This window comes from Haliotis cracherodii, unplaced genomic scaffold (genome assembly GCF_022045235.1).
Source record: "Haliotis cracherodii isolate W230 unplaced genomic scaffold, xgHalCrac1.p SCAF_7, whole genome shotgun sequence".
NCBI lineage: Eukaryota > Metazoa > Mollusca > Gastropoda > Lepetellida > Haliotidae > Haliotis > Haliotis cracherodii.
The window spans coordinates 3,573,730-3,695,625 of NW_027266330.1; the positions used below are offsets into that span (position 1 = coordinate 3,573,730).

Genomic DNA, 121,896 nt, shown 5'->3' on the forward strand with positions numbered 1-121,896 from the left:
GCCTACACCGACGACGAGAAGGATGCTCACGATATTTTTCGAATTTTGATGAGACCTCGAACACCTGAGAGGTATATGCCGAAGTCGTATTTCCATAAACACGTGAGTTCGTTATATCATGCATATGGTCATTGTACAATTTTTTCATGCACATATGAAGTATTGAACAGTTTCTTATACATAAGACAATTATGTTTGTTGCAAGACTACTTTCTTGGAAATAAAAATAATGTAATAAAATGCTTCATACCGCTTCATTTTGGGGGCAAAGCGATATTGCCCCATCTATTGTTCATGATATCACAAATTGATAACATTTCGCCATCAAAGCAATCATTTGACTTCAGTGAAGTATCTCTGTAGGGTTGACATTGCATACGTTTGTCTTCAGTTTCTTTCATAGTATAGCAATGAGTACTATATAGAAACTTAGATAATCCTAAAACTCAGTCAATAGTAATTCCTAAAGGTATCAGCCTTGAATGACCGCCTCGTAATTCTTGGGATTTTGTCTGATATATTTTACAGCTGCAAAAGCTAAGAGCCTGAAATGTGTTTTTTCAATAAGAAAGACGACTTGAAACAATGCAATTTTTGTAGCAGACAAGTTAGAATTTTTTTATAGTTTAATGTAGAATTTTCTAGGACAATATGTTTTCGATAATGCTGGAGATAACATACATGCACATAGGGGAGTGATCTGTCGCCGATAACAACTGTTATCGCTATAGATACACACACATCTGTGACATCATACTTTTAAAAATACACTCTCGTACTCTCTTTATTGAGTAATTGATTCAGATGATGCCATATTTTGTTTCAGTGCAGCTAAATGTGACACAGTCTGATTTCCTGAGGACTTTTATGAATTGAACTTCTGGATTTAATATTCGACCCAGTGATATTTGAGACAAGGCCTCTAACAACATGTAAACAAGCTCTATGAATATATCTACAATAATTACACATGCACGGATTAGCTTTAGGAAATGTCTCACAGACATAGCTGCAGTATTGTATGAGTGAATATGGTTTTACGCCGCTTTTAGCAATATTCCAGCAATATGACAGCGGGGGTTACCAGAAATGGGCTTCACACATTGTACCCATGTCGGGAATCGAACCCTGGTCTTCGGCGTGACGAGCGAACGCTTTAACCACTGGGCTACCCGACCGACCAAGTATTGTATGGGTAGTATGGACTCACAAAGTATTCGTGGATCGGCGTCTAGTTTGTTTGTTTGTTTGTTTGTTTGTTGTTTAACGCCGCACTCAGCAATATTCCAGCTATATGACGGCGGTTTTTAAATAATCGAGTCTGGACCAGACAATCCAGTGGTTGATATCATGAGCATCGATCTATACAGTTGGGATACGATGACGTGGATGACGTGCGTCAACCAAGTCAGCGGCTGGCGTGTTGAGATCCATTATGCATGGTAATGAGAAACGCGGACACGGAGTTCGTGTGTCATCAGACGTGAATAGAGTTATTAGTTAACAGATTGTGGAATTTAGAATAGTTGATATAGTATGAATATGTTTCACACAGGGAATAAAACCAGCTACGAGACTGTCAACCTTCACTGTCAGGAACTGTGGGAACCCTGCCACTGAATCCAGCAAACTTGTCAGTCTTCAAGTGACCCCTGACCCCATTCAACTTCCTGGTGAAATAGGTGTGGCTTTCGCCCTGGATTTCTACAGGGCAGTTCAGACTCCTCTGAAGGTCTGGGTTACAAATATCTGTAACACAATCTGTCACACTGGCTTTAACACGATCTGTAACAATCTGTAACACAATCTGTCACACTGGCTTTAACAAGATCTGTACCAATCTGTAACACAATTTGTCACACTGGCTTTAACACGATCTGTAACAATCTGTAATACAATCTGTCACACTGGCTTTAACACGATCTGTCACACTGGCTTTAACACGATCTGTAACAATCTGTAATACAATCTGTCACACTGGCTTTAACACGATCTGTAACAATCTGTAATAAAATCTGTAACACTGGCTTTAACACAATCTGTCACACTGGCTTTAACACAATAATAACACAATCTGTAACACAATCTGTAACACAATCTGTAATACAATCTGTCACTCTGGCTTTAACACGATTTGTAACAATCTGTAATATAATCTGTCACACTGGCTTTAACACCATCTGTAACAATCTGTAATACAATCTGTCACACTGGCTTTTCACACAATCTGTAACAAACTGTCACACTGGCTTAAACACATTATGTAACACAATCTGTCATACTGGTTTCAACACAATATGTAACAATCTGTCACACTGGCTTTTCACACAATCTCTAACCACCTGTCACACAGGCTTTAACACAATATGTTACCCAATCTGTCACACTGGCTTCAACACAATATGTAACACAATCTGCCACACTGGCTTAAACATAATCTGTAACACAATCTGTCACACTGGCTTTAACATAATCTGTAACAATCTGTAACAAATCTGTCACACTCGCTTTAACACGATCTGTAACGCGATCTGTAACACGATGTGTAACACGATCTGTAACACAACATGTAACACAGTCTGTCACACTGGCTTTAACACGGTATGTAACACATCATGTCACACTCGCTTTAACACAATCTGTCACATGATCTGTAACACAATCTGTCACACTGGCTTTAACACAGTATGTAACACTGGCTTTAACACAGTATGTAACACATTCTGTCACACTGGCTTAAACACAATATGTAACAGACTGTCACACTGGCTTTAACACAATATGTTACACAATCTGTCACACTGGCTTAAACACATTATGTAACACAATATGTCACACTGGTTTTAACACAATATGTAACACAATCTGTCACACTGGCTTTTCACACAATCTCTAACAACCTGTCACACAGGCTTTAACAGAATATGTTACACAATCTGTCACACTGGCTTCAACACAATATGTAACACAATCTGTCACACTGGCTTTAACATAATCTGTAACAATCTGTAACAAATATGTCACACTCGCTTTAACACGATCTGTAACGCGATCTGTAACACGATGTGTAACACAATCTGTCACACTGGCTTTAACACAATATGTAACACAATCTGTCACACTGGCTTTTCACACAATCTGTAACACAATCTGACACACTGGCTTTTCACACAATCTGTAAGAACCTGTCACACTGGCTTTAACACAATATGTTACAAATCTGTCACACTGGCTTAAACACAATATGTAACACAACCTGTCACACAGGTTTTAACACAATATGTAACACAATCTGTCACACTGGCTTTTCACACAATCTGTAACAACCTGTCACACAGGCTTAAACACAATATGTAATAATTTGTCACACTGGCTTAAACACAATATGTAACACAATCTGTCCAAATGGCTTTTTCACTATCTGTAACACAATCTGTCACACAGGCTTTAACACGATCTGTCACACAATCTGTCACACTGGCTTTCACACAATATGTAACACAATCTGTCTCTGGATTTAACACAACATGTAACAATCTGTAACACAATATGTCACACTGGCTTTTACACGATCTGTAACACAATATGTAACGCAATCTGTCACACAGGCTTAAACACAATCTGTCACATAATGTTTCACACTGGCTTTAACACGATTTGTAACACAATCTCTCACACAATCTGTCACATGATCTGTAACACTGGTTTTAACACAATATGTAACACATTATGTCACACTGGCTTTAACACGTTCAGTAAAAATCTGTCACACTAGCTTTAACACGATCTGTAACAATCTGTATCATAATCTATCACACTGGCATTGACACAAAATGTAACACAATCTGTCACATAAACTGTAACACAGGTTTTAACACAATATGTAACACAATATGTCACACTGGCTTTACCACGATCTGTAACACAATCTAAAGCACGATTGATTGATACTGTGAAAATAAACATAGCGTTTCAATCATTCAACATGCTTTTCATTTAATATTATTTTGAAATACATTCCTAGGTTGCAAGAATAATGCCAAAACAAACAAGGACATGTTAACCAAGATGTCTGTGCAGTTTTGATGAATATGGTCATAAGGACTGTAAATATGTGTCAATGACTGTGGGCATGTGTCAGTGCATGTAGGCACATCCGGATTGGTGTCCGGTGTAATCAATGTGTACCTTTATTTCTGCCTCGTATCAAAATCAGCTTCCCCTTCAACTTGCAGACCTCGGTGCAGATCAAGAAGAGGGTGTTGTCCAACTGGATCACCGTCCCCTGCATCGACCAGTTCGGCACCTGTGACTATGCTGACTTCTGTGAAATCCTCGATATGATACCGGAGTGCCCTCAGCCATTCATCGACAACAACGTGCCATGCCAGTGTCCCTTCCAACAGGTGAGTGTGACAACAACGTGCCCTGCCAGCGTCCCTTCCAACAGGTGAGTGTAACAACAACGTGCCCTGCCACTTCCCCTTCCAACAGGTGAGTGTAACAACAACGTGCCCTGCCAGCGTCCCTTCCAACAGGTGAGTGTGACAACAACGTGCCCTGCCAGCGTCCCTTCCAACAGGTTGGTGTGACAACGTGTTCGGAAGCGGCATCGTTATGGTATGGGTCGGGATTACAGCAAGACAGAAGACCCGTTTGATAGTGGTAGAGGGAAATCTCATTGGACAGCGATACCGCGACTTGATCATCGGCCCTGTTGTTCTACCGTTTTTGCGTCGTCATGGCCCAGGCATTACCTTTCAACATGACAACGCCTGGCCTCATACTGCTCGACTTGTTCAGGATGCTCTTCAACAAAACAACGCGAATGTCACCCCTGGCCGGCTCGCTCCCCTGATCTCTCACCAATCGAGCACATATGGGATGACCACGTGTTCAACAGACACTCCAGGAACTTCGAAACATGCTCTAGCAGATATAGGCAGATATCCCACGTGACTTTGTGCGACGCCTGGTCCATTCCATGAAACGAAGATGTGTTGCTTGCATCGCAACCAGAGGTGGACACACACGGTGTAGATGTGTAAATTGACATTATGGCATGTTCATGTTTCTTATGAAATCGCGCATTTTCTGAAGTCAGTATGGCAAATTAAACCAATTGAACACTTACAGGAGTCTTTGATCTGTTGCAAACCGAAATTGTTTCAGATTTGGAAAAAAACAAACAACTTTGCTTTAAATCTTATTCAATGTCACAGGAACTTTTGTTGTTCAGTATATATTCATTATGAGGAGCAGATCTGGAACTCAAACAATGTCGCTTCTAAACAACTATAGTTGGTGGAAATAACCTAGCCCACTGGTCCACCATTGGGTCATCCATGAATCATATATTATTTCTACTGACATCCTTATTGGTCTCCAACCGAATGGTCTTATTCGTTTCTGGGTGGGGTTGTGAATAGCTGTGACGGTGCTAACAGATACCATTTTGGATCTTTACAATTCTAGAATATATTAAGGGTATTAAAATAGGTATTCAAAGTAGGAGCCCGTTGCATTTGACAGTTCAATATTTAAGACAAGAGGTGAGCAATCAATTTTCAAAACCGTTTTTTTCTGTTTCCAGGGTAACTACACACTCCCCAAGACTCAGTTTGAGGTGGACATCTCCATCTTGCCAGCTGGCGACTACTTTGGTCAACTGAACATGACGATGAACAACGCCCCAGTGGCCTGCTACCAGGTCTACCTCACATTTGCCTGACATTGTATAACTGCTGTATCACATAAAGTTACAGAGACTATAAAGTGCTCCATACGAAATGCGGTTGTGTGATCATTGCGATAGACGCCATACGTATTTATGTCAGTCGAAGAGACGTATCGCACAAACACATGTTTACGCGTCCTTTATACACGTACTCTACCCTGAACACAACATACTTCACAAAGTTTCTGGTAATAATCACTGATTTGTTTGTTTGTTGTTCAACCTTTTATGTGTGCGTGGTATTCGTCGGAGGGTTCGCCCCAATTATGTTTCTAGGTTTGTCAGCACCATACCTGTGCTCGTGGGTTTCACCGAAGTGGTAAACGTCTGAGACTTACATCACTTCGGGCTTTCCTTCCAGATTAGGCCGCCTCCGTGGTCTAATGGTAGAGCGTCCGCCTGGAGAGCGGAAGGTCCGGGGTTCGATCTCCGGCCGCGTCATACCAAAAGACGTTAAAAGATGGTACTTGTTGTTACCTTGTCTGGCGCTCGGCATTAAGGGGCTAAAACAAGGACTGGTCGGCTCGGAGTCAGTATACTGTGTCTGAGTGGGGTATTCATGTTAAACTGCGGCATGGTATCTCAGTGTGCTAGCACTATAAATCGGCATCAGTCCGGACTAGTACAAGCAGCAGCCACACACACACGTGCATGCACGTCGCTATATAAGTGCAATAATCTTGGACGCGACGTTAAACCCCATTTCACCTCACCTTCCACATTAAGCTGACACGCCGCGATATAACTGGAATACTGTTAAAAGTGGCGTTAAACCCAACTCACTCACTCACTCATTCCTATACGAGAGCTTTGCATTTGTTGAAGATCCGGGTCAGAATTGATCTTCAGCAAGCCATGCTTGTCGTAAGAGGCGACTAAGGGGATCGGGTGGTCAGGCTCGCTGACTTGGTTTGATACATTTCATGATATCCCAATTGTGTGGATCGATGTTCATGATGTCAATCACTGGATTGTCTGGTCAAGACGCGATTATTTACGGACCAGCGTTATATAGCTGGAACATTGCTGAGTGCGCGTTTAACAACAAACAAACACAACAAAATAGAGCCTCACTCGTTGACACCACACTTTTGCGAGTGATGATTGACAGGAGAATTTTCACGAGGGCTTTTCCCTGTTTCGTTTCACCTGTCAATCAACGACCGCAAAGGCTTTGTGTAAACGAATGAAGCCCGGGAATTGGTTGAGGTAACTAATTTGTACCACGCCCACTACACTGAACGATGCACTGAAGGCGGAGCGTATCTACGTCATTCCATTTTGAAAAGAAACGGCATCAGGCTGTCAGACAGGGAAAGCAGTGTCCATCTACGCAATGTCGCAATGTGGCTGCTGTAAGTGCGTTGGGGAACAGGGATGTGTACGACAAAGCATTATCCCAAGTCGCGACTACAGTGGAAAAAGATACCATGCAATGCGGTACAGGAAATGTGGGATGACGATGTTGATGATTTGACTTTGTCTCCAGTCGGGGCTGTTCTTCGTCAAAGAATCCCCCAGAAATTATATTTGATTTTACATATGTCTTGCATCTAAAATATACCCAGTTAAGACACAGTTAAATGTTTTCAATCGTACTGAAAATTCCGCACGTCCCGAAGTGCCTTAAATTGCATCTGAAATATATATAATAAATGGGGAAATATATGTGAACCATTACGCAACGAGTTGACAGGTGTTTTGGGTATGCCCTCGGTCGCAAAAATGGCCATGAGAGGGGCACGAGTCGCTATTCGGCTTGTCCCGGAATAACACGAGTTGGTCACGAATGAAATACCAAATGATCACGTGGATTTTGTTAAAAGTGGCAGTGTCAACGAAATGGTGAGCCACTACTTGAACTACAAGACGTTCCCTTTGAAAATGTGAATACTTGGTAGGCCAAGATTGTGATGGAAGCTCGCAAAGTGGATGTGCCCTGAGTCTACTGAATACCATGTTTCTCTATAACTGTGAATGTTTCTCCATAACTGTGAATGTTTCTCTATAACTGTGAATGTTTCTCTATAACTGTGAATGTTTCGCCTGTGAAGAAAATCGCGAGTTTAGGACCAACTATAGATACAGATAACAGTGATGCGTGACCACCACGAAAGCACATAGAATTTCAGGGAAAATCAGCAAAAAACTTCAACGGCGGCCTCATCAATATGTTCACGCCACAAATATCAGGCGTCATACGACAAGAGAAATTGCTGAACTATATGAAATGTGTTAGTCGAAAATATGGACCTTTCTGCAGAAGGCCGCTTAAAAGTCGCGAAGTGGGCGTGATCAGGTTCAGTAAACACGTTCTACGAGTGAATAAACTTCGATCTCTGATGAAGATGTGTCATGCTGCAGGTATTGTAGACAATTTCAGCAACAATTCAGGCAAATGTACGTGTGCAACCAGATTGTGTGAGGCCGGCGTTGAAGAACATGCGTCACGCAGCAGGTATGGTAGGCAATATTGTGATTTTCAAACGGAGGAAACTATTTTCCTTTAGCTTTGCAGTGATGTGTTTTATGTGTTTTTTGTGTTAGTGTTTAAAAAATAGACATTCCTTATGTTTATATTTGCAGTGCGTTCTGCCTTCAGTCGTCACTAGTTCCTGTGATTTTATGATAATGTTCTACATTATCAAATTGCCAAACGACAATTTTTAAATAACATATTTAAACATTTAACAGCGAAGTCATGACAATACGCATTTACAATGTTGCAACATAAAACAACGTTGTATTTTACAACCTGTCAGCTCAAAAACTGGTAGGTGTGGCTTCCGTCAGCCAATCAACGATAAGGGGACCGGTCTAAAAGTTAGGTATTAACTGACATTAGGTTACACACCTGGTAAGATGACAGGGACCGACACCAAGACGTGGAACAAGTACATGTGCACAACACAGAGATCACAGTCAGATCGTCACCAGCAAGCCGTGCAACCTGACGACGAGATGGTCAGGAATGGCACAATGGCGTACCAACTAATGTTGAGTACGTTCTTTCTTTCTTCTACAGGTATGCCTTATGACAACATCAATCAACGTTTGATATGTGTGTTTTTGTTGTTCAATGCCCACGTTCCAGCAAGATGACGAAGAGCTATAACGTATCGAGCGTGGTCCTATATGTCCAACAACGAGGGACGATGATACGTAGTCAACTCGGTCTCTTAGCCTGATTTTCTGATTCATATAGTCTTCTTACTTCCAGCATAGGTTCTGATATCCTGTAACCCGCAATCCCCGCTGGGGTGATCGATGTGTCCTACTTTAACTCAGAATCCCCTCGGAGTGATCGATGTGTCCTACTTTAACTCAGAATCCCCTCGGAGGTGATCGATTTCTCCTACTTTTACACAGAATCCCCATGGAGGTGATCGATGTGTCCTACTTTAACTCTGAATCCCCTCGGAGGTGATCGATTTGACCTACCTTAACTCTGAATCCCCTCGGAGGTGACTGATATGTCCTACTTTAACTCTGAATCCCCTCGAAGGTGGTTGATATGTCCTACTTTAACTCTGAATCCCCTCGAAGGTGGTTGATATGTCCTACTTTAACTCTGAATCCCCTCGGCGGTGATTGATATGTCCTACTGTAACTCTGAATCCCCTCGGAGGTGATTGATATGTCCTACTGTAACTCTGAATTCCCTCGAAGGTGATTGATATGTCCTACTGTAACTCTGAATCCCCTCGAAGGTGGTTGATATGTCCTACTTTAACTCTGAATCCCCTTGTAGGTGGTTGATATGTCCTACTTTAACTCTGAATCCCCTCGGCGGTGATTGATATGTCTTACTGTAACTCTGAATCCCCTCGGAGGTGACTGATATGTCCTACTGTAACTCTGAATCCCCTCGGCGGTGATTGATATGTCCTACTTTAACTCAGAATCCCCTCGGAGGTGATCGGTTTCTCCTAATTTTGCTTAGAATTCCCTCGGAGGTGATTGATATGTCCTACTGTAACTCTGAATCCTGTAGGAGGTGATCGATATGTCCTACTTTCTCTCGATCGATATGTCCAAACTTACCCCTGTGTCATTATGGGAGTGATCGATATGTCCAACTATACTCTAGAATCATTAACGGGTTGATCGATATGTCCATCCATACATCGAAATTATTGAGGGGTGATTGATTTGTCAAAATATACCCCAGAATCATTATGGAGGTGATCGATATGATCTAATGTTCTCATTTTGCCAATTCCTTTTCGTACGGAACCTGAGCCTTGCGTCACTGTTTGTAGCAAATATATTCGTTTATAAACCTGCTCAGCGCCTTGATGCTTGCTTTGTGTGATCCCGTAACCTCCACGTATTTACCAGCTAGGAGACATCCCGACATGGACAAGAGTTGGAGACCGCCATTCACTGTGTTAGGACACCGGACTATCAAACGATATATCAGTACTTTTTATTCAGTTTTAGAATATATGAATATTCCCAAATAGAAAAATGACTGTATCATTATATCGTTCATTGCAGCAAACGTAACACCACGATGTTTGGCTCTTGGTTTGTGTCGACCGCCTCCGTGGTCTAATGGTAGAGCGTCCGTCCGGAGAGCGGAAGGTCCGGTGTTCGATCCCCGGCCGCGTCATACCAAAAGACGTTAAAAGATGGTACTTGTTGTTACCCTGTCTGGCCCTCGGCATTAAGGGGCTAAAACAAGGACCTGTCGGCTCGGAGTCAGTTTACTGTGTCTGGGTGGGGTATTAATGTTAAACTGAGGCATGGTATCTCAGTGAGCTAGCACTATAAATCGGCATCAGTCCGGACTAGTACAAGCAGCCACACACACACACACACACACACACGTGCATGCACGTCGCTATATAAGTGCAATAATCTTGGACGCGACGTTAAACCCCTCACCTTGGTGTGTGTCTTTCATACACACGTCTGACAATCGGCCTCAGTGGTAATGGGTTTAATTGTTTCTGGTCGCCGACCAACTCTTACAGTCGACCTGATCATCATGTTTTACCTACTTTTGTGTTTTACATGGCAACGGGATCAATGCAGATATGATGTCTACGACAGGCCTCAGAAAATTGTCGGGAAGGCTCATTGTGTTTGTTAAGAAACAAGAAAGTTCAAAAGACGGACGAGATTGAGCCTTTGCTGATAGTAAGGAATTACTTCTTTAAACATATTCAGCAAACCCGTTATTACAATAATCAATCGAAGTATGGTTTCCTGGTCAATAGCTAAGAGAGAACTATGCTATTACGATGATATTATAGCCAGTCAAAGCTATTATAGTCCTCAGTAAAAGCGACAAAACCCTTTCCTCAATCATAGGATCTCCATTGTACAAATTTCGACTGTACAGCTGATAAACCATTCGTTGGCCACGACGTAGGCCCCGTCGTTGGAGATATCGGACCACTGCTCATTACCCTCCTGGGATACAATCTGAGAAGCAAATTTCTGGTGTCCCTCGTCACGACATTGCTGGAATATTGCTAAATTGCTAAATTACTCAGTCTCCCGCTCTCACACACACACATCCTTGAAGCTATCACAGTTCATCCACCTGTTCCGATCTACAAAAAAAATCGTAGCGCTTTGAAACTTTCTGCATCGTCCTTAATTCACAATGCCTATATCATTTATTCACACATACATGGAACGATCAGCCCAGAAACCACATGAAGCGTTGTAAAATCTCCCTATTTGCCTCTGCCAAGCATGCGTAGTTACAGCTGTGAGTACTTGAAGTGAGACTCTGTGTGCGTGCGTGCGTGCGTGCGTGCAGCGATAACCGGGGGAATGCCGGAAGCATGGAAGAACATGTGTCATGCAGCAGGTATTGAAGGCAACCATTCAGGGAAAAGTACGGGTGCAACCGGATTGTGTGAGGCCGGCATGACAGAACAGGATATCATGCGGATCACTGCGCTCTTGTGACGCCCATCACCAAGTATGCTGGCAGACATTTATATCAAGCCGGATGCACCAAAGACAATAAAAACTGTGAAGCCGCCGAGGGCGTGGATAAGTTTCAGTCGCTCTGTCAAACTTCCAGTGACAAACACTGTGAAGGTCACCAGGGACATACCTCACGCCAATGTCGGAGACCAAAACTGCATCTACAACACTTACAAATTAGCAGTTGTGTTTTTTGGTTTAATGTTTAAAGGATAAACATTCCATTTTTAATGTTTATATTTACAGTACGATGTACTTTCAGCCGTCACTACATCCTGTGATATAACGATGCTGTTCTACATTATTACTTCACCAAATTTGTTAACATATTTAAACACTGAACCTGTTGAACAGCGAAGTCAAGACAATGTGCATTTACAATGTTGCAACAAGCCAGCTCCTCCAGGTAGGCATGGCTTCCGTCAGCCAATCAACAATAAGGACTCCGGTATAAGGAATTACTTCTTTAAACATATTAAGCAATACCGTTTTTCCAATCATCAGTAGAAGCATGGTTTTCTGGTCAATAGCTAATAAACAATAGCTACTATAGCCAGATGTCCTCAGTAAAAGCGCATAAATCCCTTTCCTCGATCATATCATAGGATATTTTTCCTTTGTACAAATCCGACTAAATAACGGATAAACCGTTCGTTCGCCACGACGAGGGCATAGGGTGAATCTGATTCCGACATGCATACACACTGTGAAGCCAAATCACTCACTCACTCACTCACTCACTCACTCACTCACTCACTCACTCACTCACTCACTCACTCACTCACTCACTCACACAATCACTCACTCACTCACAGTTTATCCACTGTTTCGTTCCACTAAGAAATCGTAGCGCTACAGCTGTAGTTTAACCCTTTCTGAATCTTTCATAATTCATATATCTTATTGCCTGAGGAGTTTGTTCATGGATTAATATATGATACATTTACACATACATGTGACGTTAAACCGTGAAACCAAACGAAGCGTTGTAAAATGTCCCTCCTTGTCTCTGCTATGCATGCGTAGTTAGAGCTATGAGTAGAAGAACGGAGACTTTGGAGGGGCCGAGTGTGATGAAACAACAGACTGTAGCTCGTAGTTTCTGACAAAGAATAAGTTCTGCCCTGTCGCTTGCAATACTCTGACATCAACAGGTGAGGTGGTTCACATGAGCAGTGTGTGTAAAACGTATATCGGGTACTGCGTCGTGTGTAACTGTATCCCGGGGGAGGTGAACCGTCACGCTCCGTATTGTTGACAGAGATATAATCTGGGGTGTGTATCCCGCTACACCCATCCTGGGGATCAGGCGTGACTGCATCTCACGACAGGTTGATCATATCGCCACATACATACACAAGCACACGCAGATAAACACCACACACACATACATAAACACCACACACGCATATATAAACACCACGCACACAAACACTCGGACATAAACACCTTACACACATACAACTACACCACACAAATACACACAGATAGAAATAACCACACACACACACGGATATAAACACCACACACACATAACACGGATATGACACCATACACACATATGCAAACACAACATACACAAACACACGGATATAAACACCACGCTCACACAAACAGGGATATAAACACCTCACACATACACTAACACACGGATATAAACGCCACATACACACGGATATAAACTCCTCATACACACGGATATAAACACCACACACACAAACACACGGATATAAACACCACACACACACAAACACACGTATATAAACATCCCACACACACATACACACGGATATAAACAACACATGCACACGGATATAAATACCACACACACAAAAACACACGTATATAAACACCACACACACACACAAACACACGGATATATACACCACACACACACAAACACGTATTTAAACACCACACACACACAAACACACGGATATATACACCACACACACACACACACACACACACACACACACACACACACACACACACACACACACACACACACACACACACACACACACACACACACACACACACACACACGGATATAAACACGACACACAAACACGCGGACATAAACACAATACAAACACACAAACACGCGGATATAAACACAATACAAACACACCAACACACGGATATAAACACAACACACACATAAATACCCACGAAAGAAGCACATACATCACACCACGTGCATACACATGCACATGACACACGTACACAACACACATATGCATAACCAGCCTATGTCGCAGGTTTGATTGATGTCAGCACTGTACCCGTGCTCGTGTGTTTCACCTAACTGGTTCATATAGAGGACCGCACCATTCAGGCTTTCCGCCCACATTGACTTCACAGTGATACGGCTGAAAACGCAGTCATTCACTCATGTAACGCTTGTGATCCCTGTCCTACACCTAGAGAGATTAGATACGGAAACGTCTGTGTCGGGAGCATCCAGCTTCCTCTGTGATAGCAACGCGGATAACATATAGGTTACAGACCTGGTCTGTATGTTAACCTTGACACTGTTCAATGTGACTGTATCACATAGATGCATGATATATATGCCAGAACCATACATTCAAGATGAGGCAGCATGTTTTTGTTAGAATCTGAGACTGGTGTCTTAATGCCAGAACCGTGCATTCAAGATGTGGCAGCATGCTTGTGTTAAAAAATTGAGACTGACGTCTTGAACTGATGCCAAACCGTACATTCAAGATGAGGCAGCATGCTTGTGTTAGAATCTGAGACTGGCGTCTTGATGCTGATACACTCATATTTATGATAGTGAGTGAGTGAGTGAGTGAGTATGGTTTTACGCCGCTTTTAGCAATATTCCAGCAATATCACGGCGGGGGACACCAGAAATGGGCTTCACACATTGTACCCATGTCGGGAATCGAACTCGGGTCTTCGGCGTGACCACTAGGCTACCCGACCGCCCCCATATTCATGACACCGCTAACTTAGACTGTTGTAAGAAAACATAAACATAGGGCATTCTGCAAGTGTACATGTTTTGCTGTAATGTTTGTGACCACGTAATGTGAAAAGCCAATGTCAGCCTCCTGTTCCGTGGCGTCAGGGACATTGTTGACCCCACTCTGGCAGCGTCCGCAATTTGTTCTTGGTTTGAAGGGTGTTACGCTCCTCAAACAGGCACGCGTAACCCAGTGTTTGATCCAGGCCAATAAGTGTTGGATAATTGTCTGTTGAGGCAATACGGCAAATATGATGCAATGGTATCAAGCACATATCGTTACACATTTGTATGACAATCGATCTGACTTGGTCGTGACAGAGGATGAGTCGTCGCTGTGCAGGTGTAGCTGGGTGATGGACGAGCAGGAGCTGTGGTTTTGGCATCTCATGTGGCAACACACGGGCCAGCTATCAGAAGGGAACAGAACATGGCCTTTTTGAGGGATCACATGGAGTTAAATCTGACATGTCCACACAAGTGCTGTCCAAATAGCCAGCAGTAAACAGGAGACAACCAGGCGCCGACTGTAGATGTTGCGATGTGCAGCCGTGGACTGTTTGGGGACGCAGACGCTGCTTCGTCCAGCCCATGGGTTACAGTGTACATAGTGTTCATAACACATGGTGATACCGATTTTACAAGTCATAAGGGGGGCAATATAAAATTCATCTGTTAGAGCAATATAGACGTACACAACGGTAGGACTATGTTAACGTACATTACGGAAGGGCGATATGCACGTACCCAACGATAGAGCAATGTAGGAGTGTATATGGTTGGGCACTATGGAAGTAGGGTAAATTAAGAGGCATAATGGCAGGATAATATATGAGTGCATGATAACACGGTAATGTAAGAGTGCGCAATTGCATGGCGATTCGTAAGTGCACATTGGTAGGACAATAAGTCAAGAGCAGTGGCGGGGCAATACAGGAGAGAGCAATGATAGGACAATACAGGAGAGAGCAATGGTGGGGCAATACAGGAGAGAGCAGTGGTAGGACAATACAGGGGAGGGCAATGATAGGACAGCACATGAGAGAGCAATGGTGGGGCAATACAGGAGAGAGCAGTGGTAGGACAACACAGGAGAGGGCAATGATAGGACAGCACATGAGAGAGCAATGGTGGGGCAATACAGGAGAGAGCAGTGGTAGGACAATACAGGGGAGGGCAATGATAGGACAATACAGGAGAGAGCAATGGTGGGGCAATACAGGAGAGGGCAATGATAGGACAACACAGGAGAGGGCAATGATAGGACAATACAGGAGAGAGCAGTGGTAGGGCAATACAGAAGAGGGCAATGGTAGGGCAATACAGAAGAGGGCAATGATAGGGCAATACAGGAGAGAGCAGTGGTGGGGCAATACAGTAGAGAGCAATGATAGGACAACACTGTAGAGGGCAATGATAGAACAACACAGTAGAGGGCAATGATAGAACAATACAGGAGAGAGCAATGATAGGACAATACAGGAGAGAGCAATGGTGGGGCAATACAGAAGAGGGCAATGATAGGGCAATACAGAAGAGGGCAATGATAGGGCAATACAGGAGAGAGCAATGGTGGGACAATACAGGAGAGAGCAATGATAGGACAATACAGAAGAGGGCAATGATAGGGCAATACAGGAGAGAGCAATGGTGGGACAATACAGGAGAGAGCAATGATAGGACAATACAGAAGAGGGCAATGATAGGACAATACAGAAGAGGGCAATGATAGGACAATACAGAAGAGGGCAATGATAGGGCAATACAGAAGAGGGCAATGATAGGGCAATACAGAAGAGGGCAATGATAGGGCAATACAGGAGAGGGGAATGGTGGGGCAATACAGGTGAGGGCAATGATAGGACAGTACAGGAGAGAGCAATGCATGGTGGGGCAATATAGGAGAGAGCAATAGAAGGACAGTATAGGGGAGAGCAAAGATACGACAGCATCGTGGAGAGCAATGGTAGGGCAATATAGGAGTGGGCAATGATAGGACAGTATAGGAGAGAGAGAGCAATGCGTCGTAGGACAATATAGGAGAGTGCAGTGGTAGGACAATATAGGAGTGGACAATGCATGGTGGGAAATTATAGGGGAGTGCAAACGTAGCACAATAAAGGAGAGAGTAAATAGAGCAACATAGGAGAGAGCAAAGATACGACGGTACATGTACGTGGGAGTGCAATGGTAGGACAATATTGGCGAGTACAATGGTAAGACAATAGAGGAGAGAGCAATTGTAGAGCAACAGAGGGAATAGCAAAGTTGGACAGTGCAATGCATGGTAGGACAATATAGGAGAGGGCAATAGTAGGGCAATTTAGGAGAGATCAATGGTAGGGCAATTTAGGAGAGATCAATAGTAGGGCAATATAGGAGAGATCAAATGTAGGACAATACAGTAGAGAGCAATGGTGGACCATATAGGAGAGAGCGATGTTAGGGCAATATAGAAGAGTGCAATGGTGGACCATATAAGAGAAAGCAATGATAGGACAATATAGGAGAGAGCGATGTTTGGGCAATATAGGAGAGAGCAATGGTAGAACAATATAGGAGAAAACAATGGTAGGACAATATACGTGTGTTGTGTGACGGAGTGTGGTGTTACTCTGTGTGATGTGACTGTATGTGGTGTAATTGAGTGTGATGTGACAGTGTGTGATGTGACTGAGTGTGATGTCACTGTTTGATGTGTGACTGAGTGTGATGTGACTGAATGTGATGTGACTGTGTGTGAAGTGACTGTGTGTGATGTGACTGTGTGTGGAGTGACTGAGTGTGCAGTGACTGTGTGTTGTCACTGTGTGTGGTGTGAATTTGTGTGGTGCGACAGTGTGATGTGACTGTGTGTGGTGGGACTGAGTGTGCTGCGACTGAGTGTGCAGTGACTGTGTGCTGTGACTGAGTGTGGTGTGACTGAGTGTGGTGTGACTGAGTGTAATGTGACTGAGTCTTGTGTGACTGGATGTGCAGTGACTGTGTGTGGTGTGACTCTGTGTGATGTGACTGAGTGTCCTGTGTGTGGTGAGACACGTGTATTATCCGGAGATCAAAGCCACACAACTCTCCAGTCTGTCTTATTGTGCCATCCCACCCTGAAGACCTGGTTTGATTCCCATATCGTCGGATAGGTGTGTCTCAGTGTCCGAGCATATGCTACAGGTTAGGATATTGACAAGGGCATTATACTTCACCCTCTTTGAACAGCGAGATGCAGGCTTAATGTCCTCCCGTATTTGTTCTCATATGCACGCCGATACAGCCTATTTCCTTCTTCGGATAAAACTGACGATCTGTGAAAGGTATTTTGGCTGACAAAGGAGCAAAGTGGATGTGTATGCGTGTATTGCATGCATGATATCATTATGAATACACGTTACTGAATTGAATCATGATAATGATACATCTTTCCATGATATTAGTATGTCAATAATGATTCTTCACGGTGTAAAACACTTGCACATATTTTACCTACAGTTAGTTTTTGCTGACTAACCTTGATCGCTAGAAGATCCTTTAAGGGGGCGCAAGAGAAGACAAACACTCAGAAAATGCATGAATAGGTTGTGCAATGTGACTGACAAAAGTGATCGCGATCGTGGGCGAACTGCCTCGAGGGTTGATTGACTTAGCTAATATGTTCGTACACTCAAACATGTACGCCTTTACAGTAGGTATAACATACTTGTTTAATTGAATCTTGTCAGTATGATAAATTACATGTACTGGAATTCCATTCCGCTGATGCACACTGAAGGAGTTGTATATTTACTTTATCATCAGCTTACCAAAAGATCAACGGGTAAATAGATATTTAATCTCGATACGCTTAGAATAACAAACCTAGATTTTCAGCTAAAGTTAACATTATCAATAAGAAAATCAACACCAGAGCTCCCGGCGTGAATAATGCGATAACACGCTACCTGACCCGTGAGTAAATGGGCACTTTTATAATGGTCAGCGTGTATATCAGTTAAAGTGACCATCACCGGACCCCGGTACCGGGCCGTACCACCTGGTCAGGTAACCATACTCGGCGTCAGACGGGTGTCAGTGGGAAGTTTAAGAGTTTATTCCCCAGTTATGCAGAAGCGCTATTAAACCCAGGGTTCGGCTTACAAATTTCATTCTCAGTTGGTGTAATTCATTCCTAGCCATTAATTCGGCTCACACATGTATAGTGACGCTGACCCGTCAGACTGGTAGCCCGAGGCCCCTTAGCTCCCTGCGGTATATCTATGTACACGTGGGCTTAAGGGGCTGTTTTGGTGCCCAATACACAATGGGTGAGTGCTTGTCCCCTCACTCAACAAGCAATTCTAGGGGGAGATATTACATGTCAAGGGGACATCAAAGGATGGAATGTGCTTTTCCTGTCCAGAGGGCCCAGGGTGACAAATGACCCTGGATACTTTCCCCATGGTGTGGGTGGGGTGGACGTCAGGGTGACGGACAGAGAACGGGTCACAACAATGCTTAAAATAGGGGTATTGGAACACATTAGGGGATCTTTTTAGAGACGCTGGGAACGGGCATCAGTGCAGAGCGATCAGGTATGCCGTTTCCGATGCAATATGGTTCACGCCTGACTCATTCATACTTTTTATTGCTCGCGTACAAGGACTACATTGTTGAAATACTCCAGTATCAAATCGTGTGTGATAGAGTTCACATGACGCCAGATTCCTGAGATATTATTCATCATACATAATAGACTTATTTCTGCGTCTTTTATGACAACTACCGACATACATAGAGTCAGTATTATATGCTTTAGGTAGATTCCGTTTTCAATTACGTTAGCTAATTATCCCTCGGTTAACGGTCTGACGCATAAGGGTAGACTTGGAGACACACGCACGCATGCACGCACGCACACACACGCAGACACACACACACTCACACACCTGTAGGAGTGTCAAGAAGAATGACCTGGTCAACGCTGACCACTGCTTCTTGCAGCCCGACCACTCAACACGATACCCAATCTGGTTCATTTGTTGTTGGCTTTAATCTCTATTCAATATTGTTGTCTGGAATAAATTGTAACCCCGAGGGTCATGTGCTGGAGCTCTTGCAGCGCTGCTGGGGTGCCCCCGGGCGTGACGGAGACAATGCGTGACCTCGTGGGTTGTTTGTCTTGCTTGCGGGTACGCAGGGCAGTGGGAAGTGAGCAGCTAGCTGTTTGATCTTGTCTTGTATACTGAAGAAAGGATATGATAATGGGTGCATTAATGGCCGGGGTCAAGAATTCAGTGTCCTCAGTGCACTCGGCAAACTGCGGGGAGTATAAGGGATGGGATGATATCGGGCACTGGTGTTGGGTGGGCTGATGTCCGGTGTCAGGGTAGGGTTAGGGTGTCAGGGTAGGGTGGGTGATGTGCGATGGCAGGGTAGGGTGGGTGATGTGGGGTGGCAAGGTAGGGTGGTGATGTGGGGTGGCAGGGTAGGGTGGTGATGTCGGGTGGCAGGGTGGGGTGGTGGTGGCAGGGTAGGGTTGGTGATGTAGGGGTGGCAGTATAGGGTTGGTGGTGTGGGGTGGCAGGGTAGGGTGGTGATGTCGGGTGGCAGGGTGGGATGGGGGTGGCAGGGTAGGGAGGGTGATGTGGGGTGACAGGGTAGGGTGGGTGATGTGGGGTGGCAGGGTAGGGTGGGTGATGTGGGGTGGCAGGGTAGGGTGGGTGATGTGGGGTGGCAGGGTAGGGAGGGTGATGTGGGGTGGCAGGGTAGGGAGGGTGATGTGGGGTGACAGGGTAGGGAGGGTGATGTGGGGTGGCAGGGTAGGGAGGATGATGTGGGGTGGCAGGGTAGGGAGGGTGATGTGGGGTGGCAGGGTAGGGAGGGTGATGTGGGGTGGCAGGGTAGGGAGGGTGATGTGGGGTGGCAGGGTAGGGAGGGTGATGTGGGGTGGCAGGGTAGGGTGGGTGATGTGGGGTGGCAGGGTAGGGAGGATGATGTGGGGTGGCAGGGTAGGGAGGGTGATGTGGGGTGGCAGGGTAGGGAGGGTGATGTAGGGTGGCAGGGTAGGGAGGGTGATGTGGGGTGGCAGGGTAGGGAGGGTGATGTGGGGTGACAGGGTAGGGTGGGTGATGTGGGGTGTCAGGGTAGGGTGGGTGATGTGGGATGTCAGGGTTTAGTGGGGGTGGCAGAGTAGGGTGGGTGTTAGTTGGTGGCAGTTAGAGGTTGGTGACAGGGCCCGGTGGGGTGGCAGGGTAGGGTGGGTGATGTGGGGTGGCAGGGTGGGGTGGGGGGTGGCAGGGTAGGGAGGGTGATGTGGGGTGGCAGGGTAGATTGGGTGCCGTGGGGTGTCAGGGTAGGGAGGGTGATGATGGGTGGCAGGGAAGTGTGGTGATGTGGGGTGGCAGGGTAGGGTTGGTGATGTGGGGTGGCAGGGTAGGGTTGGTGATGTGGGGTGGCAGGGTAGGGTAGGTGATGTGGGGTGTCAGGGTAGGGTTGGTGGTGTAGGGTGATAGGGAAGGGTGGGGGATGTAGGGTGGCAGGGTAGGGTTGGTGGTGTAGGGTGATAGGGTAGGGTGGGTGATGTGGGTTGGCAGGGTAGGGTGGGGGTGGCAGGGTAGGGTGGGTGATGTGGGTTGGCAGGGTAGGGTAGGTTATGTGGGGTGGAGGGAAAGGGTGGGTGATGTAGGAGTGGCAGGGTAGGATGGCGAGTAGGGAGGTGATGTGGGGTGGCAGGGTAGGGTGCGTGCTGTTGGTTGTCAGTTAGGGACTGGCGACAGGGAGGGGTGGGGTTGGCAGGGTAGGGTGAGTGATGCTATTTACCAGATTAATTCACATTATCCACACAACAGTCGTGTTATTCAGGCATATTTCAAAAATGGGTTTATTGTATTTATATTTTGAGTATATACTAAGTTTCATTGTCCTATTTCTATGTAACTAATCCTTATATCCCATTTCTAGGCAATACTATCTAATAAAAGTAACACCGGCTTAATCAAACGTTCTGGTCAAAATAATGGCGATTCGTGTGCTCTCAAAACCACGAATGTTTCATGTGTGCACACGCAGAGGCCGACAATGAAAAGGCGTGGCAGGGGTCGTCTCCCGGAGCACAGGACCAGATATATGAATGGACGAAATAGTTTGTTCTATAGTATAACAGCTTATACTCAGCGCCTTAAGACTGAGCTATGCGTCAATAGGTACACGCGGGACAAGTATTTCAGTACAATAACCTTTTCGAAAGGTTATTACTATTTGTATCATTACCCGTCAGTGGACCGATGTGGCGTTGGTTTCTATTGCTGTAAATGCTTCACTTGTCCGGCGGTATCCCATCACGTTACATACGGTACACTGCATTGATCATACCTGACATATCTATACATCTGGAAAAAAGTTAAGCACCGGTCACTTTATATTTACTTGTAAAATAGGAATCAGTAAGCACCAGTTTCTATATATGTTAGTTTCAAATAGGAATGTTTTGAAATCGAATCTTGTATTAATTTCCTCATTCGTTTGTGTTTGCAAAGTAGCATACTCGAACTGAAGCACAGGGACATCGACCTCGATGATCTAATACATGTTTTACAACTCTTCCATGGCAATATTTACAGGCTGCCCTCTCATGCTCTACCTCGGCGTCTGGGCACCATGTAATGTGCCCGTGTTTACGACCTGGATAAACAACAGTGTTGCTTTCGGCATGTATCACCGGCATCGAGATCAACGCCATATGCAAATAGTTGTGACAGATACATGGAAGTACCAAATAATATAGAACTCGTGATTGTTAGTACATATAGTTGTTAAGTGTTTTCCACGTAAAAATATAGTTGTTTAGTGTTTTCCAGGCGTACATATAGTTGTTTAGTGTTTTCCAGGTGTACATATAGTTGTTTAGTGTTTTCCAGGTGTACATGTAGATGTTTAGTGTTTTCCAGGTGTACATGTAGATGTTTAGTGTTTTCCAAGTGTACATATAGCTGTTTAGTGTTTTCAAGGTGTACATATAGTTGTTTAGTGTATTTCAGGTGTACATATAGTTGTTTAGTGTTTTCCAAGTGTACATATAGTTGTTTAGTGTTTTCCAGGTGTACATATATTTGTTTAGTATTTTCCAAGTGTACATATAGTTGTTTAGTGTTTTCCAAGTGTACATATAGTTGTTTAGTGTTTTCAAGGTGTACATAATGTTGTTTAGTGTTTTCTAGGTGTACATATAGTTGTTAAGTGTTTTCCAGGCGTACATATAGTTGTTTAGTGTTTTCCAGGTGTACATATAGTTGTTTAGTGTTTTCAAGGTGTAGATAATGTTGTTTAGTGTTTTCTAGGTGTACATATAGTTGTTAAGTGTATTCAAGGTGTACGTATAGTTGTTTAGTGTTTTCCAGGTGTACATATAGTTGTTTAGTGTTTTCCAGCTGTACATATAATTGTTTAGTGTTTTCAAGGTGTACATAATGTTGTTTAGTGTTTTCTAGGTGTACATATAGTTGTTTAGTGTTTTCAAGGTGTACATAATGTTGTTTAGTGTTTTCTAGGTGTACATATAGTTGTTAAGTGTATTCAAGGTGTACGTATAGTTGTTTAGTGTTTTCCAGGCGTACATATAGTTGTTTAGTGTTTTCCAGGTGTACATATAGTTGTTTAGTGTTTTCCAGGTGTACATATAGTTGTTTAGTGTTTTCCAGCTGTACATATAATTGTTTAGTGTTTTCCAGGTAAACATATAGGTGATAAGGGTTTTCCAGGTGAACATATATTTGCTTCGTGTTTTTTTCAAGGTGTACATAAAGTTGTTTAAGTGGTTTAGTAACTGTGTAGAGGCGTTCCTTGGGGGCACTTTGTCGTTTCAACTCGATAAAAGTCACCTTTTCTTATTTAAAGTGTAACTAGGCCACAGTTATCAACTTTACCATTGAGGGCGTAACATTTGATATGTATGACTGAGCATGTTGTATGAGATAAGTTATCTTCTTTATCAAGAATATATGTTTCAGTAGAACCTGTACCTCTACCCAGCTGTCGACATCGGTACAGCATACACTGACTGACATCAATGGCGCTTTTGTATGAACGTCCCTGTCAACTACACCGTGGTCGGTATTCTGTGGAGGCCCCGGTGTTAGTGTGTCGTAGAAGGTGACTACGTTAGATAGGGTGGTCAGATAACTTGGTTGATTGTATGCACTTGTACCCTGGTGGGATGTGTTCAGTTTGGGTAATACACTGAACCTCCCTGTCAACTACATCGTGGTCGGTATTCTGTGGAGGGCCCGGTGTTAGTGTGTCGTAGGAGGTGACTACGTTAGATAGGGTGGTCAGATAACTTGGTTGATTGCATGTACTTGTACCCTGGTGGGATGTTTTCAGTTTCGGTAATACACTGAACCGTGGTGATAACCTTGAAACATTTTACAAAAACAGGAACCTCTGGTCTGGATTGCTTTGTTTTTCTTTCGCTTTTTTCAAATTACAAACTCGACACGGCGTCCGTTGTGCATCGTGTTTATCACAATGCCGACCAGATTATTACGTTTGTTTGTTTTCTGTTGAACACCACACCTAGCAATATTCCAGCTATATGCCGGCTGTCTGTAAATAATCGAGTCTGGACCAGATAACTCCGTGATTGTCATCATGAACATCGATCCACGCAATTAGGATATGATGACATGTATCAACCAAGTCAGCGCGACAATCCACCCGATTCCGTTAGTCGAATGGGTTGCTGAAGACCTATTCTACCCCGGGTCTTCAAGGGTCAGATTATTATGAACCGCTTTTACACACTTCTTAAATAATAAACAACGTGTTAATATATTTGTGCATCTTTCTTCGGTCAGTATGCGCCCTCTGGAGCCAACAATGGATATGAAAAAGCAAACATAATGGGTGGATTTGATTAAAGTTCATTCAATGTGACCCACAACGCCAGAAGCCTTAACTTGCCCAACATAAGGAAATCTGTTGAAAGTCGGATACATTTTTGTCAATACCAATCACTCACCTGTTATATGTTTAAAAGTGATCAGCTTCTGCGTTTGTTTAAACTTGATTGTACAAGCACACGTAACAAACTCGATGGTATATTGGCACCCATGCATGTGGCATCAACGATCTGGCCTTCCTTCAGATATAGAGAGAACTAAAACACTGATGGCTTTCAACTCAGATTCACACACTAACATGTTAACAAGTATGTACTGTACTGCTTGATGCTGACAAACCTTCAATGTCGTCTTTGGCATCATATATCAAATTTGAGCCAGTGAGCCATAATCTTTTTCAGGAACATTCATGTTAATATAAGAAACATATATATTGACAATATATAGATTCATGTATTTTTAGTATCGACAATAGGAGAGTAGTGTTTGTGAGATAGGTCTTCCGAGAGACGAGATGATTTCGCATCTTCACGAAACATCGATATTCTCATTTCGTACAATTGACAACAAGGAAAAGAACAATACTGAAGCATGCAACTCCAGGTAACCGCAATAATAGCTGTTTGATCGCGTCACAAGTCTGCGTTTAAGTATGAGAAACACGACAGTTGGGGCGACCGATGTCACGATCGCGTGATGTCACAACACTCAGACATCAGGTTACATCAAAGAGTTGAGACGTAACGGAACACAAGTAGAGCGAGGGACGTATTGTTACCATGATGTGTCTGGATGACGTCTGATTATCAGAGCCTGGTTGACAGAAGCTGGACGTAACAGAGATCTCTCGATTAGTGGGGCGTCTTGTCACTTCATACATCACCCTTGAGATCACTGGCACGCAGTAATGGACACAGTTGAACCTCGACAAACCGGATCACTGATTTCCCGGACTACAATACAGAGTTTCAGCTCACATCAAGCACGATTCGCGGGGGCATAACACAACTAGCAGTCAACTCACAGACACGGCCCAGATAGACATTACACAACACAGAGGTTGTTATGTTAAATACGTAAGAGGCAGTTTTCATATTTATAACAGTTCATGTCAAAGTGACAATGCAGATAGTATACAAACACGACCCACGCTGACGTCATCTCAGAAAAAAAGGTTCACTCACACGTTAATGTCAGTCACAATCCACGCAACCGCTATGTCAAACACGAGCCACGGATGTATGATTAAAACACAGTTCACACAGACACAGTAGACATAAGACACGGTTCACATAGACACAGAAGACATAAGACACGGTTCAGACAACAGTCCACAATAGACACGGTTCACATAGACACAGCGGACATAAGACACGGTTCAGACAGACACAGTCTACATTAGACACGGTTCAGACAGACACAGTCCACATTAAACACGGTTCACACAGACACAGTGGACATAAGACACGGTTCAAACAGACACAGTCCACATTAAACACATTTCACAGAGACACAGTGGACATAAGACACGATTCAAACAGATACAGTCCACATTAAACACATTTCACAGAGACACAGTGGACATAAGACACGGTTCAAACAGACACAGTCCACATTAAACACATTTCACAGAGACACAGTGGACATAAGACACGGTTCAAACAGACACAGTCCACATTAAACACGGTTCAGACAGACATAATCCACATTAGACACGGTTCAAACAGACACAGTCCACATTAGACGCGGTTCAGACAAACACAATCCACATTAGACGCGGTTCAGACAAACACAATCCACGTAAGACGCGGTGAGGACAGACACAGTCCACATTGGACGTGGTGAAGACAAACACAGTCCACACTGGACGTGGTGAAGACAAACACAGTCCAAGTTAGACGTGGTTCAGACAAACACAGTCCACATTGGACGTGGTGAAGACAAACACAGTCCACATTGGACGTGGTGAAGACAAACACAGTCCACATTAGACGTGGTGAACAAAGACACAGTCCACATTGGACGTGGTGAAGACAGACACAGTCCACATTGGACGTGGTGAAGACAGACACAGTCCACATTGGACGTGGTGAAGACAGACACAGTCCACATTGGACGTGGTGAAGACAAACACAGTCCACATTGGACGTGGTGAAGACAAACACAGTCCACATTGGACGTGGTGAAGACAAACACAGTCCACATTGGACGTGGTGAAGACAGACACAGTCCACATTGGACGTGGTGAAGACAGACACAGTCCACATTGGACGTGGTGAAGACAGACACAGTCCACATTGGACGTGGTGAAGACAAACACAGTCCACATTGGACGTGGTGAAGACAAACACAGTCCACATTGGACGTGGTGAAGACAAACACAGTCCACATTGGACGTGGTGAAGACAGACACAGTCCACATTGGACGTGGTGAAGACAGACACAGTCCACATTGGACGTGGTGAAGACAAACACAGTCCACATTGGACGTGGTGAAGACAGACACAGTCCACATTGGACGTGGTGAAGACAAACACAGTCCACATTGGACGTGGTGAAGACAAACACAGTCCACATTGGACGTGGTGAAGACAGACACAGTCCACATTGGACGTGGTGAAGACAGACACAGTCCACATTGGACGTGGTGAAGACAGACACAGTCCACATTGGACGTGGTGAAGACAGACACAGTCCACATTGGACGTGGTGAAGACAAACACAGTCCACACTGGACGTGGTGAAGACAAACACAGTCCACATTGGACGTGGTGAAGACAAACACAGTCCACATTGGACATGGTGAAGACAGACACAGTCCACATTGGACGTGGTGAAGACAGACACAGTCCACATTGGACGTGGTGAAGACAAACACAGTCCACATTGGACGTGGTGAAGACAGACACAGTCCACATTGGACGTGGTGAGGACAGACACAGTCCACATTGGACGTGGTGAAGACAGACACAGTCCACATTGGACGTGGTGAAGACAAACACAGTCCACATTGGACGTGGTGGAGACAAAGCCGGCAACGAGACAAGGCCCACTGAGCCCAACCTCTGACATAAGCCCTTCTTCATCGAGGGTATTTTCTGATTAGGAAAATGTCCTGTAAATTGTGTTATATCACAACATTGTGCTCGTGACCATCTGGATGACCCTTGATTGGCTTGGTCGTCTTGGATCGACATAAACTGACCGACAACTGACTTACAGAAGGATGCCCTTGGGAGGAGCTCTGTCACGATAAACATCTCAATGATCAGTCAGTTTGAATCAAACACAGGTACTTCATGGGATTATCTGAAACATTAATATAAATAAAGCATTGTACACAACTAAAACATGCGCCACAGCATGGCGGTAACGCGTGAATGATTCCTTGAGTCTCAGATGTTCAGAACTTTGGACAAGCCAGTTAGACTGGCTCTTATAATAATAACTACAACAGCACTACTACTGCTCCTGCTACTACTACTACTACTACCACTACTACTTCTTCCACTACTACTTCTTCTACAACTACCACAAGCACAACCAGTACTACTACAACAACGACTACTACAACGATTTTGTCTACTACCAATACGGCTACTACTACTATTACTTATTATCACTACTACTACTACTACTACTACTACTACTGACCAACATAGCTACTACTAATACGACTACAACTACCGTCGCAGCTACCACTATTACCACTACTACTACCAACAACAACAACACCAACACCAACACCAACACTACTACTACTACTACTATCACTACTACTACCGTGACAGCTACTACTATTACCACCACCACCACCACTAGAAACCATTAATACCCCGGTCAATGTCCTCTCGGTATTCATTCTCAGCACCCTGGGGAGTATGGGACTCGCGCTGGACGGTTGACAGACACATTGCCATCTCATACTACCGGGTACCCATTGACTGCTGCATATGTTGCCTCTATGGGGAATGATACCCGGGAACCGAACGAACCCTTTAATAACTTAGCTCAGCACCGACCTTTATGTGCAGACAGATTATAGTGGCGACAAACATGACGTTATTGCTACAAATAGCTCCCCTTATCACAGTGACATTTTAATGTGGACTGTCACATGTACAAATGATGAATTGTCAAGTTGGTGTATTCACAGCTACTGTAGTTTACGATGTACGTGACGATGGTGTATTGACGTCGACTGTAGTTTACGATGTACGTCATGATTGTGTATTCACAGCTACTGTAGTTTACGATGTACGTCACAATGTAGTATTGACGTCGACTGTGGTTAACGATGTACGTTATGATGGTGTATTGACGTCGAGTGTAGTTTACGATGTACGTCATGATAGTGTATTGACATCGACTGTAGTTGACGATGTACGTCATGATGGTGTATTCACAGCGTCTGTAGTTGACGATGTACGTCACGATAGTGAATTCTCAGTGACTGTAGTTGACGATGTACGTCACGATGGTGTATTCACAGCGTCTGTAGTTGACGATGTACGTCACGATAGTGAATTCACAGTGACTGTAGTTGACGATGTACGTCACGATGGTGTATTCACAGCGTCTGTAGTTGACGATGTACGTCATGATGGTGTATTCACAGCGACTGTAGTTGACGATGTACGTCACGTAGTGTATTCACAGAGATCGCTCTCGTTTGGACTCCATGTTGGTATAATTCCCAGGAACCTACGCTTGTCGTACGAGGAAACGTTATGGATCAAGATATCAGTCTCGGTGACATGTTTCATTCCGTGTCATCGTACTCTAATGGCGTAGGTCGTTGCTCTTTATATCAACCACTGGATTTTCTGGTACAGACACGAATATCTACAGACCGCCAACACATAGCTGGAATATTGCTGGTTACGACGTCAAGCAACAAACAAATAAACAAACAAACACCGAGATGTATTACCGACAGACAACGTATACAGGAGACAGCTGACAAGGTTGAACAAACAATTTGGTATATTTGGCGTCACAGAACACTTTGATATATCAGTCATTTGACAAATATGAGGAATTGAAGTGATCAAAGTCATGAGACTCATGCGGTCCTGGCATTTCAACAACAAAACTAGCTTCTAGGAATGAGTGAGTGTGGTTGGACGCCGCTTTTAGCAATATCCCAGCAATATCACGGCGGGGGACACCAGAAATGGGCTTTACACATTGTACCCATGTCGGGAATTGAACCCGGGTCTTCGGCGTGACGAGCGAACGCTGTAACCACTAGGCTACCCGACCGCCACTGGCTTCTAGGAAAGGGAATAACTTCGCTTGAGTCTGTGTGTTTACCGGGAAAGTTGTATTGAGGCCATAACCGGTCCCGGTAATCAGACTGTAAGATATAACAACAGGACAGTCACACTCCTTGCTTTGAAACGAAATAAATCTAGCAGGCATATTTCCTAAGCGCAGGGGGGCACGGGTGGCCCAGTCGTCTAAGGCTCCGCGATTCGCTGTGCAGAGTTGCGTCCCTTGGGCACGCCAGAAACCTTTGATTGTGGGTTCGAATGCCGGTTCGCCCCGATTATGTTTCTAGGTTTGTCAGCACCATACCCGTGCTAGTGGGTTTCAACGAAGTGGTAAACGTCTGAGACTTGCATCACTTCGGGCTTTCCTCCCACATTAAGCTGACACGCCGTGATATAACTGGAACAATGTTAAAAGCGGCGTTAAACCAAACCCACTCACTCACTCCTAAGCGCTAATAGTGACGTCTTTGAATGCTGAATAACGGTAAATATAAACTACCACAGTTGTGACTCACGAAAGGCAAACCTGTTGATAGACCTTAGAAACAAATCTCACATGAACTGTGATAGACGTGGATTGTTGGTTGTCGGTAAAGGCTTACTGCCAATCAAGGAAGATAAAGTCCATTATCCAATGTAAACACGCACTGGATGTCAATGTGACGGCAAACAGCCCGTCTCATTGGTATTGTGCAACTGCGCAGCGACCAGTCACCTGTTAGATACCAAAATATGTATGAGAATTACAAGCAGGTACAACACAGATAGCGAGAGGTTACTTATCACGGAGATTTCAGATACGCGGAGAATTCCTAACCAGGGTGTGGAGGCCACACTGATATCGCTCTCACTGGTTCGACACATGCGCAGTTTGGCCTCAACTGAAGACATAATAGCCAGTCATATTCAGGAAGAGGTTGCTCTGTTTAACTGTGTTTTGTATAACGTGACAGCATGATGTCATTCACGCCCAAAGTTGCATAAAGATGCGATCTCGTAATCAACGTTCCATGTCATTTGGATGTTGAAGGTGAAATGTATTATGGAAATAAAGGCTGACAATTTCATATTTCATGTCTCCTGCTTTCTGTGATCAAGTTTCAAAGGGGCGAGTTGTCAAGTAATTAAGCGCGCCATAGTCGCCATAACTCTGCCATGATCCGTTGATCGTGGGTTCGAATCCAAGACCAAGAATTTGACCGGATAATGATTCATGGTTTGTCAGCACCATACCCGTACTTGTGGATTTAACTTAAACCGCGGACTACCAGTATGGTTCTCATACACCAGAAACGAATCAGTGATCATCAGAGAATTTGGAATTTATGATTACTGGATCATGACTCGTCTAAGGGGCGTAACTCTGCACAGCGAATTGTGGCGCATCGGTCGACAGGACCATCAATGAGCGAGTGGGTGAATACGGTTTTACGCCGCTTTTAGCAATATTCCAGAAATATCACCGCAGGGGACACCAGAAATGGGCTTCACACAGTGCGCCCATATCGGGAATCGAACCAAGGCCTTCGGCGTGACGAGCAAACGCTTCAACCACTTGACTACCCGACCACCCCAGGGCCACCAGTGCCTGGATCTTCTTTAGATGTTCGTTGTCAGGTTCACATTTACCATCAGACAGATAACCTATCGACAACATTGTCAGAACGTTGTCTGTTATCAGTAAATTATATACATGTCAAAGTAGAACGCCCATTGCAGATAACTGATTAGGATTCGTTTCAAAAAATATAATTTAGAACTCAGTTAATCAGTTTCGCGAGACGTCTAGGACAAAGCGATATGTTATTGCCTTGGCTTAAAAACCTTCACTGGATGTAAAGTATTATAACTGTGACAGAGAATGACGTCAGCTACACACTGGTATCATATGTTTGTCATGTATACAGTGTTATCATATTGAGTATTGAAATATCAACCAGATAACACAACAACCTCTAATTACGACTTTTATAGATAAACAAACGTGCTTATTTCGTGATATATTAATCATCAAACAACGTCAGCGATGTAAAAATATCCGTGAACGCAGTATAATTTCCAGGATATCAGTAACCCCAAATCGTGACATCAGAAACAGGACCGCACCTTCTCACTCTGGTACGTAAATGACTTCGTGTACAGAAGTTCAACTACAACAACAGTGATATAAGTGTCCTTTTCTCCTCGGGAACCTACCCGTATGTCTGAAGTCAATCCCATTCAGCCTAATCACTCGAGCGTTTCTGCCACAACAAGAGGTCCCCACGATGAGCTCATTCAGGGAAAAAGAATACACAGCACGTCACGTGACTAGTTGAGTAACTGACCAGTCAAACTACCCGTTACGCGGAGTCTATCCCGAGCTATTTATAGCCAGTATAAATACCCAATCAAAACTTGGGTAAAACTTTTAGACATCCGACCAACTCAGCTCAGTCTGGTTGTAGAGCTCTACGAGCACAGGACCACCTACCCGTATAACCTTCTCACGATTTGTTCACGTTTTCGAACCGGTTTCTGCAACACGTGTTAACAGGACATACGGAATATACGTGCCGGCACTCAATAGTTTTCTGTAGTATAACCAGTTTTGGAATAATACAGAAAACAATAATCTATTTTCGTTATATTTAAACTTAAAAATCGAAGACTGAAACTCCATTGCCTGGAATCTTTGTGATCAGAGGACGGTGTCGCTCGGCGAGTGGAAGTCGACAAAAGTGAAGAGACGACCATCACAAGTCAACATCTGACAGCAGTGACAGTGACGTACTCGTCAACGTAGAAAAAATATGAGTGCTTGGAGATCCCGCTTCCACGATAAGGTAAGAGTCAGTCTGCTCCACCTAAGCTAGCCATGTGGACCTACTACCGCAGAGACCGGACACCCCCTCGGGTGTTGCCCATAGCTTATGTTCATGAAGCACCAGTAAGTACTGACAAACTGACAAAGACTACCGTTATGTTGAATTAACAAGACAACCATTCTACCAATGTCGTTATGGCAGTAATATTCCGTTATATTACACATGTTGTCCAGCTGTTATCCTTATTTTTCTCTCTCTTTTCGTAATTTATAAAATGCATGGAACTATTTTGTTTCTCGGTGAATATTTGCGTATCAGATTTCATCGTTACAAGTGATAACATCGTATATTTATTTTACAAAGTTGATACCATGCCAGGTATATAGTTATAATACTATATTGACACCGAATACGTATATCTTGCGCTTTTACAAATAGTCATGGAAACTTGCGTTTCTTTTTAAAAATATACCTAATATTTGAATGTCAGCCGCATGTGTTTTTAATTTGATATGCCATGTTAAACGTCCGTATGTCGTATATTTTGTACATTTGTGAAGTCTTGTCACTTTTCTATATAGTTTCATATGTTATACAATATTTAATTCATTTATTCGCGGACGCTCTTCTTACAAGCAGAAACCATCTGCATCTAAGCTTGGACATAGTGTCTCTCATTCATCACTAAATGCTCGCTTAATCCACAATTACCGGTGTTCTGAATGAGGTGCCTTGTGTCGGCCAATGTAAAACATCAGCCCTCCAGGCGTGGTCCCGAGTATATTCAGACAATACCACAGCCTTCCTTCAGGCAACAACACAATGCTGAACCTGTTCCGTGTTGAATGTATTATGTCATAATCCTTAAACTCTGTACTTTAAGAGCTGATTTCGTGGCGGACTTAGTCTGTAAACACACAATGAGGTTTAATTTGATATTGAAACACTGAGTCTCGTCGACTTAACGATAAGACGCTGGGAATAAAGTAACGGCTTGAATTATACTACAATATCCCTGAAACCCCATGAACATGTCTGTTGTCCTTCATCAAATATTGGAAGGTCTTAGTGAGGGTGGTAATAATAGCCCCTGGACAGCTGCAGTATATTAATCTGAAGGCCTGTTCATACAGGCGACACTTTAAAGTCATGATATCTTATACATGGTCGATTCTCGTAACGTGAACCCTTATTTATGATGTGTGTGAGGCGTGTGATGTTGATGGTGTATTTGGTTGAGGGCCTGAATGCTAAAAGCCTCTTAAAATATGGAAAGGTCCATAGTTTCTGAAACAAATCACTATAACTTTTTAAACCCGTCTCTTTAAGCAAGCCGGTGAATAAATCTTTCCCGGTCGAAGCGCATTTAAACGGTTGTAAATTGGAAAAGGCGCTATACAAATTCTCATAATTATTTTTTTAGTTTATAGATATTTTGGGGTTTATTTATGAATAGACGCAGTATAAACCCGGAGCACGGCTATGAAGTGGAGACAGCATGACTGTGTATTCAATAATCAAACACAGATATTGAGTTTGGTTCATGTCATTTATTGACATACATCCAGAGATCAATCTCGTGTATTCTAGCTAATGCAGACGGGTCTATATTAGCTTTACCGGAGGCGAACAATGCGTCAAAGTGATGTATTAGGTAATGCGCGAGATCTATGTTTTTGTTGTGTGATTTGGAGGAATATTAGAGAACTGGGTATTGCGTGGATGAAGTATCTGAAGCTATTGTTAATATGTCTAGGCCGGTGGGTGAGCGCGTGCTGTGGTAAGATGGACGGAGGGAGGTCAGGTCACACTAATGTCCTTCACTATCTTTCATCTTGGTCTTTAATTATGTAACAGAGGATGTTATCAGACGTGGTGACCGTGAGCACAAAACCCTCTCCATACTTATAGCTTATTCCTAGCTGATATCAATCTAAAATTAAGTACTCGGGTGGGGACAGACTAGAATTAAATTGGCTTAACCCATTGTTCAGTTTGGATTTGACATTGTTTGATGTTGAACATCTGCGTTCTGTTTAATCGTTTGTCGGCGTCTTTACGCGTGTTGAGACTTGTCATCCCTAATGTTTAACGCCGCTCACAGCAATATTTCAGTTCAGCCGGCGATCTGTAAATAATCGAGTCTGAACCAGACAATCCAGTGATTGACATCATGATCATCGGTGTACACAATTGGAATAAGGTGATATGCATCGGTGATCGCCAAGCGAGAAGTGTACTTGTTTGCCACTGTGAAAACAAAATATCATCTTCTATTTTGAAAGGACCATTCTTGAATCTATTCCTTTCGGCAGCGTTACCCAATGCGTTGTAAATCTTCACTTACCACGATTGGTGGCCCCTCATACTAACTACAAATGTGGCTTAAAATTAGACAAACAAGAAATGGTTATTCGATGGGGAGGTATTTCATACGGGTATCATGGTTGTGTACGGGATCTTACATTTGCGGTATTTCGGCAACTGTTTTCAGTCGAGTATAAGTGACATTTTGATAACAATTTTAATTTAGTCAAATATAATTTAAGAAAATACTTTATTTTACCCGCACATTATACAGCCCCCTCTCTTCCTCCCTCCAGGCTCAGTGAATGTATGTGACGTGTGTCCCACGATTGTTAGATTTACATATTGTTCCCACTCACTGAACACACAAACATTTTATCAGATTGGGACGGGCGTTTATTGCCGCGTGTTTGTGTTCATTGCATAAGTTTATTAGTCTGATGTGACGCACTGTATCCTGGATGCGGCACCAAACAGGGAGTGTGTACAGATCAAGGTGATTGGGTGTTTGTAAACATGAACCATGGCACATAGTCAGGTGTTCAATAAGTTTGCCTCACTCTGAAAGTGAGGGTTCGATTCCCGGATGGCACTCAACCCCCAAAAGTACTACATTTTGTACGTTACTAAGAAAGTGTTATCCCAAATACAAAATGTGTTACATTTGACCACTTTCTAAAATGGCACTGTGTGTTCAAAGCTTTCGGCCATGGGATCCGTGCCAATTTTCACTTAGAGGGGTACACAAAGTACGTGATCTAGACTACCAGTTGTCGGACTTTCATTTTGTGAAAGCCTCGGTGGCTGAGAGAGTTAGATCGCTGACTTTGTGTGCTGGATGGGACAAAATACTAGAATCTGAACTTAACACAGAAACTGTTATCCCAAATATAACATTTGTTACAATAAAATTAGTGTTTTGAGAAAAACATATTCACTTGTGTATTGATTACTATTGGTATAACATCCCCGCAAGACCTGCGTGAATTGACCACCTCAGAGTTCTTGTAGACGTTCTGCGCGGAGAGTGGGAAGTCGGTGGTTCGATTATCGGCCGCGTCATACTAATATTTGTTAAAACATGATACTTGTTGTTACCGTGTCTCCGCATTAATGGAATAAAGCAAGGATTTTACCTCAACTCAACTCAACTCAACTCACAAGCAACAAGCACTCACTTTAATAACAATATTCTGACGTCGCCCGCCGTGATAGTACTTTAAGACCTCACTCACTCACTCACTCACTCACTCTTCTTGGTGCGTTTAATTACAAGCAATTGTGTGTACCTCTCTTTACATATTATTGGACCGCCTCTTAGGTCTAGTGGTAGAGCGTCCGCCCGGAGACCAAAAGACGTTAAAAGATGATACTTGTTGTCGTCTGGCGCTCGGCATTGAGAAGTGTTCTCGGAGTCAGTATACTGTGTTCTGAGTGTCATGTTAAACTGCCGCATGACATCTCAGTGGGCTAGCACATGAATCGTCATCAGTCCGGACTAGTACAAGCAGCCACACACACGTGCATGCACGTCGCTATATAAGTCCAATAATCTTAGACGCGACGTTAAACCAAATTTCACCTCACCAATGATTGCTCTTCTTTGCGCTATGTACACACAAGTGTGTAAACATTCCCGCAGCATCCCTGCATCTTCCCTTGCATCTGCAGTCGCGCCAGGGTCCTGTGAGGCAATCTTTTCACAATGCACCTGTTCATGTGGTGCAGATGAAAGACAGTACCCCATTATCATATATCCACCTCAAACAAATGCATAAGTAAAAGAGACATTTCCTGGAAGGCGTGACCTGTCACTAGATATTGTACTTCAGTAACGTCTTTGTATAGTGTGTAGTGAAACATCACATCGTGCATAAATGTTGACGGCGCCACTGCTTCGTCGTCCTTGTGCTATGTATTCGAGTCTCAGTCATGCTTTACTGTCCACGCCGTCACGTTGACTGCAGGGAGTTGAGCTTGTTGGAATAGAGTGGTTCATGGCAGAGATAGACCCTTGCTGGGTCACTGGCTGGTCAAGCTTCAGTCCCGCTAGACCGGTTTGACCGATGCACAAGAACCTGCTACAGCTCGTGCCAGACAGGGCCGTCCACAGCTGAATGTTTCATAGTTGTCCTCATAAAACCAAATCATCCTCATGTTACTGTGTATTAAAAAACAACAATATTTACGTATTTTCGTTGATTCTGAAACGGTTGTCTACTGTCATTGTCCATGTAGAAAATATATACAGTAAACTACGGTTATAACGAACACGTTTATAACGAGCTGACGGATATAACGAACTAACTTTTTGGTCCCGACTATTTGCTATAGTTATGCTGTATATATGCTTATAACGAACTACGGTTATAACGAACCAAAATTAGTAGTCCCTTTGAGTTCGTTATAACCGTAGGTTACGGTATATATAAATGATAACTTTAACGGTTCGTCAAAAGTTGTTTCAGCTCCACGTTTCGACGCGCCAAGTAGATCCGGTTGGAAAGCCAGATTGACATGCTCCTCAGTACAGGGGTGTGATTATTCCGCTAAAAGACACCTGGTGAGGTGTCATCATGATATTGGGCATTCTTGTTGTTTGCATGTGCGCTGTGCGCTGAGATTGATTGTTTATGTCCAATGGAGAATACACAATGCCTGTACAACAATTTAACACATCTCAAGTGTATTTAATTAAATGGCACATACATACACCAATTACAGAGTTTTAAATGCCGAAACAGGAATCGATGTCACTTTCCCAATAACAGGTTAGCTTGGACTTAAGGAGGTGTGTGAGTTATGTCCCTTCCCTGCGGCGACGTGTAACGCCTTCAGTGTGTTTGGACCCCGGTCGACTAACTATACGGGTTAGCCATTATGGTATCACAACCTGAGAATTAAATACCTCTTGGTTGCCCTTTTATCGGAGGCAGATGTGAAAGTTATGTGTTCGGCTACGTAACAACGGTTTAAGAGCTATCCTGAGGCAATACATGTCTATAAACTATAGGCTTTAATTACATCAAGCCGATCGAGTAAATTCACAATATGCCAAAAGACGAGAGCTGAATAATTCTCGTGATACTTGGTACATAGTGCTTGTAGGCCTGCGACACAGTGGGTGTATTTATGTATGTGTGTGTGTATGTGTGTGTGTGTGTGTGTGTGTGTGTGTGTGTGTGTGTGTTTGTTTGCGTGTGTGTGTTTGTGTGTGTTTGTGTGTGTGTGTGTGTGTGTGTGTGTGTGTGTGTGTGTGTGTGTGTGTTTGTGTGCGTGTGCGTGTGTGTGTGTGTGTGTGTGTGTGAGTGTCTGTGGGTGTGTGTGTCTGTGAGTGTGTGTTTGTGTGTGTGTGTGTGTGTGGGGGGGGGGGGGTGTATATATGTATGTATGTATGTATGTATGTATGTATGTATGTATGTATGTATGTATGTATGTATGTATGTATGTATGTATGTATGTATGTATGTATATGTGTGTAGATGGTTCCCAGCAGTGACCTTTCTTATATCGTCTTATACTCTGAGTCAGTCAGTACTTGCGGAACATTGTGGGACTTAGGTTTCCCCGTGGAAAGCTAGCCCGTGACAGTAAAGTGAGTGAGTGAGTTGTGTTTAACGCCGCTTTGAACAGTACTCCAGTTATATCCAGCGTGTCAGCTTAACATGGGCGGACAAACCGAAATGATTTAGGTTTTGACAGACTTCCCAATGTTTAAAATCTACTCGAGTAGGGTGCTGCCAAACCTTAAAAATTATTAAGATTGAATGTGTTGTTATTCATTAAAAGGTCATGTGTTCAGAATGTTATCAACGAGTCCATATCGTGTGACCCAGGGCCCTATATTTGTGAACTTGTCACATTCACGTTCGCCAAACCCACTGCTCAAATTCCCATCCCTATCTCATGTTCATCAGACTGGGTATATATACTCTCCAAAAAAACAAACGCACAGGTTGATTTTTAGTACATTTATTTTACCTAATAAAGTCGATATATTTTATGTTATATCATAGATACAAATATGAAATTTTGGAGCTGGATAGTCACAAGTTGTTGTACAAAGGCATTGAAAACTGTTCATTTTCATGTCACATAAGGCCACAAGGTTGCGCTGAACTCAGTATCTCGTGTGACCGCCCTTGGCACCAATCACGGCTCTGCATCTCCTCGGCACTGACTGGATAAGTGTACGAATTCTGTCCTGCGGAATTCTGCGCCATTCTGCTTTTAACGTGTTGGCTAGTTGTGGGAATGTCTGCCGCTTGTTCTGACGCTGACGTACACGTCGATCGAGGTGTTTGATCGGGTTACGAACTGGGGATCTTGACGGCCAAGGCAAGAGGTTGATGTTGGCATCATGAAAGTAATGTCTGCCGTGACACGAGCTGTGTGCGGTGGAGCGTTGTCCTGTTGAAACAGCTCCTTCTGGCGGTCAGTGATTGGAAGAATGTGAGGTTGAAGAATTTTATTCATGCAGCGATTTGCCTGAACCACAACCAAGTCAGATCTCGTTGTGTAGAAACCCAGACCATGACACTACCGCCACCAAAATAGTCGAATACACGAACACAATGTGGGGCAAAACGCTCATTTCGACGACGATATAAACGTTGTCTTCCATCTCGCCGGTGACGACGAAATCGTGATCCATCGCTAAACCACACTCGCCTCCAGTTTCTCAAATTCCAAGGCTGTAATGTATGGCACCAACGCAAGCGCCGCTGTCGATGGATCTGTTGCAAAACAGGGACGATAATTGGTCTTCGGGTCGGATTCCATCCTCGCGAAGATGGTTCCTGACAGTCTGGTACGATATCCTCCTCAAACCAGGGATGCGTCCTGTAGTTTCCGTAGCTGTAGCATAGTGATGACGAGGGTGGAACAGTTGAATGTAGCGATCCTGTACAGTGGTGGCAACTCTTGGTCGGTCGGTTCTCGGACGGTCTGCAGTGGAATGGAACTGTGTGTATCGGTCACAAAGGCGGCAAATTGTGCTGTGGTGGACGTTAAAGTGGCGTGCAACAGTGGATTGCGATTCCCCTCTTTCTATACGTCCTAGGGCGATGTTCCGATCGGCAGCGCTGTGTCTCGGCATTTTCGAACTTGAAAAATGTTGACAATTGAATGACAAATTATTGTCTTATGCTTACCTTTTCATAGCCACTACGTATGCCAAAACGTGCACGTGCATTTTGCTTTAATGGTTTCCTCCATGACATTTTTAAACAAGTGTGAAATCAATGCCGTTTAAGACATTGCAAATCGAGAATGGCTGCGTTTTGATGCACCGTTTGTCGAATATCAGACCCCCAACATTTCAAATAAAATATATCCAATTTACATGTCGGATTACATGTAGTCAGGTTCAATGAACTACATGTACATACTACCTGTGAGTTTCTTTTTTTAAGAGTGTAATTATTTTGAATAAACACCATGAATAATACAGATTTATTGCAAATAACTATCTCTGCTTCATCATACAATGGGACACAGTTTCGTCTACCAGCATCTGCACCTTTTTGACAAACCCGACTCACAGGATTGAATGACTTCGTGACAGCAAAGCATATCTTTAATCCAATCTTCGATGCCGTCTGGTAGATAACTGGGACAACGAGAGAGGATAATTACACTTTATAAGTCGACGCAGCGGGGCATTGGCTGCATCAGTCCAGGAAGTAGAACACCCTTCGTGGGAAAGCAATGCTTCACACATGCATAAATAACCCCAAAGACATGCAATTATGGCTTTGCAGAAGCGAAGATGAGATCGGCGGTTTCTCGCTTCCCCAAGCATTTGACGACACTTTCCCTAATTTCACAATTACCAGGTGTTTAAACTACACTGGACATCCGGTGTTTGATATATCCCAGACACACACTGTTAGAGACCCCACCCTATATTCCGTTTGATAGACGCATAGACGCATTGTGGTCTAGATCATAGTCTCGACACCCGGTGTTTGGTATATCCCAGACACACACTGTTAGAGACCCCGTCCTATATTCCGGGTGATTGACGTCTTACGATAGACTCATTGTGGTCCAGATCATAGTCTCGACACACGGTGTCTGAAATCATACCATGGACACCATGTTTTTGACATCAAACCTTTAGATACCCGGTGTTCTATATTATACCCTGCACACCTATGGGCTGTTATCCATCACAGCGACAGGCCTTTGATAAATTGGAGAATACCTGGGGAATTACACGACCAAGTTCAGCGAAGTCTGGGCTGTCGAGTAAGGTCTGGGCTGGCAAATAGATTAACCGTTTACCGTTTTTCGTTTACCTACAAATACTGCTTCTTGTTGCTTAGAAACCAGCCAGGAAGCATTGCTTATACAGTAAACAGCGTACTGGGGAACACAGCGCACCTCGTTTAATCTGAGGCAGTGAAAAGGAAATATGTACCTAACGTCACACGATATGACTTGATGTGTCGTTCACGTACCCGACCAAGCTGTATGGCTTACATTAATTATTGAAAGAGAGTCACGAACGCGTCGACATGGACACCCAGCCCCCCTTTGACAGGCTCACGCCCTCTTGCGGCAGATATACGCTGAAAACCTAACTGCGCAGCGGAACATGCTTTGATTGAATAAAGATTAGCGCTAAGGACAGTAATGGCAAGTGGGGGAAGGAGTTGGGGCTGGCACAATTTGTATAAACCTAGAAATAATAGGCGAATATTTTTCAACCATGTAGGAGGTAATTTTATACCTGTTAATGCTTTTAAAAATGTATGTCCCATGTACCACACCCGTTAAGCTTGTTTGGGTTGAACACAAAGGACGTTGTTCTCGAGTGTTATATCACTGTTCCTGGCTGTTCCTGCTGTATAACAGGATAAAAAACAATATCACTGAACTTTTTAACCGTTGCTTCAATACGAAATGTAAATGTCTTGTACGTTGATGTTTGTTTGTCCTCTAGACACACGCGAACGGTTTTGTCAAACACATGCATCTCTTAAAGAAGGTGTCCGCTTCGCCAACCGTCCGCCACTCCTTGACGTATGTCGGATGCCGAACCTTCTCAAATAGAATTCCAGATGCCGCTGTTCAGGACGCTAGATGCCATGAAATGTCTGTCTGGAAAGCGCATGCAAATATTTAAGTGTTGATATTCATGTTTTTTGTGTCTTTGTTCTTGGAAAGAGTGACAAATCATTATATTTGGCCCTTAGCTTATAAACATGCCTGGGCGTACATTCTATTTGGAAATCCCTGTCTAATGTACTTGTACCAGCTGTGTACACTGAATTGAATCAAGATTTCTTAGAATGTGTGCAAGATAAATTGAGTGGTATGCCGAGTGCCTGGAGCAAGGGGTTGGTACCCTCGGACGTTCCGTCACTTATTCCTAATCCCTCGTCACTAATCACATGTCCTTCCTCCAGTATATGTTGTAGCTGTTCCGTCCCATCTGTTGCATGTGACAAACGTTGGTTTGTTCTTTGACGCCGCTCTCAGCAATGTTCCAGCTATGTGACAGTGGTCTGTAAATAATTAAGTCCGGACCAGGCAATCCAGTGATTGACATCATGAGTATCGATCTATGCAATTGGGTAACGATGTCAAGCATCAACCAAGTCAGCGAGTCTGTCCACCCGATCCCGTTAGTCGCCTCTTACGACAACCATAGTCACCTTTTACGACAGGCTTGGATTGCTGAAGATCTCTTCTAACCCGGGTTCTTCACGGGTCGCATGAGACAAAGGAGGCAGTGTTGAAACCTTGGCGTGTTTTTTTTTACATAATGAGAATATCACTGAGCACAGCGAATGGTCTCCGGGCGGACGAACTGCTCAGACAGACAAGATGAAATGATGTCATTCGTAAAACACTCGAGAGGATTTACCACATACGACATGGTATGTCATTTCTAAACACCTAAAGAAAAAAAGGTAAAATTCCAATGATAAAAAACAACAATAGATTCCTTATTGGTGAAATCTCCTACGATGAGTCACAGTGTCAAAGGTGAAAGTTCAAAGCAGCTGCTTGACTCCATGAATCTGACATGGCCGCTTGGTGGTGGTATGCCATATGTCAGCGAGGCGTTGTCTCACGGGGAGACACTTGATGAGGCAACGCTTCAAAACACATGAGTGGACAAATATGTCTGCCATTCCCAGGATAGCCCACTGTAGGTACAATGTAGGGGATTACAGGGACATGTTCAGGATACTTGAATTACCTACATTTCCAAGACTACCTTAATCATCACCGTAAAGATCTGAGAAGACAGAAACATCTAATATAAAAAGCACAACTCCTCCATGGAAATTTGATGAAAATGTCGTAAAGTAATCATTTATTGAAGTAATCTATAAAAGAGTTCTTTCAACATTGTCGGGGAATTGATCGTTCATAAACAGTAATAAGAAAAGTGAATCACGTATATCAAGGTGTGATAATACATTGTCATTATATACACGAAGAACGTGTTTTAATGGTAGTTCATAAACGCGTGCTATTAGTATGTATTGTATGATATATTAGGAATTGTTTTGTCGCTTTTAGGTAGGAGACTCGGGTGTATATACGAATAAAAGAATCTCGATGGTCACTTTGAACAGTAACGTAGTCATGTCAAACATGGGCACTGGGGTCATTCTTGGTGAGATTCGAACTCAGAACATGTGGCTCAGAGTATGTGTACACGCATGTCTAACTTTGACCTCCCTCGTCGCACCAGGAAGTTCCCTTTACAAGTAGGACGCATAGCTCCTGTCAGCGTCTCACAGCGCCGTGTCTAACAACAAGGCATACATTCAAGAACCCGTTCATCCCCACACAAGAGCCGTTACAATGCTACGTATTGTAATAGTCACGTGAAGCAGTAAAACTAGCGAGTCAAGTTACAACAAGTATTCCACCCATGTAGGCCGAGCTAACTTCTGGTTGTAGGGGAGAGCCGAATGTAAAGTCTTAAAGTGGGTATGCGTGGTCAGCTTTTCCTAAAAACAAAAATCAGAGTCAGTGTTCTACGTGCGCGTTGACAAGCATATTGTGAACACGGTAGGACCAAATATACAAATAGACTTGATCCTATAAAACTATAACTTCAGGACACTCATTCAGAGTAGGAAGTCATGTGTTGTATCCTGTTTATGTGCATATTTTTGTGCAATTGTTCTCTGTTCAAAGTTCAAAAAGTGCAAAACGAAAGTTAGCCAGCCTGCTCCACAGAAAACTCTTAACAAATGCAATGTGGAACAGAATTAGTTCTCACAGAAAAAGTCACGGTCGGGTCGATTTTAATTATATAAGGATTGCGCGGAAAATCGGTAGCGTAAAAAATAGTTTTGTGTGACAACCTCGAATGACTCCAATATTGGTGATGCGCCTTAAGGCACTATTTACTCACTTTATAGCCAAATAATTGTTTAAATCAATCTCGTCTGCGAATAGACCAATAAATCAATTAAAGCAAGTGCCTTTCTTAAACATAAGAATGTTACGTTCCATGTGTCAAGATGTCTCTATGAGATTCAGATGATTAATTGAGATTCCCTTATTTGGAATAAAGCTGACAGTTTACCGGGAACATCAACCGCACTCTGTACGCTACGCAGTATCTCTGCATACATTAAACACCGTCGTTATATTTCTTATTTTTTTATTAATCGGAACACAGTTTTCGTTTGATTGCACGGTTTGCTATGAGCCAAGCACAACTATACGGGCGTCTATGATATGTGGTAGTCTGTGCTGATTTGAGAATTCATTAAATGCTATAGTAGAAATGAAATGATTGAGTGAGTGAGTGAGTTGGATTTCACGCCGACTCTAACAGTATTCCAGTTATATCGCAGTGTGTCAGCTTAATGTGGGAGGAAAGCCCGAAGTGATGCAGGTCACAGACGTTTACCACTTCGATGAAACCCACGAGTTCGGGTATGGTGTTGACATACCTAGAAACATATTCGGGGCGAACCGGGATTCGTACCTACAATTATGGCGTGCCCAAGGGACGCAACTCTGCACGACGAATCGCCGCGCATTAGACGACTAGGCCACTCATGCCCCTCGATATGAAATGATATAGTGTTGTGATGGTAGTTTTTTTGAAAATGGAACACAATTCTCACAAAGAACTAATACTCATGTACCTTCGCAAATGGCACTTATTTTCTTAAATGATTTGTACACGGAGCAGGGACCAGAGAGATTAGAAAGATTATTAGTTTATGCTCATCTGTGTTATAGCTCGTAATAATTATGTCATACGCACCTGTGACATTTTGTCAAAAAGGTAAATGCTAGCTATAACTTTCTGAAACTGACTGAGAGTGAGTTGTTTGGATCTTAACGCCGTTTCAAACAGTATTTCAGTTATGTCACGGCGTTTCAGTGTTATGTAGGTGTTGACAAATATAGAAACATAATCAGAGCGAACCTGGGTTCGAACCAGCGACTACAGGTTTGTGGCTCTCCTAATTCTCTCAGCTCCACACAGCGGATTGCGACGCCATAGACGACTGGGTCGGCCAATGAAACTGACGTCAATGCTACCCAACTAACCACCAAGACTGCACCTGTGGTAGAGTTTGTAACGGTCTAAGCAAAGGTGATCTGTTGACAGTCTTCATCTGTATTCTGGCTTTCCCAGTTGTCATCGGAGTCGGTCAGGCCACGTTCAGTGAGGCGACTCACGTGCATGGGACACTGCCACGAGCTGTGACATGAGATCGGTGAACGCCCTCCTCATAAGCCATGAATATGACAGTATACGAGATGGCTAGATCGGTCCTGCATAGTACGGTAATCCACGCTCACGTTAACTTTAATAGCTATACGTATATCACATACAACGTCGCTCGTACAGAAGGGAGGGGTCGACTGTTTAATGTTAACAACAACCCATCTTTTTTTGTCACGATCCATTGTAAAAAAGGGGGCAATTTAGAAGAACTGACATCGTGGCAAGGCAAATATGTTGACATGTGTCAATTCATAAATCGATTAAGCTGTAGTACTGCAAGCTTGAAGAATCGTATTGAATGATGAAAGAGAGAGATGGTTTAACGCCGCTTTGAACAGTATTCCAGTTATATCACGGCGTGTCAGCTAGATGTGTGAGGGCATCCAGAAGTGATCCAGGATTCAGACGTTTGCCACTTTGGTGAAACCCACAAGCGCGAGTAATGTGCTGACAAACCAATAATCGGTGCGGACCAAGTTTCGAACCCACGATCATAGGTTCCTGGCGTGCCTAAGGGACGCAACTCTGCACATCGAGCTGCGGCGCCTTAGACGGCTTGGAATAATGATAAATGATCATACAGGAATGTAGGTTACCTGTGACGAGCAGCATTTGGGATATTACCGAAATAGGTATTATAACCAAATGTGTGATTAAGTCATAAAATTATGGTTATTGATGAATTTAAGAAGCATGTAGGAATTACTTTGCGGGAGTGTTATGATGTTTAGTACCTACGTTGATACCAATGCTACATAACATAATTACCCGCTACATTTAAGCATTCCCTCGTGACCTTGTCCAAGTCATTTCCACTTATCCTAACTGGTGACTGTGTCTGGTGCCAGCAGGGGCGATCTCCACACGCGCACGGGGGACTTACCTCATCAATGTCATCCCCCGTCACCAGGGATATCTATAGTTCTAAGATTGATGAATGATGTAAAGAGATGAAAGAACGGGAAATATTACTCTTCGACTCGCCCATCCCCCATCGCCCTCCATATTTCCCGGGCTGTCTGCCATGTGTCATCAGATGCCACTGGCAGACTTAACTGTCCACATTTTTTCTAAATTTTATCGTCGGCGTTGGCGTAAGACAGTAGTTTAGCGAGGCGACATCTACAACTTGATGGTGTATGTGTGACAGTTTTATTGAACAGCCACGGAGCCCCATACTGACTAGTCCAGCTTGGTGGCGGGATATCTGTTCCTGGAAAATACGTTTTTTCAGCTAAGGTATGTAGAAACATATTAGAAATTGAGATAATTAATCGTAAGCATTTTATGTTGGACATGTTAATGTAAACATTTTCGAAACTTGGTGATCATGTTTGAGAATAGATTGTCGCCATTCCTCTGTTGTTCTTGCCCGGGTAGATATGCTTTGGTCTTAACAATTCAATCTACACACATCATCTTCTCTCACGGGTGTGTTTCCTGTCTCCAGGCGTGACATATGTTTTAGTTTGACTAATAAAATTTCAAATGTGTGAGGAGTTATGAGGTCGTAAACAAGGAATGAAGAGGTAGTCTTTCAAATGCCTAAGGACTTATTGCAGAGGTTGCAGATAATTGACAAATAAAAACACATCACCAAAAAAAACAAAATTCATCCACAAATCCTTTGCACATATCAGTAATTACAGACACAGCACCCAGTCAAATTAATACGCCTTTCTACAGATGCAGAATGTTGTTAAACTACATATTGTTGGGTGCCAGTCGGTGATGCAGAGAGACTGCCTGATGGGAAGATGTAAACAACAAATATGGCCATTAAATGCCATTTGCGTTTATGTTTCCTTTGAACAGAAATGAACGTCATGAAAGAATGTTAACATCTAAGCCTACACATTTCAATGTCTTAGATGGGCAAATCATAAACCATGACTGAATCCTTCTCCCGGCGGGGATGCTGTTTTTCTATGGGTTTTAATGGAGGCAAGTGCAGGTACCCCACTGCGCACGGGGATGATGACTGTGGATGAAGCTATCTGGGATGATCCCGATTCGGTCTTCGTTCTTGTTGAATAATGTACTTATTCAAGACCTGCTTGGATGGTCTGTCTGTGTGTTAAAAGATCTGTATAATTATAGAGTAGTACGGATAGTGCAGCGTCAGGCACCAAACTTATAATTGTTGATGTAACTGGTGTGAATGGCGGGTGCTGCCAGCAGGGCAGGCCTTGCTTTCTTACTATTTCGCGAACACCGAGTGTCATCACTGAGTTTCAGTGATCCATTCAGATAATGTCAACTAATCTTTTGACTTATGCGTGTTAGGGGATGAACTTCTAGGCAGTAGTGTGTCGTGTATGAGGGTACAGAAGGGGGAAGTTGATGTCCTTCTTGTGACACGTATGTCGTTTTGCCTGAGACCATGTTGACGATGTTGCGGCAGAAGGCTTTCATACAACCCCAACTCGCAGAAGAAGAAAAGCGACCAAAACAATTCCATAATCATAGGAAATCTCGTAGCGTCCATCGTACAATTCCGACTGCGTTACAGGCACGTGCTCGTGAACCACTATCAAAATGTGGTGACTCCAGGCGTTCGCGCAGGAAGATGGAATGGTGACATGTACACTTGCAATTATGTTTTGCCTTCTACGCCTCCTAGAATCTGTTTCCGTACATAATCGAGACTGATTATTCTCTAACGTTGACGTTTTCAAATATTTATATATATATATATATATATATATATATATATATATATATATATATATATATATATATATATATATATATATATATATATATATATATATATATATATATAAATATATATATATATATATATATATATATATATTCAAAATGATTTTGCTAACATAACGCTGATGATGTTGTCTATATCATTGATTGTCTTCAGGGCTTTTATCTTAACCATCTTTCAAATATCACTCAAACAAACAACGTGAGATGGTTTATGCCTATTTTGTAGCCCAACACACCCCACTTGCTCGACAAGAACTGATATTATCTCAATGTATGAGTTTCCTGTTTACTCCATGGCTAACTGGAACTGCAACATCCAACAAATATTTATGAGGCGTTGTTCGTGACGAGTTTATTATCCCTGTTTTTTTTATATAAAAGTAAACACCTTCGTGAAACCCCAATCTCGCAGTCCAACGTTAGTTCCCTACTACCAGTGTGATGGTGTCAGCAGCCTGTCAGGCTACAACCACGCCTTGACATTCCAACGCCTACAATTCCTATATTACACTTATTTGAGACAGACTGTCAGTCATGTGTAGTAGCTGATGACAAACGACTCACATATATATAGACGCCGTCAGTCAAGACACTGTCCTTCTTGTACCTTACCTATGTTTGAATAAATCTTTTCGTGAACGAGGAACAACCTGTCCGAAAATACGCCGGATATATTTAGACATAGACATTAATAATACTGGCATTTATTACATGTTTATGACATACTGACGTACCTGGCATTGACGACAGCCTGCTGTATGGGTAAACTTCTTTTAGCTACAGCCTACAGCCTAGGTCATATACCATCGGCTACTCTCCACAGTATGGGACATCGGACATAGACTACAACCAACAACATAGGACATATAACACTACCCACTGGCTACAGTATGGGACATCGGACATAGATTACAACCAACAACATAGGGCATATAACACTGGATACTGGCTACAGTATGGGAAGGGACATCAGACATAGACTACAACCAACAACATAGGACATATAACACTACCCACTGGCTACAGTATGGGACATCGGACATAGATTACAACCAACAACATAGGGCATGTAACACTGGATACTGGCTACAGTATGGGAAGGGACATCGGACATAGACTACAACCAACAACATAGGACATATAACACTACCTACTGGCTACAGTATGGGACATCGGACATAGACTACAAACAACAACATAGGGCATATAACACTACCCACTGGCTACAGTATGGGACATCGGACATAGATTACAACCAACAACATAGGACATATAACACTACCCACTGGCTACAATATGGGACATCGGACATAGATTACAACCAACAACATAGGACATATAAAACTACCCACTAGCTACAGTATGGGACATCGGACATAGACTACAAACAACAACATAGGGCATATAACACTACCTACTGGCTACAGTATGGGACATCGGACATAGACTACAAACAACAACATAGGGCATATAACACTACCCACTGGCTACAGTATGGGACATCGGACATAGATTACAACCAACAACATAGGACATATAACACTACCCACTGGCTACAGTATGGGACATCGGACATAGATTACAACCAACAACATAGGGCATCTAACACTACCTACTGGCTACAGTATGGGACATCGGACATAGATTACAACCAACAACATAGGACATATAACACTACCCACTGGCTACAGTATGGGACATCGGACATAGACTACAACCAACAACATAGGGCATATAACACTACCTACTGGCTACAGTATGGGACATCGGACATAGACTACACCTAACAACATAGGGCATATAACACTACCTACTGGCTACAGTATGGGACATCGGACATAGATTACAACCAACAACATAGGGCATATAACACTAACTACTGGCTACAGTATGGGACATCGGACATAGATTACAACCAACAACATAGGGCATATAACACTAACTACTGGCTACAGTATGGGACATCGGACATAGATTACAACCAACAACATAGGACATATAACACTACCCACTGGCTACAGTATGGGACATCGGACATAGACTACAAACAACAACATAGGGCATATAACACTACCTACTGGCTACAGTATGGGACATCGGACATAGATTACAACCAACACCATAGGGCATCTAACACTACCTACTGGCTACAGTATGGGACATCGGACATAGACTACAACCAACAACATAGGACATATAACACTACCTACTGGCTACAGTATGGAACATCGGACATAGACTACAACCAACAACATAGGACATATAACACTACCTACTGGCTACAGTATGGGACATCGGACATAGACTACAACCAACAACATAGGACATATAACACTACCCACTGGCTACAGTATGGGACATCGGACATAGACTACAACCAACAACATAGGACATATAACACTACCTACTGGCTACAGTAAGGGACATCGGACATAGATTACAACCAACAACATAGGACATATAACACTACCCACTGGCTACAGTATGGGACATTTGACATAGACTACAACCAACAACATAGGACATATAACACTACCCACTGGCTACAGTATGGAACATCGGACATAGACTACAACCAACAACATAGGGCATATAACACTACCTACTGGCTACAGTATGGGACATCAGACATAGACTACAACCAACAACATAGGGCATATAACACTGGATGCTGTCTACACGACGCTATGGGACATCGGACCCAGACTACAGCCTACAACTTAGACCGTATAGCACTGCCTAATGGCTTTAGTAAGGGACATGTGACTTAGACTACTGCCTACAGCGTTAGGCATAGAATAACACATTACAGACTTCAATTGTGTATTCCATCTGCCACGTACACCAACACATTATCCTACTTAGGTGTTGTGAACCGTTATGATAAACCGTTAGACTGAATAGATTTCACACACCAGTTTACTAAATAGCTACTAAATAGTTATACTCTACACTGTTATGTGCCATGTTATGCCATTCTCATGGCAAGACTCATTCTAACATTATCTAGCTCATTCAAGGACTCTGTGTGTTGTTACGCAAATATCATGTCAAGTTTTTAAATGATCTATTCTGTTGGCATGACTCATTCTAACAATATCTAGCTCTTCTCAAGAACTCTGTGTGTTGTTACGACAAATACCATGTCAAAGTTTTAAAATGATCAAAACTCATCTTACATTGATTGATTTGATGTCGACAGCTGATGAGCGTTAATGCTATATAAAGTGTACGTTACTTTGATGTAGGACACATGAACTTATACTGGAGATTATGCAGTTGAAGCAGAATAACGCCTGATCTATTTAAACCACTTCGACTTCACAGTCTTGTACTTCGTCGACGAGGAAGGTGGGATTAAAATAATATAAAATGCAGATAATTTATGAACCACCATGCCCCAAAAAACTGTTTACGTTGGGAGTAATACTAGCTATGATGGAGTAACAGGCATATGCCACAGACATACTTGTGTCCTTAATGCATGCTCTCGACCTAGAGGATGGCGGGAGGGGGGAGGGTCCACGAGAATCCATGCCGTGTGACACCGGTCATGTGACAGGGAGCACCTGCCATACGTGACACCCCAATCACGATGACAGCCGTGACATGTTAGATAGAACAACAACTATTACGTAATGAACGATGATTGTGTTATATTTGGAGACGTGATAAGTTGGCAAGTGGTGATAGATATATACATATATCCTCGTGAATTTTCTAGTAAGACACACAAATGAAAAGTGTACACCCATATTTTGATGGTGGCTAAAACTGAAACAAGCAAGAAATGTCCTTGTGGACCTCAGTCTGCAGTGTTTCGGCGAGTGTTCTCAAACTAGGAACGTTTTGATAACGTTTGTAATTGTGTGGTCAAATCCAATTTTCAAGTGTAATCTTCTTTTGGCTTTGCTGTTCATGGAGCAGTTTGTTGTATACGTCATTGCGGTTGTTCCAAAATCAATAGCTGGTGATTGAATGACAACACATTTCCGGCTCTTCATGATAATAATGGTAGTAGTAGTAGTAGTGGTTTTTGTTGTTGTTTTGTTTGTTGTTTAACGTCTCACTCAGCAATATTCCAGCTATATGACGGCGGCCTGTAAAATAATCGAGTCTGGACCAGACAATCCAGTGATTGATGTCATGAGCATCGACCAACGCAATTGGGATCGATGGCATCTATCAACCAAGTCAGCGAGCCTGACCACCCGATCCCGTTAGTCGCCTTTTACGACAAGCATAGTCGCCTTTTACGGCAAGTATGGGTTGCTTCAGTCCTATTCTACCCCGGAATCTTCACGGGTCAGTAGTAGTAGTAGTAGTAGTAGTGGTGCCAGCTTTGGCACAAACACAGCATCTTCAGCTACATAATGGGGTGGCTCGACCATTTAATTACCGTTTTCGCCATGCTTGTGGTTTTGACACAGAGGTCCGTCCCAGAATATGTAGAGGGCGTCATGGAAAATAACAAATACAAAATTCTTTGGAATAGGCCCGTATAAAGCTTCAGACCTATCCAGGCCAACAAACCTGTTCTTTTCCTTTTTGATAAATCCAATGAAATAATTTATATCATTGAATTTTCGGTCCATTTTTAAACCAATGTGATTGACAAGATTCAACAAATTTGCGGATTCGCTTTCGAAATGTCACGCTTGCATTGGGAGAGTACCCGGTGTGCTGCCAGGAAACCCTACACCCCTACTGACAATGGGGTAATGCAGAACCATGTACATCGAGAGACGGAAGTACCACCAGATCGGTGTAAGCACGGGTCATGACATTGTCACATACATGTACAGCTCGCGCTGAGCTTCAGTGCCCATGGCATATGCTACTACAACATGTCAGTCATCCCTCCATCACTCACGGGAGTTTAGTCAGATATTTTCATTTACTGTCATTTCACTGACACATGAGGACCTGCCTTCTTCCTACCTGTTAATTGAATCCCTACCAGAAATCCCACAATAAACTCAACCCTTTATGACTCTCGTGCTATGTACACACACGTTTTGTTTGTTTGTTGTTTGACGAGGATATCATCAATATTGCAACTTTATGACGGCGATCTGGAAATAATCGAGACAGGTCCACAAATTCAGTGATATTGACATCATGAACATCGACCCACGCAATATGGAATTGATGACATGTTATCATCCAACTCAACATTCCTGACCAACATAATCATTCCGTCGCCCCTGACGACAAGCAGCAGGTTGCTAGGAGCTAGTATTCTTAGCAGGAATCCCCGTGGGGTTGAGACAAATCCTAAAGGGGAACTAGACTAGGGCTGTCCTGGCAAGTTGGATTCAAAAGGTTTCATAATCTGCTTCTTTACATTTTACTGTGGAGGTTAATCACATTCTTCATAGTCGACGAATTCCAAAAAGAACAGTCCTGGACTGGCAATGACAATGAGTGTTCTCCCTTTAACCTGCGTGACAGATTAACAAAGTCAACCTTTGTTGTGAAGCTACACTCTGTCAAAATTATATGTGTACAAAGAGCACGTTGTTCTCAAGATGTAATGAAAATGCCGATATGAACTATCTGATCCGTGACGACATGATAAGCAAGCACTACATTCCCACGACACATGAATACCACCCTCCAACACCTGCAGTAGGTACACGACCTGCATTCCTTTCAATAAGACAAAGTCAGGACAAAATACAAATGATGTACACATGAAGTGCACGTGAACAACAGATGACCTACCAAGCACGATATAAGATATATGTTAATAATTCAAACAATGTTGGTTCTGTCTTCTTACCTGACGACGTACTTCCTTCTTGTCACTAAGTAAGGATAAGATGTCTGGATGAACAAGTTCTTTATGTCAATAAGGCGCGACGTTTCGATGGTGGTTCTAACACCGTTATCATCTTCTAAAAGGCTCTCATAGAAGTTCTTTCTTGTCGTTTATAATCCTTACAACCAAACACAAAATAGACTTCGTCATGATTCAATACAATCAAACAACACATCTTGTAAATTGGACAATTTTTTATTTCTTCGTGGGTCAAAAATAAAAAAATGATTATTTATTTCGCAGCACCATACCCATGCTCGTAGTAAATGTCTGAGATCGGCAACACTTGCCTCGCACATTGTCGTGAGAAAGCTGTTCAAACACAAACGTCTCACGCCAACATGTATGCAACTCCGAAACCGACATCCGTATATGAATTCCTGGTGGACAGGCGTGGACCAAGCAACCTTGTCGCCGCAGTTCGTTGTTCAATCCTGGCTGGTCTGAATATGTTTTTAAGGTTTATCAGCACCATATCCGTGCTCGTGTGTTTCACCAAAGTGGAAAACGTCTAAGACTTAGATTACTTCGCGCTTTCCTCACGGACGTGATATAACATAAATTCTTTTCAAAGGAACATTAAACTCACTCACTCACTCACTCACTCACTCACTCACTCACTCACTCATCCACCCCCAAAAAAACAACCCACTCACTCACTCACTCACTCACTCACTCACTCACTCACTCACTCACTCATCCTACCACCCACTCACTCACTCACTCACTCACCAACCAACCCACCCACTCACTCACTCACTCTATCAATTTTAGTGGCCGCATCTGACGAACCTGAACTCAAGCTCGGAGGACCTCAACACGAAGGAGGACAAGTACTTCAGCCATATGCTGGCCTACGACAATGGCGTGGACTACCAGGAACTACAGGGCGCGTACCGATTCTACTACACCCCGAGGGACGGCGACGTCGTCATGCCCGTGCCCACGTATCACGCCAAGGACGATGTTGTCAGCACCACCGACGCCTCCAGTGACGACTCCGCCAAGAGGAGATCCAACCGGAAATTCTGCGTTTTCGTCATCCTCCTTTTTCTTCTCGTCAGCATCATCATCAGCTCCATCGTCGTGTCAGTCATACGTGAGTGTACCTGTGTCGTCAGTTGTAACCCTGTTGTAATACATCCAAACTTTATTACGTTTTACATCAACATGCGTTGTCAAGAACTGACTATCTCTCCAAAGTAGACACAATTTATGGATAACAACTTTTTTAATACTGTAAATGTTATGTTATGCATAAATTGTGTCCACTTTGTCATCCGTCAACTTCTAAGTAATGCCTATCAAACAATATCACTCTATTGAAAGTTTAAGTGTCACTGATATATTTGCCAAATGGACGTTCGGTTAATTATTAATCAAATCTCTGACTGTGATGCCTGTATTTTTCAGTTACACAGAAGTCATCTGGTCCAATTGGTAAGTACAATAGTTGATTCGTATCTTGAAATTAAAATGAAGATATTTTTTAGAAATATACATATTGCAGAACGAAAACTTTTGCCAACAAGAACAAAAGCTTTTACAAACAGAATAACTTGGAATTAATAGCACCAGTGTGTCCCGAATCTACCACTTGGCGTACCGATTAGAGGTGCCTGTACACTCTGAATGAAGCCTCGCTACGTCAGCGCGCCCCATGCACACATGGATCTGTCCATAGTCCGAGAACTATGATATAACATCACAGTGTTGATGTTGCTGGGACCGTCACGTGAGTAAGGGAATGTTCTTGCTATCACGGCAGCTTGTAATAACCTATTCCGGGCGAGATAACCAGTGGTTGATATTATGAGCAACGTCTCACGCCTCCACTGGTCAGCCGATCATATTCACTTGCCTAACCGGGCCCCCACGACGGTAGATCCGTCGACCTGAAAGATATTACAATGTTTCGGTATATCGTAGTCGGACTTATTGAAGTTTCCGCTTATACTGCGTGGCCCTGCGGTATTCCCACGTTCTGACCCCTGACCTCCTACTTCCAGGGCGCGTGCAGACCAGTCTCCGAGTGACAAATAGGACATATACCCCGGAACTCGCCGACCCCGCAAGCCCTGAGTTCAAGGAGGCAGCCACCGAGTTCTGCAACCAGGTAACACGAATTGATTGAACCGAAAATATGGACGTTTCCAAAAAATGTAAGAATATCAATTTAAATAGTACGTTATCATACATATTGTAAACAGGCGACTAACTGGATCGGGTGGTCAGGCTCGCTGACTTGGTTGATGCATGTCATCACATCCCAATTGAGTGAGTGGATCGATGGTCATGACTGTCTGGTCCAGACTCAATTATTTACAGATCGCTATCATGTAGCTGGAATATTGCTGAGTGCGACGTTTAACAAACAAACACAACACTATTTAAGCTTCATAATTCCTATAACCGTGTAACATAACAGCGGCGCGCTCCTCTTTCAGCTGAAGGAGACGCTAGTCCTTGACGGCTCCCCATTGAAGGGCAAAGACTTTAGCTGTAATGTACTGGAGATAAGGTAATATCAACACCCAATGTGACTGTGCGCAAATCTCAATTTATGACACTATCAGTTAATGAATTAAGTTCCAACGCCTCTTTGCATATCATAAAGGAAATACCATTCTCCAAGGTAGATGGGAAGGGTATTGGGGTGGGATGGGGGTGTGGGGTGGGGTGTGGGGTGTGTGTGGTGTGTGTGTGTGTGTGTGTGTGTGTGTGTGTGTGTGTGTGTGTGTGTGTGTAGGGGGGGGGGGGGCACAGTGTTTTCATTCAGCATACCCAGTCTTCATATTTCTTTGTAAAATCCCGAGACATTATTATGTTTGTCAAGTCTTTTCTTGAACAAACTATTACTATTCAAAATTATCCCAGGCCAACACAAAATACCAGCATCTCATTACAAGTTAATTGTACACTTGACGCCTTTGCCTGATTAGAAATGCCAATCAAACAATTAGTCTTTTAATGTTGAGTTGAAGCCTCCCATGAACCTGGGAAAACTTTGTTAATACTTTCCGATTCTTTTCAGAAATGGCAGTTTAATCTTTATCTACGAGCTGGTAGTGCAAAGGAGCGGAGGCAACCTGGGAGAAACGTTCAATGACGTCTTGGCGCAGTTCATCATTGCCCAATCAAAAGATGGAAAAGTCGGAACGTTGAACGTCGACCCCGACAGGGAGTGTGGGGTATTAACTACGTCTTCAAGCGACGTAAAGGCTGATGCAGTATGTCCTCCAAAACCCAGTACCACATCATCGACTACATCAACGCCTCCATCATCAACCACAGTTCAGTCGTCCCCAGCTGTAGTTTCAGTTTCGATACAGGTGTCATCTACTTCGACAGAGCCTACGTCATCAGTTGCTGGGCAGTCTGTAATACAATCTACTACGCCAGTAACGTCTTCGTCGTCAGCCGTGACACAATCTTCAACAGCTAATGCCCAGTCGATATCTTCCCCAGTGCAAGCCTCAGCAACGTCGTCATTGCAGTCATCGTCCGCCGTGACACAATCTTCAACACCTGTTGCCCAGTCGACATCTGCCTCAGTCCAAGCCTCTGCAACGTCGACATTGCAGTCATCGTCGGCCGTGACGCAATCTTCAACACCTGTTGCCCAATCGACATCTGCCTCAGTGCAAGCCTCAGCAACGTCGTCATTGCAGTCATCGTCGGCCGTGACACAATCTTCAACACCTGTTGCCCAATCGACATCTGCCTCAGTGCAAGCCTCTGCAACGTCGTCCTTGCAGTCATCGTCGACTGTGACACAATCTTCAACACTTGTTGCCCAGTCGACATCTGCCTCAGTCCAAGCCTCTGCAACGTCGGCATTGCAGTCATCGTCGGCCGTGACACAATCTTCAACACCTGTTGCCCAGTCGACATCTGCCTCAGAGCAAGCCTCTGCAACGTCGTCATTGCAGTCATCGTCGGCTGTGACACAATCTTCAACACCTGTTGCCCAATCGACATCTGCCTCAGTCCAAGCCTCTGCAACGTCGGCATTGCAGTCATCGTCGGCCGTGACACAATCTTCAACACCTGTTGCCCAGTCGACATCTGCCTCAGAGCAAGCCTCTGCAACGTCGTCATTGCAGTCATCGTCGGCTGTGACAAAATCTTCAACACCTGTTGCCCAGTCGACATCTGACTCAGTCCAAGCCTCTGCAACGTCGACATTGCAGTCATCGTCGGCCGTGACGCAATCTTCAACACCTGTTGCCCAATCGACATCTGCCTCAGTGCAAGCCTCAGCAACGTCGTCATTGCAGTCATCATCGGCCGTGACACAATCTTCAACACCTGTTGCCCAATCGACATCTGCCTTACTCGAAGCCTCAGCAACGTCGTCCTTGCAGTCGTCGTCAGCCGTGACACAATCTTCAACACCTGTTGCCCAATCGACATCTGCCTCACTCGAAGCCTCCGCAACGTCGTCCTTGCAGTCATCGTCAGCCGTGACACAATCTTCAATACCTATTGCCCAGACGACATCTGTTTCAGTTCAAACCTCAGCAACGTCGTCATTGCAGTCATCGTCGGCCGTGACACAATCTTCAACACCTGTTGCCCAGTCGACATCTGCCTCAGAGCAAGCCTCTGCAACGTCGTCATTGCAGTCATCGTCGGCTGTGACACAATCTTCAACACCTGTTGCCCAATCGACATCTGCCTCAGTCCAAGCCTCAGCAACGTCGGCATTGCAGTCATCGTCGGCCGTGACACAATCTTCAACACCTGTTGCCCAGTCGACATCTGCCTCAGAGCAAGCCTCTGCAACGTCGTCATTGCAGTCATCGTCGGCTGTGACACAATCTTCAACACCTGTTGCCCAATCGACATCTGCCTCAGTCCAAGCCTCTGCAACGTCGGCATTGCAGTCATCGTCGGCCGTGACACAATCTTCAACACCTGTTGCCCAGTCGACATCTGCCTCAGAGCAAGCCTCTGCAACGTCGTCATTGCAGTCATCGTCGGCTGTGACACAATCTTCAACACCTGTTACCCAGTCGACATCTGCCTCAGTCCAAGCCTCTGCAACGTCGACATTGCAGTCATCGTCGGCCGTGACGCAATCTTCAACACCTGTTGCCCAATCGACATCTGCCTCAGTGCAAGCCTCAGCAACGTCGTCATTGCAGTCATCATCGGCTGTGACACAATCTTCAACACCTGTTGCCCAATCGACATCTGCCTTACTCGAAGCCTCAGCAACGTCGTCATTGCAGTCGTCGTCAGCCGTGACACAATCTTCAACACCTGTTGCCCAATCGACATCTGCCTCACTCGAAGCCTCCGCAACGTCGTCCTTGCAGTCATCGTCAGCCGTGACACAATCTTCAATACCTATTGCCCAGACGACATCTGTTTCAGTTCAAACCTCAGCAACGTCGTCATTGCAGTCATCGTCGGCCGTGACACAATCTTCAACACCTGTTGCCCAATCGACATCCGCCTCAGTCCAAGCCTCAGCAACGTCGTCCTTGCAGTCATCGTCGGCTGTGACACAATCTTCAACACCTGTTGCCCAGTCAACATCGGCAATAGTCCAGGCCTCAGCAACGTCGTCCTTGCAGTCATCGTCGGCTGTGACACATTCTTCAACACCTATTGCCCAGTCGACATCGGCTTCAGTGCAATCCTCAGCAACGTCGTCATTGCACGCGTCATCGGCCGTGACACAATCTTCAACACCTGTTGCCCAATCGACATCTGCCTCTGTCGAAGCCTCCGAAACGTCGTCAATGCAGTTATCATCAGCCGTGACACAATCTTCAACACCTGTTACCCAGTCGACATCTGCCTCAGAGCAAGCCTCAGCAACGTCGTCATTGCAGTCATCGTCGGCCGTGACACAATCTTCAACACCTGTTTCCCAGTCGACATCTGCCTCAGTGCAAGCCTCTGCAACGTCTTCATTGCAGTCATCGTCGGCCCTGACACAATCTGCAACACCTGTTGCCCAATCGACATCTGCCTCAGTCGAAGCCTCCGAAATGTCATCAATACAGTCATCGTCGGCTGTGACACAATCTTCAACACCTGTTGCCCAATCGACATCTGCCTCAGTCGAAGCCTCCGAAACGTCGTCATCGTCGGCCTTGACACAATCTTCAACACCTTTTGCCCAGTCGACATCTGCCTTAGTCCAGGCCTCAGAAACGTCGTCCTTGCAGTCATCGTCGGCTGTGACACAATCTTCAATACCTGTTGCCCAGTCGACATCGGCTTCAGTGCAGTCCTTAGCAACGTCTTCATTGCACGCGTCGTCGGTCTTGACACAATCTTCAACACCTGTTGCCCAGTCGACATCTGCCTCAGTCCTAGCCTCAGCAACGTCGTCATTGCAGTCATCGTCGGCCGTGACACAATCTTCAACACCTGTTGCCCAGTCGACATCTGCCTTAGGCCAAGCCTCCGCAACGTCGTCAATGCAGTCATCGTCGGCCGTGACACAATTTTCAACACCTGTTGCCCAGTTGACATCTGCCTCTGTCGAAGCCTCCGAAACGTCGTCAATGCAGTCATTGTCGGCTGTGACGCAATCTTCAACACCTGTTGCCCAATCGACATCTGCCTCAGTCGAAGCCTCCGAAACGTCGTCAATGCAGTCATCGTCGGCCGTGACACAATCTTCAACACCTGTTGCACAGTCAACATCTGTCTCAGTCCAATCGTCAGCAACGTCGTCCTTGCAGTCATCGTCGGCCGTGACACAATTTTCAACACCTGTTGCCCAATCGACATCGGCCTCAGAGCAAGCCTCAGCAACGTCGTCATTGCAGTCATCGTCGGCCGTGGCACAATCTTCAACTCCTGTTGCCCAATCGACATCGGCCTCAGAGCAAGCCTCAGCAACGTCGGCATTGCAGTCATCGTCGGCCGTGACACAATCTTCAACACCTGTTTCCCAGTCGACATCTGCCTCAGAGCAAGCCTCTGCAACGTCGTCATTGCAGTCATCATCAGCCGTGACACAATCTTCAACAGCTATTGCCCAGTCGACATCTGCCTCAGTCCAGTCGTCATCAACGTCGACATTGCAGTCATCGTCCGCCGTGACACAATCTTCAACACCTGTTGCCCAGTCGACACCGGCCTCAGTCGAAGCCTCTGCAACGTCGTCATTGCAGTCATCGTCGGCCTTGACACAATCTTCAACACCTGTTGCCCAATCGACATCTGCCTCAGTCCAAGCCTCTGCAACGTCGACATTGCAGTCTTCGTCGGCCGTGACACAATCTTCAACACCTGTTGTCCAGTCGACATCTGCCTCAGTCCAAGCCTCAGCAACGTCGTCCTTGCAGTCATCGTCGGCCGTGACACAATCTTCAACACCTGTTGCCCAATCGACATCTGCCTCAATCCAAGTCTCCGCAACGTCGTCCTTGCAGTCATCGTCGGCTGTGACACAATCTTCAACACCTGTTGCCCAGTCGACATCTGCCTCAGTCCAAGCCTCTGCAACGTCGTCATTACAATCATCGTCGGCTGTGACACAATCTTCCACACCTGTTACGCAGTCGACATCTGCCTCAGTACAAGCCTCAGCAACGTCGTCTTTGCAGTCATCGTCGGCCATGACACAATCTTCCACACCTGTTGCCCAGTCGACATCTGCCTCAGTCGAAGCCTCAGCAACGTCGTCCTTGCAGTCATCGTCGGCCGTGACCCAAACTTCAACACCTGTTGCCCAGTCGACATCTGCCTCAGTCGAAGCCTTAGCAACGTCGTCATTGCAAGCATCGTCGGCCGTGACACAATCTTCCACACCTGTAACCCAGTCGACATCTGCGTTAGTCGAAGCCTCAGCAACGTCTTTATTGCAGTCATCGTCGGCTGTGACACAATCTTCAACACCTGTTGCCCAGTTGACATCTGCCTCAGTCGAAGCCTTAGCAACGTCGTCATTGCAAGCATCGTCGGCCGTGACACAATCTTCCACACCTGTTACCCAGTCGACATCCGCCTCAGTCGAAGCCTCAGCAACGTCGTCATTGCAAACATCGTCGGCCGTGACACAATCTTTAACACCTGTTACCCAGTCGACATCGGCCTCAGTCGAAGCCTCAGCAACGTCGTCATTGCAAATATCGTCGGCCGTGACAGAATCTTCCACACCTGTTGCCCAGTCGACATCTGCGTCAGTCGAAGCCTCCGCAACGTCGTCATTGCAAATATCGTCCGCCGTGACACAATCTTCAATACCTGTTACCCAGTCGACATCTGCGTCAGCCGAAGCCTCATCAACGTCGTCATTGCAGTCCTCCTCGGCCGTGGCACAATATTCAACACTTTTTCAGTCGGCAACTCCTTCAGTACAATTATCCTCATCAGCATCACCCTCAATTCAATCAACGACCATCATGGAAAATTCTTCAATATCAATATCCCAGTCGATATCTAGTACAACACAACCAACACCGCCGCCCACAATACAACCAACACCGTCGTCCACAATGCAGATGTCATCGACTCCATAAATAATCTAACTGTACTTGATCAAGCTGCTACATTGCATCCTTCATCTCGGGACTAATGCCGTACAAGTGATGCTAACACCAGCCAGCGCAGGACTATCATGGCGAGTCGGCTTCATCGCTGTTTCCAGCTAAGTCATCATCTACATTACCCGTTGTTTAATCATCATCGGACAAATCTGCCCACAAGACATTGACCACAATGACGTCTCAAACTGCAAGAAACAAAAGGATTGCGTCTCAATCTGCTGGCAGTAGCATGTTACGAGCTTCTGTAGGACATTGCCTCTATCCCAAACTGCTTGTACCACAATGACTCACAGTGACTATTTCACACGCTGCTTGTACCACAGTGACTATTTCACACGCTGCTTGTACCACGATGACGCACAGTGACTATTCCACACGCTGCTTGTACCACGATGACGCACAGTGACTATTCCACACGCTGCTTGTACCACGATGACGCACAGTGACTATTCCACACGCTGCTTGTACCACGATGACGCACAGTGACTATTCCACACGCTGCTTGTACCACAATGACTCACAGTGACTATTCCACACGATGCTTGTACCACAATGACTCACAGTGACTATTCCACACGCTGCTTGTACCACGATGACTCACAGTGACTGTTCCACACGCTGCTTGTACCACGATGACGCACAGTGACTATTCCACACGCTGCTTGTACCACGATGACGCACAGTGACTATTCCACACGCTGCTTGTACCACGATGACGCACAGTGACTATTCCACACGCTGCTTGTACCACAATGACTCACAGTGACTATTCCACACGATGCTTGTACCACAATGACTCACAGTGACTATTCCACACGATGCTTGTACCACAATGACTCACAGTGACTATTCCACACGATGCTTGTACCACAATGACTCACAGTGACTATTCCACACGCTGCTTGTACCACGATGACTCACAGTGACTGTTCCACAGGCTGCTTGTACCACGATGACTCACAAAGATTATTTTACAAACTCCTATACCACAATGAGTCACAATGACTATTTCACCAACTGCTTGCAATACATTGACTTTGTTCCAAGTGGATAAACACATGGCACGACAGGTTTCGCCTACCACCGTTAACACCTCTGCGATGTTTATAAGATCATCCACGACATCACCAGTAGCAGCAACGCCATCAACAACGGAGTTAATGAGATGACAGGGGGACAGAAAGTTCGACTTAATGAGAATGGGTGTGTACAGCCCAGTGTCATCCTCTACTGCTCATCACGGACTATATGACGAAATGAGTCCCGTGTGACAACTCCGTCCATTGTGCCCTGACATGACAAGGATGCAGTGTACCACTGTGTGGTACAAGGAAGTGGAACTGAGGCTTACTCTTTCAGTTTCTAAAAGTGGTGATGGCAGAACTCTGGTCTTGATGCTTCGTGATTCGGCATCATATCGACATTCACTAGGACTCCTGTCACGAGGAACACCTTGCGCTACAAGTAATGCAATCGTCATTTTTATACAGAGATCTACAATAGACGTATCGCTACATTCAGGAGCCTATTTCATTATATGCATTGTACATTCATCAGTATTAGGTACATAATATATCATTGTCTTACTTACAGTATTCTGTATATTAGTGCGGTATTATTAGACTTACCCCAATTCACTACGTCACTTATTAAATAATAAATGTAATAGAAGATGTTTATATTCTTCAACCCATGTTGGGATATTTCAGAAATAAATGGCATTTGAATTTGGCACTCTTGGCAATAATAATGTACAGCGCCCAAAAGCCTGTCAAGCTACCACAAAGAGTTGTGTCCCCTACCACTGACTCGCCTGTTCGCTGGTTCGAACTTGGTTAGTGGTTTGTGTCCGTCTGTTTATTGTTGTTACATATTATAAATATGTAAATATGTATATTTCTATACAAAGATGCTACGTCACTATATATACATTATATTAATAAACTATATTATTATTACCATTGTCAACTTTGTTTTCGCTTAAATTGAACAGAGCAAATCTGTAAAAGGTATCCAATGTTTAAGGACCATGAGTCCATGAATGAGGTGAGTATTTCATCTACATAGAGGGGTGTCTGTGTGGGGAGTCAGACCACTGACACCACTATTTGGATGAAACCCCTTGCCATGGATATTGTGCTGAAAGATCACTAAGGAGCATCTCCAAAAGAATTATGGGATTGGAACACACGAATTGTCACGAAGTATGACGACAGAACGGATAAGTCATAGATGCGTAGATATATCCTGATACATGTACGTCTAACGCAAGACCCTCCGTGATATTGCTGGAATATTGCTAAAAGCTGCATAAACTCCTATTCACTTACTCAGATAAGGGTATACTAAGTTCATGTGTGACGCCCTCATGTGCAAATACAAAGACAATATACTGCGAACAATAAAGTGCCCTGACACTTGCTTCATGATGATGTCCTGATCTTTGCTACTTGAAGACGCCCTGAGAATCAAAGAATAACCAGTTTCCTAAAACAGAGTTTATGGGGCTTAACATTGATGACATTACATGAATGGATCACTGAAATCAGGGATAACAAAGGAAATTAGGAAACGAGTGCTGCTCAACTGATAGCATACGTCAGTTCTGGGAAGAAGTGAGTGACATGAGTGAGGTAGTGTGAAAACTGCATTTAAGGTCCTAGTATGGGATAGCATTGTGGATCAGCTGACAGGCGATAAGTGATACATAACGCTGCCTGATAGTTTATACATGCTGATACACTTCATACACAAAGATTCCCTGAGACTACACATTTGACATCGGCCTGGTACTTCATAATAACCGTGTCCTGGTGCTGCACCTGTAGATATAGAAGTAACCAGTAGCAAGAAAGAATCATACACTACACGTTTAGTGGTGCATATGCTATTTAGGTCACAGCTAGTTCATTTGACAGGACATCCTATACATGAACAAGAACAAGTGCTGCATATCAATGTCCTGTGTTATCATAACACGGACTCACGTAAGAGGGGAAGGTCATACAGGATTGATTGTTTCATTGTTGTGGTTATAACTTCAGAAACCGACCCTACAATATGTCACTGTTGTATCAAGAATCACAGACATCCTTATATTATCAGTTATTTCTTATGCGGTATTACAAGCGGCTTCGTTCTTCGGGGTGATGCTGTGGAAATGTTATTTTTATCACAAAAAATCTGAACCAATATTCGACCACGAAGCATGCATCTGAGGACAATGAGAATGAAAAGTATATCAAAATGATGGATTCTTGCGTTTTATGACCTGGCGCTTTTGCACTCAATATCTAATGACATATTTTTTCTCACAGCACTCCTCGAAATAAGGACTTTTGCATTTTGTGTGTAGATGTTTCTTTACAATTATATAAAACTTCACTATAAAAATCAGTCTTTAAACCCAGCGTACGAAAACCAGACACAGAATGAGCTTCACACAAACTGGTAACCTAAACCTTGCGTTTCCAACTGCTATCTCTATTTTCGTGAGTTGATTACTTATGACCCATTTCATATCTTCACAACGCCCTGTCACTCATACATGTCACGGACTTACAGTATAGATGACAGCGAAACAAATTAGCTTAACAGACAGTACTTTTAAGGGAAATATATAAAAAACAGTCCAACCATCCATCGCAATTTATGAATACTATTGATAACAAATCAGGTCATGTGCTGTGTTATCAGTAATGCTATCACTAAGCTTGTGATTGTCACTGCTCACCAACATGGCGGAGGTGTGTGTGAGGTTGTTGATATGCTCCAGCATCATGGTCTGGGCGCTAGGACAGACAATTCCCTCGGATGTAACAGACATAATTAAGGCTGAAGTAGAGGCAAGGGTCGCCTCCCAAATGAAGAAATTCCGAGATGATCTTCTGAGCACGACTCTGCCTGATATCATCCACAGTCAAGTTGAAGCTTCCTTGACGCGAATACTCGCAGAGCGGTCCAAGGAGGCTGGAGGTACCACACACATGATGTCACAGTTGCAGCATCTGAAGCAGGGCTTTCAACACATGAAACGACAGATGAAGTCACTGACCAGCCATAGGAAGACCGTCCAGAAACAACGGCAACATGGTCCAGTGCGGCTTCAAGAGCAAAGTGAAGCCGAGTTGTGTGTAACGGTCAATAAAACAGCTCGCCGTTTGGTAAGGTTAGCAGATAATGTGACCTCCATAAATGACCAATTTTCAGCTTTGAATCAACGATGCAATGCAGAATCTGTGGAACGACAACGACTGAAATCAACCTTCGATGGATTGCAAACGTCCATGAGGAGACATCGACAACAAATGTTCTCTCAAAACAATAAGATCAATGATATGCGAACTTTTTTGAGAAGTATGAACAGAACTCACTCCCTTGACATGATCAGGGCCACACAAGCTCACAAAGAATTGAACACTAAGTTTGATGCATTGGATAACAATTGCATGTGTCTCTCTGCTTCAACGTCATCCACAGCAACAGCTGCAACAACATCATCAACCACAACGCCATCCACTACATCATCTCACACTCTCAACTCGGATGAAAGGACGAGGATTCTAGTCGTCCATCACTTGTCGAAATCCCTACAACGTCCACGTCAGATTAACATTCAAAGAAATGAGATAGAGGAGTATCCTTTCCTGAATATATCCTATGTGTTGTCAGTAGCATACGAGCCTGTGTCGCAAAGAGTGTTGTTTTCAAGGTCTAAGCCAGAGGGTATTTTCTCTTCTGATCTGGACAAAGCAGGTGTCACAAGACTCCGAGGTTCCATCAGAGCAAGAGGATTGACTGTGGATGCAGGTCGACAAACGCTCTTTTTTTCAACATCACGACCAATACATGCAATTGGCCGGATGTCACCAAAGGGTGCAAACTTCAAGATCATAGTAACCTTGACAGCAACAGGTTTTTATTACCCTATAGGCATTGATGTAGATGACAAGCACAGAGTGATATACTTCTGTAAATACTATGAAGGTTTGTGGTCCGTCACATATGATGGACGGAATTTACACCGCATAAAGAAGGGAAGGAATGTCAATGCTGTTACCTTTGACACCACGAAGGATTTCCTGTATTTCAACATACGTGACAGGGTGATGCGGCGATCTCTCGTCAGTAGCGTCACCACTGAGGTTATGCAGGTCGATCACGAGGTGTCTGGCATGGTGTATTACAACAATAGCTTGTACACGAGTAGCTATTATGGTGGAGCAATTGATGTCATACATTTAAACACTAATGAACGTGTGACTTTGAAAAAGACAAAGAATAGAGCCAACGTGATATGCTTATTGCCATGAATGCATGAAAGGATTGACTGTGTTTTTCTTTCGGTTCATTATAAAAGTTTACACACCGTTTTTTTCCGATTCATACTTCAATGAACCGAAATGAATACACAGTCAATGCTTATAATTAAATTCAACAAAGAAAAAATGTTTTATCCACAATAGTTTAACCAAAAAACAGATTATATATCAAAGCAGACAAAAATGACAAGATTGATAAACATTCCAGGTGTAGGAATACATGATGTGGCGTGACATTAATCAGGTGATCATTTAATTTATGCACATGAACTATGTTGGGATCCCCCCACAATCCGCAGTAATAAAAGTAGTGCGCCTTGGTGGGCCTGGCTAAATTTTTACATTCATTGGGAAATGAATGCAATAACACGTGACCAATTCAGTTAATCAGAATGCAGGAATTTCCATGAACACAACGAAAATTTAATTATTCACAGTTTAACAGATACCCTGAATACATCTATAGCACTGTCTGACTATATTGGGGAAGTGGGTTTGTCAAAGTAACCTCTCAAAATGGTGTACATTGAATATGAATGTCCTCTCATGTATGTATAAATTGTTTGTTTAGCCATAGCTCAGAAATGTTTGATTGTACCTGATGACAATATAAATATCTGACCTATAAATCACAAGTAGCTGCGTTGACTGGCATTATTCTGTATTATCCCATCACAAATACCTTCGCTGACTGGCATTATTCTGTATTATCCCATCACAAATACCTTCGCTGACTGGCGTTATTCTGTATTATCCCATCACAAATACCTTCGCTGACTGGCATTATTCTGTATTATCCCATCACAAATACCTTCGCTGACTGGCATTATTCTGTATTATCCCATCACAAATACCTTCGCTGACTGGCGTTATTCTGTATTATCCCATCACAAATACCTTCGCTGACTGGCATTATTCTGTATTATCCCATCACAAATACCTTCGCTGACTGGCATTATTCTGTGTTATCCCATCAGAAATGCGTCTGATTGTAGTTGCTGAGTATTGAGACTTCTGTCAAGTTACGTATTGCTTCGAATTGGTTCATTTGGTTTAGTGAGGGCAAACCCTCTACTTAAAATCATACTGAGATAATCTCACTGATAACACGCTAATGTGACCTTTTTTAGTTTGGTGACGGCAAAAGTGAGTAGTACATTTGTCATTGGAAATAATCTTTTTCGGCAGGTTGAGTCTCAAATTCCAGGAACATAGTAGCACCCGTATACCTACATGATACTTAATCAATGTCTGTAAACGTTGCGTATTATACGGATATAAGACTAACACTTATATGAGAAAATATATTTATTTCCATGCGCCTGTCGTCATACAGTTTAGTTGGACGTGAGGGTCTTGACGGCATCCTTGCCGGTGTCAATGATCTTCTGGAGGGAAGGCTTCATGTTGCTCATGGTCTGGGCTGGAACAATATTAGAACTCATTTAGCCGAATCCATGTCATGTCAAGCGATCAGTGGGTTTGACAACATGAGCAAAAATTGGTTCCACGACGTGAAAGGGGAAAATCTTGTTTATGGATTATATTAATGTCACCAAATAGCAATTATTGATAGAGACAGTGGGATTCCATTCATAGCGGAACGTGCTTTGAATACAATACATCAATCCCTGAGGCAAGGGTGTAAACTTAAGTCCAGTTTCTATCCTTGCTGAATTAGGCCGGAATGTTTTGGTTAGATCGTCGCTCCACCAGTGGCTATTACGAGTTATGTCCCTTCTATGTCCTCCTATTGACCAATCAGATTCCACCTCTCATATCATTTGCATTTGTTTCAAAGAAAATAGCGGCGCCCAGGCAAGTTGGTCCTATCGATAATCAAGATTTATATTGTAATGAAATGGGACTTACTTCGCGAAGTGCATAAAACCACGTGAACACCTTGATTAAAAACATTTTAAAAAATGGGAAATATCTTTTGACGCTAAGTTGACAGTACATATGCTGGCAAACCTTGCAGGCGACCGAAATATGCACGCAGTTTACGAACCGGATGTTGATTTCGTTTCGTGATTTTGAATGGACTATGCACAGACTCGTTAGTCCAGCTCCATAATTTCAGCCTAGTTCGGCAAGGGTGGAATCTGCATTTTTACAGTAAGTCAACTCCATTGTCTCGGGAAGATGAATACAATAGTGTATCGAAGAAAAATGATTGAAAGTAATTGAAAATATAATCTGCAGTCCGCCTACTCATGATGTCGCCAGCAGCAGCGGAGAGAGCCTTCAGGGCATTCTGTCCGTGTCCGAGCAGTTCGGCGGCGCTGTCCTTCAGGGCCTGGACATGTCCGGAGAGTTGTGTGCTCAGTTGGTCAAGGGTAGGCTTGACAGCTCCGAACAAAGCAGTGGCGGTGGAGGACAGGGTGGAGCCCAGGGTGGCGACGTGCTGGGAAATCAAAACAACGTCATCATACACAGGATATCTATTGTCATATGTCCATCATATTGTCAAATTAAGTGTGATAGTTCGTGTAGCTTTTTACATCTTTCACCTTACCACTTTTTGCATTTAAATGACAATCTGTACCTGTTTGACGGCATCAACAACTGGTTTGAAGAGGGAGGCGAACTGCTGTCCCACAGAGGACAGGGTGTCGGTGAGGGCGGATCTCTTGTGGCTAACTTTGCTGATGAGACCTTCGGCAGCCTTGATAAGGAACTGTCCTGGGTTCTTGATCAGAGTCTCCACAAGAGAGTTCTGGAAGAGGCTGTGGAGGTCTACAAGGACAATAATTAATATTGTGTCAACGTGCCACTTTGTCCTGATAAGTGTGTAAATTAAAATGACGATTGCGTATCCTTTTTAAAGCCATGTGTACGTACCAACAACGCTCTTGATCTCAGAGAGGATCTTGTCGAGGGGCTCCTTGAGGAAGTCCATGCTGGAGATTCTCTGAGCGATGTCGGTGAGGGAGGTCATGGCGGAGTGGTACAGGGAGCCGAGGGTCTCAGACAGCTTGGCGACCACAGACTTTCCCTCCTGGACGAACTTGGTGACTCCACTCAGAAGACTGCAGATTGATACATAGTGTTGATAAGGAAGGACGTTGGACTTATGATATAAAGATATTATTCGGCGTTTCGGTGTATATAGAAGACTCTGACGCACGGGTGGCCCAGTCGTCTAAGGCGCCGCGATTCGCTGTGCAGAGTTGCGTCCCTCGGGCACGCCAGAAGCCTATGATTGTGGGTTCGAATCCCGGTTCGCCCCGAATATGTTTCTAGGTTTGTCAGCACCATACCCGTGCTCGTGGGTTTCACCGAAGTGGTAAACGTCTGAGACCTGCATCTCTTCGGTCTTTCCTCACACATTAAGCTGACACGCCGCAATATAACTCACTCACTCACTCACTCACTCACTCACTCAAGGTGGACTGTGACATTAATCTTACATGCAGTGATGTGACCACAATACTGCCCAGCTGAAAGTATCCAGCTAACCATTTGGAGATCAGTAAATGAAACACTTACTCGGTATCTCTGGTGGCTGGGGCACCAATGTGAGACAGGGATCCCAGGAGACCTGGAATCAGTGAAACCTCAGCGTGAGTGAGTGGAATGATAACAGAAACATACATATAAAAGTTTAAGAGATTTCAAGATGTACATTTAAACAGAACACATCATTTTCGTGCAGACTGCTTTATAATATGCTCCAGGTATCCTAGTATTTTTCTTCTATATGCAGTAGAGGTTGCAGAATAGTCTATAGGGTATGTGTTTGATAGTCACACCCAAGTCTGTGTTCTATTCCCCACATGGGTACAATATGAGAAGCCAATTTCTGGCTCTAACATATGACAACAATTCATTCCCTCCACAAATAGAGCTTGTTCAAGTGATTGTGCTTGCTGTACATATGTCTACATACTCTGGGCTCCAGTGGCCAACAGTTGTGATCCCGCAGTCTTCAGGTTGTCCACGAGTGAGCCAGCAACGGACTGCAGAGGAGTCTTCAGATCCTTGAAGAGGTTGGTGAAAACATCTCCGACGCTGCTTGCAACACCCTTGAGGGTATCAACAAAGCCAGTGGCATTGGCGCCAGACAGAAGGCAGGCAATAGCGACGAAGACGAGGACCTTCATGTTGAATCTAGTTCAGGAAAGGGCAGGGTATAACATGTGACGAGACGTGATTCTGTATAACACATTTTCTCATAAACCTCAACGATCTTCGAGTGGAGACAATGAAAGTAACTAAGAATTCGACCACGTGTTTCCGCCTTAAACAAAATGACAAAATTGCACTCAGAAGATCTGTTAGCACACATACATCAGTGAATTCAGACATGGCCTATTTCGTCATTATAATAGACCTGCGTTTGGGTTTGGCATCCACAGTAGGCCACTACCGGTATATCCACTGAAAAAGCCATTTCACATGGGATTGTAATGCTTGTGCTTAACATACAAAGCACAGGCGCACTTTCTTCAGAAACATTGGAATAAAAGCGACAAAAAAACAAACCTTTGCACAATCATAAGAATGTTAAGAAGATGCTTACCTGATTGGAACAAGTTCAGAATGGCTGACACTGGACAGGGGAGCCGCTTTTATACGCATAAACAGGTGGGGAGAGTGCCACCTTTCCTGGTCTTAACCCTTATCTTTGACCTTTAAACCGTGGCCAGCTGTATGGGTGCCGTTACTCGTCCATCGCGCCTCTTCTTATCATATATTTCCCATGACGTAAAGGTTTGTTTGTTCAGCAATATTCCAGCTACCATATTCGAAACCACACAATCCAGCGACTAACATCCTGAGTATCGATCTTCGCAACTGGGATGAAACCAAGCCAGCATCCCGTTATTCGCCTCTTACGACAGGCATGGTTTGCTGAAGACCAGTTCCTATTCACGAGGACAATGACATGATGTGCTCTAGTTAGTTCGTACGTTCTATGCGGGCGTTTCGTGCTGGTTTTAACGTGGATGTCAAATGCCTACAAGCAGAACATTTCAATACATGAATGTAATTTTCTTTATGTGAATATAGAAGTTATCTTTTTATTCGTAATAGGATGCAGGTGTGGTTCGTTGTGTTGCAGGGAACCTATTAAGGAACGTATTGGTGTATATTTTAAAGCTGACAATGTTGAACTTTAATAATTCCTTCTCATCTCTTCGTCTTTCATCATGACAACAATTTCAAGCACAATAGCATACCATTGACATATCAAACAAGATTTCAACAAAGTCACCTTTCACAGGTAGAGCTTCTCATTGCGACACGGTTGTGTGAACAGGATACACTGTTTCGTAGCATGCACTGTTGAGTGCATATTTTAGTCGCACCAATGCTTAAACTAAATGATCTTGCCTGCTTCTGTGGCCTGAGACATACATCATATGAAATACATGCGTATCTACCTGTTGCTAAGGACTATGTTATATCACCTTTGTAGCCCATGTCATGCATATGATAACATCGAAAAAGGTATTTTTGTTGATATATTCGTACGGACATATATCTGTGTGACGCGCAAACTCAATACATTTTGTATCCAATAGTTTCTTTTTAACAGTAATACATACACACGATAATATCATACAAATTTCATCAATGCCTAGATATGCTTTTTGATTACCTGTCAAAACAAAATAAAACTGGTCTTAAAAGGCAAAATAGTGGTTAACATTATATGAATGGATCACCGAAAATCAGTGACTCTCCAAGACACCCGTCACAAATACATGCAAAGGCAAGCACATTCTTCTCTTGAAGAAAATGGAATATATGTCAAAATAGGGAACTGCATTGTTGTAACTGATGCGTTAAATGTGGAAATGCCAACCACGTGTCTATCATAAAAGATTTTGAAAGCTCCACTGAGGCTCTGACTTTTGAGCAAGAGTCGTATGATGCTTCTTGGAATTTTCGTAGAAAGAGGACTCGATTGTATCTCAAAACGTGTGAAACAGACACGCCAAATGTTGTTGCTGCTTGAAAATTGCTCGACATTAAGGAACAGTTTACTATTTCAAGGTTGAGATCTTTCTTCTTGTCATACAGTCTTGTCCTACTGCACGTGGATATCAGCTGACACAATACAATAGTTCGTCATACTATCTCATTTTAACAAATACAGTGGAACAAAATAATGTTAGTATAACGGGACACATAAGAGAGGTTTTGATAATCACATTAAACTGTTGAAAAAATGCAATCAAACATCACTGCCTCCAAAAATATTGACAGAATCGAAACTGAATTGGAGGGATTTCACCACTTACTCTATAACGATCCCAAATAATGCTGCAGGAAAAGAAAAACATCGGAGATTTGTACGATAAAAAGAGAGATCCAGACGTTTGGGCAAGAAGCAAGAAGTAGCAAGAAAAGAATGGACCAATATCTTTACACACTTTTTAATTTTGTATTTTTGTAAAGAACCGTCTTTAGCTTGACAGAAATATTATACTTTATGGCTAAAATGTTCAAAGTGGTGACATTCCTTAATTGTTCAGATGATAGCTCTGTACGTATTCACTTTATACATTAAAATCTATTAAAGCTACTCTCCTTGAACTGAACGACAGTAACATAAATGGATGGACAATAAGGACAGCTCTTAAACAGATAGGTGAAGTCCTTATAAAGTACCCTCACCGATCAGATTAAAAAAAGTAAAAGTCTAAATACTAGAGATATCAACCAGTGTGTGTCATGTCAATCACAGAGTAGCTGGCACGTGTTGACAAGGGACATTTAGTTTAACAGTGGCCAGATAATGATTGTAACACTATCGAGGCATGCTGGTCGTCGCCATATGACAAAATACAGCAGATTGGTAGGACATGCTGGTCGACGCAATATGACAAAATACAGCAGATTGTTGGGCCATGCTGGTCGAAGCAATATGACAAAATACAGCAGATTGTTGGGGCATGCTGATTGTCGCAGTATGACAAAAAACAGCAGATTGTTGGGCCATGCTGGTCGACGCAATATGACAAAATACAGCAGATTAATGGGGCATGCTGGTCATCGCAATATGACAAACTACAGGAGATTGTTAGGCCATGCTGATCGGCGCAATATCACACAATACAGCAGATTGTTAGGGCATGCTGTTCGGCGCCATATGACGAAGTACAGTAGATTGTTAGGGCATGCTGGTCGACGCAATATGACAAAATACAGCAGATTGTTAGGGCATGCTGTTCGGCAATATGATAACCTGTCGCAGGTTGTTTGAAGGAATCTTTAAGATCAAAGGGAACTGCGTAGGAAGTGTAACGTTAGGCAATTCTAGAAACGCATTAAGTCAGATATTAATAACTCCGAGAGTGCTTCTAATTGTTCTTTTGAAGGGCATTTTGATAATTCATCAAATCCAGAAGATATTCTCTCTTTGAATGAGGGGCGGTCGGGTAGCCTAGTGGTTAAAACGTTGACATCATAGAGATCAATGCTACAGGAGGTGAGGTGACGTGAGGTGAAATGGGGTTTTGACGTCGCGTCCAAGATTATTGCACTTATATAGCCACGTGCATTCACACACATGTGTGTGTATGTGTTTGTGTGTGTGTGGGGGGGGGGTGTATACTGACTGACACGGTATACTGACTCTGAGCCGACCAGTTCTTGTTTAAGCCCCTAAATGCCGAGCGCCAGACATGGTAACAACAAGTACCATCTTTTAACGTCTTTTGGTATGACGCGGCCGGGGATATTGATCGAACCCGGACCTTCCGCTATCCGGGCGGACGCTCTACCACTAGACCACGGAGGCGGCCCGATGCTGCGGGAGGTATTGAAGAATAAATACTGCACTGAAGTAAGGCAATCATACCTGTTCTGGTTAAGAAACATAATTTAAACTGGATATTTTCCACCCGAACGGACAAAGGGAATAATTATATCAGTTCATTAAAAGATGGGACGTTTGTAGCTGACAATTAACCTTTAGCCTGTTGAATTGTTTTTACACTTCTTACCCCTGCCTGCTGGTTTAATTTTAGCATAAGGAGCTCTAAAGAGGGTGGGTGATTTCAAACAGTCAGTGCCTCATTAAACAAGGGCCAATTGAAGAAATATTTTGCACATTTATTCCTGATAGAAAACTACATAGTACTATATAAAAATATCACGATGTTTTCAATCATACCAAGGTTAAGACCAAAGCGAACACAAAATTTGTAAATTTTCATGAACTTACCTGAATTGCGTTATTGAAGGTGGTTTGCGTTTCATGCTAGGAACCTTTTTAAATCGTAACATTTGTGCAAATTGATTTCAATAATCATATCTCCGATATCTTAATTTTAATTGAGTAAAAATTTGGGGGGTTTTCATCGGCATATAACAGCGCGATGGTAAATGATGAACATTCATTTCAGTAAATTTATTATCTAAACGTAAAAAAGAAAAATAACTTAATATTCGAGGTCATCATGTCGGTTGCAGAAATACGAATATTCGGGTTAATCTGACGTGTCATGTTATAAAATTTGCAGGAAACAATTAGTGACTCATAAATATTCACTAATCCTAATCTTAAGCGTTTTGGTTGAATTTTTACGATATACAAAAATAAAAAACCCGTGTTGTGATGCTAGCAGACGTCCTAAAATCAAACATGGCTCGCTTCGCCCGACCTCCGAATAAGTTTTTGCTATTTCAATATCAACAATGTTTGCATTGCCTTTATAAATAAGCCTTGGCGAAAGGTGGCGATCTTTTCAATCGAAGAATGTTTTATTCGTCATTTTCCGACAGGGGTAGTCTTCTGATAATTTTCATACCAAAACAATTACAGTAAATTTTGAAATATTCCGCCTATCATCATACAGTAAAAAACATACGTCACTACATATTATCAGTAATCTCCACTAATATGAAATACAAATGTGACTTTGACGATATTAGTGGCGTAGTATTTAATCTGTTTGACCTTGCATGCTCCCGTGAACCGGAAACGGTAGACGATAAATCAACATGCCGCATGCAAGTTTCTCGATATCTTTTATTTGAACTTTTGTTGATATCTAAAAATCATCATTCAATGTTACGGTGAATATAAATGGACATGATTCATATTTCTGCGATGTACACGCTGATAAGTTTCACTATAATAAGTGTATCCAACGCAATACGTCTATGGATATTGTCGATCAGCAAGATCACCCTCTACAACAGGTGCGCGAAAATGGGCTTGACAAAACGTGTTTCAAAATGACATTCCTGCGTTGCTGAATATGATAAGATATATAAACTCTCTCAAAAAAGAAACGCATAACGAAAATGGTAATTTGATGCAGCAATGTTTTGGTACAGGGTGGGTGTTTCAAAAATATTTTTTGGTTTATGATTTCTCTGGTGTTTTTGTCTTAAAACGTCATATGCAAACGCATCACGCATGAAAAACCGGTATGTTAAAGCATGATTTTCGATAGACGCATTTAATGTCACAGAACACGTATTGTACGTGCAATACGCGTGAAACTCGGGGATCACATCGTTTCGTGGATGGGTATAATAGATCGATCTCCGTCTGTTTTCATTCACTTTATTTGGAAGTTTGTGAAGACTGCAAAATGCCAAGACTGAGCCGCGCCAATAGGTCTCCTGGAAACAGGACAATCTCAACTTACAGTTGCCCGTCGAATGAATGTTCATCAAAGCACGATTTCCCGTCTTTGGGAGAGATATCGGCAGCAGAACTCGGTGGAAGATGGACCTAGAAGTGGACGTCCTCGAGTCACCACTGCGGCGCAAGATAGGAACAGACTACGAGAGGCAGGTTTAAGAGCAAGAAGACCCTACTTTGGCCCCGTTATGCGTCAGCAGCATCGACGTTATCGCGTTCAATGGTGTACAAACGTTCAGGACTGGAATTTGGTGAATTGGCGTCGAATCTGGATCAGCGATGAATCGAGATTTCTGTTGGAACAACAGGATGGAAGAATGCGGGTGTACAGACGACGTCATGAACGTTTTGCCGACGCCTGTGTCCCCCAGGTGGCAGGGGCAGCGTGATGATGTGGGGAGCCGTATCCTACACTGGAAGAAGTGAGTTGGTGTTGATCCAAGGCAACCTGACAGCGCAACGTTACTGCGATCAAGTCCTTCGTCCACACCTCCTTCCCATTATCAACCGCCAGAGGGAGCTATTCCAGCAGGATAACGCCAGACCTCATATGGCACGTGTCACGAGGGCCTTCATCCAGAATGAGAACATCAATGTGCTGCCCTGACCCTTAAGATCACCAGACTTAAACCCGATAGAACATCTTTAGGGTGCCCTGGACAGACGGGTGCGACAGCGTAACCCACAGCCCAAGACACTCCAGCAACTAGCACATGCACTACAGGCAGAGTGGGCTACATTGCAGCAACATCAGATTCAGAGACTAATTCGTTCTATGCCGAGACGATGTCGCGCAGTTCTGGACGCCAATGGTGGTCATACGAGGTACTGACTTTAGCGCCATCAAACGTCAATGTGTGATTCATAAACTGACTTTTTCCGATGTCTTATTCAACAGTGATACCTTGACATTTCCTGTGTAAAATTTCGTCGAATTCCATTTGCTATTAACTTATCCACAGTGTATCAAAATAAAAAGAAATCTGTAGTTAAAGTTCTTATATGTGTTTCTTTTTTGAGAGAGTATATAAGCAATAAAATGCTACACACATATTTTCGGTGTTGGTTCCACATTACATTTTGAATAGTTTTCCTTTCATAATACATTCATGGATTCTAGCATGATTTTAGAACAATTTGACGAAGCATTTCTAAATTTATTCCAAAAATATAAAGACCGCCATGATTGCGTACAGATGATAGATTTGTAATTAGTTATTTATTTACAGCTGTTTAGAGGTTTTAAGATATTAAGTTATACTTATATATCTAGTAGTTATGTTTTCCACATTGATTGTATGTATTGACACTAAATATTGGTCAATGCATCAGCACAGTGTTACTGATGAAACTTCAATTATTATCTTTAGTTTAAAGATATTATAATTCTAAAAATATCATCTTTCACCCTGTATATGAATTATGTGTATAAGTAACTATCTGATGTCATCATTTAATTTTAGTACTCCATGAGTAGTGAATACATGGATCAGATCCTTAACATATACATATTAAACTCATATGGACAATAATCTTGTGCATTAAGTGGTTTGTTTCCAAATAAAACAATTCTAAAATATATCTGTAATAGGAATATCATGCAATAATTCCTTGTAACAATTCATGAAATTGGTGATTGTTTAAACACAAGACCCACGGTGGCACATAAACTGGTGAGATAGCCACATGTTTATAAGAAAATGTGATCTTTTGAAAAAGAAAAAGGGCATATTGACAATTCTTGCAGTTCTGTTCTGTTGGAAAAAAGTACATGGAAACATCCTACCTAATGCATGTATTTTTGTCTGGGTTCTCACAGATGAAATAATGTGTAATTAGTCTGGCAGGACTTTCCAGGTTTGTTACAGTATGCTCGGATGTCTGACAGTGAAAGTTATATTTTCGGGTGTCGTTATGTTATCCGCCTAAAGACATCCTAAGCAATATTATCTTAATGCATCATGGATCTTAAGAAGGGGTGTGTGTGGGGTGGGTGGGTGGGGTGGGGGGGGGGTGTTTGGGTTGGGGGGGGGTTAGCCTCGTGGTTAAAGCGTTCGCTAGTCACGCCGAATATCCGGGTTCGATTCCCCATATGGGTGCAATATATGAAGCCCATTCGTGGTGTCCCCGCCATGATATTGCTGGAATATTGCTACAAGCGGCGTGAACCAGCACTCACTCACTCACTCAAGATCCGGTAACAGCTCAACATTCTTCAGTCGAGCGTCATCATAGACGAATTGTTGTTGTTTTCCATGTAAGTGGACATTAACAAATCTTAGATGATTGACCTACACAAGAAAAGCAAAAGCGATATTTCGCCACGAATAAACTGAGCAAATTCAGATCCATGAGTTGAAGCAGCTGCGGGTAATCCTTAAAGAAGATGAGATCAGTGTTCGTCATGTATGTGTTTATTTGTCAAGATGAGTTAGTTTGACTCAAGCAGAGTCTCCAGCATCTTCAGCAGTGAGGGCTGCATGTCGGTCAAAGTCTGACCTGAAAACATAAACCATTCAAGAAGAGCGAAATCAACGAGAACAACATGGTTGTAAAGATTACGGATATCACGCACTAACTTTAACATTTTGAACCATGCAAGAAACCCGACTGCTATGTTGTTATATAACATCCATGCCATCAATGAATTCTGTATAACGAATTAACAAATACAGCAAACTGCTTCTTCGCCAAAGGAGATATAAAGCCCGTTACATTCTGTAGCGAACTGATACTCTGTAAGTATCAGTCATAATTAGCAGTGAATCGTATAACATACACGTAATAACCCCAAGGCATCTACTGTATACCTTACGATTAATAAACCTCAACTACCATCACTTTAAGTTTTGCACTGTTTTTTCATGGATTATCCTTGCTAATTGTTGGTGGAAAACGTCAGATGTGCCATGAGTCAAACATCTTTGGTAATATGTCAGTAGGAACATATGAATTAGTTGTTGACTACTGTGTTTGTATATATCACACATCAGGACGAGTTTCCGGCTTTTCTTCGTGGCATCACCAGTAGAGCTGATGGAGATATGCGCACCATGAATAAATCATAATTGTAATCATTTTTGACTGTCCGTGCACCTACCCATGATGTCACCAGTAGCAGCAGAGAGAGCCTTCAGGGCATCCTGTCCATGAGTGAGAAGCTCGGTGGCGCTGTCCTTCAGTGCCTGGATATGTCCTCCAAGCTGTGCGCTCAGTTGGTCAAGGGTAGGCTTGACAGATGCATACAGCGCGGAGGCAGCGGCAGAAAGGTTCGCGCCCAGGTTGGCGACGTGCTGTATAATACAGTTGTGTGATTGGAATATATAAAACATATTTGGACGTTTTCACATTGAAACGCTATCAAAGATTCATTTTGAAAAGTGAATTAATTTTATCCAATTAAACTTACATTCATATTGACGTACATATTTCTGGTGTTGAGAGATACTATGTGGCAATATCTGCATAATATAACACGAATACATAAATTGCTTGAACTCAAAGGGATTCACGATGCATTTGTGTCCTTACGTCCTTGACAGCCTTAACAACTGGCAGGAATAGGGAGGCGAACTTCTGTCCAATTGAAGCCAGGGTGTCGGTGAGAGCAGATCTCTTGTGACCAAGTTGACTGATGAGACCCTCAGCAGCCTTGATGAGGAACTGTCCCGGGTTCTTGGTGAGGGTCTCCACGAGGGAGTTCTGGAAGATGTTGTGGAGACCTGTACAAAAACATGAACTAATTATATTTAAAACGGGTAACTGATGCTACGGTAATGATACATAAGTATGATTGGAATCTGAAGCTAACAATTATGGGTCGTCAAATCAATTTATGGGGATACTGGATATTTCCGAATATTTCCGAGACCCTTGTTAATATCGTAAAACAACACTGTATCCATTGCAATAAGGAGTGACAGCTTTGTACCACAATATACACAGTGCTGTGTCTCCTTGAAGTACCTGGGTTAAAAAGTAGACATGCACCAATGTTTTCCACAAAGACTAGGGGTACGAGGGAGAACCACACACTGATATCTCTCTGAAAGATGCGGGGTTACAAAGCAAGCACTCACCAACGACATCGCCAATGTCTGACAGGATGGTGGACAGGTGCTCCTTGAGGAAGTCCATGCTGGTGATCTTTTGTGCGATGTTAGCAAGGGCTGTCATGGCGGAGTGATACAGGGAGCCGAGGGTCTCTGACAGCTGACCAATCACCTGCTTGCCTTCCTGGAGGAACTTGCTGACACCACTGACGACACTGTTGATGGTGGGCATATTCCACAAAAAATGTTAGGGAGTGTTTTCGGTTATACCTTATAATCAAACTATTATTGTTAATAACATAGACGTTTCTCTTAATAGAAGGGGTAAACTCACACCATGCTTACATGTGACACGTTTATATCAGACAGATGCACTGAGGTGAGACTTCAGGTATTGATGCATGAGATTATTGAAGGTCTGTCATATAGGTACCTGACGTCCCTTGTGCCAACTTTAGAGAGAGACCCCAAGAGACCTAAAGAGGAGAATACAGCAATTAGGATATATATACAAATATACAAATACGGTTGAAATAAAAGATTGCAAAACGTTAGGACTGACCAGAGCTGTTCTACTGTTCTACAGCATCAAGGCTTTGCTTTGGGACGAGGACCATCCTACATGGCCAAGGTCAGTTTACACGACAAAGGCCATTTAACAGGCCCAAGGTCATTCTGCAGGACAGGGATAATTTTTCACTACCCCGGCAAACTACAGGATTAGGGTCATTCTACAAAACGCTATCGTTGTTTCGATTTTCATTGAGAATTAGAATACACTTTTCAATCAAAACAGAGCAAAAGCACAGGTTCACACCTTCAAATTCGATATGGTTAATTAATGGTATCCATCTTGTATCATTCACTAGCAATTTGGAAACACTTTTAACAATTTAGCAATCCAATTTACAATTTTATTAAAAAGAAATTGTCTCAGAAAATGTGTGAAACAATTATTATGCTTCATATTGATGGAAAGAACCCGAAATTGTCTGCCACAATAATTACATTGTTGCAATATGTTCTGAAGAAAAACATATTTTGGCTCATAGGTTTAATTAAAAGAATATCTATTTTAGCAGCTGTAGCTAAAACTATATCTTGTCTCGATCAATACAAAATCCCATGACATTGTTGCAAGGTGTTTCTCTTGGTTCATAGTTTTAATTTTGTTAAAAACATATCCAGTTTTGCAGCAATAAAACTGATAACATATCTAATCTCCAGACAAAAGTCAAGCCTCCCCCGACCCAACCCACTCTTCCCATCCTGAATATGAATATCCTTAAATGATAAGTATCTTCTGTGTTGTGCACCACAAGGATCTAATCTTAAAGATATATACATATATCTGGTGTCTGTTTTGTCAGGATGGGTCCCAAGTGTCCAGTTATTATCGTGAGGTTGGCCAATGATGATCGGGTAAATAATGACATCGTTGTCTGAGGGCATGGTTCATTATTCATGCTGTCAGCCACCCGCGACACGGTAAAAAAAGCTTAAATGACACAGAAAGGCTTACTCTGAGCTCCAGTGGCCAACAGTTGTGTCCCCGCAGTCTTCAGACTGTCTACGAGTGTGCCAGCAACGGTCTGCAGTGGGACCTTCAAATCTTGGAAGAGGTTGGTAAAGACGTCACCGATGCTGGATGCAAAACCCTTTAGGGTGTCAACAAAGCCGGCAGCATTGGCCCCAGACAACAGGCAGGCAACAGCGACGAAGACGAGGACCTTCATGATGAATCTGGTTTAAAATAAGTATTCAGTAGAGTTTTTTTTTTATTTTTAAGGAAATGTCTTGTATTTCCTGTAAGGAAGATTCACAAACATACATGCTCCTGATGTACACATAATCCAAAATGTCAAGAAATGAACTAGTTTGCACAACGAGCTTTAGAAATCAACATTAGACATGCAAACATACTCCAAACAAACTAACTTGTGAGGGACATTACAAATCATGCCACGAAACGTGACTTGAGGCACCTCTGTGAACCATTAATCCTCATCCAACAGCTTCTTGAGTACCAGGTATATCCAACACAACGATCGATCCTTATCAGAGCAAACCTTACCTGAGATCAGACTGATGAGCAGTGGACGAAAATGCAATTAACGTAATATATATAGCAAGCACATTATGTTAGTTCCCATGTCGTCATAACACACTGCACATTCAGTACAGGTTTTTTTGCAACCTGGAAAACACTCCCTGTTTCTCTTATCAGTGGTGATTGACAGAAGCATGTTGCGCACGTCCAATAGAGGCTGCAAGCGTTCAAGTCATCTTCTCCTGGAGATTGTTTAAGGCAAAAGTGTGACGAGCCAATGCTTTAACCACAGAATACCCATCATCCATCCTTGAATTTAAAGAATTTATGGATTAATGTCATCTTTGTTGGAAGTCGAGAATTTTCTTAGCTGACCTGAACAAAATATAGAGGAGAACCAAACACTGAGGATGCGACACGGGCGGGGGCGGGGGGGGGGGGGAGGGTATTCGCGTTAGAATGCTGAACATTGAGTCATTCCGTCTGGGTAGACCAGACAGCCAAGAAGAACTGTTGTTCTCTGTGCCTGTTTTAGTCTTAGCTTTATAAGAGCTGCTTGTTTTCAGTGATATCGCATCAACGCAATGTTTGACGCAAGCTGAACTGGACGAAGGACGCTGGTAAAACATAGCGATACCTGGACAAGGTATAAACTCGCTACCTCTGCACATTATGGTTATATCTTGGAGGCTAGACCAAATAATGCTATCTATCTATACCCAAGCATTCATTACTTTTATTTTGGGAATAACGTTTGACAACTGACCAAGTCAATATGTTATGTCCACTGTGTGTAGTTGTTGCAGCATGATAGTAGAATAAGCAGGTAAAGTGGCACACACGCAGCTGGCAATATCTCAGCATGTATTTCTGATAAAATTTAAAGTGTCACGTATGCCCCTTGAAAAACAACCTTAGTTTAAACATTAGTTTTAGTCTTTGGTTAGCAAGGTTTGTTTGTTATGTGATTGGGAAGAAAGCAGTGTGACTATTTATATAATTTGTTATGAGGAGCTTACACTTCCACATGCATGTATGGATTCTTATGCATGAAGACGTCTGTGTGTCAGTTGCGTGAGCAATGATAAACACAATACCAGAAAGATACATGCTATCATTCCATGGTGTTTCTATTTGGTTCCTGTAGCCAAGGCAGAAGGAATACAATGTTGACTGGAGGTGGGTATATTTTGCCGAAGGCATGCCTATTATTGCAAACATAATTTGGTACAAGCGTGAATAAGTACCGAAGGCAAATGACTACATTTGTCTGCTTGTGCAACATGGAAGAAATTAAGCAGAATGAGCAATAAAATAGTGTCCCGCATGACGAGCGAATGCTTTAACCACTAGGCTACCCGATCGCCCTCGTTAAACGAAACGAAAAGAAAGTAAAATAGTGCCATGGGCACTGTAGCTCACCTGGATATGTAGTCGATTGTTTAAATTGTCAACAAAGATAGACACGTAAAAAGAACGTGCCATACATATATGTTGATCCCCATAACTAACTGCTAATGGACTAAATTGCATCACATTTTGAACACAAGTGACTGAGTAATGATAATAATTAGCTTTTCTCGGTCGAGGTGGCCAAATTGAAATTTGATTCGAACATCTTGAATACAGTCATGTGTCACTATTGATGGAAATGACTATGTGAATTTTCAGCTTTACTGGTCTGATGGTTTCTGGATTTGATGCTTATGGTTCGAGGAATGCATATGGGGAGAATTTTGGATCGTGCTTAAAGCGCAAATGTCTAATCAGGGTCAAAATGTACAATATCGTGAACAACAGCACATATGTGTGGAGCCTCATTACTTACTACACATAAACCAAATTTCACTACATTTTGAACAGTAATCGGTTATCAAAACGTTGATTAAAACGGCTACCCACGTAAAGGCCGGACACATTCGCCTTTCCAGAAAACTGTTACCGTTGATAATGATTAATTAACACATGATTAATACGATGTCGGAATCGTATTAAAGACTTTCCTCTAAGCAGACTATGGATTATGGAAAGGCTTTTGTTGTTTTAGATCACCTGCAACGCTGTTGTGTACTCGTTGAAATGGTAAGTTAAAAATAGTATAAATTGGAACGCCAACAGTGAGTTACATCACAGGTTTTGCTCCCAGTTTTATATCTTGTATAGTCTGAAGTTTGATACAAGTATCATAGTTACAAGGATATTAAACAGATGCACGCTGTTATGTAAATATATGCATTACACTTATTTGGGATCCAACAAGCGTTAGTCAACCTCAGACCTGTCGAAGTTACCAATGCCCCATCTTCCCGAGGCAAGTGAGTTAACTGACTATAAAAGTCCAGTTTCCACCCTTGCCGAACTAGGCTGGTATTATGGAGTTACATTTTGGCTGGAGTAACGAGTCTATGCATAAGCTAATCAAAATCGCGCACCGAAATCGAAATCCTGTTCGTAAACAGTCGTGCAGATTTCGGTCGATTGCAGGATTTGCAAAGCATGTGCACCGCCAACTCGATGTCAGCAGATATTGTCCAAATCTTTTCATGTTTTTAATTAAGGTGCTTACGTGATTTGATGAATTTCGGGATGTAAGACCCGTTTTATCACAATATAGATCTTGATTATCGATCAGATCGCCCTGACTGGGCGCCACAATTTTGGGTGAAGCAAACGCAAGTGATACGAGAGGAGTCTCAGTCTCGTTGGTCCATAGGAGTGGCTTATAAGGGACATAACTGGTAATAGCCACTGGTGGCACTACGATCGAGCCCAGTAATTCCATCCAAGTTCGGCAAGGGTGGAAACTGGACTTTTAAAGTCAGTTAACTCTCTTGCTGCGGGAAGATGCCAATGCCCAAGTTCAGACTCAGAGGTTAGTGCCACTGTGTTCCATGAACACTGACAAATACCCTTTGACGTTGATGGTATTGGTGCCATCATGGCCTGGCAAATGAAGGTATACTCTTTTAAAAACTGGACTGTCAAAAAATTACAAATTTTACCAGACTTAAAACAGTCATCGAAAAACTGCAAATGTGTGGTTCAAAACACAACTTTGATACCCCTTTGAAATAACCATTTCTTGTTTGTTTCATGTTTAGTCACCATAAAAATAGGTGTTTTCTTTCCTTTGCCCTGCATTTTATGTTTATATTCCAATAAATGCAGTTTTAGTATTTACTGATTGAAATTGACAATAAAACACGGATTTTGTTCTTTGTTGTTTAATTTGGTTTGAATTGTACAGGGGAACTATTTAGTTGGAGTTGAGGGTGTGGGCAACAGTCTGGACGGCATCCTTGCCGGTGTCGAGGATCTTCTGCAGGGAGGGCTTCATGTTGGTCAAGGTTTGTCCTACATGGAGACAAGTACACAAGTTATGCCATAGCCACACTGTAAAGACTTGCATATTTACTCTTGACTACAGGCCATGGACTTGAAATAGTTTGTACAACAATACATTGGATTATGAATCACAACATTGTATCTGTTCAAATTTCAACATCAGGACGAATACGTTATAACTGCTATAAAAGCACTTTTCATTGCGAAAAAGGACAAACTTGCACTGAAATACTATGACAAATAGGTAAGCCTACCCATGATGTCGCCAGCAGCAGCGGAGAGAGCCTTCAGGGCATTCTGTCCGTGTCCGAGCAGCTCGGCGGCGCTGTCCTTCAGGGCCTGGACATGTCCGGAGAGTTGTGTGCTCAGTTGGTCAAGGGTAGGCTTGACAGCTCCGAACAAAGCAGTGGCGGTGGAGGACAGGGTGGATCCCAGGGTGGCGACGTGCTGGGAATATTAAATTTAAAGTGCAATATTATGTTCCTGATTGAGACATTGACAGTGTGAGAAATGGTGTATTCATCGTTTGTTGCCATCATGTACGGTATGTATTTTATCATATTACCATTATATATGAAATATTGTGGTATAACTGTCATACTTCATCTACACAATGCTTGCTTACCTAGAGTGAGTGAGTGAGTGAGGTTTTACGCCGCTTTTAGCAATATTCCAGCAATATCACGGCGGGGGACACCAGAAATGGGCTTCACACATTGTACCCATGTCGGGAATCGAACCCGGGTCTTCGGCGTGACGAGCTAACGCTTTAACCACTAGGCTACCCGACCGCCCCGCTTACCTAGAAACAATCCTTGAATCTATGGTACATTCTGTGAAACAATGCATTTCCTACCTCTTTGACGGCATCAACAACTGGCTTGAAGAGGGAGGCGAACTGCTGTCCGACAGAGGACAGGGTGTCGGTGAGGGCGGATCTCTTGTGGCTAACTTTGCTGATGAGACCTTCGGCAGCCTTGATAAGGAACTGTCCTGGGTTCTTGATCAGAGTCTCCACAAGGGAGTTCTGGAAGATGCTGTGGAGGTCTACAAGGACAATAATTAATATTGTGTCAACGTGCCACTTAGTACTGATTAGGGTCTAAATTAAAATGACGATTGCGTATCATTTTTAAAGCCATGTGTACGTACCAACAACGCTCTTGATCTCAGAGAGGATCTTGTCGAGGGGCTCCTTGAGGAAGTCCATGCTGGAGATTCTCTGTGCGATGTCGGTGAGGGAGGTCATGGCGGAGTGGTACAGGGAGCCGAGGGTCTCGGACAGCTTGGCGACCACAGACTTTCCCTCCTGGACGAACTTGGTGACTCCACTCAGGAGACTGCAGATTGATACATAGTGATGATAAGGAAGGACGTTGGACTTATGATATAAAGATATTATTCGGTGTTTCGGTGTATATGGAAGACTCTGACTATCAATTAGATCAAATGGTCTTAAAGTCGAAATTTAATTGCACACCACATACGTGCTCATTACTGTGACATAGCTGAAACAGGTTTCATAAATATCAGAAATATGTCAGCCTTTCCCTCTTGGACGAACTTGGTGACTCCACTCAGGAGACTGCAGATTGATATATAGAGTTGTTTGTTTGCTTTGTGAGGACATACTCAGCAATGTTTCAGCTATATTACCACAGTTTGTAGCTAATCAGCTCTAGATCAGTCAATCTAGTGATTGAAGCCACAAACACCTATCAACGCAATACGGACAGAATGACAGGAAATGGACCAAGTCACCTGGCCTAACCATCCGATCCATTTGCTCGCCTATTACGACAAGCATAGGTTGCTGGGGACATATATTCTTATCCCGACGTAGCTGCATGATAGGGATGATGTTGGATATATGTAATAATGTCATTTTAATATATATATAGATATGTCTACGCATGGATCGCACTACATGGCTGAAAAAGGGCAGATTTAAGATTAACCCATAGATAGGGAACATGTGCAACCAGGCAGGCCAAACCACAAGCCTCAAACCCCACTATGATTGGCTGTCAGAACTATGGCTATGAGTTGAACAAAGGACATGTCCCGACATAATCTGGCATACACAGATTGAAAATGCTGCCCAACGAGGCGTCACACTCAACTCACGTTCCATCTAACTAATAAATGTTCATATGAAGTGAAGTGTCACCTACTCGGTATCTCTGGTGGCGGGGGCACCAACGTGAGACAGGGATCCCAGGAGACCTGAAATCATTGAAGTCATACAGTGGGGTGCTATACAAACGGAAGGGAGATGGCATAGCTTAGGAGATTCCGGAGTGTACATCGAAACAGAAAACATCATTTTCGTCAAGACTGCCTTAAAACATGCTCCATATGTGACCAACTATGAGATGAGGGACCTTATGGGTGAAAAATAGCATTTTGACTTCTTATTATTTTTTTTAAATACAGCATCTTCGGAACACAGGAACACAATGCAGAGGCTTCAATTCTTATCTATTAAAGAGATACTTGGCATCACACACTTGGACTAAGTTTCTGCAAAATTCCTCAGGCTTGCAATAATAACTTATAATAATCTAGATGTAGTGACTGTTTAATCGAAAGAAGACATGTATGCTAAAATGTTTTAATATAATGATTTTATTACATTGCGTCTTCACAAGAAAAAAAAGATATTTTTGTACAATCCGCAAAGATCTAAATGGCGAGTTTTACGTAAGTTGGCTGACGTCAAACATCTTTCTATATGACGTCACAGCACAATTGTATCCTAGCCTATCCCCATAATGTCCCTTTTTTCCTAGCGGGTCACATATAGTGTTCAAGCGTACTCAGCGTCATTAATGAAAGGCCACCTAGGTATGTAAGGTGTCAGACATGAACATATGCCAACAAGCACCATTAGGTCTCAGTATGCTGACAATGTGATGAACAGTTTAAGAACATGTTGTTTATGCGTATGTCACACTGATTGGATGCTTGTGTACTCAGCCCTGTCTGATCCCTCCTCCAACACCCTCGCCCTGTGATTACGCTGGAGGTTTGATAAACCCGTCCTAAAACACTACTCATTTCTTCACTATAAACAACAAGTGATTGTGTTTGAAGTAAATCTCTCTACATACTCTGAGCTCCAGTGGCCAACAGTTGTGTTCCCGCAGTCTTCAGGTTGTCCACGAGTGTGCCAGCAACGGTCTGCAGTGGGGCCTTCAAATCTTTGAATAGGTTGGTGAAGACATCACCGACGCTGCTTGCAACACCCTTGAGGGTATCGACAAAGCCAGAAGCGTTGGCTCCAGACAGCAGGCAGGCAATAGCGACGAAGACGAGGACCTTCATGTTGAATCTGTCACCGATGGTTCAAATGATTTCGTCATCACGTGTGTCAATGCTAAGCTATTCAGAATCTACATCTACATGTAGGGCAATGATATATATTCTTTGAGAGACATTTAAAAGTTGGAGTACAAGTAAGGATAAGAAATATGAATTTTAAAACAGAGGCTCTTCATCCATATATCTTATCCTTACGATGGTTTATCGTTACTACTGATATCCTTACGGCCATGCCAATAGTGTCGCATGCCTTGTATAGAAGTTCCAGCATTATCCAGTTTTTTTATATGGTGTGAAGTGAGACAGTGACGCTGTTTGGATAATAAAATTGCAAAATGTGCCATTCACGGCATGAAAGTTAGAATTTATTGGGAAAAATTGTAAGCATTTTTTTACGAAAAAGAGTGCAGAAAGATTAATGACAGAACAACCGTGACCCAACGTGAAACGCTCACCACATGTCTTCATCTTATTTTTATATTTATTTCCTAAACAAAAAATAATTCTTAACCGGACCTAAAAGTCAATATTTGTCACACCACGAACATGATGTTTTCATTCCTCAACATAAAAGTGTTGTGAGTTTGTCACGTGTTCCTGATGCGGCTTCATTCACTCACTCATCCCAGGTCGTTACGGTTAGATGTCAGAATGTGTTGTACATTTCTTTAAGAATAGCCTGCTATTGGAGTTTACTGCTGCAGCAGAATGAGAATGTTTACTTTCTATCAAATGCCTGATATTCTAGAACATCAACTTCATCTGTGTTGGTGATTTGTCTGGCTCATCCTTTCCAGTAACAAAGAGAGACCTTCGAGAGTTGATATTGTCACGCGTGGAGATGAGTTCAAACATATTCCATTGGGTGTAAGAGGTAAAAGAGCTGGGAAATCTAGGAATCATCGAAAATCAGTGATTGCACGGTGTTCGCGAAAAGGGTAAGCATGTCCTGCCCTTCTGGGAAGCCATGTTCTATTTATAACATATTGTTGTTTAGTACATTATTGTTCAGTGGTCACTGAAGACTTATGGTGTTATTTCATCCATTGAAATGATCATATCTTTTCCCGATCAATAGTATATTTTAGCTTAACCTTGATGATCATTTAGTCCTTTACAACAAAATAAGAACTTGCACATCATAGTCCTGCCATTACACCAGTGGACAAGAGTCATTCCGTGTATGCTTTGTGTGGGGGATATGAAAGAGGTGAAATAGGCATCTATTACAAGGAAGGACCAGAATCCTTCATACACGAGAAGCCTGCAAGATGAGTGAGTGAGTGAGTGAATTGGGTTTAACGCCGCTTTTAACATTATTCCAGTTACATCGCGGCGTGTCAGCTTAATGTGGGAGGAAAGCCCGAAGTGATGGCATGCAAGATGAGATGACTTACCTGATTATTGGTAGCACCGTAATGGCCGTACGTTGACTCCTTCCCACCTTTTATAGCCATTCGGTCGGGGTTTTATCACTTGTTAACACACTATTGTTTGCCATTGGCTGCAATTTGAATGGGAACAAAAACACTCCCAACATGACCTATTTAAAGGTCACTGAGATTAATACGTAATCGTTCAAAGAACAACCTATGGACCCAGTTGTCACATGACGGCAGCTGTGACGTCGTCATTCAGTTCGGAGTTCCTTCACACATAGCGTATGGCATGGCGAAATAATTGAGATAGATATTGAGTAAAAGAAACGGTGGGGTTTACAGTGCTCTTCTTCTTAAAGCAATGTATTAAGATGACAACAAGATTGGTCATTTTCCACTGTTGGGAATCTTCGACGTGGATAAATTATCCACACATATTTCCGTATGATTGTGGTTAACTTACTGTTGTAAGTACAACATTGATATTGAGCAGTCATTGTTTTCGTTTCATAGAATGGCAGTACCAATCCTCACCTATGGCTCAGATATATGGGGATGTTAGTACACTGAGACAATTGAGAAAATACAGCTTTTTCTTGTAAACAGATACTGGGAGTTGGAAGTAAACCAATCACTGAAGCTATACTGGAAGATTACCTCTAGCAGTTTACTATATGAAGTGATGCATATGGTTAAAACTAATATATAATTATAACAGAAGATAGATACCCGAGAGAATGTAGCAGTATGCTTATCAACCTTGATAATGCAGGCAGAAGGACTTGGGCGGGCAACATTAGGCAGTTATTATTCTCACTGGGATTTGAATATGGATGGATGACTCAATCTGTAGGATGTGCAGATATATTTCTTCAAACCCTCACTCAACGTCTTGAAGATGTTTATCTTCAGACGCGGGAATCAAGATTACAGGAAACATTAAACAAGAACTTATCAAGCAGCTTAAATCTGTGTCAGAACCGTAAAAGTATCTGCCGAAGGTCTTCATTTCAGGAGAGCTCTTACAAAGTTGAGACTAAAACTTACATATTGAAAAAGGAAGATGGGAACATATTCCAAGAGAAGAATTCCAAGAATTATGTACATATTGTTTTTATACATTAAACATAGGCACTGTGGAAAAAAGATTTTTGTTTACCTGTCTGTTATATCACAACAACAACAGGAATACATATCTCCAAGGAGTTACAGATCATCTATGTTTAAATGCCATTCTTTATATATAAGTAACAGGGGAGTTGAAGCTCTGACTGACTGACTGTCTGACTGACTGACTGACTGACTGACTGACTGACTGATTGATTGATTGACTGATTGATTGATTGATTGAAATAATAGAGAACATACGGGTTCTATAGAAATGAAAGTCATAACGTAATCACTGATTTCTGTGGTCCATTCATACAAAGTTATTTTTACTTTTTCGCCTTTTCACTTTTATTGTCTGGCGTTGACGTTTTACAATCATATACAGATGAGCCAATGTACTGGAAATAATATCCTCATTTCATATCATGTTAATATCAACAATTCGTGTTTTTTCTACACTATGGTCGTATTCGCCAACGTTTGCTTCACCAGTTCAAAGTTAACTATAAATGTGGGAGAACATACAACCACAAGCTAAAATAGTCAAGAGGAACTGGGGTAGTGACAGCTTTTTCAACACTACAAATCACTCATTTTACAAATCAAATATTATATTTATCTCTTACTAAAAATCGACATTTCACTCAAGTGAAAAACACCTTATGCCGGAAATATTTTTCGTCTACGAGTACGATCATGAAAATCATGTAAGAAAACGCATTATAAACAGAACGTTTTTCTTTTTCATGCTAATCACAGGATTATCTTATCGCTACGCCGCTCAGTGCCATGTGCACAGGTCACCCGCGCAGATGATAAATTATTTGACAAGGAAAGACAAGCGTCCTCTGTGTATTTTTATAACAAGAAATAATAAGAACACCTGGGGTCATCACTATTTGATCGTAAGTCAGAAACACATTCTTATGATAGAGACGTAACCGTACATGGATACAAGGAGATTTCTAAAGTGAGTGAATGAGTGAGTATTGTTTTACGTCGCTTTTAGCAATATTCATGCAATATCACGGCGGGGAACACCAGAGATGGGCTTCACACATTATATCCATGTGGGAATCGAACACGAACGATTTAACCACGGTGCTATCCAACCGTTCCAGATTTCTTAAGACATTATGGAGAGGTTTTTGTCGCTTTATTTTTATTGCAAAAGAAATACAACCGACTGTCGATCGCAGTCACGATAGCAAAAAAACAATCAAATCTCTCGTTTGATTTTCAGACGTGAGGTCAACTAGGTATGTTCAACAAAGATAACCACACACACTAAAACACATAGCCCCTCTCTCAACCTTTATCTGAAAACATTCCTCAGTCCAAGACTGACCGTGTTCTTAGAGCGATTAGAGCATGTTAGCGAAGTGACAACGGTCCTGACAGTGGCAACCTGTTCTATATCCGTCACAGGAGCGCCTGTTCTTGGTACCAGCAGAATGTCGACCATGGGACGGCAGCAGCTGTCAATCTCATGACAGATAAAACATACTGACATAACCGTCACCTGACCACTTGTCGTTGTTTTTTGTAATTACTGTCACGTTTTCTTGATGCAAACTCAGTGACGTGACTGTCAAGCTACATGAAGGTGACGTTGCTTTGAGGAAGAATTGTGTGTTGTAGGTTGTATGCCTCGTCGTATTGTTAACCACGAATCAAGTAACCGTAGAGACACAACAAACTAGTTCTTGTAGTCATTTAATAAATGACAATGTGTCACCTGTGCTCTTATATGAATCCTTGTACAGGAGACTTCAGGTGAGACTTCAAACCGTGAGAGTAGTTTATGTTGCAGTCTGTTTCTGTATTGTTCAACCTTCACGTGACCTCTCAGATTGGTGGCACTCAAACTTCCAATAACAGAGTGTGAACATCCAATGAGGCTAGCTCGTACTTATCATCAAATGACGCCACCTGTACAATGGGTTGCCAGTCTATTAAGTTTCCTTGCTTTAAGTCGAACAATATTCAGCAGTACGGCCTTTTCGCTTTTTCTACGAAGGTTTCAGAAGTTTTATAAGACTCTTGCTAGAAAGATGTTTGATCAGGGTTTGATCATTCAAAGCCTGAGCACAGCATTCAAAATGTTAAGGTAAACACGTGGAGGCTATTTCCACTTTTAACACAACAGAGACCAGAATGATTTTAACTTGTACATTATGCTTCCCGTGTTGTTTTTTTTATATAGATGAACAATTGACAAGCCTTTTCATGTGTTTGTGACAGTTGTCAAGGTTCGGACGGTGTACGCTCACCTTTTCGCGAACAACTGGTATCATCACAATTTGATAGTGATTGGTCAACACATGTTAACGATATAATCGGAATCGTAGGATGTATTCTATGTCTAGCAGAGATTTCTTGTGGTTATGGAAGGGGTTTCATCGCCTTTATTCAATGTTTGACTTGGTGTGTAAGGCTGAATCTTTCAGATTCTTGACGTGCTTGGATTCGTGTGTACCTGTAGTTCTTTGTTTGTCAGCACCATGAACTGAATAACGAGTGTTGAATAATATAGCCAGTTACGTGTTTACAAAAATTCATAAAAGAATTAAAGTATGGTTTCATTTTTGTCATTTAAGACCCCTAAAATTAGTTAATTGTTTCCATTAACCATTAATGTAAGCGTTTTATTTTTAGCATAGGCATCCTTGATAAGAGCACGAATTGACAAGCTGATTCTACCGCAGATAATTTATCCAGGGAAAATAGCTGTGGTTGACATATTAATGCTTCAATTCCTTTGCTTGACAAATTACTAATCACATTTAGACCTTATCAGTCGCTTGTTAAATTTTGCTGAGTACGAAAGGTGTTAAAAATATTAATATATCTTCTTGAGTGTTCTACATTCAGAAATAACTTCACACACAATCAACGTGAATGGAAAGTTAGGTGTGACATTCTTCAAAACGCAATGACATTACGTTGTTGGACTCTGACCAGCGTGTTGACCATGTGAGGTCAGGGTGTCCTGGTCGTGCTGGCTACACTGGACAGGTCATTCGTGTAAAGACTTTGTCGGGGACCAGAGATAAGGCTGGTAACACCAGTAGTTTCTCTGACCTTCTGGAACTCAAAAGTTAGCTCAGAAATTATTAGAGCGAACTAATCCACTTCTATGACAACGAAACTAACATGAACAAAATAGCCTACATAAAGCTACAAACCGTTTCAATAAATAAAAATGGCTATAACATGTCTATTTTAATAATAAATATGCTTATTAACGACAGTTCAACAGTTAAATACAGGTTCTGTGTGGACCATCAAGGTCTGTATAAAAGAATCCAAACACTGATAGCTTGCTTCTCTACCAGGTCCTGTGGTCAGATATGACCAGTTCGCGACGGTGGCCTTGTTCCTGTGTTTCCGTCTATCAGCACAGGGTGTGCCAGCTGCGCCCACTATCAGTGAGGTGATCAACGCTGTGGGGCCGACTGTCTTTCACTGTAATACAAGCGACACAAACCTTTCCGTAATTCATAAGTCCATTGCACCACAATTCCAACTGTATCATGAACTATCAAATGTGTTGATACCAGATGTTTGGGAAAAGTTGAGCATATGCTTCACCGCTGGTGGCACATGTCACAAACACATGCGAAGGCATGTCAAATGCTCACCTGAACGAATACGGGAACATATATAGAACTAATTTTGTTACTGATCAATCAAATGTTTGAAATGTCCCCACATGTCTAGCATACACCTTTGGAAACTTTACTGCAGATCTTGATTCCTTGGTTTGAATGGAGAATAATTCTGGATCTGCCAACTATAAGTCGTCTTCTCCTCTCGCTGATACACATCAGTTACAACACATTATGTACATCGTTACCTGGGGTATTGACAATAACAGTAAACAAGATTCACGTATGATAACCTCGACATACGACAAGCAGTGACAAAGCATAATATCTTATGTTCAAGAAAGGTGTATCACACACATTGTCAAGACGATAGCCAGAGCAACCTGTCTTATCTACAGAAATAGATGAGAATCTAGTATCGGAGTACTGGTTTGCAATACACATATGTGTCGGGACTGAAGTGCTATTGTCTAATCTAATGTCATTTCTATAGACATGAACCAAAATGTTCATAAAATCTTCACTGCTATTTTGCCTTCACGCCCTATTGAATCTTTCGTCGGGTAATCGAGATCGGTTATTCCCTGGCCTTGACGTCTTATGTTCATGTGGATAAGACAGCAAGCTTTGCAAACAAAACCTGTTAGTTGTCACATATGACAGAATGGTCGAACCATTATGTTGCCACCCCAATAAGAAGCAATTGTCCCAGCAAATTGTAGTCGTCATTCCATTGTGTTGTGTACATCAATCCAGTTACAACATACACTACAGACACTATGTCTCAGACAGACATGTTACCAATGACGTCAAGCCCAAGACCAGGGGTGAGGCGAGGTGAAATGGGGTTTACACTTGTGTATCGACGTGCATGCACGTGTGTTTTTTGTTGGCTGCTTGTACTGGTCCGGGCTAGTGCCGAGTTTATAGTGCTAGCCCATTGAGATACCAGTTCAACATGAATATCCCACTTAGACACAGTGTACAGACTCCGAGCCGACCAGTCCTTGCCCTAGCCCCGTAATGCCGAGCGCCAGGCAGGATAACAAGAAGTACCATCTCTTAACGTCTTTGGTATGACGCGGCCGGGGCGGGCGCTCTACCAATAGACCACAGAGGCGTCCCAAAGAACGTACGAGGGTACCAGCTACAAAAGGAACCTGCCCGTTTAACATCGCAGGTGTAGGCTCTCTAGTCCTCGTTTCCATCCTGAAATCGCCCGTCTTAAATATACAGATTACGTCACCTTTCTTGAACTAAATTCTTGAGCAAATTGTGTTTGGCGGGTACTATCGGTAGGGCAGGACATGATTCTTTTGGGTGGGCGTGGTTCGTGTAACGGCCTTTTGGGCAGTATTTCAGATATATCACAGAGTGGCAGCCTAATGTTGGAGGGAAGAATTCAGGCCAAAGATTTACCTCGTTGAAACCTAATAAGCACGTGACGTGACGGACACCCGTAAAATGATAATCAGGACGAATGTGGGATTCGAACCCACCATACTACGTTTCTGGCATTTGTGTGGGTTGCAAGTGTAGCCACAGTATCTCTGTGTGGGTCATACTGTTTTACATGACAAGATACCACGAGTCTCCCGTCTAGCCACACTTTTCACATGTTTGCGTATGCCCAGCGCTCGCTGACTTGGTTAATGCATGTCATCGTATCCCAATTGCGTGGGTCGATGCTCATGATGTCCATCACTGGATTGTCTGGTCCAGACTCGATTATTTACAGACCACCGTCATATAGCTGGAATATTGCTGAGTGCGGCGTTGAACAACAAACAAACAAAGCATACGCGGAAGTATGTGGACATAGACTATTAGCGATCATTAAGTCTTCACATGTCAATGATCGAACAGCATCGTTGAATAACATAACAGTTTATTCAGAATTTCAATACAACATTCACAATCACAAGGCAGGTGTAGTTTTGAGCAAGCAGCGCAAACAGTGTTATCACAAGCATACACAGACAACCTATCCATACACAAGACTTCTTGAGTAGTAGGTAAAACCAAAGATAAGTTGACACATGGCCATATTGCAGGTTCTTGAAACCATCAATTATCACATGTAAAAACATTTTCCCATGTGGCACTGCAGTTGCCCTTCATGTCAACAATTGATGTGTCAGCAGCAAGACAAGAGAGAGAATTGATGTCAGCACCAAGACAAGAGAGACAGACACAGTGATGAGGTCATGGGTGTTCCATCCTGTATCATAAACTTCAGTAACACTGCAGTAACAGAATGTTCTTCTGAATGTTGATCAACTCCCAAGGTAGGCAATATGAACAATGTCGAGGCCTTCCTGTGTAATGCCTGGGGTGTACCGAGCGAATGCCCAGGACCTGATAAATACATTTCAGTTGTAATACCCAGGTTTTACAAGTAACGTTTTATAAACTTGATGAGAACACAATTGTGTTAGATGATTGTTTAAAAAGTCCAAAAAAAAATTTAACATGAAAATTCCATGACGTGAATAGGACCTGCAACCTCATATGTAGTAGTATGTTTTGTAAGCTAATGTTTTCCCACGGAGCTACCGGGGCAGGTGATGAGAAGCACTTAAGTTTATCCTGTCATGTCATGACTCTAGCATGACCATGCTTGCACATGTTTTTTCTCTCGCATGCTTTGAGCGAATTCCTTTCATACCGAGATACACAGTATTGTTTCACTATAAGACATGCTTTCTTATTTTTTCTGGTATTTCTTGCATTTAGTAGGTTCATAAGTTGGATAAAACACGCCTCCTCAGTTTTGGTTAAAAATGTAAACCTTGACCTCGCTCACCAAAACCTCGGAGTCATGGTTTATACTATAGGTAGGCCCCTGCTGGGTCTTGTTCAAATGAACACCCGAAAATAATGATATAGGGATATCAACATCATATTGATGACTAGTTCATATGGGTTGCACATATACTAGTAGTTAATAAGACACTATTTTTGGTGGGACATCTGACGTTGTGGTCCAGGAGAAATCATAATTGTCTGTTCCGTGTGTAAACAACACACACAGCTACATGACAGCAGCCTGCAAGTCTTCAACCACTAGGTTAGCCCAGTCTCCTTCAAGTTGCAAAAGATGTACCTGATCACAAACCTTTCATTCTTTTTCATTTTGACATGATGGAGTGTGGTGTCATCTATACTGACCCACACGGGTGAGCTGTGGGGAATCGGGTCGAACATGTCAGCAGCACCCCGTTGAAAGTCATGAGGCCACTAAATGGATCAAGAGGTCAGGTTCTGGGACTTGGTTGATGCCATGCCCATGTAGGCAATGTGAATTGTTGTCCATAATGTCAATGACTGGATTGTCTGGTCCAAACTATTTACAGGCTGATGTCAAAAACACAGATGTTCCTTTTAGGGATTCAAGAAGTAACAATAAATTAAGATCAGTTTGAAAAGATGTTACACAGTACTATTGCCCAGTGCTAGATATATTGGATATTGAATGTATAGACTGCTCTCCTGTTAAACTACTTTCTGTTGAATGTCAAGTGTTATCCCTGTCCTATGCACAGGTTCAAATAAGAACCATCCCTTTATTTAAAGATGCCCATCTGTTTATACTTAGAGATGTATTCAGCAAAACCTACAACTAAGTTAATGTGATGCAACAGCAAGAACATTAGCTGAATATTAAAAAAAACCAACAGAATATTCACCGATAAAGTTAAATAGAAAGAAGGTCCATGTTCGTCGTTAAACAGCATGCAGTTAGTGCTGAACAGCTTAAATAACAGAAACATGTTATCAAAACATCAACACAAAATACAACTAAACTTAATACAACAAGTATTTCTTTAACAACAGAAACAATGAATTTTAATGTACATCATAAATATACCGATAGAAATGAATAAGGGAACATTTAGTTTAAGACACAGTAGAATGATATGCTATCATGGGTTCCCAACCTCTCTACCAAATGCACATTGGAAACAATGCACACAAACACATCTCAACATTTGATTCTGACGTGTGGAATTTGTATGAACATTATTTCGAATGTACTGACAATAAAGCTTATTTCACTATATTTTTCATTGTTCCCTTATTTGTTTCAAACAGTATATAGTAAAGAACTCATGTCAATCAGAAGAGCACCATGTGCTGAACGTTTCAAAAATGACCAGAGACAGGACTGTCAAAACCACTCCCTGTTGTCATGCGATCAAGCTTCAGTGATGTAAAATAATTTTTGTGAGCCAACAATGATCCACATGGAGAGTAAAAGTTATAAATGCAATATGTTTGGTTCAGCAATATAATGATAGCCACCAGAATGTCATTACAGGATGTTTATAATAACAATAATACACTCGGTGCACACTGCAACATGTGTGTCTGTAGTGCACATGCCAGCGTATGTATTGATAAGTATAGACATGACTGAGCAACGGATAGAAAGTGTGACTGTGATGGCAGGCATGTTGAACATACAGTCTGTATGTCGTGTGCACGATCAGTTGGGTTGACCTACAGAGGAAAAGATAAAAGATACAGCTGTGGAAGACAATGAGGGTGGAGCAAGGCATATATGTCAGTGTGCTCATCCTCATTATTTCTGATGTCTACAGTTTATATACATATTTAAATATGTTTTACATTACACGTCAACGAGAGGGGATCAGATTTGTTTTGGCTCAAGATATGTGTACTCACAGTTTACCCTCTCCCGAGACGTGTGTATTGGGAGACATCATCAGTACAACCTACTCTCTTGAACTCACAGTGAGTATCTGCAATATTGCTGACGTGGCGTTATGCTGTGGTCTCTCACTCTTTCTTGAATACAATGAACCACATGTGCCACAGGGAGTGTCTCTCAATGAACCACATGTGCCACAGAGTGTCTCTCAATGAACCACATGTGCCACAGAGTGTCTCTCAATGAACCACATGTGCCACAGAGTGTCTCTCAATGAACCACATGTGCCACAGAGTGTCTCTCAATGAACCACATGTGCCACAGAGAGTGTCTCTCAATGAACCACATGTGCCACAGAGTGTCTCTCAATGAACCACATGTGCCACAGAGAGTGTCTCTCAGTGAACCACATGTACCACAGAGAGAATCTCTCAATGAACCACATGTGCCACACAGAGTGTCTCTCAATGAACCACATGTGCCACACAGAGAGTCTCTCAATGAACCACATGTGCCACACAGAGTGTGTCTCTCAATGAACCACATGTGCCACACAGAGAGTCTCTCAATGAACCACATGTGCCACAGAGAGTGTCTCTCAATGAACCACATGTGCCACAGAGTGTCTCTCAATGAACCACATGTGCCACACAGATTGTCTCTCAATGAACCACATGTGCCACAGAGAGAATCTCTCAATGAACCACATGTGCCACACAGAGTGTCTCTCAATGAACCACATGTGCCACACAGAGTGTCTCTCAGTGAACCACATGTGCCACAGAGAGAATCTCTCAATGAACCACATGTGTCACACAGAGTGTCTCTCAATTAACCACATGTGCCACACAGTGTCTCTCAATGAACCACATGTGCCACAGAGTGTCTCTCAATGAACCACATGTGCCACAGAGAGTGTCTCTCAGTGAACCACATGTGCCACACAGAGTGTCTCTCAATGAACCACATGTGCCACACAGAGTGTCTCTCAATGAACCACATGTGCCACAGAGAGTGTCTCTCAATGAACCACATGTGCCACAGAGATTGTCTCTCAATGAACCACATGTGCCACAGAGAGTGTCTCTCAATGAACCACATGTGCCACAGAGAGAATCTCTCAGGGCATGTATCCACTTTATATTCTTCTACTTTGAACAATCACAGGTTCAGGTATGAGGTACCACCCTGTTAAGCCAGACACCTTTTCCAGTGAAATCATCCTAATTAACAGATTTTGGAAATATATTTGTATATATTTACACAACTGTTGCCAACAGTCATTGTTCAAAGGGCAGTGTTTCCAGATCAACAATAACTTGACAAAGATATACAGCACCCTACCAATGTAGGGCTGATACTGTTTATACAGACTTTGTGAGTAAATTTCTGGTACACGTACCTAGGGAGGACCAAGGTTTCAAAAAAGGACCAAGGTATCAAATAATGGACTTAAGGAAACATATGTACAACTAATAGAGATGGCAAGTGATGGTTCTTGAAGACTATAATGAATAATGTCCGAATTTTCAATTCTTGTAGTAAAACAGGTAATTTTCTGTTCAAAAGTTCTATAGCTTGTAACCATCTCTATAGCTAGAACCAATTTCTTGATTTACATGTCAACCACATCTTTCCACCTGGACAGATTGATGTGTGAAGCTAGTGGACAATGTGTGGTGGCATAATCAGTCATCAAGCGAAGTTCATCTCACAAATAACCCTCGCTGTAAACGATGTTGTTGCCAGGTGTTTAGTCCTCCTCCTCCTCACACACACTGTAGTCCTGGGACACAAGGTTGCCCACAAACATGTCCGCCTCCATGTGCTCCTCATACACCATCACCACCCTCAGCTGCTTCTTGCAGTCCTCCGGCACCTGGAACATTGGTCCATGGCCGGGCACGATGTAGTCGGCTCGGCGGAGCACAGCGATCCGGCTCTGTTCTTGTTGTTCTGGCTGCTCGCTGTTGTCCTGCCACAGGTGGGGCTGGTCCAGGTCCTCGAACCTCTCAAACAGATCTCCTGCCAACACACAGGGCTAGTCTATCAGCGGCTGCATTCATGTGTTTGTTTGCTCCAGCGAACTCACCAAGGAGTCATTTAGGAGAAGTATGTTAATGAGAAATACAAACAGAAATTATCAAACAAAAGCCATTTCTAAAAACATATTTACTTTTAATTCTTACAAACTAGAAATTGTTTAACTTTCAACCATTATCTTTTCTTCTGATAGTTCACCACGAGTTATCAATGCTCCCAAAAAGGTATAGCTGGAGTGCTAGTATCAATCATGATTGTATTTTGACATTTTCTCAAAGTTTCACTGAGTAGATTTGTTTGTTTTGTTCGTTGTTTAACACTGCACTCGGCAATATTCAAGCTATATGACGGCGGTCTGTAAATAATCGAGTTTGAACCAAGACAATCCAGTGATTGACATCATGAGCATCGATCCACCCAATTGGGATACGATAACATGCATCAAAGAAGCCAGAGAGCCTGACCACCTGATCCCATTAGTCACCTCTTACAACAAGAATGGGTGGCTGAAGACCAGTTCCAACCCAGATCTTCACGGGTCTTCACTAAGTAAGCGTCATACTTATATCTTATAAGGGGAATCATGTAAATGAAAGGGACTGCGGCCACAGTGAATTAGCAATGTACATTACCATACCACAAGTTTCAGCTTATGTTTCGTGCTGTGGTCTATACGGTACACACTATCTTTCAATGACTCACCTGTCACTGCCACCGTCCCTAGAGCTGTGTTCTTCACAATGACTGACACATCAGAGCCTGTGTGGCCCGGGGTCGGGACGACCTCCACATGCTCATCTATTTCATAGGGAATCCCCTGAAACAAGCCACTCACTCACTCAACATCAAAACTTCTTAAGTCTACAAGGGTCAACAAAGTTTGATTTAAAACATGAAACAGTTTCAACATTAGGAATTGTGAAAAATAACATGATACAGCTTCATATGCCATTGAAAAGAAAGGAGTCGTAAATTTCCATGTCATTATATTGAACTGTCATTCATTAAATCAAGACATTGCAAGGCTAAAACAAAATAATAGTCTTGGTTCTCAGGCACTTCCCACATCATCGTAAAGTTTTTATAAAAAAAAATAAAAAATTCATTAGTAATTTCAAGTCCATCAGTAGCCAAATACTGTATGCCAGTATTTTACTCATCAAGGAATACATTTATGTAGGGAGACATAAGGCCCTTTTCCAGTTTATACAACTGTTTATTTGGTTACACAACTTTTTATTTTAGGTTACATATCAGTAAAAAAGACACCGCCCGCCCACACTATATTTTTAAAAACCATTGCCTGAGAACCAATTCTCTTATTTTTTAAAGCGTAAAATTCTTTAAATATTTCCTCATTTAACATGCTTGATACATACACTATTCAAACAACAGCTACTTTGTTAACATGGTAGCCTTCCTTCATTTATCATGATGTCAATATGTGACAGCGTATAGGTAAACACGTTGAACCTGGGACTGAATCCCTTGAACCATGCAACAAAAAACCCTTTGAAGGAAAAAAAATTACATGCCAAAATGAAACAACTTATGAACACACCAATTTAAAACATTTCCATCAATCAGTGATTAAACATATCATGCAACAAATTAGATGAACATGACCTTGGACCAATCGGCCACCATCACATCCTGTGTAGGTACACAGAGGGCTGGTGATAGATTGCAATATGATTTATGTGCACATCTGACAACCTTGATAGAATTGAGATATGATACACTGGATGATGAAGGATCTGTGGGAGGTGTACAAGTGGAAGGTGTACAAGTTGGCAATGTACAAGTTGGCAGTGTACAAGTGTACAAGTTGGCAGTGTACAAGTGTACAAGAGGGAGGTGTACAAGTGTACAAGTGGGAGGTGTACAAGTGGGTGGTGTACAAGTGTACAAGTGGGCAGTGTACAAGTGAGAGGTGTACAAGTGTACATGTAGGAGGTGTACAGGTGTACAAGTCTACAAGTGGGAGGTGTACAGGTGTACAAGTGGCAGGTTTTACAAGTGTACAAGTGGGAGGTGTACAAGTGTACAAGAGGGAGGTGTACAAGTGTACAAGAGGGAGGTGTACAAGTGTACAAGAGGGAGGTGTACAAGTGTACAAGAGGGAGGTGTACAAGTGTACAAGAGGTAGGTGTACAAGTGTACAAGTGGGAGATGTACAAGTGTAAAAGAGGGAGGTGTACAAGTGTACAAGAGGGAGGTGTACAAGTGTCCAAGTGGGAGATGTACAAGTGTACAAGAGGGAGGTGTACAAGTGTACAAGAGGGAGGTGTACAAGTGTACAAGAGGGAGGTGTACAAGTGTACAAGAGGGAGGTGTACAAGTGTACAAGAGGGAGGTGTACAAGTGTACAAGAGGTAGGTGTACAAGTGTACAAGTGGGAGATGTACAAGTGTAAAAGAGGGAGGTGTACAAGTGTACAAGAGGGAGGTGTACAAGTGTACAAGTGGGAGATGTACAAGTGTACAAGAGGGAGGTGTACAAGTGTACAAGAGGGAGGTGTACAAGTGTACAAGAGGGAGGTGTACAAGTGTACAAGAGGGAGGTGTACAAGTGTACAAGAGGTAGGTGTACAAGTGTACAAGTGGGAGATGTACAAGTGTACAAGAGGGAGGTGTACAAGTGTACAAGAGGGAGGTGTACAAGTGTACAAGTGGGAGATGTACAAGTGTACAAGAGGGAGGTGTACAAGTGTACAAGTGGGAGGTGTACAAGTGAGAGGTGTACAAGTGTACAAGTGGGAGATGTACAAGTGTACAAGTGGGAGGTGTACAAGTTGGCGATGTACAAGTGTACAAGTGGGCGGTGTAAAAGTGAGAGGTGTACAAGTGTACAAGTGGGAGGTGTACAGGTGTACAAGAGGGAGGTGTACAAGTGGGAGGTGTACAAGAGGGAGGTGTACAAGAGGGAGGTGTACAAGTGTACAAGAGGGAGGTGTACAAGTGTACAAGAGGTAGGTGTACAAGTGTACAAGTGGGAGATGTACAAGTGTACAAGAGGGAGGTGTACAAGTGTACAAGAGGGAGGTGTACAAGTGTACAAGTGGGAGATGTACAAGTGTACAAGAGGGAGGTGTACAAGTGTACAAGTGGGAGGTGTACAAGTGAGAGGTGTACAAGTGTACAAGTGGGAGGTGTACAAGTGTACAAGTGGGAGGTGTACAAGTGTACAAGTGGGAGGTGTACAAGTTGGCGATGTACAAGTTGGCAGTGTACAAGAGGGAGGTGTACAAGTGTACAAGAGGGAGGTGTACAAGTGTACAAGTGGGAGGTGTACAAGTGTACAAGTGAGGGGTGTACAAGTGTACAAGTGACGGGTGTACAAGTGTACAAGTGGGAGGTGTAAAGGTGTACAAGAGGGAGGTGTTCAAGTGTACAAGAGGGAGGTGTACAAGTGTACAAGTGGGAGGTGTACAAGTGTACAAGAGGGAGGTGTTCAAGTGTACAATAGGGAGGTGTACAAGTGTACAAGTGGGAGGTGTACAGGTGTACAAGAGGGAGGTGTACAAGTGTACAAGTGGGAGATGTACAAGTGTACAAGAGGGAGGTGTAGAAGTGTACAAGTGGGAGATGTACAAGTCTACAAGAGGGAGGTGTACAAGTGTACAAGTGGGAGGTGTACAGGTGTACAAGAGGGAGGTGTTCAAGTGTACAAGAGGGAGGTGTACAAGTGTACAAGTGGGAGATGTACAAGTGTACAAGAGGGAGGTGTACAAGTGTACAAGAGGGAGGTGTACAAGTGTACAAGAGGTAGGTGTACAAGTGTACAAGTGGGAGATGTACAAGTGTAAAAGAGGGAGGTGTACAAGTGTACAAGAGGGAGGTGTACAAGTGTACAAGTGGGAGATGTACAAGTGTACAAGAGGGAGGTGTACAAGTGTACAAGAGGGAGGTGTACAAGTGTACAAGAGGGAGGTGTACAAGTGTACAAGAGGTAGGTGTACAAGTGTACAAGTGGGAGATGTACAAGTGTACAAGAGGGAGGTGTACAAGTGTACAAGAGGGAGGTGTACAAGTGTACAAGTGGGAGATGTACAAGTGTACAAGAGGGAGGTGTACAAGTGTACAAGTGGGAGGTGTACAAGTGAGAGGTGTACAAGTGTACAAGTCGGAGATGTACAAGTGTACAAGTGGGAGGTGTACAAGTTGGCGATGTACAAGTGTACAAGTGGGCGGTGTACAAGTGAGAGGTGTACAAGTGTACAAGTGGGAGGTGTACAGGTGTACAAGAGGGAGGTGTACAAGTGGGAGGTGTACAAGAGGGAGGTGTACAAGTGGGAGGTGTACAAGTGTACATGTGGGAGGTGTACAAGTGTACAAGTGGGAGGTGTACAAGTTGGCGATGTACAAGTTGGCAGTGTACAAGTTGGCTATGTACAAGTGTACAAGTGGGCGGTGTACAAGTGAGAGGTGTACAAGTGTACAAGTGGGAGGTGTACAGGTGTACAAGTGTACAAGTGGGAGGTGTACAGGTGTACAAGAGGGAGGTGTACAAGTGGGAGGTGTACAGGTGTACAAGTGTACAAGTGGGAGGATTACAGGTGTACAAGAGGGAGGTATACAAGTGGGAGGTGTACAGGTGTACAAGAGGGAGGTGTACAAGTGGGAGGTGTACAGGTGTACAAGTGGGAGGTGTACAAGTGTACAAGTGAGAGGTGTACAAGTGTACAAGTGGGAGGTGTACAAGTGTACAAGTGAGAGGTGTACAAGTGTACAAGTGGGAGGTGTACAGGTGTACAAGTGGGAGGTGTACAAGTGTACAAGTGAGAGGTGTACAAGTGTACAAGAGGGAGGTGTACAGGTGTACAAGTGGGAGGTGTACAAGTGTACAAGTGAGAGGTGTACAAGTGTACAAGTGGGAGGTGTACAGGTGTACAAGAGGGAGGTGTACAAGTGGGAGGTGTACAGGTGTACAAGTGTACAAGTGGGAGGTGTACAGGTGTACAAGAGGGAGGTGTACAAATGGGAGGTGTACAAGTGTACAAGAGGGAGGTGTACAAGTGTACAAGTGGGAGATGTACAAGTGTACAAGAGGGAGGTGTACAAGTGTACAAGTGGGCACTACCTGCTGAAAGTCATGCATGATGTACTGGTCCCCGACACACACGTCGTACGACACTATGTGTATTGCAGTGGTGAAGAGATTCAAGTTTCCCACGTGATCCGAGTGTCCGTGTGTACACACACAATATTCAATCTTGTCTGGAGTTAAACCGTTCTTACGCAAGCCTGAAACCAACATGCAATGAGTTAGTACAGCCCAACAAGTGACAAGCACTCACATCACTGGACCAACATGTAACATCACTGGGATGACAACGACATGTAACATGCGAACAGAATTTAAAGGTCTTCGCCTTAACCAGAATCTGCAACCTCAGCACAAGTGCAGTAAAGTTTGTCTGGTGATCCCTGCTGAGAAAGTCCATATATTAACAGTCAGCATGGCCTCTTGGAAAAGTGGATTGTTAATTCAAACTACACTACCCGCTTTTATGTATACTTGGGCAAGACTGACGTGCACATTAGATATAAGCATGTCCTCTGTACTGGTGTCACTGTGGGAATTGTGCTGACATTTATTTCAAAATGAAATCAAACATTACCATGAATTTTAATAAATATTTATATCTTTCTTGAGGTCAGTTTTCATGTCTTTGATAACAAAAAGCAGAAAATGTTTAAAACCAGGTGTGTAGTGCTGTAACTGACTGCCATCACAAAGTTATCGAGCTGACTGATAAACACTGAAATCTACTAGTGAGTGACCGAATTGGTTTAACACTGCTTTTGCAACAGTTTTGTGATATCACAGCGTGTCAGCTTGAAGTGGGCGGAAAGCCCGAAGTGATGCAGGTCTTAGATAATTACTACTTTGGTGAAACCCACAAGCATGGATGTAGTGCTGACAAACCTAGAAACATGATCGGGGCAAACCAGGATTTGAACCCACAATTATAGCTTTCTGTCCTGCTCAAGGCAAGTAACTCTGCATGAATTCTACTAAATAATAAGGCAAGAGATTGTCTCAGAAGATTTTGGCAAAGAGTGTTAAAAGATAACAATTCAGCAAGTGCCCATAGTCTGAAGATTCAAATACTAACATAAACTCAAGGGTCCCAGGAACCTAGTCAAATACTGGCACAGGTAAATGATAAACAACTTCAAGCTGTCTTATTGTCTTGTGGTCAGCAATCAAAGAATTCTCACTTGAAGACTGTGGTAGGATGATTATCAGCTGTCTTGTCATAAGCATGTTCCTAAGTTAATAGTACTGTACGTACTGAAAGGAATATTTGAAACAGTTGTTTATGAATATAAAGGTTTTGTTTCTGTGGATGAAAGCCGTCTTGACATGATGACACACTGTCAGACAGGTCGTATGCTGTGACAGCTCTCTGTGGATGAGAGTCTTGACATGATGACACACTGTCAGACAGGTCGTATGCTGTGACAACTCTCTGTGGATGAGAGTCTGTCTTGACATGATGACACACTGTCAGACAGGTCGTATGCCGTGACAGCTGTCTGTGGATGAGAGTCTGTCTTGACATGATGACACACTGTCAGACAGGTTGTATACTGTGACAGCTCTCTGTGGATGAGAGCCTGTCTTGACATGATGACACACTGTCAGACAGGTTGTATACTGTGACAGCTCTCTGTGGATGAGAGCCTGTCTTGACATGATGACACACTGTCAGACAGGTCGTATGCTGTGACAACTCTCTGTGGATGAGAGCCTGTCTTGACATGATGACACACTGTCAGACAGGACGTATACTGTGACAGCTCTCTGTGGATGAGAGTCTTGACATGATGACACACTGTCAGACAGGTCGTATGCTGTGACAACTCTCTGTGGATGAGAGTCTGTCTTGACATGATGACACACTGTCAGACAGGTCGTATGCTGTGACAGCTCTCTGTGGATGAGAGCCTGTCTTGACATGATGACACACTGTCAGACAGGTCGTATACTGTGACAGCTGTCTGTGGATGAGAGCCTGTCTTGACATGATGACACACTGTCAGACAGGTCGTATGCTGTGACAGCTCTCTGTGGATGAGAGCCTGTCTTGACATGATGACACACTGTCAGACAGGTCGTATGCTGTGACAGCTCTCTGTGGATGAGAGCCTGTCTTGACATGATGACACACTGTCAGACAGGTCGTATGCTGTGACAGCTCTCTGTGGATGAGAGCCTGTCTTGACATGATGACACACTGTCAGACAGGTCGTATGCTGTGACAACTCTCTGTGGATGAGAGTCTGTCTTGACATGATGACACACTGTCAGACAGGTCGTATGCTGTGACAGCTCTCTGTGGATGAGAGCCTGTCTTGACATGATGACACACTGTCAGACAGGTCGTATGCTGTGACAGCTCTCTGTGGATGAGAGCCTGTCTTGACATGATGACACACTGTCAGACAGGTCGTATGCCGTGACAACTCTCTGTGGATGAGAGTCTGTCTTGACATGATGACACACTGTCAGACAGGTCGTATGCTGTGACAACTCTCTGTGGATGAGAGTCTTGACATGATGACACACTGTCAGACAGGTCGTATGCTGTGACAGCTCTCTGTGGATGAGAGTCTGTCTTGACATGATGACACACTGTCAGACAGGTCGTATGCTGTGACAGCTCTCTGTGGATGAGAGTCTGTCTTGGCATGAGGACACACTGTCAGACAGGTCGTATGCTGTGACAGCTCTCTGTGGATGAGAGCCTGTCTTGACATGATGACACACTGTCAGACAGGTCGTATGCTGTGACAGCTCTCTGTGGATGAGAGCCTGTCTTGACATGATGACACACTGTCAGACAGGTCGTATACTGTGACAGCTGTCTGTGGATGAGAGCCTGTCTTGACATGATGACACACTGTCAGACAGGTCGTATGCTGTGACAGCTGTCTGTGGATGAGAGTCTGTCTTGACATGATGACACACTGTCAGACAGGTCGTATGCTGTGACAGCTCTCTGTGGATGAGAGCCTGTCTTGACATGATGACACACTGTCAGACAGGTCGTATGCTGTGACAACTCTCTGTGGATGAGAGTCTGTCTTGACATGATGACACACTGTCAGACAGGTCGTATGCTGTGACAGCTCTCTGTGGATGAGAGCCTGTCTTGACATGATGACACACTGTCAGACAGGTTGTATGCCGTGACAGCTCTCTGTGGATGAGAGCCTGTCTTGGCATGATGACACACTGTCAGACAGGTCGTATGCCGTGACAACTCTCTGTGGATGAGAGTCTGTCTTGACATGATGACACACTGTCAGACAGGTCGTATGCTGTGACAGCTCTCTGTGGATGAGAGTCTTGACATGATGACACACTGTCAGACAGGTCGTATGCTGTGACAACTCTCTGTGGATGAGAGTCTTGACATGATGACACACTGTCAGACAGGTCGTATGCTGTGACAACTCTCTGTGGATGAGAGTCTTGACATGATGACACACTGTCAGACAGGTCGTATGCTGTGACAGCTCTCTGTGGATGAGAGTCTGTCTTGACATGATGACACACTGTCAGACAGGTCGTATGCTGTGACAGCTCTCTGTGGATGAGAGTCTGTCTTGACATGATGACACACTGTCAGACAGGTCGTATGCTGTGACAGCTCTCTGTGGATGAGAGCCTGTCTTGACATGATGACACACTGTCAGACAGGTCGTATGCTGTTACAGCTGTCTGTGGATGAAAGCCTGTCTTGACATGATGACACACTGTCAGACAGGTCGTATGCTGTGACAGCTCTTTGTGGATGAGAGTCCGTCTTCACATGATGACACACTGTCAGACAGGTCGTATGCTGTGACAGCTCTCTGTGGATGAGAGCCTGTCTTGACATGATGACACACTGTCAGACAGGTCGTATGCTGTGACAGCTCTCAGTGGATGAGAGCCTGTCTTGACATGATGACACACTGTCAGACAGGTCGTATGCCGTGACAGCTCTCTGTGGATGAGAGTCTGTCTTGACATGATGACACACTGTCAGACAGGTCGTATGCTGTGACAGCTCTCTGTGGATGAGAGTCTGTCTTGGCATGATGACACACTGTCAGACAGGTCGTATGCTGTGACAGCTCTCTGTGGATGAGAGCCTGTCTTGACATGATGACACACTGTCAGACAGGTCGTATACTGTGACAGCTCTCTGTGGATAAGAGCCTGTCTTGACATGATGACACACTGTCAGACAGGTCGTATGCTGTGACAGCTCTCTGTGGATAAGAGCCTGTCTTGACATGATGACACACTGTCAGACAGGTCGTATGCCGTGACAGCTCTCTGTGGATGAGAGCCTGTCTTGACATGATGATACTGTCAGACAGGTCGTATGCCGTGACAGCTCTCTGTGGATGAGAGCCTGTCTTGACATGATGACACACTGTCAGACAGGTCGTATGCTGTGTGCCAGTAACAAATACCAGCTGTTCTGTATGTATTTACAATATCTAATCAGAATGAGGTACATATTTTCAAGTATATCATGTCAGCTAAAAATTCATTCAACTTGATTCTCTCTGATCATGCTCTTATTCTTTTTTGCCAAATTTTTAATGACCCATTTGAGAAGTATCCTACAAACACGCAAGTCACTGGTGCAATTGTAAAGCATACCTGCTCGTGAAGAATACTCAATTGTGAAGCATGTCCATTTGTGAAACATGTCTACTGATGAAGCATCCCTGCTCATGAAGCAAACCTCCTCATGAAGCACCCCCCCACTCCTGCATCCTGCCTTCATTCAACCCCCGACCTCCGACTTCATATCAATCCAAATGACATACCAAATGAGTTCACCATTTTCAAAGATTAGTCACATTAAAATCAAACAGTTCACAGAAAATGTTAGTAGACAGGACAAGAAATCTCTAACAATGCTTTAGGATGCTGTTAGGTCTTGAACAAGTTTACCTCTCCGAACTTATGCAGGAGGAAAGAGTCCCTGACGGACACGTCGAACGACACGATGTGGTGCGCCTGTGGGAACAGGTTGAGGTTGCCTACTTTGTCCGTGTGGCCGTTGGTACACACGACATACTCAATGTGCTCTGGCAACAAGCTGTGCTCATGTAGCCCTGGCATAACAAACCACGCATTAACTAGGGCAGCCAGCAGTAGAAACTAACATATTTAGTCCACTAGTCTTAATAATGATAACTAAAAGCAAAACCCTTAAAATTGGCAAATTTCTACTCGTCCTTTTGATACCTTAACTACCAGGCAGTTTGGCAAGGACTAGTGCCAATTTCTACCACTGGACAGGGAATTCACCAGACAGGTTGTAGCTCACGGTCATCTCACTTTTATTAAATGTATGTTGATTCTTTTTGGTTGCAAATATCAGCTCAGTAAATAAGCCTGTTCGTAGATCAGCCCCTGACCACTTAAATATTTATGTTTTGTTTGTGTTGTTTCATACCGCAACCAGCAATATTCCAGCTATGATGGCGGGCCATAAATAAACGAATCTGAACCAGACAATCCAGTGATTGATATTGTGAGCAACAATACACTCTGTCTGGTACGATGATATTCAATCACTGAGTTTGACCACCTGATCCACTTGGTCACCTGTTACAACCAGCATGTGTTGCTGGGGCCTGTTCTAACCCGGTATGGGTCGCTATGTTAGGTAATAATTTCATAATGAGAATCAGAACTAATAACGACTATGATGATATTTAATAATGTGAGAGCTCTGATTACCAATATGAAAACTATTAGTGATAGCTAGTGCTACTCAGCTCCAAGTCTTTGTATGGGCTTCTGTTACAGCTCCACTGTCTGAGCTTCATACATCAGGGGAGGTAACTCACTGAATCGGGGGTTGGGGGTTTGTTTTAATGATGACACCATGTCAGATTAATGTGAGGGGAAAGCTCCAAGTGATGAAGTTTTAGACAGTTACCACTTTGGAGGATAGTATGATGCTGATAAACAGAGAATCTTGCCCTGATTCAAGGAATCAGTCATTCTAAATTGCACAGCAAACACACGACTCTAACATCCCCCCACCCCCACCCCCAACCCCTCTACACACACACACACACACTCCCTAGGTAACTGGAGGTTTATCAGATACCACCATACGTAGCCTCCATCAAGATTCAGCTGTACAATCCAAGTGCCAACATAGAGGGTCAGTCTTAGCTGCTGAAGCTTCTGGGTATGATTGCTTCCCTCACCAAGCTCACGTGTCTATGTTTCCAGCATGGTGGCGTCTTTCACTTATTTCAAGGAGCCAGTTACGTTTACCTACAAACGTCTTGTCTTGTTGAAGAAATACTAATAGACTAGTGTAATGCATGAGTAATTGGTTATCTCCCTTCAAGGTATGGAAATTATCTCCCTTTGATATGTGACACATCCATCGCCAATAACACACAGGATATCAGTAGTTTGTCATCATCTCATCTCACCTTTAACAATGAGGTCTTTATCCCAGGGATTCCCTGTATCGACGAGGATGGTGTGTTCACCCCGCAGCAGCGTGATACTGCCACAGGCCTTCTGGTGGCCTAGCAACAAAACATAGCTTGTGACGGACGCAAAACAACAACATGAAATACCTCATTATTTCAAACATTCATTATTTTAAAAAATCAGGTCTTTAATAATTTGTCATATATCAAAAGCAATAACATATTCAGTCCCCTCTATTCCATGGCAAAAAATATATAGTGAGTGAGTGAGTGAGTATGGTTTTACGCCACTTTTAGCAATATTCCAGCAATATCACGGCGGGGGACACCAGAAATGGGCTTCACACATTGTGCCCATGTCGGGAATCGAACCCGGGTCTTCGGTGTGACGAACCAACGCTTTAACCACTAGGCTACCCGACCGTCCCCCCAAAATATATAGAAATTTGGGGGTAAAATTTTGTAAATTCTGCAATCACATGTTGATAATTCTGCACACAATTCTGCAAACCTTTTAGCTCAGTTTTCGTGAGTTTTGTAGTTGTTCCCCTGTTTGACTTGTGGCAGGCATTTTTACGATAAAATTATCCCCGGCTAGAACAGCTAGTGTTAAGACTTGTATTCCGATTTAAGATATGAGTTTTGTAAATATATTTTGAATATTGATCCACTATTTATACAGCTTCCACCAGTTGACCAGTTTATTTATTTCATGCAAATTTGTGATAGTTATTCATGTAAAATCCTAGCATCTAGTATATAAAATGTTTCAGCGTCGTAAATTCTGTGGTTTTAAAATGTTAAGTGTTTTATTCAATTATTCAACTACATGCCTTTAGTGCATTTTTATTGTTATTTTAGTGACACAAGTGTCTCTCTGGCTGCATGTTTTTTAATATGACGAAAAATATAATTTATCTGCTTATGTACAACATGTGACACTTTAATTAAATATCATTCTTCTTCTTCTTCTTCTATAAGAGGTGGAGGATTAACAGTAACTGCAATCTCTCTTGTATGCAATTGTTGTTTCTGCAATTGTTGTTACTGTTAATCCTCCACCCACTATACATATTCTGTACCGTGTTCATCATTCAGTGTTGCTTGACAACTGTATAAGAATCTATACCAAAACATTGTCTTTACAGTAATTAGAGAAGTTGATATCCAAAAATTGAGTCTACTTTATCATCCGTCAACTTCTAAGTAATGCCGATCAAACAATAAACTTCCCAACTACCCAGAGACAACAGACTGCAGACTAACTTCAGACAAATACTAATAATAGTCCTTGAACTGACCTGGCCCATCTGTGATGCTGTAACCTTCCTTGAGAACAATCACCTCATACATCGTTAGGTGCAGTTGTCATAGCAACCAGCGCACAAACTGAAACACAGGGCAAGCACAACAACACATAAATACACACACAGTACACATTGTATATACAACAACACATAAATACACACACAGTACACATTGTATACACAACAACACAAAAATACACACACAGTACACATTGTATATACAACAGCACATAAATACACACACAGTACACATTGTATATACATCATCAATGATGAGATGGATATCTTGTACATGTACGTAACTTTCAAATCAACTTAGTATTGATGTTAGGCTAAAATAGAACCATTTCTGGTATAAACTAAACAAGGAAAATGACATGATTTGTGATTCTTTGATATTTATTTAACTTTTTCCTACTTTTAGGATACACACTAGGATGGTCTGCTAGATAATTGACTCAAACCATCCTGTGATTTTTCAACAAGTTCAGTGAGTGGTCAGCAATATCATGTCAGGGGACACCAGAAATAGGCTTCACACTAGGGCTGTGTATTGACCTGGATTCTGTAATGCAATATATTGCCAATTTACATTTTGTATCCCAGCAACGATCAAGGGAGATAATACGGTCACATGGAAGCGCAAGCTCCTTCCCAGCGCGTGACACCTTCGTATACTCTCGGTATAGAGAGATCCGCAGACTGGCTATCGCTAAGAGGAGATTCATAGTTGCGATGTGTACACGCTAACTGATAAGATCGTCAGAGGCAAGTTGTATTAGAAAAATACTATTTTCCATCTCCATATCGATTAGGAACACATAAATACACTTATTATATTTGCACCAATATATTGCTACACTTTCAAATGTAAGGCAATATGTATTGCAGAAGATTTGCACCAGAATATACCTGTGTACCGGTAACACCCCACACCCTTACTTCACACATTGTACCCATGCTGGGAATCGATCCCAGGTCTCCGGTGTAACAAGCGAACACTTCAACCTCTAGGCTACCTCACCACCCTTATCATGTTCCAGCTGGTCTCTGTTGACTGATGACAGGAAGCCCGTACAGTACAGTTGTGCAATATAACCAGTGATAACTGGTATACCAATATACTGCAATCACAAATCAACCCTTGTGGATTGATATTTTCCAATACACTCAGCGAAGTATTAAAATATAATCATATCAGCAATTATATCTACTATCTTAAGGTGTTTGGAGGGGCAGGATTCCTTTCTAAACCATGTTTACATTGACATTGCATATTGATGACATAATAGGTAGTCTCGTTTACCCATACTACCCATCTCAAAATCTGAAGTCTGGATTATGAAATGAAGAAGTACCATTTGAACAGTACAAATGTAATTTGGGTCTGAATACATATCATGATATGTATCACAATACAGCTCTCCATGTTGCGATATATTGCAATACGATTTATGTGCCAATAGACAGTAAAGAGCACTGCAGTCTCATACAGACTTCCGGGACAGTACACAATTCAGTCTGTGAGATTTATTGATGCTATAGGCAATATAAATAATAATCCAATGCCAGCTAAGTAACAGACATAATTATGTTATTGATCCATCAACACCAATATGTGTGTGTGTCACAGCATCCACTGAACTGTTAATTCTTGGCTGCCAATTCAGGTTCGCATGTTCTCTCTCATATTACATCTGCAGCTTTTTTATATGTACAGGGACTTTGCACGAGACAATAGCATTTGGATATAAAAAATATGAAATCAGAAACATCATAATTTGGATGGATCACGGCATGCCAAATGGAAAGACTTCCTTCAACCCCTACCCCACCTCCAAAGATCTCTTTACACTTACATACATGTTGCGTGTTTATTCCAACAATATACATTTTTAGGGGGGTACGGGACGAAATCTTACCAATCCTTCGTTCCAAATTAAAACAAGTCTTATCTACATCAAATTTTAAAACAGTAGACTTATTATCGCCTTGGTGACTGACACAGAGCGTGTTGACTTTCACTTCACATTGGTCAGTCTTGATTTGAAATTTATCTGGAAATTTGACAACACAAGAAAACTGATGACACGCTGCAGATGGGCCGACGACGACACTGATGCGTACTCAAATCTCATTACCTAGCACTTACATGTCTGAAGTTCTCAACAACTTTTTCTCGATTTCACTTCGCGAATCTTCGAGAGCGGTGAAAATAGAGTTACCCGCCCTTGATTTGTAGGCTCCTTACAGCAACAGTGAGGCGAGGTCATACTTAGAGCAAAGGTAACATTAGGATTCGAAGTCCAGGCTGGTTTATTTCGTGAAAAAGGGTAGCCTAGAAACTTAGAAACATTAGAAAGTTCGGAAAAGACAAAAGTGAATTTGACAGCCGCACGTTGATATAGACAGTAACTGTTGAGCAACGCAATGTTAAATCAGGTTATTAATACCTTCTTTGATAGGCATTTAGAAGTTGGAGTACTAAGTAAGGATAAGAATTTATATAATGGATGAACAACTTCTTTATTACAATTAAGAGCGACGTTTCGGTATAGGTTCTAATAACGGTGTTAGAACCTACACTGAAACGTCGCTCTTAATTGTAATAGCGAGTATGATTTTACGCCGCTTTTAGCAATATTCCAGCAATATCACGGCGGGGGACACCAGAAATGGGCTTCACACATTGTACCCATGTCGGGAATCGAACCCGGGTCTTCGGCGTGACGAGCGAACGCTTTAACCACTAGGCTACCCGACTGCCCCTTAATTGTAATAAGACCGCCTCCGTGGTCTAATGGTTGAGCGATCCCCGGCCACGTCATACCAAAAGACGTTTAAAAATGGTACTTGTTGTTACCCTGTCTGGCGCTCGGCATTAAGGGGCTAAAACAAGGACTGGTCGGCTCGGAGTCAGTATACTGTGTCTGAGTGGGGTGTTCATGTTAAACTGTGGCATGGTATCTCAGTGAGCTAGCACTTTAAATCGGCATCAGTCCTGACTAGTACAAACAGCCACACACAAACATACAAGTGCATGCACGTCGCTATTTAAGTGCAATAATCTTGGACGCGACGTTAAACCCCATTTCACCTCACCTCACCTAATTAATTGTAATAAAGAAATTTCCATCCATAAATTCTTATCCTTACTCAGGTTATTTAGAATTGAACGTCAGTTTGGATGGGTTCATTGAAGTGTGAACGATTTAAAAGCGTTGGTTAAACTGTGTGAACCTCCGAGCTTTATATTTGTGTTCACCTTCCTGTAACCCAGTTTTAAGATTTGATTTATCCCGAATATTGTTTGTAAATTTGTTCAGAGAATGAAACTATGTTGAAATATTTCTAGATTATGTTGTATATATTCAAAGAACTATTTTTTTTTGCGTAACTGAGTATGAGTGGCGAAACGCATGTGACCGAGAGCCGCAAATACCGATAAAATAACATTGTTGTAATGTTCTTCAGCGAAACCAGAGGACTTCAGATTTGAGCAAACATTGTTACAATATTATTCGTCAAGACCAGTAAACTACAACGTATTAAATTATAAGAAAGGACGTCAGTTTGGATGGGTTCATTGAAGTGTGAACGATTTAAAGGCGCTGGATAAACTGTGTGCACCTCCGAGCTTGCGAGTTTAACAATTATCAACCCAGTAGGCACGCAACGTTGGATCAACGTTTTAAATTGGTTGCGTTTAGGTTGTGACGTTGATCAACCAAAATGCAACGTTGTATCAACGTTAAATCTTAAACGTTGAGCTATGGATGTGATACTCACGTCACAAGAACGTTGAATTTAAGACCTACGTACAACAGTTAATTTGACGTACGCCTATTGGAAAATCGACAAATCACCCTACTTTTCCACTCCGTTTAACCTTTTTTTAACACTGCATTGAAACCCAAGCATGATCAGTTTGTCTGCCAATCTATATTTGAACAAGGTATATTAAATTATATGTATATTTTCGTTTAGTGACTATTATAGATTATATAGCGGCTCCTAATATTCTTCATACAAAAACGTCGAGTGAAAAGGATGAACTGGTTTTGTGTCGAATATTTTGGCTACTGGAAACTGCCCTGGAACATTCACACAAATACAAATACTTACCGTATTGTTTATTTAAAATGTTAATCACAAAAGAACCTCGGGGTAGAATAGGTCTTCAGCAACCCATACTTGCCGTAAAAGGCGACTATGCTTGTCGTTAAAGGCGACTAACGGGATCGGGTGGTCAGGCTCGCTGACTTGGTGGTTGATACATCCCATCGATCCCAAATGCGTGGATCGATGCTCATGATATTAATCACTGGATTGTCTGGTCCAGACTCGATTATTTACAGACCGCCGTCATATAGCTGGAATATTGCCGAGTGCGGCGTTAAACAACAAACCAACCAACCAATAAAAGAACCTGTAAAAGAAAACACTCAGAAACATGAACGAAACTTGCAACCAATGAAAAAGTGTCTATCATATAGACAGTGACAAAAACAAGTGTAGAAACACAAATGTTGTTGAGGTTAATGAAAGACACCTCATTCCGCTATTTTGTAATAATATTCATACTATCAATATATTATCAGTCAATGCCAATAAAAAAATATGTCTATGAATTCACTCCCTGCTTTTATGTCATATTTTCATAAGTATGCCTGTAAGATGTCAAACATGTACCAATAAACAGGTTGGACTTCACGGAAGGTGAAGAAAAGTGCGTGCACCTCTCCCTTACATTGCTGTCACGGGCTGAAATAACCAGATAGTCTACAACGACATTATACAGAACGTCCAGGAAGAACCAACTGTTAATCTACGCCGCCTAGAAGCCATTTTAATATTTTAGAAAGGAATCCACTATATTTGTAACTGTCCTGTACTTTGACATGCATTTTATGCTAGGGGGCACGGGTGGCCCCGTCGTCTAAGGCGCCGCGATTCGCTGTGCAGAGTTGCGTCCCTTGGACACGCCAGAAACCTATGATTGTGGGTTCGAATCCGGTTCGCCCCGATTATGTTTCTAGGTTTGTCAGCACCATACCCGTGCTTGTGGGTTTCACCGAAGTGGTAAACGTCAGAGACCTGCATCACTTCGGGCTTTCCTCCTACATTAAGCTGACACGCCGTGATATGACTGGATTAAACCCAACTCACTCACTCACTCACTCACTCATTTTATGCTAAGGATAATTATCATAGCCTGTGGCAATTAACACGTGATCAATCGACATGCCAGACGACTGAATGGGTGGAACGGTAGGGCTCAGTGACTTGGTTGATTGTCATCATTTGTACCCTGGCAGAGTGGATCGTTGCTCATAATATCTATCATTGGATTGTACACTGTGGATAATGTACGGGTCACAGCCATGTTGCTGAGAGCGGCATGAAACAACAAAGAAAACAAAGAAAACACTACGATCACTCAGACCAGTACGGTAAACAACACTGATGCTAATATGTCTCAGCTTTCTTTATTTTAAGGGGATAGAATCTGAGAAGATCCGGGCTAGAATAGGTCTTCAGCAACACATGCTTGCCGTAACAGGCGACTGTGCTTGTTGTTAGAGGCGAGTAACGGGATCGGGTGGTCAGGCTCGCTGACTTTGATGATGCATGTCATCGTATCCCAATAGCGTAGATCGATACTCATAATGTCAATCACTGGGTTGTCTGGTCCAGACTCGATTATTCACAGACCGCCCGTCATATAGTTGGAATATTGCTAAATGCTATATGACGGGCGACAAACAAACAAACAAACAAAAACATCCAGCCGACGAATTTCGCTTTCCAGAGGTACGTCCTTAATTAGCCGTGCCAATTATATATCAACTTCCC

General features: G+C 42.9%; 6 protein-coding genes across 7 annotated transcripts in view; 2 read left to right on the forward strand and 4 right to left on the reverse strand.

Moving 5' to 3' along the window:
• Positions 1-5,790, forward strand: part of LOC139448250 (ganglioside GM2 activator-like) — a 5,936-nt gene extending 146 nt beyond the window's left edge. The window contains exons 1-4 of the mRNA XM_071229776.1: positions 1-102; positions 1,556-1,732; positions 4,236-4,406; positions 5,594-5,790. The exon at positions 1-102 is cut by the window's left edge and continues 146 nt beyond it. Coding sequence (XP_071085877.1) covers positions 1-102; positions 1,556-1,732; positions 4,236-4,406; positions 5,594-5,731 — 588 coding nt within the window. The 3' untranslated portion in view covers positions 5,732-5,790. The remainder of the gene's footprint in view (positions 103-1,555; positions 1,733-4,235; positions 4,407-5,593) is intronic.
• A 63,584-nt stretch (positions 5,791-69,374) lies between these two features.
• On the reverse strand, positions 69,375-72,581 carry LOC139448246 (uncharacterized). The gene is made up of 7 exons (XM_071229771.1): positions 72,577-72,581; positions 71,944-72,164; positions 71,544-71,595; positions 70,896-71,083; positions 70,600-70,790; positions 70,266-70,458; positions 69,375-69,474 (listed from the first exon to the last, which is right to left on the reverse strand). Exons 2-7 carry the CDS (start codon positions 72,155-72,157, stop codon positions 69,389-69,391), a joined length of 924 nt encoding a protein of 307 aa, XP_071085872.1. The 5' UTR covers positions 72,158-72,164; positions 72,577-72,581; the 3' UTR covers positions 69,375-69,388.
• A 7,481-nt stretch (positions 72,582-80,062) lies between these two features.
• LOC139448245 (uncharacterized) lies at positions 80,063-83,692 on the reverse strand. Its single transcript, XM_071229770.1, has 7 exons — positions 83,655-83,692; positions 83,239-83,459; positions 82,150-82,192; positions 81,744-81,931; positions 81,196-81,386; positions 80,765-80,957; positions 80,063-80,163 (listed from the first exon to the last, which is right to left on the reverse strand). The coding sequence occupies exons 1-7, from the start codon at positions 83,675-83,677 to the stop codon at positions 80,096-80,098; spliced, it is 927 nt and encodes a 308-aa protein (XP_071085871.1). The 5' UTR covers positions 83,678-83,692; the 3' UTR covers positions 80,063-80,095.
• A 3,282-nt stretch (positions 83,693-86,974) lies between these two features.
• On the reverse strand, positions 86,975-91,856 carry LOC139448244 (uncharacterized). Its single transcript, XM_071229769.1, has 7 exons — positions 91,833-91,856; positions 90,225-90,445; positions 89,286-89,337; positions 88,264-88,451; positions 87,968-88,158; positions 87,366-87,558; positions 86,975-87,120 (listed from the first exon to the last, which is right to left on the reverse strand). Exons 2-7 carry the CDS (start codon positions 90,436-90,438, stop codon positions 87,023-87,025), a joined length of 936 nt encoding a protein of 311 aa, XP_071085870.1. The 5' UTR covers positions 90,439-90,445; positions 91,833-91,856; the 3' UTR covers positions 86,975-87,022.
• A 6,564-nt stretch (positions 91,857-98,420) lies between these two features.
• Positions 98,421-118,276, reverse strand: LOC139448249 (metallo-beta-lactamase domain-containing protein 1-like). 2 transcript variants are annotated; one of them, XM_071229774.1, is made up of 6 exons: positions 118,193-118,276; positions 116,035-116,122; positions 114,731-114,829; positions 108,336-108,499; positions 103,956-104,070; positions 98,421-103,235 (listed from the first exon to the last, which is right to left on the reverse strand). In XM_071229774.1, the coding sequence occupies exons 2-6, from the start codon at positions 116,084-116,086 to the stop codon at positions 102,964-102,966; spliced, it is 702 nt and encodes a 233-aa protein (XP_071085875.1). In that variant the 5' UTR covers positions 116,087-116,122; positions 118,193-118,276; the 3' UTR covers positions 98,421-102,963. The 2 variants fall into 2 exon arrangements, with proteins under 2 accessions (XP_071085875.1, XP_071085876.1); XM_071229775.1 differs by lacking the exon at positions 108,336-108,499 and adding an exon at positions 113,223-113,386.
• Positions 101,524-102,045, forward strand: LOC139447959 (snake venom metalloprotease inhibitor 02A10-like). Its single transcript, XM_071229464.1, has one exon. It carries the CDS (start codon positions 101,524-101,526, stop codon positions 102,043-102,045), a length of 522 nt encoding a protein of 173 aa, XP_071085565.1.
• Positions 118,277-121,896: the final 3,620 nt, after the last annotated feature.

Coding starts and splice junctions, on each gene's coding strand:
- LOC139448246 (XM_071229771.1), bottom strand. CDS start 72,157: ATGAAGGTCCTCGTCTTCGTCGCTATTGCCTGCCTTCTGTCTGGCGCC. Junction 71,596..71,943: donor GTTGGCCACTGGAGCCCAGA/GTATGTAGACAT, acceptor CACTGATTCCAG/GTCTCCTGGGATCCCTGTCT. Junction 71,084..71,543: donor CCAGCCACCAGAGATACCGA/GTAAGTGTTTCA, acceptor ATCAATCTGCAG/TCTTCTGAGTGGAGTCACCA.
- LOC139448245 (XM_071229770.1), bottom strand. CDS start 83,677: ATGATTTGTAATGTCCCTCACAA. Junction 82,193..83,238: donor GTTGGCCACTGGAGCTCAGA/GTAAGCCTTTCT, acceptor TCTCCTCTTTAG/GTCTCTTGGGGTCTCTCTCT. Junction 80,958..81,195: donor TTGTTAAGGCTGTCAAGGAC/GTAAGGACACAA, acceptor TGTATTATACAG/CACGTCGCCAACCTGGGCGC.
- LOC139448244 (XM_071229769.1), bottom strand. CDS start 90,438: ATGAAGGTCCTCGTCTTCGTCGCTATTGCCTGCCTGCTGTCTGGAGCC. Junction 87,559..87,967: donor TTGTTGATGCCGTCAAAGAG/GTAGGAAATGCA, acceptor TAATATTCCCAG/CACGTCGCCACCCTGGGATC. Junction 87,121..87,365: donor TGCTGCTGGCGACATCATGG/GTAGGCTTACCT, acceptor GTCTCCATGTAG/GACAAACCTTGACCAACATG.
- LOC139447959 (XM_071229464.1), top strand. CDS start 101,524: ATGTGCCACAGAGAGTGTCTCTCAATGAACCACATGTGCCACAGAGTG.
- LOC139448249 (XM_071229774.1), bottom strand. CDS start 116,086: ATGTATGAGGTGATTGTTCTCAAGGAAGGTTACAGCATCACAGATGGG. Junction 108,500..114,730: donor TAAAGACCTCATTGTTAAAG/GTGAGATGAGAT, acceptor TGTTGGTTTCAG/GCTTGCGTAAGAACGGTTTA. Junction 103,236..103,955: donor AGGGACGGTGGCAGTGACAG/GTGAGTCATTGA, acceptor GTGTGTTGGCAG/GAGATCTGTTTGAGAGGTTC.